Source organism: Panthera onca, chromosome D3 (assembly GCF_046562875.1).
Source record: "Panthera onca isolate mPanOnc1 chromosome D3, mPanOnc1 haplotype 2, whole genome shotgun sequence".
NCBI classification, from domain to species: Eukaryota; Metazoa; Chordata; class Mammalia; order Carnivora; family Felidae; genus Panthera; species Panthera onca.
Window position 1 is genome coordinate 76,731,610 of NC_138350.1, and position 140,317 is coordinate 76,871,926.

Sequence of the window (140,317 nt, forward strand, 5' to 3'; positions counted from 1 at the left end):
AATAGCACGGGATATCGGGTGAGGCCCTGAACAAGGAAGTTAATGCTTCCTTGAAGCTCACGACGTAAGATAAAAATTGGCCTCCCCTAATTATATTTCTCCATGATTAAAATAAATCAGCAGCTGCCTGTCGATAGATACACATGACCTCATTTGACCCCCTTAACAACAACTCAGTGTACAGATGAAGGACGCTAGGTGACTGGCCCGAGGTCACATAGTGGCTCCTGCGTGGCTGAGGCTGAATGAGAACCCACGCGCACTGGGCACACAACTGTCCTGTTGCTGGCCATCTCGCCTCTCAGCCTTCTTCCGTCGTTCGGCCCTGGGCCTGGAAATCTTGGGGCATCTCACCGCAGCAAGATCTGCCCTCAAAGCCTGCCACAGACACCAATACATAAGTGACCCGTTACAGCAAACGTAGGCCCTACCCCTTAAGAAGAGACTCCCGGGGCGCCTGGGTGGCTCAGTCGGTTGAGCGCCGACTTCGGCTCAGGTCATGATCTTGCGGTCCGTGAGTTCGAGCCCCGCATCGGGCCCCTGTGCTGACAGCTCAGAGCCCAGAGCCTGTTTCAATTCTGTGTCTCCCTCTCTCTGACCCTCCCCCATTCATGCTCTGTCTCTCTCTGTCTCAAAAATAAATAAACGTTAAAAAAAAAAAAAAGAAGAGACTCCCAACCTGGACAGTGGGGGGGAGGGGCAATGAAAGAGATGGGACCTATTTCCGTATTTCAAAAAGTCGCCCTAAAAACACACCTTGACTCTTGACGAAGCTGAAAAGATTAATGTTGCACCGATTTAAGCTGGAATTGCGTTGATTCTGTGTGGTAATACTGCTTATGTCAATCAACATGGTTAGAAATTCTGATGGACACTTCCTATGCCCTCGATGAGTGAAAATGGGAAGTCTTGACAATGTGATCGGCTTTGAAATCTGAATTCGATGGGAGAAATTAAGAAAAAATGCCCATGGCGGTGAAATATCGGGGAGTCACTAAGCTAAAAGGAAAAATACAAATCATGGAATATTAGGCATAAGACAACGTGGACCTGAGGACCTGGGGACAAGGGTCATGGTGTATGACACGCTGGGTGCTAATCTTCCCTTCTTTTCAGGGAACACTGCCCTGCTCCACGCAGACCCTGCTACCGATGTCCCCGTGTGTTCCTAGCCCCTGACAGGAGTTGCCTCGACATTCTGGACACATTCCTCTAGAAGCGGGGTGGCTGGGTCAAATAATGAGCCAAGTTGATCACATTTCTCTCTTGGAAACGGGGAATCAGGAAACTGAGAGGTGGAGTCAGTTTCTAGCAGAGGTGGAAGACAGGAGGCCGTGTGAAAAGTTGTCCCCTGTAGCAGGTGCTGGGTCGGGGCGGGGGGGTGGTGGCAGATAACTCTCTCGTAGCGGGTGGAAGCTGCATGGGAATGGTGACCCATGAGTGGGCAGGAATGTCAGTCCACAGCATGGAGAATGGAACAGAAGTGGAGAGGAGGGAATACTTCATGGGCAGCGGCTCTAGGATTGGGGTTAGTCCTAGCTCCCATAAAACCTAGACGTATGTTTCACCCCCTGTGGAGTAGAGAGCCCACTGGGGGAAAACAGCCATGGAATTCCTTGGAAAATGCCAGCTGGGGGTGGAGAGAAGAGCACCCAGGGGTGTGGCCCTGCCCGTCTCCCACAGGAATGCCAGGGCTTGAACTCACAAACCATGAGATCGTGACCCGAGCCGAAACCCAGAGTTGGCGGCTTAACCGACTGAGCCACCCGGGCAGCCCTGGTCCCACTCTTTACATCCACACTCACACCGCTGCCTCATGAGGAACAGGGCTTCCCTGCCTCTAGACATTGGGCACGGCCCTGGGACTTGCTCTGGCCCACGGCATGCCGGGTAGACGGATGACTGTGTGAGTTCTAAGTCTAGGCATTAAGAGAGCTTGTATGTTGTCTCTGCCACTGCCAGAAGAATATACTCTGGCTAGCCCACTGGTTTCAGAGGGTGAGAGAAACGCGGAGAAGAATTAAATCAAACCTTGGCCAGGAGCCAAGACCAGCAGGGCCGACGTGGGATCAACGGAGCTGCCCTGGCCCACCTGCACACACGTGAAAAGTTAATGCCACCGAAACGCTCTGCCTGTTTTGTTGCACAAAACTTCCGGGCAAGTAGCTACATGGTAAGATCCCTTTGCAAAGATTAGATTGAATGTTCCTAATTTGGGCCCCAGTGATGAGTGAGAGTGTCGCACCCCATTGAGCCTCCAGGGTGCTGATCATGGTAGATAGTAAGAGATTCCCTAAGGGATCTAGATCCTTGGGGCAGAGGAGCGGGGCGACAGGTCCAGTCTTTCCTGTCTGTGGAGAGATTCCCCTTTTTGCCACCCTTGTAGGATTTTGTTTTACTTTATTAAATACAATTTGCAAGGCTCTCCTCACACCTGAGGTCCACTAGGCTGGTTCTGGCGGCTGTCCACCGAGGTGCCATCGGGGCCAAGCAGCTGACCGTCACAACTCCCAGTCTCTGGTACGCTTCCCCGCGACCCTGGGGCTGCATTTTTGCCGACGAAATAGGACAGGAAGAGGGAATCGCTGCGTGTGGGCTGGCGTATCGGGAGAGGGCCATGCCTCCTCACTTTCCCCCTCCTGCCGCCTTGCAGCCCAGGCCACGGAGTCAAGGAGAGGACACTAGACCGGTACTAACGAAGCGTGGTCCATGCCTCAGCGGCTCATCCTTGACTCGTTTGTTACTCATCTACAGCACGATAGAGAGCTCGTGCCGGAACGCAATGCAACTCCGTCACTAACACACTGTTCAGCTCAGCTGACACTTTTCCCCCGTGGTAAGATGTTCTCGATGAAGGAAGCAGTGCATCGATTTACATCTTGGTGCCGGCTCCTCTGCCTCCTCGCAGAACAGCCCTGTGAGCAGCGCCACACCGGGGAATGGTACAGGTACAAGATGGAACGCACCCGGGTTCCCGAACGTCCGTGTGGAACGGAGCGGCTTCCCAACTGAGAACACGCGCTCCGGGCTATAACGAAAAAGAGAAACAGACCCGTCTTATCAATGTGGCATTGCGCGGTGAGATGTCGTTCTCGTAGCATTTTAGCTTTTCCCTAAGTCGGCAGAGTTAACCGTCTCTTCCTGGCAGGGCTGTGGTGAGGATTTTAAAAGGCATCGGAGAAGTTACTCAGCCAGGATCTGTTAGGTCGCATTCACGATCCTCGCTGAACGAAACATGCTATGGTTTCCTTCTCTAACTGGATCTGTTGGATCTGTTCTTGCGCCCAGGAGTGGGCCAGACACTGTGGACACAGCCCTGAGCAAGACGGACACGGTCGCTGCCCTTCTCACTCATAAGGGCAAAGCAACTCACGAGTCCAGGCCCAAGACCGGGTGTAGACAGCCTGTGCGCTGGGATGCTTAGAGGAAGGCCGGAAGTGAATGGGGGCACCCAGGTACTTCCTGGCCTGCAAACGACACAAGAAACAGTAGTTGGCCTGAAGTAGAAGAGTCGCACTTTCGGTACAATTGTTCCTACACGTTCATGTATCTACAGCGTTTTTCCATGATCTCATGGGAGAAAAGCATCATTTAAAGATCTCAAAATAGGAGCGCCTGCATGGCTCAGTGGGTTGAGCGTCCGACTTCGGCTCAGGTCACGACCTCACAGCTCGTGAGTCCGAGCCCCGCGTCGTCGGGCTCTGGGCTGACAGCTCGGAGCCTGGAGCCTGCTTCGGATTCTGTGTCTCCCTCTCTCTCTCTCTGTCCCTAACCCACTCGCAGTCTGTCTCTGTCTCTCTCAAAAATAAATAAACATTAAAAAAACTGTAAAGATCTGAAAATACTCTTGATTAAACTAAGAAAGGGACATTTTTCTACAACCTAATCTGGAAAGATGAAAGTTTCACGCTCCCCCACCAAAGACCCAGGGTTGTCGAGGGCGTTTAGACCTGAACATTTCTTAGGTTAGTCGTTCGTGAACCAAGTACCTATCGAACACCACTATGATTCAGGTTCTCTTCAGGAACACAGGCGGACAAAGCCAAGCCCCTGTGTTTATAGTAAAGGTCACGGCCAAGTGGGAGGTAGCCAGCCTACGGATGACCACCTGACGGTCGTACCTCTGCTTACTGATGGGATGAAGAGACAGGGGACCCAGGAGAGATCGGAGTCCAGGCCAAGACCAAGTGTGGGCTTTTCCTCCGGATTTTCACTGGGTCATTCTCTCAGGATGGTAGTACTGTCTTTCCTTGGCTGATCACTGCGATCGTAAAATTAGCATTTTTTAAAATCTCATAGCCAGACACGGGCACGGAAATACTCGTCCAAGCCCAAGGATAGTCAGTGGTGCCACGTGCACGTGAAGCTCTCTAAGAACCGCACAAATACAGCGAATCACCGGTGGAGGAAAATGTAGGATTTCCACTTCATCGGCGCCCACACCAGAGGCCGGCGAGGAACACCCACACTTGGTGCAGGAGCACGCAAACGAACCCCCAGCTCTGGCAGCCCGAACGTGGAACGGGATCCTACCAGCTTCTGTTTCTTGTGGCATTGCTGTGGCGTTCGCCCCCTCTGTGTCCAGGGCATCGGGACGGGAGTCCCGCCCTTAACCGTTCTTCACAGCTGAGAACACAAGAAGCAGAGAGGGGAGTTGAGCTACTCTGGAGAGGTGTGTGCCTCGCGGGTTAGGGACAGCTCGAGCTTTCTGGTGGTCGCGGCCTAGGGACCTCGGCACAAAAGCAGCTTCTTCACGGAAGCGATATGCTTATGAGAGGGGCCAGGTGCATAATAACATTACCGTTAGCTGGGTTCCCACAACCTACCCGTCCCCGCTCGTCCTGCAGTTCATCATACAAGCGGGCAAGGGCGGCTCTGAAACCCCAGGCGGGGTGAGGCTATTGCTGGTGGCGGTGGTCAGAAGGGGGGTCCGTAAGAGGGAGACGAGGGTCCTTGGTCTGGGGCCGCCACGAGGGAGCTGATCCACGGAGGGGGAAAGGCGTGAGAATCAGAAGTCCCTCGCTCTCCTGGGGCCTCCTCCCCCCCCCTCCCCCCCCCCCCCCCAGTAAAGCCCAGCCTGGAAGCGTCCATCCCCCGGGGGCTTACCCCCTCCTCCCCGCCCCACCTCTGCGATCCGGCCAGGGGTCGCGGCCCCCCCCCACCCCCCCGCAGGATCCGAAGGCAGCTAACACGGCAGACCCCTCCCCACCCCCACCCCCCGGTGGCGCCGGGGAGGAGTTCGGGAAATCGTGTCGGAGCGGAGGCGTCGAGGGTGGGCAGAATGAATCCCGCGTGGGCCGGGCGGACGCGACTCCGGGGGGGGGGTGGGGGAGGCGGCGAGGGGCAGGGTGGACACAGCCTTGCCCTCCCCCTCGGCGGGAAGACGGATGGTCCCCGGAGACGGCTGCCCCCATCGCCCCGGCTCGGCTCGCCGCGCGGAGACGTCAGAGCGTTCGGGGCCGCGGCGCGGGAGCCCCCCGCCCCGCCCCCGCCCGCGCCGCCGTATAAAGTCGGGGCCTGGCGGCGGCGGCGGCGGCGGCGACGCTCTGCGAGTCCGGGTCCTCGGCCGCCGCTCCGTGCCGAGCGCGCACTCCAGCCTCCCCGCCCGCGCCATGCGCCGCCGCCAGCTCCCCCTCGTCCTGCTGGCGCTGGTCCTCTGCCAGGCGCCCCGGGGCCCCGCCGCCCCGCTGCCGGCGGGCACGGGCACCGCGCTGGACAAGATGTACCCGCGCGGCAACCACTGGGCTGTGGGTGAGTGTCCCGCGCGCCGCAGCCCTCGGCGGGACCGCGGCCGCCCGGGCCCCGTCTCCCCAAGCCCTCGGCGTACCTGGGGCGCCGGCTTTGGGCGGCGGGGAGGGGGGGGGAGGGTCTGCCCCGACCTTTCCAGCCCGGCACCCCCCTCCCGCCCCCCATCGCCTTCCGCGTCCCGGGAAGACGTCCCCGAGCGGCCTCAGGCCGGGCGGGTGGTCCTTTCCCGCTCTGTTCCCGCTCCCCCGCGGGGACCCGGGCCGGCGCGCGGCGCCCCAACAGCCCAGCCTTCCCTCCGCACCGACCCCACGCCTCCTTTGACCCGCGCCGTCGCAGCCTGTCCTTGAACGACGTGGGGAGCCGGGTCCCCGAGCGCGTCCCGGGGCCCTGGGGACCCCGGCCGCCGGGAGCGGGACGCGGGCTGCGCGCCGGAGCCGAGCGAAGCCACAGGTGTGGGAGCGCGTCCTGGGGTCCCTGGCTGCTCAGCGCGCGGGGCTGGAACGCCGCCGCGTGTCCGTGGCTCTCTCCAGTTCCCTCGGTCCTCCTGTCGCGGCGGCCGCTTCCTCTCCCCCGCCCTTTTGGCCGGCCCTCCCTCCCTCCCTTCTCGAAGGCTCGCGGCGCCCGCTCCCCGCGCCGATCCCGGCCTCTCCGTCCCCCGAGACCCCGTTGTCCTCCGCCTCCCCAGACCTGCCACCTCGCCCTGCCCCCTAGCTCCTTCCTCCTTCCCGCTGCCCACTCGTCCCGGCCTCCGGGTCCGGGCCAGGAGGTGCGCTGTCCCGGCCCCGAACCCCGGCGGCGAGGACCCGGCGCGGCGGTGGGGCCGGCGACGTCCGGGGGGCGGGCGGCGGGGCGCGCACTCACAGCTTTCCCCGCGACCGGCCGGAGGGTAGCGATCCCGCAGCCTCGCGCTGGCCCAGCGTCACCCCGGGGGTCTCCGCCGCGCCAACCACAGGCTCCGTCTGGCCAATACGTAGCGTCCAGCTTCCTCAGACACCTCCCCATAGGGCCACCGCCGACAGCCCCAACACTTCCCGGGAAGCTGGTCCATGCCGAAGAGGTTTAAGGGGTGGCGGCGGTGGTGTGTGTGTTTCCCTATTTCTCTAGCCATCTACTCAGAGTGTGGGAGGGTGTGTTGGAAAGACACTTGCTAATCCAAGTATCGGGCGGTTCACAGATGGTGTGAGGACCAGGACGGATTTCTGGGAAGAGGTGAGGCTGGAACTATCATGCCCTCGGCTCCACTGCTGGGTGTGCCGGCAGAGAAATCCAGAGCTCGGCGTGGGGGGGGGGGGGGGGGGGGGGGAGATGTGCAACGGGGTAGTTAGTTTTCATCGTCGCTACAAGAACTGTCTGCCAAGCTTGGGCAGCCCCGAGGTGAAGGTGTTTGTGATCTCGGAGGGACACCCGGAACCCAGCAGGCATGGAGGGGAGAGGCCGGGATGGGTGAAGGTGAAAAACCCCTACCCTCGAAGAGAGAAGGATATTTGCGAGGCATTACAGCAGCCAAGCCTAGAATTGATACTTGAAAGGGGCTTCTGGGAATTTAGAGGGAGTGGCCACCGTCCAGTCCAGCCATCAGCCGGTGCGCTCTCAGATTTCCAATCTCCTTTTGCTCCTCCATATTTTTGTACTAAAAAAAAGGGCTTATTATTAGGTAACCCTTGCAGGCTAAAAGCAGAACAAGAGAGTTATTTGGGAAGCTAGAGTCAGGTCGTTTCTGATGCAAGCCAACCTCCACGGCTGTAGTCCCACAGCACATCTGTCCCGTCCCCCCCCCCCCCCCCCCCGGGACTTAGGGTGTCTGGCATTTAAACACCCTTCCTTCCTGGTGGTGCTTGAACTTTCCTAGAACATACCGACCAGTGGCCACCCCAAATTTTCTTATTTTCCTATTTGTTCTCGAATGCACTCTTTTTTCTCTCTTGGCTGGCTGCACAGAGCTGATTAGAACAAGAGACAGAGGGAGGTGAAGTAGAAAATCACAGTTGGGTCTAAAATAACATTGTGATTGAGAGAAAGTTTGCTTTGGACAGACATGCTCTCCGTGGGAATCTGAGCACTCATAAGCATGAATGATGTTGTTAGGTTTTAAATTTAGCCCTCCACTACCATAAGTAAATGTCTGTCCTCCTCAATCCCTGAAGACTTGCAGTTTCATGTTAATTATATCAAACGAAAGCTACATATTGCTGTCCATGAGGAAGCTGTCAGCACCAATTTGCAGGTTTGTTAAGGGAATTGCTTCTTCAGCTGAGAGAGGCATGGTGTGGCAACGGAAAGCAAGTTAGCAGATGGAAAACTTAAATTCTTATGTGGCTTGATGTTTATGGAAATGTTTTGTTTGTGCGATGAAAATAGAGGTCCACACCGACGCTGGTAACTCTCCCCTCCGCTCCCGTGAAATGCTCCTGGCAGTGGCTCTAACTTTGATGCCCAAGCGTGTCCTGGCAGGCTGCATTCGGAAACACCGGGGTTCAGCTGCAGGTGCCTTTCCATTGTAGGGCTGCCCCCAGAAACTGTGAGATATAGTTTAAGGATCACTCCAGAAAAAAAACCCAGCTCTTAGAAGTGCTCAACACTTTATGTCTTAATGGATATTTTCCTAAGTTGAGGTGATCGTCAAATTTGGAGCTCAGGAAAATTGCTTTATGTTTCAAACCTGCTGTTTTAGTGGTATTTTTAAGCGATTATAAGGGACAAAAGTTGTTTGTTTTTTTTACTTCTGGGCAAGGTTTTATTGTTTTCAAGGGCCTGTCTTTTGTCTATGCTGAGGTCTCTATTACTATGATATGGACACGTAACAAACGGTGATGGGAGAAATAGAGGTGGACGGGTCATCCATATCCACGTTGCCATGGAGACGGTTATTTCGTTGGTAGTTGCCAGCTCTAAAGTGAATAGGACCCAAGGAGTGTGTTTTTCCCTGGGACGTTGTGGATGGTGCACTTCCAGTCCTCATAAGCAGACCGTGGATCTGGGGGTAGGAGTCGGAACACCACCCACCCACCAAACGTGCAAATATGCACACTGTCACAAGGTCCTATGTTCAATCAGTCACAGAAGGGAGGATTGCTTTATCTCCCCGTTTCAGAAAAGTCCATCAAATTATTCGGGCATGACAACAATGTAGTTCCTATTTGTAAAAACATCTCCGTTGCCCCCACCCCCACCCCCTGCTTCATTGTCAATAACACCTTTCTCAGTTCTAGCATCCTGATGAGAGCAATGAGGGAGAGCAAGAGGGACCGAGGTCATCACTGGAGCATCAGGTTCTAATCCTGCCTTCCCATTATCGTGATTCAATTTCCTCTATATAAATAAAGCCAAATGCTTCGCTGCTTCCTGAGCAGTTGTGCCCCGTAATCACTGTTAGGGCTAAGAGCAAGGTTATTTCGTGGCTACCCGGGCCCCGCCGGTGACCAAGCAGATAGGTGAGGTGCCAGTCCTTCAGGATTCCACTCGTTCGGTCAGGAGCACGTCCCAACTGTGTGGGGTGGCATGTCCTAAGTGGGTTGGCAAGTGTTCAGACGGCAGTTCAGTAAAACCCCGTGTGAAGGCTCCCCGATACCCACCGAATTAATGTCTCCGAGTCACCTAAGGAGTCATGATCGACCGATACATGATCCCCGGTTCCTCGTTCTAACATCTGCCTTTTGTAGGCCTTACCCTTCTCTCCAGACCCCAGGCTGATTTCTACCTGCCTTGTATTTTCAGGAAGTTCAAAGACGCTTTGAAGCAGAGTCATAATATGGTAGAGTCTAGACTGTGAGCTGATTTTAATCCTAGGGTCTTCGCTTACGCGTGGGTGACCTTTGACAAGTCTCGTTTTCGTCCAACTTATTGTGGGGTAGATCGAGTGAAACGTCCTGTAAACACCCGCCTGCCGTAAAGTCACAGCAAGGCCGTCGCTGTTGGCGGACAGAGCTCTCATCAGGTTCACTGACTGGGGTCTGTTACATATTATTCCCACGCCGTTTACCTTAAATGCTTCTAAGGCCGGGCAGCCTCGGAACCGCAAAGAGCTTTCCTTGCGACCTTTCGGTCAAAGGCATCGTTGGTCTCCTAGTCTTAGGAGTTTAAGAGTCCGATAAGTTCCAACTGCAGAGAGATGGGGGTAGGGGAGCACTGACGAAAGTCAGATAATGTATTATTAGTACGGGGCTAATGTGTTAGCAAGGAGAGCAGACCTTGGATTCCATACCCACATCTGACACTATGGCTATCCCACTTGCCTACATGAATTGCCATGTTTTTAGTGGCCTGGCCTCCTGCACAGCAACTTTTATTCATTTATGTGGCGGGAACGCATCCCTGGAGCCATCGGTAGACTTTCACGGAGTCTTGTAAACATCCCAGAGAAAAATCTGCACGTACGGGGCTGCTACGTGTTGCTCGGAACCTGTTTCGAATCGTTTTTTTCATTACATACCCAACAAATGAGAATTTCTGAGCGACCTTTCTTGGATTCAATCTCAGCTAAAATTCTAAGAAAGTTGAAATGAAAACTTCCTTTGGTGCAATTGTGTTAGAGATAAGAGGAGAGCAACATCTCGTTTCATCACATGAGAGAAAGCATCGAGGCTTTTCTTTTCGGTAGCAGTCCACAATTGACTGAGGAAGATGTTGAACCTCCGTCACGCGGGTGGGAACAGGACTCGGTGCACACAGAATCGGCGGTGGCATTTTAGACATGGAAGGTTCCTCAGGCCTCATCTAGTCCCACCTGTTCATTCGATAGTTGAGGAAATTGAGCCCCGGGGATGCTCAGTAACTTGGCAGAGGTGACCTAGCCGGTTAGCCGAGGTGCTGGGACCAAACCAAGGTCCCCTGAGTTGCAGTTTTAAATTTTGTCCAGCTGATCGCACATTTCGAACAGGGAACAGAAGATGCCAGACGTTTGCCAGAACTAACTTCTGATAATAAAATGCTGTTTATTCTGCACCTAGGAGGAAGCAGTACAAACCTAAAGGGGGGTCCTTTGAAATTTCTGGTTTCTTCGTTCCCCTGGGCTCAGTCGGTGGCATTCTGTTTTTGTGTTTCTTTTTACAGGGCACCTGATGGGGAAAAAGAGCACGAGAGAGTCCCCGTATGTTTATGAAGGGGGGAGTCTGAAGCAGCAGCTGCAGTATATGCTTTGGGAAGAAGCTGCAAGGAATTTGCTCAGCCTCATGGAAGGAAAGGGGACCGGAAGCTATCAGCCGCCTCAAAGGGAGCTCCTGGCCATCCGCCAGTCTCCTTGGGATTCCCAGGATGGCAGCGCCTTTAAAGTTGTAGGTTCAAAACGTAAAGGTACAATGTGCTGGGGAAGTGGGGTGGGGTGGGGGTGTTTGGGGAGGGTCAGAAGGAGGTTAGGGTGTGAGCAGAGAAGAATATAATTGTTTAGATGCAGGCCTTCGCAGCCACTTAATTAGGCAGACATCCATACACGCTGAGAAACGAGCAGACACTTCCGTGTTATTTCTTTCCACCAGAATAGGCGATGTTTCCTCCTTGCATCTCAGAAGGGTATTGGTTCCACACTCCAGTTTAGGAGTTTTATTAGTTACTGTGTTTAATAACGATTGTGCCCTGATGAGATTTTTTTTTTTTTTTTTAGCCCGCCGGGCCCTCCCAGAATATTTTGATGGTGAGGCCAGAAATTATTTGAGTCAATTCCTAGGTTTGTTTTGGGTGAGCACTAGTGGGAGGGGCGCTTCACACAGGCTTTTAGAAGAGAGCATTCTGGTTTGCGACCTTTTACGCAAAGTGGCACTCTTGTAGAAGGGAAGCGAAACCAATCATACCAAATTGGCGTTGCTTAGATACAAAGACAGGAAATGGGATGAAAAGGAGAAGAAGATATAAAGAAAGGAAGCAGGGCAACGGCAAATGAGGTGATTCTCATTACCCTTTAAGAAGTTTCCGTGAAATTTATATAAATGGCAAAAATAATAAAACTGCAAATTCCTGCAATCCTAGTGATGGGCAACTTGTACCTTAAACTAAGTACTGGCCCGAGCAGTTTGCCCGCATTTTCTCTGTGAATGCTCACAGCAGCCTTTGGAGGAAGATTTGAGAAAATCCTACTGTTCTCTCCATTTTAAAGGTGAGGAAACAGAGAGTAGGCACATAGCTTTTCAGCGGCGAGAGCAGGGCAGGGGCCGGCGCTGTGTCCCTTGGACGGTATGCTGCCGTGTGAAACGTCTCCTGGGGACCGGCTGGTCCTCGCTGACCTCAAATATGAAGGATGCAGGCTGCAGAAGTAGCGTGAAGGACCTCGGGAGGAAGACTCTAGTAGCCTTCATTCACAAAGAAAATCTGGATTAAATCAACGGATACAGAAATAAGTAACAACTTTGCACCAAGTCCTGAGTGATTCTCTCGCTCACATCTGCGGTCTAGGTGTCACGACCAGCTCCCTTCTTTGTTGGGGGGGGGTGACATGGCCCCGAGGGCTTGGGGGGGTTTGTGACTGACTCCTCAGTCCCTGGCTGAGGCCTCTTCTTGGTCAGCTGACTTTAGGGACTTCCTGTGGCGGGATGTCCAACAGCAGTGCCTTCTCCTTTGAAGACTAATGACAATTGCCATCACAAAACCCTCCAAAGCAATTTCACAGATGCTGAAATGGACGTACACTCATAGCTCATGCGTTTTGTTTTCATTTGATTTTAATGTTTATTTATTTTTGAGAGAGAGAGAGAGAGAGAGAGAGAGTGGGGGAGGGGCAGAGAGAGAGAGAGGGAGACACAGAATCCGAAGCAGGCTACAGGCTCCGAGCTGTCAGCACACAGCCCGACGCAGGGCTCGAACCCACAAACCGTGACATCGTGACCTGAGCTGAAGTCGGACGCTTCACCGACAGAGCCACCCAGGGGCTCCCCGGCTCATTCATTTTTGAATGAAACTACAACATCCCTTTGAGTTGCTTTATTCCTCCAAACCCGGCCCTGCATAACTTTGGAGGGTTTTCAAAAAAATTCAGCTCTGTCCTTAAAGATCAAAATTTTCCTGCCATATTCAGAAGAACATTCTGTAAGCAGCGAAGCCAATTATGAAAGAATAGGTCTAGAGAGATCTCTGAGTGGTCGTAGTACAGGGTGGGTTGAGTGGGCAGTCACAGACAGTGAGTGTTTCAGGGGGACAATGTTTATCAGCATTCATGTGACCGGAGGGGAAAAAATCATCTTTTTTATAATCAGGCCTCGCTTTCCTACTACATCTTTTTATGTTTTGGTCTTCTTTACAAGTTTAGAAAGCCCATTCCATTTCATTCCACCTTAGGTTGAATAATTAACTATTGCACACATGGGTACCATTCTTTTGGATACATTTTCCAGCGATATGAAAAAAGTCAATGGTTGGAGTCGTTGTTGCCTAGACCAAAAGAGTCTGTTACCCTCCTTGCTTTGGAAATTCCATCTTCGTGAAAGAATGTGGATGTGCAAATTGAAAACACCTTACAGTTGCCTTATTCAAAGAGGGAGTACCACGAGAATAGATCTATTAGAAATCCATACATCGCTCAGTGTTAGAAAGAGGTTTAATAACTTAGCCAAGCATTGCCAGAAGGTAGCAGCCGGAATTTTCAGGGACTGAAGGACTTTTCTTAAAATTAAATTCTATCCACATATGCTCTCCTCACCCATTTCGGTACTAAAGCATCCAGTCCTCTTGCCAAGTCTCCCAGAGCTGTAGTCAGAAACTCTGAGCATCTTCCTATGTTTTGGTGACAAAGTTATTTACTTAGTTCAGAAAAGATTTATGTAAATGTGCACTGAATCTAGACCACTCTATCCTGGCAAATAAGCTCCAGAACTTTATTAGTAGCTATGGCCAATCATTTTCAAGGTTAAGCTTAATCTTTTTTTTTTTTTTTTAATGTTTGTTTATTCTTGAGAGAGAGAGAGAAAATGGGGGAAGGGCAGAGAGAGAGGGAGACCCAGAATCCGAAGCAGGCTCCAGGCTCTGAGCTGTCAGCACAGAGCCCAACCTGAGGCTCGAACTCATGAACCGAGCGCTCATGACCCGAGCCGAAGTTGGACGCTTAACCGACGGAGCCACCCAGGTGCCCCAACCTTAATCTTTTAACTGTACCCTATCTCAAAAAAAAAATTAATGGAACGTTTACCCTATGGTTTCTAGCACACGAAGCAATGTTCAGGTCAGCCCGAGGGCCTGATCCATAGCCCTGGATGTGGCTGTGGATTGTCTTGAGTTTCAGTGAAGGTTGAAGCTGGCCTGTGGGTTGCCGGACCTACAGCAATGTTCTCTGCAGCCTTAGTTTTTTTCTCTTATTTGGTGGACCTGAAAGGGCCTGTGAGTGCATTGCAGAGGGTGTTACAGAAAGGAAGGAAACTTTTTGAAGGCAAGTCTGCCCTCACTTTGAAGGGATGACTCCCACTGCCCCATCAAATCAACACAGAGAATTGAAAGGTTTTATTTTGTAATGTGTGAAACGCTCCAAGGGAAGTTCCAGATACAGGAGAAGCAGCAACATGTCCTGAAGAATAACTAAAAATTCTCCGATTGCCCCGACAGTTGCTCTGAGGCAGCAGAGTGAAGTTACCCCCCACCTCAAAGAGAGCTCCTCCCGCCCCAATAACGGACACCCCCCACCCCCGCCGCCTCCAGGCGTTGATCTTCCTAGGTTACTAGTTCCTCTTTTCCTTGTAGCTTGACTTCCATTCCCTTGAGCCAGACAGCTCAGATTCAATATTTTGAGCCAATGCAGGGGCTTCCTGGATTCTTCCCCTCACCCTCCCCTGGCCCCTTTTATGACCCGTGGCTCATATTTCGAGATGGATGGTAGCATCGTCAGGCAGGCTGGCGAACCCTTAATAGTGCAGCCTGGGCTTGTGGAGAAGAGCAAAACTAATTGGTCGGTGTGGGAATTGAACCCCAGGCCCTGGCCTCATTAGCACCTGGTCAAAACAGTTGAGCCACAGAGCAGCTAATAACTGGTCTGAGAATAGCGGTAATTCCTTTATTAGAAACAAATGGCTGGTCTAACCATTGGGGAGCCTGAAGTGTCTGAGAATCTTGGCAAGTGTAATAAGCTCTTTTTGAAAAGCGTTTTCTCATCTCAGCATATAGAGGGTGCTCTATGGGAACAAAGACGTATTTCAAAATTAGAAAGAGCCGAAAGAGGTAGGGGCTCCAGAAAAAGAGGAAGTGAGTTTCTCTCTCTTGGGGGGACGGCTGTGGTTCTCCAGCGTGAATGTACTCAGCATCATTTGGAGCATTTCGGAAAGCCCGGATCGCTGGGCTCCACCCTGAGTTTCCAATTCAGTAGATCTGGCGTAGGCCTAGGAAGTTGCTTTTCTACGAAGCTCCCGAGTGACGCTGATGGTTTGTTTGTTGGGAATGCATTTGCTTCTAGCATTAGAACTTCAGTACCGCGAACGATGTTTGCTTAACTCTTTCTCGTATTTTTCAAGCTGGTGGACTCTCTGCTCCAGATTCTCAACGTGACGGAAGGGACCCCCAGCTGAACTGACAGACAACAACAGCCTCTCTCAAAGAAGCAAAGCAAAACCCTTAAGAGACTGTGTTCTACACGCATCAATCCGACTGGATCGCCAACCAGATTTTCTGTGTGCAAAACACTTAACCATTCCTGTATCTTTCAACCTGGACTAAATTCACAATTTTCAAGTGGCATCTTCTGCTCTGAACTTGTTCGCTGTGCATAATTAATTGTCCATTAAGAGTCTTCCAGGGAACACTCTTTACATCTGGGCTATTTGTCCATTAGTGTCTAGCCCCCAACCTGTTAGCACTCACAATAAAGACGTAAGCACGATGTCCAAAGGGCCGGTAGTGCTCTTATTTCGATTCCAAATGAAAAGATGTGGCAGAGATTAATGAACAATTTGATAATGAACTTGTGTGCTCACTGATGAAGGCAGGCTGCATTTTTAACTCTCCCCTCCGAAGGTCACTTACTGCATCCTTGTGGTTGGCTTATAACCTTTCTAGAGGCTTCAACTAGAAGCTCATATTCCCTTATCCTTGCCATTACATGGGTTAGGCTGAAGGTAGAGGCCTGTTTGTCACTTAATTCCCATTTCTTCAGCCTTTACCATGACTGGGTATTTGGCCAATGTTATCAATATTCTCCTCATAACAGTTTTATAAGCTGAGAAGGAGCATTCTCATGTAATAGATGAGGAAACAGCATTAGAGAGGTCCAGTGACTCAGCCAAGGTCACATAGTAGATGGAAGTAGGATTCAAACATCCAAAGGCACCAGATTTTCTGCAGCATTTAACTTTGCCCACGTTGTCTCGTTTTTAACCTCCCCTTCAGTATACTTAAGCCTAGCAAATAGGGCTCTTTCCTCAAAACTTCATGGCCAATCTGGGAGGAAAGTGGTCACCACCGACAGATTTAGCCAGCTCCACAGCAAGAGGAGAAGATGAATTCGGGAGATTCCCTTCCATTTCCAGAGGACACGGCCTGGTGGTTGGTAACACTCACCGGTTCCAAATTTATCATGACATTCACACATGAACAGATTTTAAAGCTTTGTGCCATATGTTTAGATTTCCTTCATTTAGGGAAATCACATTTGAAACAGGAGAGAGGTTTGCCTCGCTCTTGTTTTGATTGTCAAAGAACCACATAAGACGCGATGTTTTCGTTCTAATTTCTTTTAAAACCATGTTGACTCACAACTTACAACAGAGCCAGATCTGGGGAGCTATGTGCAATATGTTGTCAACATCCCGCCACCTTCCTCTTCCTGAGGCTTTTCTGGTGTCTTTCCCAAGAACTGGGTCAGCTAAAGTCCGCCATTCAGCTGTTGATCAAGGGGTAAGCCCGATCACAAGGACTCGCCTTCCGACAGGACACTCGTGAAGATGGGAACAGTGTTCCAGACCTAGGGGGAGCTTTCTCTAATGGTGACCTTTCAGGCAGGGAGAGAAAGGCAATACTCCTGGAACCACTCCGTCTAGACTGTCCCTTCTTTGCTTGTGTCATGAAAGTAGATGTGGTCCTGTGTTTGGGCTGCAATTATTTTTTCTCTATGTGTTCCAAGACACAAGAACAGCTCCCTCAAATCTCCTGACCCTTGCAGGGCTCCCCTGTACCAAGGCAAGTTAGCATTAGAATCCGTTTATTTAAGAGATACACTTTTCCCTACTAGAAAAGCTTTCTCCTCCTCCTCCTCCTTCTTTTTCTTCTTCTTCAAGTTTATTTATTTATTTTGAGGGGGAGAGAGAGAGAAAGCAGGAGAGAGGAGCAGAGAGAGAGAGAGAGAGGGAGAGAGTCTCCCAAGCAGGCTCTATGCCATTAGCGCGGAGCCCGACTGGGGGCTCCCTCCCATGAACCATGAGACCATGACCTGAGCCAAAATCAAATCAAGAGGCACTTAACAGAATGAGCCACCCGGGCGCCTCCAGAAGAGCTTTCTTGAACCCTCCTCTGCAAGCGCAGTCCTATCACGTATCATAGTGTGTTCCCCGCTGGGTAGGGTTAAGTTTTAGCTGCAAATAACATCCTCCCCGGTTCGTCTTAGTAGGAAAAGAAATTTTCGGAGAACATACTAGGCAGGGAAGACGGAGAAACGGGCTTAAGGCTAAACCAGCAGCTGCCAAGATCAAAGCCACGCCCCTGCCCCGGGCGATGAGGTGGTTCGTGCATGCCCCGCTAGCCCTAAAGCATTCTGCAGAACTGCCTGAGCGGGCACTCTCTTCCACTGGCTCTGCCGCCACTTGTGCCTGAAGTGATAGGTGCCCCCTCGGAAAGCTCCTTCAAAGCTTTTTGGCTGACTTCCACAAAACATTAGAGTTTTGAACGTCTGTGTCTGATTGGTGGGCCCCAGATCACGTGTCTGGATTGAGCCGCAAGGGAAACTGGGAAATGTAGTTTTGAGGCTTCTAGCTTGGGAAAACGGAACTAAAACCATGGGACGCTATCAAAGAAAGGAGCGGGGGTTCACACTATATGGTCAGAGACACATAACATATCCCCCTCTCCTTTTTTTCTCAAAAAAAAAAAAATTCCCTCTTTGATTTCTGCCCATCCTCTTTTAGAGAACAGTTAACATCCATCCGGGAGACTCTAGGGACACAGGAGCCTGGTGGCTGTTTTCTACAGCACACAGACCAGGTGTGTGTGCATAGAGCAAGAAGAGAAGATCGCTTTTAAGAGGTGACAATATTTAGAAGCCCTTGCGGCCAAGCAGGATAAATAGAAGGAAGAATCCAGAAGGGAAGAAAGCAATAATCTCCTTCAAATTTGTTCTTTTGGAAACACAGTCTTTTTTGTTTGTTTGTTTGTTTTTAAGTGGTACAGGGTAGATTGCTCAGGGTAGTTTGGCAGTCTTTGCTTGCCATCAGAGGTTCGGTAACACACCAAGCAGGCATTTCAAGCTGTGCAGTACAATTTCCAGCCCCGCAATGCCCACCTTTCAGTTCCTCCTGGGGCTACTTGCTCATCGCAAAGCATTTTAACCCAGCTCAGATGAGGAGGCAGTCATCTAAGTAAATTGTGGAATTTACGTTATTTATCGCCTCGACCAAAGGCCGCTTCATTCAGACACCGTGAAAGAGCTTCTTCAAGGGAAACCCACGGTGACAAACGATTGCCATTCCCAAAGCAGAAGCACCATGGTCATCACGGAAAGGGCTCTCACCTTTGCCTCTTGGGGCCTTGTGTTTTCCAATTAATCACTTCCTTAATTAGACCCAGATAAAACACAGAAACATCTCTCCGTTTCCCCTCTGGCTTTCCTTCCGCTCTCCCCAGCCCACATAATTTACAGAACATATACCAACAGAGGTGGCTCTAACCACGGGTGGATTGAGACAGTCTCCAAGGAGAGAATGAGAATGTTCTTGGTCCTTCCGCTCAGCTGCGGTAATCATGCCCTGCTCTTGCCTCACTCCTCCACCAGAGAACATTCTGGTGGCTCTCCCCCAGCTCTGTCTCCAGAGACCCGGGAGAGTCCATCCCTCCCAGATGGACTCTCCTCTCTGGATAGGACTACCCTCTTGCTCCTTGGGGGAACGGATGTCACCCTTCCACACTCCTGCCGGGGCCATGATATTCGGGCACAAAACACGCCCGCCCTGCTATTTGAAATCTTCAGCCTTTGTCTTTGAGTGAGAACTGGCCAGTTCCAGCCACAAAGGAGGCTGAGAAATGTAGTTTTTCCAGCTGGGGACATTGCTACCACCCGCCCTTCCCACACCCTCCCCCCCCCCCAACAGCCACATTTCCCTTCATACTAATAAAGAAAAGAAGAGGGAGGATGTTGGGTAGGCAGTATTTGCCATGTCAGACTATGACAGGATTGAATTCCAGGATGGAGTTAGTGGGTCGTGACACTGACACGACCGGAAGACTTCTAGACAGTGTACTTTCTCTGTGGCCCGACCTATATATCCTTCATCTTTGAAAACAAGGGACTGAAATAGACATGATGTTTTGTGGGTTGGATGTTATCTTTAATCGCTAAAAGTAAACCTCAGATGTGATCCTTTCCAAATACCTATTAGCATGGAAAAGCCCCTTCCGACTGCGTCACACCTGTCTTTGTACGTGGATGCGTGTGTGTGTGTGTGTGTGTGTGTGTGTGTGAGAGGGAGAGAGAGAGAGAGAGAGAAAGAGAGAGAGGTAGATTTGCACTCTTTCGCGCACATTCCTTCAGGAACGGGAGGACTTGGTAAACAAACGGGAAGAAGGGAGCCCAGAGCCTCGTTTTTTGGTCTGTTTGCCTTTTTGTTTGTTTTGTGTTTCAGCTTTCGGGGGGTATAACGGACGGACGAAAATTGTGTCTATTTAAGGAATACAATATGGTATGCTGATACACATACACATTGTGAAATGTTTGCCACAATCAAGCTAGTTAATACAGCCCTGACTTCATGTCACCTTTCCTTTTCTTTTTCTTTTCTTTTTTTTTTTTTTTTTTTGATGCAAAGAGTTAAGATCTCCTTTCAGCAAATCTCAAATATCCGATACAGAATTATTAACCACAGTCACCACGCTGTGCATTAGATCTCCAGAATGTATTCATCCTGCACAACTGAATGCTGTGCGCTTTGACCAACGCCTCCCCTTCCCCACCCCCGTCCCTGAGCCCTAACAGCCACCATTCCACTCTGCTGCTTTGAGTTCAACTTTTTTGGGTCCTACTTATAAGTGACACCGTGCAGTTTGTGTCTTTCTGCGTCTGGCTTATCTCACTTAGCTTACGGACCCCCAGTTTCACCCGCATCATCCCAAGCGATAGGGTTTCCTTCTTTCTAAGGCTGAAACATATTCTACCGCCTCTAAACACTGCGTTTTCTTTATCCATTCAACCAACCGCAGACAATTTCAGTCTTGGCAATTGTGAGTAATGCCACAGTGAACATGAGAGTGTAGATATCCTTTCGAGACGCTGATTTTATTTCCTTTGGGGGCGCAGAGGTGGGATTGCTGGATCACGTGGTGGTTCTACCTGTGGCCAGGCTTTTCTTTGCCCTGTGATCGGACTCATTAAACTAACTAAGGGATGATGAATGAACGATTCCACCTGACTCTAGATGGAAAAGAGACTTTCCCGTAGACCTTCGAGAATGAACATTGTGCCAGTCGGGACACCTTGGCTGTTAGTAACAGAAACCCTTTAATTCAGATTTGCATAGAAGATAAAAAGACTTATTTTCTCACATACAAGAACCGCACAGGGAGGTGGGATTCAAGGTTGTCTAGTTCAATTTAATGTAGGGACTCAAACAGATCCCAAGGATGTGGGTTTTTCCATCTTGACACTCTCCCACTGGCAGTTCGGCTTTGTCCTTAAGCTGCCTTCTCTCATGGTCACAGGATGGCTGCTGGAGTTCTGGGTGTCACATCCACACATGACAACCTCCAAAGGAAGAAGAGAGGCCATCTTTTTTTAGGCGGCACATTATTAATAGTGATAAATCCTTTCCCGGAGGTCTCTAATCCCTCACCTCAGTGACCAACGGGGCCACAGGCTTGCTCTAACCCTGCCACTGATGAAGGGAATCTGACCACTAGGGTTGACCTCCCCTGATTAGGATTTACCGATGAGTCACGCGGCGGGAGGGGCAGGACGCTTAACAAAATCAAGACTCGGTGAGGAAGGAGGATGGAATTGAGTTGGGATGGATGGCAGAAGTGAGTTGGGACGGATGGCAGAAGTGAGTTGGGACGGATGGCAGAAGTGAGTTGGGACGGATGGCAGAAGTGAGTTGGGACGGATGGCAGAAGTGAGTTGGGACGGATGGCAGAAGTGAGTTGGGACGGATGGCAGAAGTGAGTTGGGACGGATGGCAGAAGTGGGTTGGGACGGATGGCAGAAGTGGGTTGGGACGGATGGCAGAAGTGGGTTGGGACGGATGGCAGAAGTGGGTTGGGACGGATGGCAGAAGTGGGTTGGGACGGATGGCAGAAGTGAGTTGGGACGGATGGCAGAAATGAGTTGGGATGGATGTCCAACGCGCGGCAAGCATGAACCTCACTTCTCGCGACTTCACCCAACCCCGGTTGGATCCGTACAGCGATTTCAAAAGGCAGTCCCTGCTAGTAAGGACAGACTCGCTGGGTTTTAGTCCGCTCTCAAAATGCTCACGCCAAGTCCTCCCATTCGTTATAAGACCGCGAGTCTTTACGAGCAGGCAAGAGTCCGTTGCTGTTGCTTGGAGCACTGATGTTGGACTGCAGTCGACAGGCCGCCCCTGGCTTCAGTCCAGGCGTCCCTCAGCCTGTACCGCGTTCTTCGCCCGGCAAGGCAGATGGCCACCACGGTAACAACATAAATGCCCCCTCTGACTCCACCACCGAAATAAACAGAAATGAAAAGGAAATAGGGAGCTTCAAACTGGTTCTTCCCCCCAGCAATTTCCTGAGATGCCCCAGCTAGAAGCAGCCTAAATGGGCAGGCTGGGGGTTGGTCTCGAATTAAAACAAAAAACAAAACAGAACAAAAAAACCCCGGAAAGCCCAGACAAGATTGTAGAGACGGCTCCTTTCTTCTCGCTTAACTCCTGGGGTCGGCAGGAGAAAAGAAAAGGGACTAATGTAAAAAACGATTTAGTTAGTCGTCAGGAACTGGAACTGGCCACCTGCTGGTCAGATGCTACCATAGACATGCTATTCACTGGAACAGTGTCTTCAAAAATTAGGATCTGTAGCACAGATTTAAAAATCTATCCGGGTCGCAAGCTCTTGCAAAATCCCGCTCTCCCTAAAGACCATCGCTGCCTGGGGCTGTCCCCGGGGACAGGGCTCACCTTGTCCACTTGGCCACAGTCCTCACCACACGCTAATGTCCACCCCTCCCTGCTTATCTGGGTGCGTTACCTGCCTACCCACTCTAGGCATGGAGGTTATGATCCCAGTTTAAGGTATGTGGGGGGCAAGGGGACTACTCCACGCCTTTTTCAACAATATCGTTTAAATTCCTGTCCCTGCTTGCGATTCTCTAGTCGTGCGAGGAATGTTTTGAAAGGGTTTTACCGCATACCATTTGCTGTCCCGACTGATTCTGAAGACTCACTCCCTTCCTAGCCGGTGGCCGGAAAAAGTAAGAAAGTCTGTTTAAGGAGAGGCAAAATCGGGGCACCTGGATGGCTCAGTCGGTTGAGCGTCCAAGTCTTGGTTTTGGCTCAGGTGGTGATCTCACGGTTCATGAGATCGAGCCCCGCGTGGGGCTCTGTGCTGTCAGTGAGGAGCCTGCTTGGGATTCTCTCTCTCCCTCTCTCTCTGCTCCTCCCCTGCCCGCATTCCCTCTCTCTCTCTCTCTCTCTCAAAATAAATAAATAAACATTAAAAAAAAAAAAGGGGGCAAAATCACTAGACAATGCCATTCACTCTGAAATGCTGCTGGTAAAAAACGTCCTTGGTGAGGGAACCGAGCTGGAATCGAATCTCGTGGGGAACCCAGGACCAGACCATGTAACCCCAGAGATTCTTCTGTGAGGCTCTCACTGTATCTGGAAACAAACCAAACAGCAAGACCCTATGTGGAATCCTGATGAAGAACTCTGGTCTGTGTGGCACCCACCCCGTCTGACCTCCCCTGCTTCAAATAATCTTGTGGCTCTTCGTGCATATGTGTGTGTGTGTGTGTGTGTGTGTGTGTGTGTGTGTGAGAGAGAGAGAGAGAGAGAGAGAGAGACGTGTGAAGTGAGAACCTCTCTCAAAATTTGAAGATGTCAAGAGGCGTCTACGTCCGGTTTCAACCCCGGCGGGGCAGTGGCGCCCCCTCCCCTCCACCCTCCTCACTCGCGCAGGGGCCGAGGCCTGGGCCCCGCCTTTGACTTATTCTCTCGCCTTGGGGTTGACTTTCTTCCTTTTGGGTTGGCCGAAAGCCCAACAATGCGATCTCAACCACCTGCCCCTTAAACGAGAAGCCATTTATCAGTTGACACTTAAAGGAAATGGGTCACAGGCGTCCTAGCCGAGGCGGGTGGCAGGAGGATGCCGCCTGTGGCCCCGGTGCGCGACCAGAGTGACTCCGAGGTGGCCGCGTTTCTGGCACCGCTGGGTAAGCCTGTGGCTTCCAGAGTGATCGAGGGAAGGAAATCTCTGGCCTCACGTGGTGGCTGGGGTGACTTATGGCTTTAGTTTCTAGGAGACCCCCACCAGGATCCATCCGTAGGTTTTAGATTTCCTGCTCAACCAGAAGGCCGACACCCCAAACTCTTTATTAAGAAGTCCCACCGTGAAGCCCAGTATTCGTCCGCACGTGGCCTCTCAGTCCATCTCCTTCTCGATGGATGTTCAAATGGTTTTCCTGTTGCCACATGGCCCCGGTGGTCTCTCTGTGTGCGTCCCTGGGTTGCACCCAGGTGCCACCCACACCTGGTTGAGCTTTCCCAAGTTCATGACAAATCATGGAACTCTGCTGCTCAAAACTTCCCATAGTCTCTCTCTATTCTCAGGTGGAAGGTCAAATCTCTAGAACAGTCTGTTGCCCTGCCTGGTCTGGCTGCTGCCTCCAGCCTCGCTTCTCCCCACTTGGGTCTCACTGGTCTCCTTTTTAGTTCCATGGATTTACCAAGCTCTTTGCGGCTGCAGGACCTTTGCACGTTCTGCTCCCCGCCCCCCCTCGCCTTTTACATTCATGTCTTGACTTAAATGTCACTTCCTCAGAGAACCCATCCGTTTCGTCACCACTCCTCCCAAGTAGGTGAAACTTCCTTTTTTATTTGAAAACCCTGAGATAATTATAGATTCACATGTAGTTGCAAGAAATAATACAGAGAGATACCTTGTACACTTTGCCCAGTTTCTCTTAATGGTAATACTTTGCAAAGTTGTAGTACGATATTGCAACCCGGATGCTGACATTGAAATGGTCATCTGATTTTATTCAGATTTCCCAGTTACACCTGCACCCATTTGTGCGTGTGCGTGTGTGCGTGTGTGTGCGTGTGCGTGCGTGTGTGTGTGTGCGTGTGTGTGTGTGTGTGTGCGTGTGCGTGTGTGCGTGTGTGTGCGTGTGCGTGCGTGTGTGTGTGTGCGTGTGCGTGTGTGTGTGTGTGTGCGTGTGCGTGTGTGCGTGTGTGTGCGTGTGCGTGCGTGTGTGTGTGTGCGTGTGTGTGCGTGTGTGTGTGTGCGTGTGTGTGCGTGTGTGTGTGCATTTTGGGCTCCACACACTTCCAGCACTTTGCAGGTTCGTGTATCCACCGCCACCATCAAGATACGGAACGGTTTGGGGGCACCTGGATGGCTCGGCTGAGCATCTGACTCTTGATTTGGGTTCGGGTCATGATCCCAGGGTTGTGGGATTGAGCCCCACATCAGGCTCCACGCTGTGCATGGAGTCTGTTTGAGATTCTCTCTCTCTCTCTCTCTGCCCCTCTCCCCTGCTCACGCATGCTCTCTCTGTCTCTAAAAAAAAAAAAAAAAAAAAAAAAGACACTAAGCAGTTTCAACACTGTGCTGTCCCTCTTGACGCCCTTTTGTACTTCATTCTCTGCCTTGCCATCACCCTCCGCCTGGCAATCACTCATCTGTCCTCCATTTCTCAAAGTTGTCATTTCAAAAGTACATAAATGGGAGCGTAGAGAACACAAGTCTTTTGGAATTAGCCTTATTCCCTCAGCATGATTCCCCGGGGATGCGTTTGAATTGCCACATGTGTCCATGGTTGACTCTATTTTGCTGAACAGGATTCTGTGGTTTGTGAGTCACTTTGTTCAGCCACTCACCTGCGGGGTGGGGTGGGGGGGGGGATTTGTGGGCTGACTCTGGTTCCGAGCCGCCACGACCATTCTTGTGCAGGTTTTTGTGTGAACATAAGGTTCCAAGTTTCCAACTCATGTGGCAGCCCTCGGTACCGTATCCCGTCCCTCAAGTACAGCCCAGCTGTGTGTGTCATCGGATCCCATTCGGGGCCAAGTCACTTGGGGTTGGTTATCAGATACTACCCAGCCTTGGGTCTCCATAGGCTCCTTACTAGCCAGTGTATAAATACACGAAACGACAGCAAGTCCCCAATGCTGTTACCTTTCACGTAGTGAAGTCCTGAACCCCCCACCCCCTGCCTGAGAATGTAACCTTATTTGGAAATCATGTTCATTATTAATGAGGGAACTTAAAGTCTTACTGAAGTGGGGCAGGCCCCTAATCCAATACGACTGTGTCCTTATGAAAAGGGGACATTTGGATGGCACACACGCATGGAGAGTGCCATCTGAAGACAGGGGTTATGCTCTCACAAGCCAATGAATTGCCAGAAGCTAGAGGGGCACCTGGGTGGCTCAGTTGGTTAAGAGTCGGACTCTTGATTTCAGCTCAGGTCATGATCTCACGGTTCGTGAGTTCAAGCCCCGCATCAGGCTCTGTGCTGACAGCTCAGAACCCAGAGCCTGCCTCGAATTCTGTGTCTCCCTCTCTCTCTGCCCCTCCTCCAATCACACTCTCTCTGTCTCTCTCTCTCTCAAAAATTAATAAACATTAAAAAAAATTTAAAAATACATTCAAGTTAATTAACATATAACGAATAGAGTAGTGTTGATTTCGGGAGTGCACAACAGTATTTAAAATTTGTAATTTTGACCCTGCAGTGCAAATAACAAATAATGAAACATTTTTAAACGGCCCTTATTGCCGGCCCTGCTGGAAAGGAAGCATTGCAGTATAAGGAAGCTTCTAGTGTGCGATCAGCAGGTGAAGTTCTCAAAATGGCCATCAGATGGCACCCTCAGCCAAATTACTGAAAATAAGTGCATTAGCTGGGCACAACTTTGCAGCTGGGAGGACAGTAGAGGCCCTGAGGTCTAGCCCCCTTTGTTTCACAGCCCAGGAACTCCAGGCAGACAGACGACTTTGCCTGAAGCCATATATCAAGGTGGTGGCGGAAATGAGGTTCCCGTGCCCTCCTAATAAGAAATCCAGTCATCTCTCTGTGATGGTACTTTTAAAGGGGCGCTTCTCACCCCGAATGAAACAAAATCCGCAAAAGACAGAGGAGAGTCGTTTGAATCCTCACACAGCCCTGTGAGTTGAGTACAAAGCCTTGCAGGAGAACCCTGGAGCCTGGAACAGAGGCTTTGTTTGGTCAAATGCTAGGCAGTCACATTAACAGGGGGCTCGTTTGCTTTCACAGGGGAGTGGGGGAGGACAAAGGAGGGGAATTCACAGATGCAACAAGACGGACTGATCCTGGGGAAGTAAGAAGACTGTGGCCAGGGAAACCAAAGAGAGATCCCTGGGGGAGATGCGCTTTGAACTAGGGTTAGACACGGAGGAGAGGAGAAAAGGCGACAGACACGGGACAGTTAGCATGCGTCCAGGTGAGAAAGCAGGAGCAATCCTACATGTCAGCAGGCCTGGGCTGTGCAAATGGCACCCTGGTTCCCTTGGTCCTCAGGCCTCCCTCTTTTCATGCTCTCTCTCCTCGCAGGCACCCCCACCCCCATCTCTACCTCCCTGAACGGCCCTGGGCAGAAAAGGTCCTCTCCGGCCAAGCTTTGGCATCACAGAATAAAGTTAAGGGACTGCTCTCTTTCCAAGAGAGCTGGCATTTTCGGCTGGTCTGTCATGTGGGACGGAAGGGTATTGCCCACCTTGAGTAATAAAATGGAGACGGAAATGGGGGGAACAAGATGCCGTCCAGGTTGCTTGTTTAGAGCTGAGGGTCTCTGCCACCAAGAGGGGTCGACGGGGAAGGAAATGGGTGAGTGAGGAAGGGCAAAGACGAGCTGAGAGTTGAAACTTGCAGGAGAAGCACCGGGGGCCAGGCTCACCTGGCAAGGGGGCAGCAAAATGAAGACGCTTTTTAGGGAAATTATTCCAACACAAGGGCCTGAAGGGGATGGAAGCGGCAAGAGCTCGGCGGAAAGACCGTGCTGTGTCTTTTAGACGACTTCGGGGTATAATTCACATACGCTATGATTTCACCCACTGACGGTAGGCTGTTCAATGGTTTTCAGCATATTCAAAGATACGTGCCATAATCCATCATCACAGCCCATCTTAGAACATTTCCGTCATCTCAAGAAGAAATCCTTTATCTATCACCCCCTCTGTCCCCATGCCCGTGTCCCCCAGCATGAAGCAGCAGCAAATCGATTTTCTGTCTATGTGGATTTCCCCATTCTGGACTTTCGTATGAATTTCCACGTGTGTGGTATGGGGTCTTTTGTGACTGGCTTCTTTCACTTAACATCACGCCCTCCAAGCCGCACGGGCGTTCTGACCCCTCCACATGCTCACCAACGCCGCTGGCTGCTGAGTTTTTGATCCTAGCCATGCGGATAGGGGTCCACGCCTCGTGGCACTTTTGTGTTCCGTTCCCCTGGTGACCCCGCGTATCAGGTATTTTTCGTGTAATTTTCTCCCTTGCTTGTCGATTCTCCGTTTCATTGACTTCCCCTCTGATGTCTGTTACTTTCTCCCTTCTGCTCACCTCAGGTTTCGTCCGACCTTCTTTTTTAGTGTCTTAAGGTGGAAGCTTAGGTTGTAGATTTCAGGCTTTCTCAATGCGGGCAATTTGCTGCTCAACATCGTTCTAAGCCCTGCTCTAGCTACATCCCAGAAATGCGGGTATACTGCACCTTAATTTTCCTTCACCTTAAAGCATTTTCTACGGGGGAAGACCCTCCAGGTGGAGGTGTCCCCCAAGACACTCCAGAGCTTGGGGGAAGGCATAGGCGTGGGAGAGCTCAGGACAAGTTCAAGGGCGAGCCGAGGTGGGCAAAAGCAGAGGGCTTATGGAAGAGAGTGTGCGATGGAGGAAGGGAAGTTGGAGCCTTAGGGTAGAAAGGACTGAAAAGTTTATACTAAATGAGTCTCAGATCATCAGGTACCATGGTTAGGACGCTGTGTTATTTCGCTTTCTTCCTAGATGTGGAACGAGAGAAGGGGCCGGTGGGGGCTGGGCCGCCACCGATTACTTTCCAGGCAGCAGGAGATACTGGCAGCATCTGCGAAACACCTGCATCCCGGCCCCCTGTGGGAAGCAAGAATGCGGTCTTGTGCTTTTCATCCCTGGCTAATTTTCCAGTTTAAAAAATGACAGCAATATTTTAAAGTGTATTTATTTTTGAGGGAGAGAGAGAACGCGAGTGAGGGAGGGGCAGAGAGAGAGGGAGACAGGGAATCCCAAGCAGGCTGTGCACCGTCAGCACAGAGCCCGACGTGGGGCTTGAACTCATGAACTGCAAGATTAAGAGCAGAGCGGAAATCGAGATTTAGACGCTTAACCAAACTGAGCCCCCCCAGGTGCCCCAATAATGGTGATTGTTGTTGCCGATTCTTTCTCTTTTGAAACCCTCTTTCCTCAGTTTCCGAGCCCCCACACTTCCCCGGTTTCCTTCTGTCACTCCCCTGGTTCCTCCAACGCTGGCCACCAAATGCTGGCGTTTCTCAAGGCTCTGACCTTGGTGTCCTCCCGCTACCCTGGGCCCCCTCCCCCTGGGCAACCTCCTGTATGCCCATGGCTTCAATTACCTTCTGTTGCCCGAGCTCAGTGCCCGGATCCTTCCCCTGAGCCCCAAACCAGTACTTGGAATTGTCTTCAGTCAAACGCATTTGACCAACACTGAACTAAAACCAAAAATCATTTCTCAGCCTTTTGGCTAAGTTCGAGCCAAAGTAGTATCTGTTCTTAGCAGTTTAAGATCTGATAGGTCCTGGAGCTGAAGACAATATACTCAATGGATTTGGGGAGCAGGGAGAGGGAATACGGGTTGCTATGTTCACTCTGCACATGACCCCATATTGCAGGAATGGTGCACACACACCCCCCCACACACACACATATACACCAGGGGCAGCAGCAACAACAAAAAACTGAACTGACAATCTCCTCATTCAACCTCCAACCTGGCCACCTTGTCGCCACACGAGGCCAAGCTTCCATTTTCCCTCAGCTACTGCAATAGCTTTCTGATTGGTCTTCTAGAACCTTCTCTTCCCTCTTTCCAAGCTCTTCTCCACGCTATATAGGCAGGATGGTCTATAGGACATGACCGTGTCACCACCTGCAGCGGACGTGAGTTAGTTTTGGGTTCTCCTATGTTGGGAAATCCCCTGCCTTATGAGTCTTGGCAAGCCACATACTTCTTCTCCGAGTTGTCCTATGGATCCCGCCAGACCAGCCTCGTTTGAGAGCCTTAAACAAGACCTGCTCCCTCTTCCTTTGCCGATGCGGTGACCTCCTGTACCCCTCAACTCCTCCCTGTTTTCTTCTGTTTCCCCTTCAGGGTTCAGTCTGTCACTTCCTCGGGGAAGTCTGCCGTGATTTCGTGACTTCACAGGCTAAGGCAGCTTTCCTTGTGATAAGGTGTCATAGAATGTGGCGCTTTCTCTGGGGATCACACACCCCTTGTGTTAGTTATTGCTCATCAATTACTGGGTGTTTCCATGGGGTCAGGCACTGAATATTCTGAGAAGAATCTGACAGCGGCCTTTAAGGATCCTACAGTTTCACCGGGGACCATAGACAACACTACGGGATAAGTACTAGAAAAGCCTCAAGTGGACATCGACAAAGTGCTCTTGGGTGTGTGCTGAAGAGGGAACAAGGAACTGACTGCTGCAGGAATGCAGGCCAGGGGCACGGAGGGCAGTGGCATCTGAGTCAGGTCCTGACGGAGGTTGCCAGGAGAGGGAGGGTGGGAAGTCCTTCCAGGCAGAGGGACCATTTGTGCTCAGAGCCACAAAGTGAAAAAGCACATGGTGGGCCAGTGAGATGCCGGGTACTCGGGTGTCACTTGAACGGAGGGCAAGAAAGGAAAGAGGGAAAGAGGAAGGCAAGGAAAGAGGAAGAGTGCCAGAGACAAGCCTGGAAAGATGGGTCGGCTCAGATTCAAAAGAGCCTCAGAGGCCATACTCACCAGGAGCTCAGCTCTTGTCCCGTTGGCCTTAAGGAATTGTTTCAAGCAGAGAAATTGTTTGAGATACTAATTCTGGCTATAGTGTGAAGGGTTGATTGAAGATTGATTGCCAAGCAGATCCATATGGAAGCCACATCTTTATAGCTCCAGAGCCTAGCAGAGAAAGAGAAAGAGAAAGAGAAAGAGAAAGAGAAAGAGAAAGAGAAAGAGAGAGAGAACTCAATAAATGGTTGTAAATGAATCATGAAGAAACCACCATAACATCGGAGCATATGTGGTAGGTGCCACAAAAGAAACGCTGCCTGGGGGAGAGAGAATGAAGCCCCGAACTAGAGAACTGGCAGCGAACGTCAAGGACAGATGAATGTGGAGGTGTTCTGAAGTAAAAGCAACGCAGCTAAGTAATTAACTGCAGGTAGGCGTTAAAGGAATGAGTGAATTAGGTCTAGGTGTGGCTGACAGTGACACAAAATAGACTTAAAATCTCCCTGATAGCAATCCAGAGCTACTGATGGTGCTCCGGTGTCAGGGACTTAGCACATATGGTCCCTTCTGTCCTGTTACTCAACCCCCTCAACACATGGCTTCATGACATGGTCCAAGATGGGTTCTCCGGCACCGGCCTTTCACACCTGCCTGGGGGCAGCAGACTCAGGAACGGGGCAGGGGCAGGGCGGGCTGGTCACCTTTAAGAACGTGCTTCCTAGAGGGGCGCCTGGGTGGCGCAGTCGGTTAAGCGTCCGACTTCAGCCAGGTCACGATCTCGCGGTCCGTGAGTTCGAGCCCCGCGTCAGGCTCTGGGCTGATGGCTCGGAGCCTGGAGCCTGTTTCCGATTCTGTGTCTCCCTCTCTCTCTGCCCCTCCCCGGTTCATGCTCTGTCTCTCTCTGTCCCAAAAATAAATTAAAAAAAAGTTGAAACAAAAAAAAAAAAAAAAACGTGCTTCCTAGAAGTGTCTTCCTTCTAGGACACTGGTATAGGTTTAATCATATCTAATTGGCAGGAAGGCCGGGAGATGTCTTGCTTCTGGGCGGCTAAGATTTGGAGACTATATGGCTGAGAAAAGTAAGAGGTGGAAAGGACATGGAAAATAACTTGTCCCAAGGCTTCAAGAATGATTCTCATATCCCTTGGGTGGCTAGGAATGAAGACAGAAGGGTTTTAAGGAGGTTTATTGGAAGCCACAGAGCACAGATGAGTACGTTTTGTTTGGAACGTAATCTATTTTGGATGGCCTCTGGAACACCACATGGAGAAAAACAGTAGGTACTTGAAAACATATGAGGAAATGGGTCCGTTCCTCTACTGAGACCATGCTCCTTGAGGATGGAGATCCTTTTTAAAAAATTTTTTATTTATCTATTTTTATTTATCAGAGAGAAAGAGTGTGTGTGAGTGGGAGAGGGGGGGCAGAAGGAGAGGAAGAGAGAGCATCTCAAACAGGCTCCGCACTCAGTGGGGAGTCCTATGTGGGGCTCGACCTGGGACCATGACCTGAGCGGAAATCAAGAGTCAGATGCTCAAGTGACTGAGCCCCCCCCCCCCCCCCGCAGTGGGCATTGTCGGGGAGGGTGGAGATTCTTATGGTCCATCACTACATGCCTGCCTCGCCTTACGGGTCTCCAGAAGGGATCAAGATTGCAGGACAATTCAGAAGGTGAAAGAATTCAAGGTCCATTTTTTTAATATATAAAAGTACCAATGGAGAGACTATATATAGACTCCAGCTACTGTTAGCACTGGAAAGAACTTTCTCAGGGAACTTTTGAAGAAAGGCACCATTGTATACCATCCATCCAAAACCTACTGTGAACACACACCCACGCCAAGTACTGAGCAGAGGAAAACTTCTTCTAAAATGAGGTGTTACATCTCAGGCGTGCTAGGGAAGGTGCTGAGGGAGGAGGGGACATCTTGGAGATCCAGCTCTGGTGTGTGTGTGGGGGGGGGGACGGGGGTTGAAGGTCACAACCAGGCTATGTCACAGCTACGCTGACCCACAGATCGCCCCACTTTTCAGGCTGAGGGGCGGCGCCGCTGCACCTGCTTTTAGGAAGCCGACCCGCCGAAGTTGGGGGGAAACTTGGCGTTCTCCAAGGGTCTTCCAGAGCTGTGAGAGACGTGGCCAAGGATCCAGACGATTTAATCCAGTTTTACGAAAGGGGGGGTTACAGTGAGTAATTAAGGCACAGTTAAAGAATTAATCACTAATGAGTCATTAACTCTGCCCACTATTGTACAGTTAACAAGCCGAGGCCAGATTATTAGAGCCAGTTCCCAATTAAGGGGACGACTTTGGCCACAAAGCACACCATCCGCCTCTTGAACGGTCCGGCGCGCCCGCCGGGCGCTGCGGGGCCGCGCCTTTCCCAGGCCAGTTAGGACGCAGGCCGAGCCCCGAGGGCTGGTGCGCAGCTCGCGCTTGCTGTGCAGAGAGGAAGTGCCGGCTTTTTCATTAATTTTATCTTCCCCGGAAATCTTTTCCTGCTGGGCTCCTGGAGGCTTGGATGCTGTTCGTGTATTAAGGTTCTGTTGGTGAAAAGGAGCGCTCGGATGGAGACTGGGAAGCGCAAGCGGCGAGGCTGGGGGGCGGGGGCGGGGAGGTGGCGGGAGCCGCGAGGCGGGACGTCCAAAGTTAAGGTCGCTGGGACGTCTGAGTCCGCACTCCCGATGTTCCCACCGGCCACCGCCCGCGGGACGGACGAGGCTCCCGGGGAGCGGAGTCCTGGACGGCCCCCGCTTCCAGAATCTGGCCGCAAAGCCTTTCAATTAACCGATGAACTTGGCCGAGAGAGGGGAGGATTAGGATTCCCTGTCTCCGCTTTTTGGATTCTGGATTAACTGGAGATGGGAGTGGGGGGCGGGAAGGGATTTCCCATCTCCCACACTTGAAGGATCTGTTTAAAATAAGTCAATACATCGGGGCCACCCCAGGCCAATTGCTGACCGCTGGCCGAAGCCTGCCCCTCTCAGGGGGTCTCTCCCAGTCCTCCCATCCTGTGTCACCCACACCGTTCCCGACCAACCCTCCCGGGCGGCAGGGGTGAAAACTCGGGCCCGCAGGGCGCAAAGCGGCACACCCAAGCCACCCAATCCCGGATGAAAGCCTGGACGGGCCCGGGGCCGCAGCGTGGAGGACACGGAGCAAGGAGGGCCCCGCGGCCGCCCCGGGACTCCGTGGCTCCAGAAACGGGTGACCCTCGGTCCCCTGCGTCCCCGCGGGAGAGAAAAATCGCCACCCAGAAGCCGGAGCCCACGCACGCAGTATGATCACGACCCTCCCACGGGCAAGAAGAGACGCCTCCAAAATGGGGAAAACGGGAAAACTGAAACGCCCCGCGACGCTGGGGCGGTGGCCGGGGCGGCAAGGCTCCGCGCGTCGGGGATCTCCGGGCCCTGGGTCCCCGCGGCGCACACGCGCGGGAGCGCCCCAGCTCCCCAGGCCGCGCCCGACTCCGCCCTTCTCTCGGAGTGGCCCAATCCGAGGCGTCCTTCCCCGCCCCGCCCCCCGGCCTGGAGCCCCGCCCCGCGCGGCTCGGAGCCAGGGACGCGGGAGCGATTCTGCAGCAGACTCACCTGCTTTCCTCCCGCGGCGCGTCACCGCCCAGGTCGTCTTCTGGGGAGGAAGCTCCCAAGGCCTGCCTCTTAGATTGACTGAATGCAGTCAACCCGAATGAGCGTCTGCCTCGAGACCCAGGCCGCTGTGCTTGGGCGGCAGTGTCTTTCCTCCCCAAACCCTGTAGACCCACTCCCACCTGGTTCTCGCTCCCCTTCGGGGGACACTGGAAGCTCTCCGCGGCCAAACCCGCAGCCTCATCACGGAAGGCTCAGGAACCATTTCTCGAGCGCAGGAGACCCCTTCCCCGGAGTCCCGGAGGGACTCGTGCCCGCCCCAAATCAGAGCCGGCACGATCTAGCTTCGGAAGCCCGGGCTCCACCTTGGCCAGCGCCTGCGCAAAGTGTTTTCTGCAGCCGGGAACTCGAGCAGCTTCCCGTGTTTCGGGGTCGTCTGGGGCTTAATGTTCTTTAGCGAAAGTCATTCTCACCTCCAGCCTGAGTTAAGTCCTGGCTTCCCACTCCTTCTGCACCTCTACTGCTGGAGCTCTTAGGCTGCCCCCAGGCATGGGGGTGAGAGGGGCGCTGGGGCTGATGGAAGCCCAGGAACGACCCCTCACACCTCAGGACCTTAATTCCCCAAGTGGCCTAATGAGTTGTTCCCGGGAATCGAAATAGGAGCGCTTACTCAGCAAGTGTGTCCGGAACAAGTACGCTGTGGTCGTGAACTGACCAGAGCTTCGGGCCTTTCTACTTACAAGCAGTATTCACTGATGCTACCTCCCTGTGCCTCAGTTTCCTCATTTATAAGATGAGGCTAATTGTATCTTCCTCGCATGGTCCCTGTGAGGCTTAAATGAGTCAATCGACGTAAGCTGCTTGCGGGAATGCCGGCCTGTGGTAAGCTTTCAACAATCATTAGCTGTTAGTATTTTGATCATTTTCCAAGGACGTGTCCCTGACGTCCAGGCAGGGCTCACTCTGTTGGTGTCCAAAGAGAGGGTTTAGAATATTCATTCTCACACTAAGTAGTATAAAAGAGGAGAACGAAGTGATGGAAAGGTGCCGATGAAAAAAGAATAGGAAGAAACATAGCATAAAGAGGCAAAATGAGGGGTGCCTGGTGGCTCAGTCAGTTAAGCGTCGGACTTCGGCTCAGGTCGTGATCTCGTGGCGTGTGGGTTCGAGCCCCACGTCAGGCTCTGTGCTGACGGCTCTGAGCCTGGAGCCTGCTTCAGATTCTGTCTCTCTCTCTCTCTCTCTCTGCCCTTTCCTTGCTTGCTCTGTCTCTGTCTCTCTCAAAAAAAAAAAAAAAAAAAAAAAAGAGGCAAAATGAATAATCATGGAAGTGATTCAAGAGAACCAAGGAAGATTTTGGTGATGGGATGGACCGGATCAGGGGTGCCCAGGACCCGGGAAGGAGAAGGGAGGCAGAGCAGGTACTCACCAGGAAAGGTGGGAGTACTCTGAATAAATCATTCCCGGTTAAACAAGGGCATTAAAGGATGAAAGAGAATAGTCCACCTTGAAAGAAATTTACTTACACATTCATCCTGTTTACTTTTTTTTTTTTTTTCATGCCAATGTCTGGCATCACTTGGCCAATCCATTCATTTCCCCCACGACGTGCAGGTGTTACTTCCTACCTCTTGGGCGAAACGACCTCACTGAGCGGCCTGCTATATGCAAGGCACCGCAGGAGGGCCTAGGGGTACACACTCCTGATGGTGCTATAGCCTCTCGGGACCCTCCTGGCAAGGGCTGAATCCCGCGACGACACCCCCTCTACCCCCAGCCCCAGGACAGTCATCGGCTCTCCAAGTTGGTTTCAGGAACCCCAGAGCAGGGATACGGTGGGATCGGAGAGGCGGGATCACACTGTGTAGCGCCTTGTGCGGGGTTTGGTAGTTCACACAAAGCCTTACAGTCCGTCATTGCATGTCTTCCACCTCCCAGGGAGGTAGGTTCATGTCGACAAGGAAAGGGGGCTGGGGTGGCTCACGAACGTGCTAACGAACGGCAAACAGTAGTGGGTTGATGAAGCCAAGGCTCCGGCCGCGTCTTTTCGGGTGCGCTCGGAGCAAGGAGGCCCAGAGGACCTGCGCTCCAGGAATCCGGGTCATTCCCGAGGCGGCCCAGCTTCCAGGATCAACGGCGGATACCGCGGCTGCTCAGGCTGGGAGTCCCGGCCCTCCTTCACCGGGGACCCCCCGAGTACCGCGGATGCTCCGGAAGCTGGGGGGAGACCTCCGGCTTCCCTCTCGCCCCAGAGCCGGCGCCAGAGAACAGCGGACACAGCCCGGGATGTGCCCGGGACACAGTACTTGAGCGCCGCCGCTCACCGGACGAGCATTAAACAGGACCGCGGGCGTTGGGGGTTAGGAGCGACTTGGGGAAGCGAGAGAGGCGCCCGGATGAGAAGAGGAAAAGTCGCTCTGCCCCAGTCTTTGAAGGACTAATGTCATCAGTCCTGGCACCGAGCGCGTGACCCGGACAGCGATCCTAGAGGGGTCCTGGGCGGTGGCGCGCCGAAAAGAGGGGCGGGGCCGACAGGGGCTTTGGGTTTTGCACCTCTCACCCTGGGGAAGGTGATGTAGACGCTTCCTCTTGGGGTCGAGCGTTCAAAGTAGCAGCCGCGGCTGGGCTATTGGGCTACAGAGAGAGGGCCTGGGAACGCGCAGCGGGGTGAGCCTTGGGCTCCTGACTCCCCGAGCCCCACACACTCGCCGCTCCCGCACGCGCCGGGGCAGGGGAGCCCTGGTGAAGGGCGCCGAGTCTCCGCCGCAGCACAGCGCCCCCCGCAGGGGACGCAGGAGGGAGACGCAGCTCCTGCGCAGTCCTCCGCTCCCCGCGAGCCACCCCGCGCGTCCCCGCGGCCCTTCCCGTACCCCCACTCGGGCACACGCGTCTCCCTCCCCGCCACCGAGGCCTGAGCGCCCTTAACCAGAGTCAAACCAAAACAAGGCAACCTTTAATTCTCCTCCCCAGGACTTCAAACTACGCGTACAAACAGTCCCTCGAACTCTATTTCTCGGCCTCCCCGTCCTCCCAGCTGTCGTTTTCTGGGGGTAGCCATGCCGAGGTCAGGCTGAACCCCGAGGGGCCCGGCCGCCTCTCCCCCTCCGGCACCAGGGCCGGGGTGGCCGGAGGGCCTCGGCAGGCCGGGTGGTCAGCCGTCCCCGGCGCGCCGGGGACAGACGCGCGCGTCCCAGAGCCCCGCCTGGCTGCAGCTTCAGACGGCTCGGGAGAGTGACAGTGGGGGACCCCAAGGAGGGAGGGAGGCGCGCGTGCGGCTCCGGGGCGGCTCCCGGGGCGGTGGTCCGGCCCGATGTGGTCCCCGGTGGCCCTAGAGGGCCTGCCACGGCTTCCCGATGGCCTGGATGTGCTCCTTGGCCTTGAGGCGCAGGGCCGCGATGCTGCTGTTGCGCGGGTCCGCCTCGTCCAGCGGGAACTTGTCCCCGAAGCCGGGCGCGCACGGGTAGGCGGGCGGCGGCGGCCCGAGAGGCTGCAGGCCGGGGCCCAGCGGCGGGGAGTTGAGGAAGGGCGGCGGCGGCGGCGGCGTGTAGCTGGCGGGCAGGCTCTGCGCCGGCGGCCCGAAGCCCGGCAGGCTCTGCAGCGCCGTGGCGCCCCCGCCCGGCAGCGGCGACCCGAGCCACGACTCGAGCGGCAGGGCGCCCCCCGCCGGCCCGCCGCCGCCGCCCGGGCCCGTCCCGAGGGGCGCCAGAGCCGCCGAGGGCGGCGAGCGGCTGAAGGACAGGAGGGGCGAGTCTTGCAGCTTCATGGACGACACCTCCAGCTTCTCCTGCCGCCGCCACTTGGCCCGTCGGTTCTGGAACCACACCTGCGGAGGGCAGCACAGCGGCGGTCGGGCTGCGGCGGAGGCGTGGGGACGCGTCCCCGCCCTGCGCCTGGCTGGACGACCCCCTCGCCCCCCGCCCAGGAAAACCCCACCCCTACGCTCTCCTTCCTTTTGCATCCCGTTTTCCCCTTTTTGCCTCCTCCCTCCTCTCAGAGTCTTTGTCTCATCCGTGTCCCGCCCGGGCCCCTGTTTACCTCACCCACAGCTGTGGCTGTATCTGTTTCCCACTCGCGGCACACAGCAGGTGCTCAGGAAAAAAAAGTGAAGTTAACCTTGGGGATCGGACCCAGGATTTCGGAAACCACATGGCACCAGATTTCGGTGACCTGGTGGTTCGCAGCTCCCCTTGGCACTTTGGTTTAGACTTTGCTTCCTCCCTCGATGGTACTGCTCTCGGTGGCTGGTTTCCGCTCAGGCTTTCTGTGCTTGGCCTACCTTTCGGCTCGATTATAAACATATGCATACACAAATACTCTAAGTACCCTAAACTGGCCACACTGGGTGTTAAATTCCATTTCCAGGAATTACCGGTTGTGGTGACTGGTGGAAGCAAGAGGGGGTGTTTTATCCCGAGCTTGAGTTGCTGCTTTAAAAAGATCTTCGTTCTTATTTAATTAGTATCCCTTTAGTATTTCTGATGTTTCTTATAAATTGCTTCCAATGATTACAACAGCTCACGTTTATTATATTTACGTAGACTTTTCGGAGTCAACTTTGACATTACTATAAGATGAGTTCAGTGAGTTCAAGCCTTTCTTTCTTTCTTTCTTTCTTTCTTTCTTTTTCTTCTTTCTTTCTTTCTTTCTTTCTTTCTTTCTTTCTTTCCTTCTCTTCCTTCCTTCCCTCCCTCCTTCCTTTTTTTCTTTACATATAGAAAGTCCACACCAAGAGTGAAGTCTGATCTCTTAATGATAAAATGTCTATTTCTGATTAGGTAAAGGCACAAGAAAAGGTGTGACGAAGGTGTCACCACCAAGTTACCACCCTTGGACACAGAACAGAGAGTTCGTTGGTCTAGTTTAGTAGAGAATCAGAAAGAACTTTGGCCAAACTGGTGGCCTCAGTGATATATTTCTAGAGGGAAATAGGAGAATAGCTGTGACCTCAGAAGGGAGAAGGCAGCTTTGAGTCAGTGGGGGAGGGGACCTCCTAGAAGCACTGAGGAAACAGTCCCCCAGCACCTAGGCGGAGCAGGGCAAGTGTCTGCAAAGTTAGGATTGGGGGTGGGGCGGGGGAGAGAAAAAGAACAAACCCGTAAGTAACCTCGTCCTCTTCCCACAAAAGATTCATCTACGTAGCCGAGGCCCTAATTTCCCCCAGAAACATGAGATAGTTGCTGATAATAGAAGAGAAACATCAACATGGGAAGGGCTCTCATCCCACGGCTTCCTCTAATTCCCTGCAGGCCCCACTCTAGCCCCGGAAACATCAGCTCTAGTCTCCCACCCAGTATTCAAAGTCAGAGAACTAAGGACCCGGACGTCCTTTCTTCTAGGGCTGAGCTGCTGCCCTCCACACAGCTGGAGGCCCACAGTAGACTGCCCCCCCATCTGATTACATCATAGCCATGTGTTAAGAACCCGCCATATGTTGGGCACTGTGCTGGCCCTGTGGTCACAGAGAAGTCGCAGACACCGTTCTCAACAAGCTGATGACTTAAAGGAAGAGCCCAAATCCCTAAACGAATAAAGAGGGAGGAAGGAAGGTAGGACGGAGGTGATGTCAGGTGTGAAGGCGCCCCTGGTTGGAAGACTGTCTCTCCTCTCCTTCATCTTTCACTTGTGTTCTTTTCCTCCCCCTCCCCCACCCTCTTCCCCCCACCCCCCACCCCCACCCCGAAAAGCAGGTGCAAAAATGTCCACACCTTCAATGAAACCATTGCAGCTCGACTGTCCCCAAATTAAGAGAAACAGAAGGGCCCTTGCCATCCTGAGTCACATGAGGGAACTAGTTTTGAAAACCATGATATTTACTCATTACTTGAAACTCCTAAATGAGCAGAAGGGACAAAAGGCAAAAGCTTGGCCCCTTTTACTCTTAAGGTAAGGCGAAAAGCCCCCGAAGGTCTGAATATCTTCACTCCCTGGAAATCTAACTCATCAGACACACGCACAAACCTCATCTTAGTTCCACCGCCTTTCAGATGCAGTGAAATTTGTTCCCAATGACTCCCTTTCAGGCCTCTGCAAAGTCCCCTAATTTGGAAATCCTCCCAGATTTTTCACAGATGACTAGCAAATATTTAAGGCTTTCAAATATTTTAATGATCAGGGATTAAAGATAATTCAGCTTTAATTAAAGCGAAAACCCCTTTACGAGAGAGAGAGAGAGAGAGAGAGAGAGAGAGAGAGAGAGAGAAGGCCTCTGCAGCAGCGGGAAGTTTGGTTGGATGTACACCAAAGAAGCAAAAGTCAGTTTCTGAAACAAATCCACCAAAACCTTCAACTGCAGGCGCCAGGGTCCTTGCAGGCAGACGGGGGCTTTCGTTTCTCAGCAGGGTGAGCGCAGTTACTGAGGAGGTGGCATTCGGGGCCCCAATCCGCCCCCCCTCCACGCTGCCTACATGCCCTCTCTACTCACCGCCGCCCGCCCCAATCCCGGCTGCATCTACGGAACTGTCGCCCTTCATCTTGCCAGCCATCTCTAATACCTCTCTTTAGGTTAGAAGAGAGACCCCCCCCCTCCCCGGCCCAGGGAGGTGCGACTACAAACTGGAACAGAATGACCCGGAGGCGGTCGTGGGGCCCAAGGAAGATCTGCGACGCTCCTTCGAGGCTCTGCGCGAGCGGAGCCGAGGAAGACCAATGGGAAGCGTCCCACGTGAAATGCGTAGACGCCGGGATTCAAGGGAACATTTGGCTGCGGCTTGGGCCTGGGACCCTCCCGGGGACCGATCGGGGGCGCTTTACCTGGACCCGGACTTCGGGTAGGTTGACCTTGCCTGCCAGCTCCTCGCGGCTGTACACGTCGGGGTAGTGAGACTTCTCGAACGCGCGCTCCAGCTCGTGCAGCTGGTATGTGGTGAAGGTCGTGCGGTTCCTCCGGTGCTTCTTCTTGGGCTGCTCCTCGTCCGACAGTTTCGCGTCGCTGGTGGCGGGACCGACCGGCAGCCCTGGGCTCGGCCGCGCCTCCCCAGGCTCCTTGGGGCAATAGGGTCGAGGGGCTGGGACGAAGAAGCCCCAGAAGGTCAGGGACACTCCCCGGAGTATCCCTGGGCCCAGTCGGCCTACCCTGGGACGCCGACAGCGGGACGCGGGCTCCTCCCGGGCGTTGGACCGGGAGGTCGGGGATAAGGCTGCGGGGGGCCTCTAAGCTTTCTCTGAACGCAAACTGGAAGCTTATATACACCCCCAAACCCAATCCCGCGCCCAAATGCCTTAATAAAAGTCGAGGTAGGGGCTCCGTCCTCTTGCAGAGCTCCTAAGTTTGGGCACGCCTCAGGGCCCTTCCGCGGCCGGGGGTGAGCACTCACCTTCGTACTCGGGAGCGGGCACCGGGGCAGGCTGCGCGGAGGGCTCGGCGCCTCCCCCCGGCGCCTTGGGGCAAGCGGCCCGCGCGCCCGGCCTCCTATCCCGCTCCTTCGCTCCCCGAGCGCCCGGCTCCGCCGAGAAGGAACCGAGGATCCCGTCGTCCTTGGTAAATCCCAGGATAGCCTCGATGCTGTGCAGCCGCGAGGTGCTCCCTCCCGGGCTGCGGAGCAGGTGGCCGGCCAGCGAGAAGCTGCCGTCGGCCATGGCGGGGGCGCAGCCGGGCAGGTGCATGGGGAGCGCCAGGAGGCGGGAGGGCGCGGCCCGCGCTCTCGCAGCGCAGCCTGCTCGGGAGACCGAGAGAAGAGGCTCGAAGTCGCCGCTTCCCGGGCACGGCGGTCCCACCCGCGGGGGCCCGACCCAAGGTCAAGCTCGGCGGGCGACGCGGGCCCCGGCTGCGCGCGCTGGAGGCGGGCGAGCGCTCGGCCGGCGGCCGCCGGGGTCTCTGCAGGAGTCTGAAGTTCGGACTCGGGGCAGCCGGGGCTCCGGGTGCTAAAGGCGGCGAGCCCGCGAGCCCTGGCTCCTCCCCTCCCGCCCCGGCCCCGGCCTCTTCCCTCGGCCCCTCCCCCCGCAGCGAGGCGGGTCCTTCCCTCGCCCGCCTCGGGGTCCTCGCTCCGCCGCCCCGGGCGGGGCCGCCGCGCCGAACTTTCCACCCTCCACCTCTCGATCCGCTCCAAACGCTCCACACACAACCCCGAGGGAAGTGCGGTGGGGTGTTTGACGGGCCTGGGGACCCGGCTCTGGGGCCCGCTTCCCCCCGGTCTGGCCTCAACGGGGCCGACGCCCTTTGCCTCACCTTCCCCCACCACCCGGTGGGCTTGCCTCGCTGCTCGGGCTTCCCTCCCCCTTCCCTCCCCCGACCCCAGACTCGCCTCTGCCTTCAGGCACACTTTCCTCCGCCCGGGCAGAGTGCCCGGGGCGACCTTTGGAAAGACAGAGCGTACCGCTTCCAGGCTCTGGGGCGTAGGGAGTCAGTCCACGCACGCTACTTCTCAGTTTGAGTTTTCCCTTCGCCCTCTTTTTATTCCCAAGGGCACTCCTCTTTCGGCTCCGTAGGCCCAAGCCTCGGTCTTCGGGTTTATTTTGTTTGTCGCTATATTTTTAACTACTCCTTCGTGTCTCCTCGGACTCGCGCGGCCGGCAGGCCCCCTCACTCCAGGGCCGAGCCCCAGGAGGCGGTGGGGCCATCTGTGCCTGCACGCCCGGTGACCTCAAGTGCCCCACCGCCCAGCAGGAGGCTGGGAGGCCCTGAGTCGGACACGCCGCCAGGCTCAGGCCCAGTGGAAGACCCAACAGGGGTCCCTCACCCTCGTAGACTGTTCCTGGAGAACCCTCTCCCCACCAAACAATCTGCAGGCCAAGGAGAAGGCCCAGCCTCAGGCTGGCTGGAGAAGGACCCTCGTCTGGGGTGCAGGCCTCTCACGTCCTGGGAGGCGGGGGTGGGGTGGAGGGTGCGGTTATAGGCGGAATCTGCTGCATGCATGTCTTTCCACTTGGGGAGCCCCACGGGGCCTCCGTGGCGCAAACTGGAATGATGGTTACTGCAGGCAAGTGTTTTTTCACATCCGCCATCACCGTGGTCGCCACTGATAACCTTGTCACTTCTCAAACCTGATGCCAGACCCCGCACGCCCCGTCCACCTTCGCCAAACTATTGGCAGGAAACGTGAACCCAAATGTTTTCCCAAGAATCTCAGGAACTCGAGATTCGTATTCTTTTTCATTTCCCCAGTTTTATTGCGATATAATTGACGTACAGCGCTGTGTAAGTTTAAGGTGGCCAGTATCATGATGTGACTTACGTTTGTTGTGAAACGATTGCCACAATAAATTTAACATCCGTGGCCTTACAGACACAAAATAGAGTTTCTTAAAATCTCCTCTGTAATAGGGGCTCCGATCTCCACGCAGGGGCATCTCCCCCCACCCCCATGCCCACCGCTAGTTTATTTCTGCTTGCATTCGGATGAGGGGTTACCGCCTCCCTTCCCAGGGTCCCCCACTGACGTGGGCCATGCCAGAACCTCAAAAGAAAAGAAAGGCCAGCCAGGCGCTGGCCTTGAGGAGTTTAACATCCAGCCTGGGAGACGAGACAAAGGAAGAAACAAGGGAGAAAAAAAAACCCACCTATTTTCCAACCCTCACCTTTATTTTATTTTTTTAAGTTTATTTATGTAAGCAACCTCTATACCAAGGGGAGCTGCTCGCTGGTCAGCCAGGCGCCCCCAAAGTCACAAAAGAACATGTGACTATATTAAGGAGCATGGAATGATGAATTGTCTGTGATGGGCATATGGGGTGGTCATTACACAAATCGCTCTATTTTTTTTAGTAGGCCTATAAAAAGGTAAATTAAAATAGCAAGCAGGTGAGTTTGCAGTAGATAGAAATTGAGCTTCGGATTCAAGTGAGAAATTGTGGTTTAAGAGAGAGCTACATTAATGATAATTAATACACACTTTATAGTTTCTGCACGATTCTTTATACTTGTCAGAGCCTTTTCACGGTCTTTACATCACAGGATCCTCGAAACCAAGCGAGGTGAGGGGGACAAATATGTCTGCCCCGTTTTATATTATGTTATTATTAACGATATTTTTTTTTTTAATTTTTTTTTCAACGTTTTTTATTTATTTTTGGGACAGAGAGAGACAGAGCATGAACGGGGGAGGGGCAGAGAGAGAGGGAGACACAGAATCGGAAACAGGCTCCAGGCTCCGAGCCATCAGCCCAGAGCCTGACGCGGGGCTCGAACTCACGGACCGCGAGATCGTGACCTGGCTGAAGTCGGACGCTTAACCGACTGCGCCACCCAGGTGCCCCATTAACGATATTTTTTAATGTTTATTTATTTTTGAGAGAGAGAGAGACAGAGTGCGAGTGGGGGAGGGGCAAAGTGAGAGGGAGACACAGGATCCAAAGCAGGCTCCAGGTTCTGAGCTGTCAGCACAGAGCCTGACACAGAACCCGAACCTACAAACCGAGAGACCATGACTGGAAGTCAGACACTTAAATCGACTGAACCATCCGGGTGCCCCCGTCCCCATTTTATCGAAGAGGAAACTGAGGCTCAACCTGATGCAGCTGGTAAGTGGAGGGGTCAAGACTAGAGCTCAGACCACCTGACTCTTTGTCCAGTGTTTTCTGCCTACCGCTCACTTGTAATAAATGGTGGAGGGTGTGATGTTTATGAGAAGAATAAAAGCACATCTGAGCCCACAGTCTCCATCTTTAATCCTTCCCGGAGACCGAATGCTGCATCTAAGAGGCTGAGATGGTGGCAGCTCAGCCTCCCAGAGAAATGAAGTCAGAGACTGTGGACAGTGGCCTTTGGGCGCTGGTGTCCGGGACTAGCGAACAAATCCTTGAAAGGTTCCCACCACAGTCCAGGCAAAGCCTGCCCCTGGGGCCCTCAGGCTTTCTAGGCTGTCCAAGGCAGTGTCCTCCTAACAGTCTGGTGGCACCCCACAATGTCCCACAGGCCAATTACATAGACCAGGTGACTGAGGTTCTGATGCCTTGGTGACCAGAGGACAGCCACAGGGATAGGAGATTGGTGTTTGCCGTCTCCGCTATGACCAAGAATCCTTTTTATGTAAACTTCCCCAATATTAAATTGATTTCTATAATCGCTGCTAAACAAAGATCGGCAGTGTTTTCTTAAGCTTCTGCCCACACGCTAAGGGGCTTATAGCCTTGTTTTCCAAAGTTAATTCTCTCTGGGACTGCCCAGCTCTCCCTAATAGGTCCAGGTGAGGTTAACTTTTATTTACTGTTTATTTCAGAGTCTTGAGAGAAAAGCAGAAAAGACTTCAACAGCCAGGACTTCGGAGAAACAGGGCAAAGCAGGACAAGGGGAGCTTGGGGCTTCCTTTGTGCAGGACATAAAGAGCTAGTCAATACCCTTGTGGGCACGATGGAGGAGTACTCCAAGCAATCAGCCGGGGGTCATTGTTAGGGGCTAATCTACATGTGTATTTCCCAAGAACTCGATTAGGGAAGATGAATGGACTCGGCCATGTCCCTAATTCTTCTAGCATGAAGCAGCATTTTTTCCAGCAGTTAGGCCCGCTTAAAATCAGCCCAACTTCAGCAAAAGTAAGGAGCCTGCCTTCTGAACTCCACCTCTGTTTAATTCATTAATTCATTAGGTGGATCAAAGAAAAATCCCTCCTCCCAGCCCGCATGGGCTTACACACAGATAAAGCCCCTTTAAACTTGGCATGGCCCAGAGAAACATTTCCAGAAGTGAGGAGAGTGAGGGTGGTCGGGGGCTTGGGAGGGTCTTCAGAGTGGGAGGTTCCGGGTGATGTGGGAAGGACAATATCGAACAATAATTGGAGGAGGAGGGGGGAGATTTTGAGGAGAAAGGGAATGGGGACAGGCCAGCGGGAAGACAATGAAAGCTAAATGTAACCAGCAATTATGGGAAGTTGTAGGCCAAAGTGACTCCTTTATCTTGGATGCATGCGCGGGGACCCATGTCTGGAAGCATTCTAGGCGGACTGCCTCCCCCAAAACACTCTTTCGAGCAGTGCACATTTGAGGAGTGAGTTCCCTGGGCACTGGGTGAGCAGGTGGCCTGTGCGCACGGCGAGCTAATGGCATTTGACCCTAGCCTCTAGTAATTTCACATTGAAGCGATGTTTTAGGTTGCACTTCATAAAGTGCATGAAGCCACCGCTATCATCTGGATACTGACTGTTCCCTTAGTGGATGTATTTTTATCCCGGAATAATTCCACTTGTCTTGGACCACACTGGAGGACCATCTCCCCTGCTAGCTCATACACGGTCTTTCAGGGAAGGCAACTTCACTTTAGTTGTAGCCCAAACTCATATAAACATGAAACACGCGTGCGCACACACACACACACACACACACTGAAATTCACTGAAATTCAACACTGAATTCACACACGCACTGAAATGCAACAAATTATATACATATATATGAAATTCACTGAAATTCAACAATGAATTCACACACACGCTGAAATGCACAAATTATATACATATATATGAAATTCACTGAAATTCAACACTGAATTCACACACACGCTGAAATGCAACAAATTATATACATATATATGAAATTCACTGAAATTCAACACTGAATTCACACACACGCTGAAATGCAACAAATTATATACATATATATGACAAATCATATATATATATACATATATATATATATACATATATATATATATAAAAAACAGTTATTTTTTTTTTGAATACTATATGCCAGTGGGCACTCTTCTGAGTACTTTACGTGGATTACCTAATTAGTCCTCACAATAACCCTATGAGGTAGACAATATTATTATTTCCATTTTATAGGCAAAGCGTCTGAAATACAGGTTAAATCACTCGCCAAGTTTGCACAACTGGTTTCGGGTGGAATCAGGACGTAGGCGTTTTTTCAGTAACGTGCCCATCTACCCACCTCCCAATATGGTCAGCTTAGATGACATGCGTTGTGAATTTTCCTGTGGCTATAAAAGAACTAGCAGATAAAAAAAAGAACACTTGGTAGTCAGAGGATATAGGAACGTTGCGGTTCAGGGTTTGGAGGACGTTTGAGTGAAAAAGTTGTGATGGGCAATTTACAATTTATTTGGTCAATTATAATGATGACAGGTATGCTAAAAAAAAAAAAAAAAGATACCGCTCAACTTCTCACGGTTGTCCCATAAAGCTGGGTGAATTTTCTCTCCGTTTCCAGAGTTCCAACTCACTCCCAGTGTTTAATGTAAAAATATATTTTTAAGCATCAACCCCTGTGCGGTTTAGTTTGTCTGCCTTTGATGTCGTGAATTCTCTGCTATGCTATACTGTACGTTGTATGTCATGGGCACAGGACGCAAGCTGCTGAAAACTGTGGAGAAGACAATCACCCAACTCTCTCTTCAGCTCGGTGCTTGTTCCTCTCTCACTGCCAAATCTTCTACTCAGTGAAATATTTTCCTACCTGAAGCACAACAGAAGGAAAGTCAGGAAAATGTTCTTAGAGATGCTTGTCGGAAAACCCATCTTTACAAGTAGACAACCAATTATGACTATCGTTGGACACTTTTATCACATTGGCACAGATGATAAACACGTCCCATACGTCAGTTTACCACTCACTATGGCACTCTGAATATTTTCTACGATTTTCAGACTAAATTGAAGCAAATGTTGATATAAGGATCCTGCGGCGAATAATAACTCCCTCATATACTTGTAGCTAAAAGACACATACCAATGAAAAGATGGGCATCATCTAGGCATTTTGGGCTGAACTGAGATGGGCAGACGGTAACAGACATTTACCCCAATCGCAAGGTGAAACCAAGGGCAGCTGGGAGCTGCTGAGTTTCCCGGTGGTAACAGGCTGTTTGAAAGACTTCCTTTTGTGAAGGAACAGAGACCACAGCTCTCTGGAGATCATCCGTTAATTAGCAAGAAGGCTGTCCTTTGGCCTTTCTGTTGTTTCCCAATCACGATATTTTTAGGAACACCAGCACTTAAAATTAGTTTCTGATTTAGTTTTCTGGTATTTCAGAAGATCATATGTTTAAGACTTAGGAGGAGGGGCGCCTGGGTGGCTTGGTCGGCTAAGCGGCCAACTTCGGCTCAGGTCATGATCTCGCGGTCCGTGAGTTCGAGCCCCGCGTCGGGTTCTGTGCTGACAGCTCAGAGCCTGGAGCCTGTTTCAGAGTCTGTGTCTCCCTCTCTCTCTGACCCTCTCCCGTTCATGCTCTGTCTCTCTCTGTCTCAAAAAAATAAACGTTAAAAAAAAAAAAAAAGACTTAGGAGGAAAAACTCAGTGATTACCTTGTCTGCTCTCCCAGTCCTCGCCCCAAACTTTCCCTTGGAGATGTGGAAATCAGGGCCTAGAGACAGGAAGTGATCTGCCCATGATGAGACAGAAGGGCTGTGGCAAGGCTTGGACTGGGGGCCAGTCTCCAGACTCCCTGACCCTCTATGACTCTCCGGCACGCTAAGCTCTCAGGACCCAGCACCTGGAAGTCCCACGCTTATAGTCGAGTAAGCCCGCGCATGAATCCTGGAGGAGCGTGCTTATTGAACAAACGCAATGAAGTTACTTTTCATACTACTCCCTAATCACTTACCAACCCAATTGCCTCGGCCTGGGTCCTCAGTTTACTTTTGCAGCTGATGCTAATCCAAGTAGCCTCTACGTAAGAGAGAAAAAAAAAATTCCCTTGGCAATAGATTTGCAGGCCATTTGGGCAAACAACTATCCACTGGCGTGCTAGCATCAGCCTCCAGTGGCTTGTGAGAGCAGATGATTAGTATTCCTTCCCAGCTCTGAGTTCACTGATGTCATATTAGTGGCTTGAAATGAGTCATAGTGGGAATATTTTCACCACAGAAATTGGCAAACGCTGAAAATCCAGGCATTCTCCCTCTTCCCCCAGCCCCCATTAGTGGGTTCAAAATATTCGCTCACATACCAATGTTCTTACTTCATTAAAGAGTGAAGAAGTCAGAAAGTATTATTATGATTAAAGCTAATATATGATCTATTGGGTAAGAGATGTCCACCTTTCTTGCCAGCAAAATGGAACATCTGCATCATTATCTCAGAATATGTAAATAAGAGAGGGAAACTTGGATTTCTGCCGGAGAAATGGGCTTTTCTGGAGTTGTCAGGCGCAAAGCTATATTAGGATAATTCCTCTTTACTTGTTTTCTAATTAAACTAATTGAATTCAGAGTGTCTAGGGGACGCACGGAGACATTTATCTCAAGGGGATGATGGTCTTGAAACCCATCAATCCTCTTTAGAGCGCTAAGAAGGCAAATCCAAGGATGCCCATTCTGCAGCAGCCTTAACCTGCACGCACTCAGTTTGGCCATCTCCGGGATTCTCCTCCCCTCTTCTTTTTGAAAGGACAGTTTATCAGGAAGGCAATTCTGATTTCATTTTCACAGCACCCTATGAGGTCAAGACTTCCCCCTTCCCCACTTCTTACTTGACACCTCTCATAGAACACTTCTGGCCACTCTCCTGTCTGTTCCAACTTGTTCACGGAACTACAGTCGCATTGGTCTTTGCCTCCTCTTGAAATTCTCCAAGCCCCCTTCCTGCCTCAGGACCCTTGCACTGACTATTCTCACTGTCTGAAATATTCTCCCCCAAATGTTCACATGACCCTTCTTGTCATTTTATTTGTGCTCATAGCACCTTCCACTCTCCAAAACTATCTTATTTATTACTTGTTTAGTTGTTACCAGTCTCCCCTCATTAGAATCTAAGCTGCGGGAGAATAGGGACCTCGTCTATTGGATCCCTAGCATTTGCACACATGGCGGTGGTTGATTTAATGAAGAACAGCAAGGAACTAGATTTTACAGATGAGGAAACAGGTTAAGAAACTTGTCTGATTGCACCCAGCTATTAATTGGCACAAGTAGATATTTCTGCACGTTCCGAGGATCAGTCATCGGAAACTTTCTGAAAGAGTAATTATTTCCCAGGTGTTTGGGAAACGTCAGACTGCTTTGCTTTCCTTCCTAAATAGCCAACAGAGACCATTTGATCGCTTTCAAAAGTCAGTTCAGGCCACTCCAGTCTTGTTAGCATCAGCGCGGCCTGGGGTTTCCTCCCCTGTCTTTGATGTGAGTGTTCATCGAATGAGGAGACAGGCTCCATGCAAGGCCACAGCCACGCAGCCACCAGTCTCGGGCCCACCCCACCCCCACCCCCGGCTTCTCTGTTAGCGGGGTGCCCCATCCTAAGGATGCCATTCTTTTTCCAAAGTGGCTCCTGCCATGCTCCCGCGGACTATTAGCTGTGCTCTGCTTTTACAGCCCGCCGCAACGTCATAGACATTTGTTTGCAAATTTTTATTGTACTTTCTCCTTTGACCCCTTAAGCCTTAAAAATGCTGATCTTATATATCCTGACCCATCTAATTAGCCCCTTTGAACCACCAGATGCTTTCCATAGGGTTTTCAAGACGCTCCCCGGAAGTGTCTTCATTCAGCTGTCGGGAACTTACCGCACTTACTAAAGGACGTGTCCATTGTCACCCAGAGGAATGAGCTTTAAAGAAATACAACTGGGAGCTCTTTAAAGTTTCCTGGAATGACTTGAGAAAGCAAGCAAGCATCACGTTGCGCGTTTACGCTATCTTTCTACAGCTCTAGGAATTTGACACCATCGAAGAATGAGGTCTTCAGTTTATAGACGGGGTTGACAACACATAGTTTTTCCAGGAGAGCAGCAGTTTAGAGTAGGGTAAAGAAGCTGAACTCGGATACCCGTGCAGTTAGCACACTTGCAATGCTGCTTTGGGTTAGGTTTGAACTTTTTCCGTGATACAAGTTTTTTACTTTTTATTATTTTTAATTTTTAAGACATGCTTATTTGAGAAAGAGAGAAAGAGAGCGGGTGGGGGAGGGGGAGAGAGAGAGAGAGAGAGAAAGAGAGAGAGAGAATCACAAGCAGGCTCCGTGCTATCAGTGCAAAGCCCGACCCGGGGCTCGATCCCCATGAACCATGATGTCTTGACCCAAGCCGAAATCCAGAGTGGGACGCTTAACAGACTGAGCCACTCAGGCAGCCCTGCGTAGGTTTCATTTCTATTGCTTGGTGTTTCATTGTATGTTTCATTCAACTCATGTATTGCTTGGTGTTTCATTCATTCCATGGTTGTGTGTCCATCCCCCTGATGAGGGACACCTGGGCTGATTCCACGTTCTTGGACACATCTTTTTGAGGACATGTGCTTTCAAATCCTAAGGGTGAAATGCTAAGTCAGAGGGTAGTGTAGTTGCTTAGTCTGTCACTCGCGTATGAAACTGACAGAACTTTTCCCCAAACTGGTTGTGCTATTTCGCATTCTCTCCAGCGGCATAGGAGAGCTCCGACTGCCCCACATCCTCGCCAACACTTGTCGGTTTTTAAAATGGTAAACAATCGGAGCGCCTGGGTGACTCAGTCGGTTGGGCGTCTGACTTCGGCTCGGGTCGTGATCTCACCGTCCATGAGTTCGAGCCCCGCGTTGGGCTCTGTGCTGACAGCTCAGAGCCTGGAGCCTGCTTTGCATTCTGTGTCTCCCTCTCTCTTTGCCCCTCCTTCATGTTCTCTCTCTCTCTCTCTCGCTCTCGCTCAAAAATAAATAAATAAACGTTAAAAAACTTTTTAAACGTTACACAATCTAGTGGGTCTGTGGTAGTATGTCATTTTGAAATTGCTTTTAATTTTCATTTCCCTGACAATTACACCGAGCACCTTTTCATATGCTTCCCTTGTTAGATGTCTGCTCACATCTTCTCCCTTTCTTTATGTATTTGTTTTTAACAATTTTTACTATTGAGTGGTGAAAGTTTTAAATGTATATTTACGTAAATTCTAGACATGTATTTATACCTGGCAAAAGACTGGAATTTGGGAGATATATATATATATATATATATAAATTTATATATATTTTTTGTGAATAGGATTTTGAGAATTATTTGTTTCTTCAATAAACATGGGGTTATTCTATTCATCTGGTGTCAGGATTTGTAAGGTGTATTTTCTTCAGAGAATTTGTCAAGTTCAAAGTGAGACCACTGAGTCGTCAAATGTTTGGGCAGGTAGTTCTCTATAACGTTCCCTTATTAAAATGTTAACATCTGTAGGAATCTGCAGGTGTATGCCGTGTTTTGGTTTTGATGTTGATAATTTGTGTTCTTTCCTTCTTTTCTTGAGTGATCTGTCTAGCACCTATCAATTTTGTTGATCCCCTTAAAGAACTCACTTTTGGGTGTTCTTAAAAAAAATAATCGCCTGCTTTCCTTGCTTTATTTCATTGATTTGTGCTCTTGTAGTTAGTGTTTCCTCCCTTCTACTTACTCTGCTGTGTTATGTTTTCACGAAGAGTATCTTGGGTAGTTTGTTCAACCTTCAGCAAACTTGGCTAGATGCAAACCCCAGACTGTTTCCCCTAGGTGGGCAGGAATAGAATTCTTAGTTCAGTTGTTTGACCTTAACTGGGCTGCCTGGAGTCTGCTAATGCACGCACAAATCGGGGATTAGCCAGGATCTTGAATAGACTTTACATACAGAATTAGGACCATCCTCCCATGATGCTTCTGTCCCTTCTAGGAATTGCTCCTTCACTTTATGGCTACTGCGGGTCACCCCAGATTCTGCCGGCTTTTTGAGGCAATACAGTTGCAGGTTTTCAGAGTTTGAGGGGTCTTCCCTGGCTCCACCATAGTCTGCCTTCCGGATGAAACCGGTAAACAGAGGAAAACTCACTGGCGCTTTTTCCTTCTTCCAAGTGTAGAGTCGATTCCCTTCCAGTGTGGCCCCGCTCTCGGCTGCTCTCCGGTGCCTTCAGGCTGTTGTTTCTTTGTATTTGGTCAAGAGTTTAAAGTTGTTATCTGTGGGGGGGGGGGGGGGGGCGGGGGTTAATCCATGAGGAGCTAATCCTTCGTTATCACAAGCTGCAAACACACAGTTTGTTCCTTTTTAATCTCACTCCTCTCCCTGTCTCTCTGATGGCTCTGTTTGTAAGAAGAGGTGGTTCGGCCAGATTTCTAGTGTCAGGAGGGGCACTGAAGTGCTTCTAGAACTCACAAACTGGATTACTTGGTCCCTGAATAACCAAGATTGCTATGTCAATATTTTTTTCAAAAGAACACCTATTTCCTTCTGCTATAGGGGTGTCTGGCTAATTGAGGACTGGAGTAATTCTACACAAAATTGGAAAGTCCATTGAATTTGTCTTCTTGGAATTCATTCTTCAGCCCTTCTCCCAAAGGGTCATCACAGTCCCTTCTACCTGGCTAGACATGCTCCCTGGGCCTCTAGACTTTTCTTCATGGACAGCCCTCTAGGTGTCTGACTCTTTCTTCTCCCTTCTAGAACCTACCAAAAGCCTCTCTCCCCTCTCTACCCCTGGGGCCTGTTGTCTCTTTGCTCAGCTGGAGTTAGTAAAGGGACAGAAACCTAGTTCTGTGACAGAAACAATGGGCTAATGTGCTCTCTTTCACGAGGAAAACAGATCGTTGAGACTGACCACCCTGAAGCCATAGAATAAATCACAGAAGGTAAAGTAATCCAGCCTCTTCATTTTCACTATTGAGAAAATGATTTTCTGGGGAAGATAAAGGACTTGTTCAAGGTCACACACTAGCAGGATTGGAACTCGAATCTTATTTCTCGACTACCAGCTGGCACCAAGGAATGGCTGCGAGCATCGAGTCTGGTGGCCGCGGAGGGTAGAAGGTGACAGAGTCCGTTTTGTGCACGGCTGGCTTCAGTCGTGGACAGTGACCGAGCAGGATTACCTGGTGGGTTAACAGTATCAACGCCGTGTGGTGTGAGTTGATGGAAAGAACCAAAGATGTCTTAACCTGGAAGAAAGAAAACTGAGGGGGGACATCATCAAAGGCCCCGAGTGGGGATTCAGGCATATTTGTGCAGCTCTGTACAACAGAACCTTGACAAATGGGTCCAAGATGGCGGCCAATTTCATCGTAAGGCAAGGAAGGGTTTTCTAACAATTAAGAGTGTCCACAAATGGAAGGGTTAGTGGCTGAATTCTCTTGGGGAGGTAGGCAGTAAATTCTGTACACTGGAGGCTTCCAGATAAGGCTCAGTTTGGGCTTTAGGGAAGAGGCTCCGTTGTTCCTTTACTTATGGGAGTTTAGAACAGATTCCCTCCTAGTCCTTTACAATTATTGGATTCTCTGGTGACAGGAGACCCTTTGGTGACCATCACAAGGCACAGACACCACCTACCTCTAGAGGGGAAAAAGGCCGTCCGAATGCGCCAACACAGGCCCTCCCAGCCCCCACCCCATACGTATGTGGTCTGCATTTTAAGTTTATTTGTTTACTTTGAGAGAAAGAGTGAGAGCGGGGGAGTGGCAGAGAGAGAGAGGAGAGAGAGCTCCAGACTGTCAGTGTAGAGCCTGAGGCCAGGCTTAAACTCACAAACTGTGAGATCATGACCTGGGCCAAAATCAAGAGTCAGACGCTTCAACGACTAAGTCACCCAGGCACCCCTGTGGTTTGTATTTTTTTTTTTAAGGAATCAGACAACCACGGTGGAGTCTTCTAGTGGTTACGCAGCTCCACTGAGACACACACGGGAGGGCACTAGAGCAATTTTGATGGTCAAGGTGAAATGCCAATTTAGCGATTTCCCTGTCGGCATTGGCTGCATTTTACGAGAAAGCAGAATGGTCTTCTGTGCCCTTCCGTAGCCAGTCTGTGGACTGATTTGGCAACCACAATGAAGCAGATAAACACAGGGCCACATGCGTCACTCGTCCATCTCACTCACTCCATGAGTTATGGGGCAAAGTCGGGCCCTGGACTGAAAACACATTTTATCCATTATCTTGGAGCTTTAAAAATGGTGACTATTTTAAAGTTTCTGCTATAACACAAATCACAACTCACATGCCAGTGCTGATGAAAGACAGGCATGGGTTTGTTTCGTTTTGAGGGAGAGAGAAAAAGAGAGAGCCAGCGGGGAAGGGCGCGGAGGGAGAGGGAGAGAGAGCATCTCAGGCAGGCACCACGCCCAGCCGGGAGCCCCCTGCGGGGCTCGAACTCACGATGCCGTGGCCTGAATTTGTGCCCCCTCAAAATTCACATGCTAAATTCTAACCTCCAAGGTGATATTGTTAGTGGGGTCTTTGAGAGGTGATTAGGTCATGAGCAGAGCCCCCCCAAATGGGATTAGTGTTGTTGTAAAAGAGAACCCACAGACCTCCCTTGCCCCTTTCATAGCGTGAGGATAAAATGAGAATTCTAGAATCTAGAAAAGGGTGCTCATCTGTCTCCCAGCCTCCAGAACTATGAGAAATAAACGTGGTTTTTTTTTTTTGTTTTTTTGGCTTATAAGTCACCCAATCTATAGTATTATTGCAGCAGCCAGGATGGACTATGCCAGTGGACTTCAAGACTAATCAACCTCCAACACTGCACCAATGTTCTCCCAGGGACTTTCAAGAGGGGCTAAACTTTGCCAAGGATCATAGGTCCTGAAACCCTAATGCCTTGTTTTATTTGCGTATTTTTGTGACATGAAACTTTGTCTTCCACAGCACGTTCAGGAGCTCCGGTTATAGAAGACGTTAGTCCCTAACTTTTTGGTCCTAGTTCCCCTTCCCTCTGGTGGAGCAGTTCCTCTTGATAGACGCTGTCTTTGAGCATTATTTATTCAGTGAACGGATTCCTTGAAAGGCTAGTATTTTGGTTTGGTTTGGTTGGCTTTAGTTAAAGAGCGCTAAGTGTTTCCGAGGTAAATATTCTAAGTCTTTTGAGCACTTCCCTTTGAAAGGGAGCAAGTGTTATGAGAAAGGAACCCATGTATGCCCTGGAAGACTGTGGCACAGCATGATTTGTTGGAAGCTAGTCTGTGGGGGAGGGATGGGAGTGACAGGAGAGGAAGACGAAGGAGGAGACCCAGGGGAGGCAAGAAAAAAGAGGACACACACACACACACACACACACACACACACAGATTGACTTAATGTCTCAAGGCTCTTTATTCATCCACCACTTTGTTCCCATGACATCACCAAGTTCAGGCAAAGGGTGATGATGGTGAACGTGGAAATGGCCACAGCCTTCCCAGTTGCCCCCCTGCCTCTCACGTCACCCCCTCAAGTCCATTCTTCACGTGGCCTGTAGAATGATGCAAAGGGCTGGTGAAGTCTATTCTCCACCTTCCTGTCTCATTTCATCCCTGCCACTGCCCCTTGGCCTTGAAGTGTCCAAAGGCCAAAGTCGATGGGGAGCATCAACGGTGTCCGGCTGCCCGGGAGTGAGAGGTTACGAGGCCTTTGCTTGCTCCTGAGCCTGAAGCCTGGGATCCCAGGGGGCTCCCTGACCTCCCACACCTTTTCCCGAGGGGCCTGGAGCCATGCCAGTGGTGGGAGAGGGCGAGACCCTCCCCTCTAAGAAAGGAAAGAGGAGGGGAAGTGCCATTTGCGTTGTTTCCTCCTGGCTGTCCCAAAGACCTTTAAGCAGATCTGTGTTCGGCGTCGCTCACGGATGAAACGCCACCCTGGGCCACACTTTATAACTTAAAAGGAAAGTATGTTCCCTCCTGGAAGGTGCTAGCTAAGCGCTCTACAGGGAACATTCAGAACATCGAGTTGTTGTCTATGGGTCTGTGGAGAGTGTATCGACATGGATTTTTCTGTGTTCGCTACACGTAAGTATTATGTTCTCGAAACGCTCCATAGGACGGTGGTCACCGCCCCCTCGACCCGGGTCCCTCCCGTCCCCTGCCTCGCCCCTTACATCACAGAACACTTCTGCTCTGCCGTCTGCTTCATTTCCGTGAAGGTGGCCTGGGCTTTTTCTTTTATGGTGTCCAAGTCCATGTTCTGGAGATTCTGGAGCTGCCCGAGAATCGAATCCTTGTCCTCTTCCTCCTCCTGGTCTTCGTCTACCATTTTCCGGAGATCTTCGGGCAAATCCACGTCATCTCCAGCCATCTGGATTTGGTTCTCATCCATTTCACTCTGCGCAAAAGACACAAACGCGGAGCTCGAGAAACCACGCGGAAGCAACCGAACCACCGAACAAACAGTAAAAGCAGCAGGAAGACCCTCCGCTGGGGATGAATGAAGCGAATGGCACGCTCGGCTGTGTCTCCGCGGAGCCTGGGCTCGGTAGCAATCGTGGGGGCTGTGGGGGGGGGGGGGGTGGAGCTGGTCGCCGCGCCCCTCCCTCTTTCGCTGCACCTTGGGCCGATCACGCGTCCCACAGCAGCGGTCCCCGGGCCCCGCAGCATCAGCATCATCTAGGAACCTGTTAGAAAGCCAAATTCTGGGGCCCCGCCCCAGACCCCCCCGAATCAGGAGCTCGTGGGTGGAGCCCAGCCTTGCGGGTTTTAAGAAGCCCTCCTTGTCCTGCGGTGCCAGCAAAGCCGGAGAATCACAGACCGACTCGTAGACTCTGCCTCAGGGCGGCTTTGCGAGCTTAAGCGGTCTGTGACTCAGTGGCCCCGGCTGTTCCCACCCTGGAGGGTGGGGGCTGGGCTCACCGCAGCCTGACCGGGCTCCGTCACCGTGGCAACTTCTGCTTGACCTTTGACCCCTCCCCCTCTTCTGCTAGGCACAGAGTCACGTCACATTCAACCTCCCCCCCTTTCGCACCCGGAAGTATGTCTGCCACATAGCCCTTGGTTATTAAGTAAATCGGCTGTGTCACGGCTGGTACTCACATCCTATTGTGCTAACTGCGACCGTCACAGTTTGCCTTACATGGTTCCTTTTCTGACTCCACGAGGGGCCGTTCTGCAGCGACGTATAGTGCGTGCCCCCCGGTCGTAGACATTCCTTTACCCCTTTGGCTGTGGGGCCTTTGTGTCTTAAGTAGAGAGAAAAATCCAAAGAAGTTTCCCTGGGAAGGGTGAGGGTACTTTCTATGCCCAGATGGCTGTATCCGATGATTTCTGAGATCAGGTTGTAACAGGAGGCACACAGGGCGCCAGGGGCCCAGAAGATTACAGAGCATTAGAAAAGCGAAGGATGGGAAAGAGCTCAGCAGACTTTGGGGCTCTCCCACCTTGTCGCGCGGTGACCAAAGGGCATGCAAATTCACACAAAGATGAAATGATCGCTTAGGCCTTTTTTTAAAGGATATATCTATTTGAGAGAGAGAGCGAGACAGCGCGAGCAAGGGGGGGAGGGGCAGAGAAAGAGGGAGGGAGAGAGTCCCAAGCAGGCTCTGCACCGTCCATGCGTAGAGCCCGATGCAGGGCTCGAACTCATGAACCGCAAGATCGTGACCCGAGCCGACCTCAAGAGTCAGCCGCTTCACTGAGCCACCCAGGCGCCCCACGAACGCTTAGTCTTCATCAGACCTCACCGATGTGATTTTAGAAAGATTTTGACACCTGCAGCTTTCCCGGATGGCGTGAAGGTCAACACCTGCAGGAGACTATGAATTCCCCTCGCCTGGGTGCTGAGAATAAATGACTGTAAACAGACATCTCCGGGTACAAAGAGCGAGCCAGAGTGAGGTGTATGCTCTGTGCTCCATCGGTAAAGTGGATTTCCTGGGCCTTCTCCACCTCTAGGGCCCTGTGGCTCCCTCCGAGTTCCTTCTTCTGGTGGGTCTCTAGGCAGAGAGACGGCAAGCCGGGTTTGCAGAGACGCTTGAGAGGCTGACTTGGGATGCAGAAAGGACGTGCCCTTTGGGGGTACACCCTGAAGGCCTCTGGGAAGAGCCGCTCTCGGCCGCAGCCTCCCAAGGGCGAGAAGCCTCTCCCTGCACTTGGCCAGGCCTTGGCCCCTCAAAGCGCTTAATGGATTAATTAGTTCCTCGTCAAACTGTTGTGGGGATTAATTAGTTAGTTAATCCGCAGGGGCTCCCAGCCAGTCCTCCATTTCTATTTATTTTTTATTTACCTACTCTAGAAGTTGCCTTTCTTGCTAATTACCCTCTGGGCGTTTTTTGCGGGGAGGAGAGGAAAGGCAGGACTTCAGCCTGGCCGTTCTCAGTTCGTGGAAAGGCACGACCTCTCCCCTCTCTTACGCACCCCGAAATAAAATAGAGTGATTTGAAATGGCTTTCCTGGGAATGCTGGCACCCCCCACCCCTCTGGTTGGGAATGAGATCTCTGTGGATGTCACCAGAGTCAAAACTGGCTGGAGAAGCCGCTGTGGCCTGGAGGGACAGGTAGCTAGAGGGACCAAAGCGAGGTGGGCTGGCCAGTGGGTGCTCAGAGAGCCGGCCTGTGCATGAGGGCGGTGTTCCCTGCCTTCCTTTCACCCGGCAACTTCGTCATGCTGCCTCAGGGGGGGAAGCTTTGGAACAGATTTTCCTTCCAGAAGGACTTTCAGGTTTATTCTCTCTTCATTCCTCTTGCCTGGGGCAGGCCGAGCAGTGGCGTTCGACTTTACCTCAAAACTCACAGAGGGGCTCTTGATTGGCACCTTCTACCAAAGCGTTTCTCAAAGTGGGGTCTCCAGGCCAGCAGCATCGGCAGCTCCCGGGACCTTGTTAGAAATGTACATCCCCTGGGGCGCCTGGGTGGCTCAGTCGGTTAAGCATCCGACTTCGGCTCATGATCTCACGGTGCGTGAGTTCGAGCCCCGCATTGGGCTCTCTGCTGTCAGCACAGAGCCCACTTTGGATCCTCTGTCCCCCTGTCTCTGCACCTCCCAAACTTGCTCTCTCTCTCTTTCTCTCAAAAATAAATAACCATTAAAAAAAAGAAAGAAAGAAATGCACATCTCAAGCCTCACCCAGACCTGCTGTGGGGGCGGGCCCAGCAATCTTCAACTTAGCAATTGCCCTCCCGGTGATTCTGGTGCATTGCTTAAGTTTAAGAACCCTCCTTCCCTTGAAGACAGGACTGTGACTCACTCATCTACACGTCTCAGAACCTAGCAGAGTGTCTGGCATGTAGACACAGACAGTAAATGTTTATTGAATGATTCAAGAAGCCTGTGGTCAGGGACTACAACAGCGTTAACAATCCTTAAACGCACAGGTCTGCTTTGCCGTAAAGAGCTCTATTTTCATAGCTGCTGACTTGCCTTTCCACTCCCGTTGGGCCAGTGTGCCGGGAGGTCCACTGTTGGCTTGAGAATCAGATTGCCTGAGCGTGAGGGTTACCACCACCACTTATAGGCTGTGTGACCTTGGGCACCTTACACAACCTCTCTGAGCTTTACTTTCTTATCTGTAAATTGGGATTCTATTATTTGCCTTAGAATTGTAGAGGATTAATTAGATGACATCTGAATTATTAAGCAGTCAACCGGGGGTGGCTATTCATAAACAGGATAACTCCCAGGGCTGGGCTGCAGATTCGCATCGGATAACCATGACTCCTGCCTATGGCGGTCAGCCTTATCAGAGCCCTTGCTCTCTTCGCACCTTCTCTCTGGCCTAGAAATGGCCCCCTGCTCTCGTTCCACAGTCACGTTCCTGGAAGGCTGGGCCTGTTTCCCTTTCTGCACGATGTCTTCCGTTCTGGGAGAAAGCTGCCGGGCTTCGTCACCCTTTGCCAGACCCATGGGAATGTTTGTGGGAGCCGGCGGATGAGCACTGAAAGAGGTTCCAGGCTCACGACCAGCCCTCCGTTCCCCCCATCCCTGGCTCCGTCCCTCCCTGGGAACCTTGTGCCATCAGGTTCCCAGTACTGGACCTCCTGCCCTCCTCATCAGGCTTAGCAGGACCCAGCCCAGGAGCTCACTGCACTCTCCGGGGCACAGGCCTGGTGAAGGGGCCTGAGAGGATCCAGAATACATTTAGGCCGGGAATTCGGGGTCCCGGGCAGCCCGAGTGTGGTCTAAAAGAGGGCCGTGGGCTCTGGGCGGGCCTGTCTCTTTGGCCCTAGAGACTTTTCACCCCATGTGAAAGAATGCAGTCCAAGGGACAGAGGGGAGCCCTCTAAAGCATGGTGCCCAAGGCGGGTGGCTCCGATTGTCCAGTCTAAAGGGAGTATTCGGTGTTGTCCACGGCTACGGTCAGAGTCCTATCGTCACCATCCTTCTAGAAGGACAATGCTATTGACGGTCTATCAGCAGCACGGTTGCTTCAGGTGACCATTCCAGCACTGGGATTGATTTCCTTGGGTAATCGACTAAGGGTAGGACAACCAGGTGGGGCCGGCAGGGGCTAGAGGACAAAACGAAGCCCTTGGGAACCAAGACTGGGCCCCAGCCTCATTAGTGCTGGGTCCTAACCACGTGAGCTGGCCCAGACCTAGGACAGGCCAAGGGCAAGGGTCCTGTGTGTGAAAAGGGTCTCCCGTGGCGGAATGACACGATTCCCCCCACCGCGGCCACCTATGGCAGTGAAAGACCTGGCTTCGAGTTCCTGCTTTGTCACTTGCCGGCCCCATGACCTTTCACAAGTCACCTTACTGCTTCCGATGCCCGGGGGAAGGGCCCTAGAGGATTACTGAGCAGATCGAAGGAGACGTGCCGTGACATGGTCCCCTAAGCTTCAAAGCCCTGGACGAGGGTGGCTGTGGCTATCAATATTTTTGAGAAAAAGGACAGTTGGCTCTCACAATCCCTGCTGAAAGGGTCCCCACGATAAAGAAGGCACCGACAGTGACACAGAGCGGGGAGAGTATCGGCCCTGGAAAGAAAGATCCGGGCCAGAGCAAGCCATTAAGAAGAATAAATGAAATTTATACGACGGCCCCTGTGCGGCCTTGTCTCCTGGCCTAATGAACCTCCCTGATGACGGGGCCTTGTCTGTAATCCAAGCAACGAATGGCTCGCACAGACTTTCTGCTGCCCACTGACAAATCAGCCTGGGGAGACCAGGAATATTTTGACACATCAAGGAAAGACAGTAATGCCTCCGCACACCCCCAGATGCAAGTTATAGACGGGATGAATCAGCTCCAGGCAGGGAAGGAGGCTGAGCCTGAGAACCACGGTGTGAACGAGTGAGTGAGCGAGTGAGTGAACCAGCCGACCGTTAGGGGCCAGACAAGCTATCCTTTATTCCCAGAGGTTCTGTCTCAGAGGTCTTCTCATTTCTAGAAATCTTATCAATTTGGGATATCGTTTAATGCAGTTAAAAGCTAATTATTTTTATGCCGGCTGGCCAGAAGCAGTTTTAATCTCTTGGTTTTTAACCAGATTTATAATCTTAATTGCCAGCGCTGAATGCCCCATTATTTAAATAGCCCCACACCCTGTGACTGATTTCTGACCTTTCCCTGAAGGCTCAGCACCACCCTGGATTCACGCTGCGCCCTAGATTTTGACACACTGGCCTTCACCTTGTACCAAACTTGAGATACGTTGACAAACGATCGTATCTTCAACAGTTAACCGTCAAAAAGCTGAGCGTTCACCACATTTTTCCAATCTAGTCAATCAGGGGGCGCCTGGGTGGCCCAGTTGGTTAAGGGTCTGACTCCTGATTTTTGGCTCCCGTCATGATCTCACGGTTTGTGAGTTCGAGCCCTACATCCAGCTGTGTGCTGGCCGTGTGGAGCCTGCCTGGGATTCATTCTCTCTGCCCCTCCTCCACTCACTTTCTCTCTCTCTCTCTCTCTCTCAAAATAAATAAATAAACATTAAAAAATAATCTAGTCAATCAAACCTGGATATATAGCAAATACCTGTTTGTTTGATTCTAGCCAGGTTTTATTTTGGTTTCGGTTTGTTTCTTTCTCTTTGGTCTACACAACTCCAAACAGCTAAGATTAATGGATTTCTTTGTCGAGTTGATCTAACACTACATGTTTCCATCTCTGTGAGGATCACTGGCTGCCAGTCTTTACAAACCTCCTCTTACTGGCCTAGGTATGAGTAGAGGGGCTGTACTGGCTTCTAGGCAAGGAGACAGCCACCCCTCGTTCCTGTCCTGCCAGAACCTGAGACCCTGGGGGGCAGCCAGTCCACAAACACCTCCATGGAAAATTAAAGTGAGCATGGCCTGCTTTGCCAAAGGTAAAGGGGTATTCGGGCCGGACCAGGAGGGAGGGAGGCGTGAGGCCCGGGGGGGCCAGACTCTAGCAGACCCACTCACTCATCCTTGTTCTGAGCATTTGCCGCTGAAGGTCAGAGCCAAGTGTATGTTCTATCCCTTAGAACAGTGGTTCTCAACCCTCCCTGGGGCCCTGAATCCCGTGTGACGCCTAGAAAAATGGCTAGCACCCACCCCCAGAGGGTTGGCTCCAATGGTCCGTGGCAGGGGCTTTGACGATATCATTTGTTAAATAATTTTTTTAAATGCTTATTTTTGAGAGAGAGACAGAGCGCGAGTGGGGGAGGGACAGAGAGAGAGGGAGACACAGAATCCGAAGCAGGCTCCAGGCTCCGAGCTGTCAGCACAGAGCCCGACGCGGGGCTGGAACCCACGAACCGAGAGATCATGACCTGAGCTGAAGTCAGATGTTTAACTGACCGAGCCACCCAGGTACTTCTAGGCGATATCATTTTTAAAACGTTTACCGGGTGATTCTCGTGTCTGAGCAGTGGGGAATCTTGTCTGGGGTTTGCTAGCTGCTAAGTCCGTTGCACCAACGTCTTCCCTCCTCAGCCACTTGCACAGAGGGTGTGGATCTGACTTCTTCGGTCGAAAGTGTGCACACATATAGGACCCATCCGGAATGGGAATTTCTAGACACCAGCTGTGTGCGTCTTCCACTTCTATCCCTTACCAGGGCATTGCCGAGGGGCTCAAGGAGCTCCTAAAGGTCACCATCCAAGCCTCTCATTTTACAGAGGAGGAAACTGAGGTCCGGAGGGATAAAGAAACTTGCAGAAATGTCATTCAGCTGGTTAGGGGTTAGCAGCCTGCACTGCTGTGGCCGGTGGGGTCACATCGGCCTGGGGTCTTATCTTGCTTCGCCATTTACAGGCGGTGTGACCTTGGGAAACCCCTCTTCCTCTCCGCCCACCGCCCTCCCCACCAGCGCTCCTCTCCGTGAAGGGGAAATAATATCTACCTCCCTTACAGGGGTGGGGGCTGTCAGGATCACCGGAGAATGCCGGCATGGCAGAGTGGGGTGTCCCACATTGCCGCTGTACCCATGTCCCCTGGCTCTTTCTCGCCTTCCCCATGTCCCCGCAGGACATTCAGTCCATGGCTCTTTCAAAGACACGAGTAGACGGAGCAAACTGAGCTGGGACAGGATGGGGCGGAGAAGGAAGGGAGGGCCCCTGGCCGGGCCTCGATGGCCTCCAGCCCCGCCCCCAGAAACAGCTGCTGGGGAGCAGGGGGGGTTTCTGTGTCTCAGACCCTGCTGCGCAGCCCAAGGGCTCCGGATCTGGAGGAGGCGGACAAAGGAAGGTCCACAGAATCCTCTCTTTTTTTAAGAGGCAGATTTTAAATTCCGTTCCAAGGGAGCCTCCAACGTGACATTAGTCTAAAGACAACTCCACCGATAGATTTTCTTCTACCTTCACCTTTATTCAAAATGAATGATGCCCTGAATAGAGCAGACCAACACCAGGTGTAACTAAATCATATAGCTCAGCAGGGGGCACAACATTATTTTTCAATGACTAACCTAGATTGACAATTCCGTTAATAGGATTAGGGTTCATTGTGGAACTGTTTTCTCTTATTAATTTGGCTTGACTTACATATACATTTTGAATCGGCTAGGGAGAGGGGCACATTTGTTTTTAGAAAGCATCGTGTGGCTTTCTTTCAAACGCGTTCCTTCCTCTCTTTGCAGAAGTGTGGCATTTGAATTATAACACAGACTTTGTACTTTATACAGTTAGAATGTCTAACCCAGACTTGTTCTTTTCAGGAAGAATTTATTTTTAATGTAACTCTTACAGCAGATAAATTCTTTCTGCTGTTTTCGATACTTGGTTCTCTGTATTTTTTTCCCCCTTGTTCCCAATAACATCCGACATTCGGCAAACATTTCGTGTGTGTAGGTGTGTGTGCACACGCAATTTCTACACGGCAGGCACCGTGCGAGGCGCTGCGGACAGAGATGAACAGCTCAGCCCCTTTGTTAAAGGGCACACAGTCCAGCAGGGGAGACTACCCAGGGTGGTAAGATCACGTAAGGGACGTGCACTCGGGGATGATGGGAGGGCGACAGGAAGGGCAGTGGGGAGAAGAGGGTCACAGAAGTTTCTAGAAGAAGTGGCACTAGACCAAAGTCTTACGGGAAGGAAAGGGGTCGCAGAGAGCAGAGTGGAGGGAGCAAAGCAGGAGGAAAGTCCAGTCCGAGCAGGGAGTTGCAAGAGACGAGACCGGAAAGACAGGAGCCACTTAATGGCCTACAGGGCAAGGGATTGGGACTTGATTCTCGGAAGTTAGGATAAGGTTTTTTTTGTTTTGTTTTGTTTTTTTGTTTTTTAACCAGGGGAGAAACAGGGTCAGATCTGCATCTTGGAAACCTCACTCTGCCATTTTGAGGGGAAGAGCCACTGGTGAGCTGTTGTAGTAAGAGAGGTGAGAAATGCTGGGGCGCCTGGGTGGTTCAGCCGATTGAGCGTCCGACTCTTGGTTTTGGCTCAGGTCGTGGTCTCGCGGTTGGTGGGTTTGAGCCTCGCATCGGGCTCAGTGCTGACAGAGTGGAGCCTGCTTGGGATTCTCTGTCTCCCTCTCTCTCTCTCTCTCTCTCTCTGCCCCTCTCCCACTTATGCTGTCTCTCTGACTCTCTCAAAATACAAAGAAAGAAGAAAAGAAAGGACGAGGCCTGCCCTTGGGGATGAGCTGAACCTGGGGAATTGGCTGGAGGTGGGGGGCGGGGGGTGGCGAGGGGGGCGTTGGTGGAGATGGGGCCTCCAGGAGGAGCAGCTCTGGGGGAGAGCTGGCTGGTCTGTTCTGGATATGAGCCACGAGGCGCCCCAGCAGGGGCAGTGAAACGTAGAGACAAGAGGTAGGATGTAGGAATAGCTTTGAGAGTCGTCCCACACAGACAGCTGGTAGCTGAAGGCCACAGCAAGACGCCGCCCCCTGGCCAGAGCGTGCGGATTCAGTGGGAAAAAGAGCAGACCTGGAATCTTCCAACACTGGTGGGGGGGGGGGGGGCGGCAGACAGGGGAAGGCTAAGCCACGAAGAAGACACAGGAGAAACAGTTGCAGCGCAAGGCCTGGAAGCTGAGGAGAGAGAGGGCTTCCGGAGGAAGCGCCGGCCGAGGCGGCAGGAAGGGAAGGGAGACACAGAGGTGTCCCGAGAAAATGGTAGAGCCGCCTACTGCGTCCAGACAGGCTACCCAGCATCCGAAGGAGGAAGGTTTCAGCGGAGCTGTGGGAACCAGTGACTCGGGGAAGGTACCTAGAAAGGACTGTTTGCTCAGCAGGTGCTAGCTGCTTGTTTTCCTTGGGAGAGATCTGCCCTTCTTTCTAAAGGAGAGACAACGGACATGGAAAAAGGCCACCCCCTGAAGATACAGGACAGGGGGCGATCGGCCAAGCGAGACCCAAACCTAACGTGAGCATCGTGGATTCCTGTGGGCGCCAGGAGTCCTCGGGGTACCTGTGACTTGAAAGCCGGGGGACGTGTCCACAGAATGCACATGTGGGCAGTTTCTTTTTTTTTTTTTTTTCCAACGTTTTTAATTTATTTTTGGGACAGAGAGAGACAGAGCATGAACGGGGGAGGGGCAGAGAGAGAGGGAGACACAGAATCGGAAACAGGCTCCAGGCTCCGAGCCGTCAGCCCAGAGCCCGACGCGGGGCTCGAACTCACGGACCGCGAGATCGTGACCCGGCTGAAGTCGGACGCTTAACCGACTGCGCCACCCAGGCGCCCCATATGTGGGCAGTTTCTTATGTACCTCGGATTCCTGCAGTTTGATCACTGCACTTATTTGCTTCTGTGATTCCTGCAATCATCGTCCAGGGCACCGGGGTGGCTCAGTGGGTTAAGCGTCCGACTTCGGCTCAGGTCACAATCTCACATCTCAGGAGATCGAGCCCCGCGTCGGGCTCTGTGCTGACAGCTGGGAGCCTGGAGCCTGCTTTGGATCCTGTGCCTCCCTCTCTCCCTCTGCCCCCTGCCCCACTCACTCTCTGTCCCTCTCTCTGAGAAATAAACAAACATTAAAAAATTAATAATAATAAAAGGGGTCGTCCCAAGACCCGGGTGCAATAAATGTCATTGTCATTAGCAGTGACCGATGAGCTGGGAGAGGAGGCTTTTTACTGTTCCCTGGGGGGCTGGGCCCACGTTCCTCCTTTTCCCAGTCCACATTTCCTCCCCCCACCAGTCAGCAATCAGTGAAACTCTTTCACGGGAAACGCCAGCCAAATAGTTGCTTTAGAAAATACGGTTCTAATTCCAAAATGTGACATAGTTATCCTCATTAGATCTGACAGCTCCCGGGAAGACATTTTCCTCAAATCTGCTCTCCGTTGGGCCTTGGTGAGGGGAAGGGCCCAGAACCGCCTCCTGCTGGCTGTGTGACTCCTGTGCCGGTGACCCTGGGGAATTGTGAATGAGGCACCCAGGGGGCATCCCTCGTTAGCTGGAAGACCTAGTGAATGTATCCAGCTCCCCGTGGACCGCTAATACCATTAGAATGGCTGCTTACCCAATATGGACTTTATAAGACAACACGGGGCTTAGCAGTCTGCAGCCCGAGGGGAGGGAAAGGTTGTTATTAGGAGCTCAGGAAGGTCCTGGTGCCTCTTGCTTTCTGCCCAGCACTGCTTTCTTGTTGGACGGTTGTGTTCGTTCTCCAGGCCACCCTCCTGGGCGGAGATACGGTTTCGAGACGGTGGAGGGAGCATGGGACACAGAGAGCACTGGGTAGAAGAATGAGGAGGCTGGAGGTCTGTGCGGCCCAGTAAGCGGTGTGACCTTGGGCAAGTCCCTTGATTTCAATGAGCTTTCTGGTTATGCAGCGACATGGGCTTTTTCAGATACGTGAGAGATAAGTTTAATAAAAATAGAAATACCATTCAGACCCGGGGGTCAAGGAGCCGAGTACCAGGGGCGGTCCAGGAGCCCATACCTGCTCCAGAAGGAGATCTTGGACAGGCGGGAGGTGTCCCACACCCGGAGGTTATGGCTAATTGTTAACAATGAATAAAATCCTACCGTTGGTAGGATTTGCCCTTACCAATGTCTTTTGATGACCTCTTTTTACAGTCTCCATGCCCTGCCTTCCATCCCCAGGACTTATAACGGGGAAGTTTGTACCCTTTGACCACCCTCACCCATTCCACCCGCCCCACCCCCACCTCCTCCCACCTCTGGCAACCACCAATCTCTTCTCTGTATGAGTTCTTCGTCTTCTTTTTTTTTTTTTTTTTTAGTTTTATTAAAAAAAGTTTTTGTAATGTTCATTCATTTTTCAGAGAGACAGAGACAGGCAGAGCGTGAGTGGGGGAGGGGCAGAGAGAGAGGGAGACACAGAATCCGAAGCAGGCTCCAGGCTCCCAGCTGTCAGCACAGAGCCCGACGCGGGGCTCGAACTCATGAACTGCGAGATCGTGACCTGACTGAGTCACTCAGGCGCCCTCGAGTTCTTCTTTTTGTAAAAGATTCCACATACAAGTGAGATCATACAGTACTGTCTTTGTCTGACTTATTTCACTTAGGATAACACCCTCCAGGCCTATCTATGTGGTTGTAAATGGAAAGATTTCCATTTTTTAGAGCTGAATGATATATATGCGCACACACACACACACACACACACACAGCAGGATGGCTGGTTTTAATTCAGTACTCAGATAAGTAATTAATTAAGTGAAGTAATCAAGATGCCAAGCCCCACGAAGAGGATGTACATAACGATTAGGGGGTCTGTTGCCCCGTCTCTAGCCTGGCAGCTCCTGGCCGGGTCTCCCCTGCGGCTCCAAGGGTGTGGCGCTGGCCACCGGCCCCTCGTTCCTTTCCCTGGGTCACTGGACACACTGCCGTGGCCTGGAGCTTTCCCAATCACAGCGATGCCCGGGGGCACTGCCGGAGGTTCCAGAGCCTCCTTGCTCCTCATGGGAACATCCAGGAGATAAAGACCTGAAACTTCAAGCCCCATTATGGTTTTGGGGTGGCATTCTAAAGGTTCCAGGAGTCCTTCTGCACAATCAAGGAACACCTAAGAGTTACATCCAGCTCCAAATATGGAGCAGCCCGGGCCCCTCCAGATAAGTTGGCCTGGTCCGGTAGGAGAATCCAAGCGTGGCTTTCAAGGCCCAGGGAAGGACTGCCCCCCACAGTGGTCATTTCCCCGACGTCAGGCCTGAATATTCCAATTCCTTCTCCTCGCCCTCAGTCACTGGCATTTCAAAATCCCTCTCCATCCTGCTGACCACGGAGACGGCTAACACCAGTTTGTCTTCTGGCTCTCTGTCCTGGCGCACCGCGGGAGGATCCCGCTGCTGGGACACTCCCCTCCCAGCCTGTCCCCACACGGGGCCCCTCACGGGCGCTTGCCACCTCCTGTTTTGTGACAGCTGCTCCTTGGAGAGCCCACCAGGCCCTTCCAGGGGCGCCAGCACAGCAACCGCTTCACAATACAATGCACAATCTGGTCCTTAGTAGCAACCGAATAGACTCCCCCCCCGCCAAAAAAAAAAAAGTTCACGTCCATACATGTATTTCTGTCCCCCACCGCCAGAGTCCCTGCTACAACCCACAGACCGCGCGGAAGAACTGATCAGAGCGGCGGGGCCGGTCCCTGCGGCTGCGCGCGCGCCCTGCGTTAGGGACACCAGGGGGCGCGCGGGGCCCGGCTCCTGTCACCAGAGGATTGGCCGCTCTGCACGGACAGGAAGCTGCCGGCCAGGGGCTGATCTCAGCCTGGCAAACGCGTCTGTCCCCCAGCGCATCCTTCTAACCCTGGGCAGGGGATCGGGTCCAGAAGGCCCGCTGCGCCCCGAGCCCGGATGGGGCGGGTGCGAGGGGAACGTGTGACCTGTAACAGCCACGGGAGACGGAGGGGGTGTCCAAGGGTGGGGCTGGACTTCACGGGGTAAGGTGCCGCATCGACGTGGGGGCGTTTGTCACACCTGGCGACAACGGGACAGAGCGGAAGAGGAGAGCGGCGGGGTTGTATGATACACTTTCTATTGATTACTGTTTTATGGGCAGTGTAATTGGGTTGGAATTTCCACGTGCTGTGCGAAAAGCAGGCAATTGTCCTGCTGGTATTTTTAGCATTTTTTCACACCACAGGCCTATTCTGGCAACGTTGTGCAGCATCAGTCCATTTTCACAAAATGCAGCCATAATATCAAAGAGGCCCAGGGAGGCCCCCACCTGAAAGCAAACTGCAGGGAAAGAGTAAGTGTGGAACGCTTTCAAGGGATATTCTCATCTATTTCTTTGGGTTGTATTTGGAATTTAGTAGCGGCCCCCAGGTCCCGGGTAAAGCCATCAGACGACCCAGGAGGGGGAGGGGCCGGGTGTCTGCTGGGCTTTGGGTGGGATTCACTGAACTCCTGAGCAGTACAGGCGGCCCCCAAAGCCTTCATGCAGGCTTAAGCCACAAAACTGTGCTTAAACTTTGGGGACACCTCGAACGCTGAGAGTAGCGACTGCAGAGACCTTGGAGGGCCAGAGGGAGCTGTGCTCAAACCCTTTCGTAAGGCACGCTTTTTCGTGGCTGAGAGGCCGACGTTCCCATCCCGGTTCCGTCGGTCAGTAGCTGTGGGTTTTTTTGCCAAGCTACCTGACCCCCCCCCCCCCCCCCGCCCGGGGCTGCAGTTCCCTCATGTCTAAAAAGAGACAGTGACATTAGATTCTTAGGTGAGCTCAAGGGTCTTTCTCGGGGTCGAAGAAAAAAAATCAGGTGGGATCTCACACGCATTATACATTTGAAGCAGCTATGGGAAAGGGGGGTATATGAGCCTTGGTAAATCACGCAATGAAAGATCCTGGGCTCCACTGTTGACAATTTGTTGACTTCTTCTCGCTCCTGCACCCCACCCCCAGCTGGTTTCAGGGAGCAGAAGCCTGTGCAGATATAGTCACTGCCGCTCCCCTGGGCCTGATTCTCTCCAGAGAGGATATGAATGTGCACATTTCGTGGCTTATAACTCTGTCCTCTTTTTATAGCTTTTGTTGGGAGAGGCTCTTGTCCCAAGGGATAGCGTGACTCAGGGATCTGGGAATTATTTTTTCTTTGAAGACCGTCAGGGCCATGCTGCTGAGCCTTGCGTGAGGTGCTCATCCCTGAGGCTCTGGAAATGAGCAAGACCGTTGAGACCTCGGTGGGGAGAAAGCAAGCAGAAGCTCAGATTCTTGACCTCGAGTTGTCGCACCGTTTGCACATATCAGTGTGCTTCCGCGAGGTCTTTGAGACCCCCAGCTCTTATTAGGAAGACATAAGACTTCTGGGCATAGAGATAATTACAGCAAAATAAGAGCTGTCCTCTGCTGAGCTCTTTCCATTAGGCAGGTGGCTGTACGAGGTCCTTTACGTGATGTTAGCTCAGACAAAGACTTTGTGAAGCAGGTGTCATTGTCTCCATTTTACAGATGAGGAAACTGAGGCCCAGATATTTTAAAAAGCCATCTGAGGTTGCACCGGAATTAAAACCCGGTTCTCCTCAAGACGGCCAGCGCTGTCCCTGGAGCTTTGGATAATCCACTAGACAATGGGAGTGGCGGGGACCGTGTCTAGTGGCCCACTCTTCCAAGATGCAAGCACAACGCAAAAAAGCACGAGGCCGGAATCAGGGAGGCAAAAAGCAAAGACATGCTTTTCAAAATTCGATGGTTGCTGTGAAAATGTTTAAATCTCACTGTGAGTTTTCCTTCCCTCTGTGAGAGCAGAACATGGTTCCTAGGGCATCTAAGGGGTCAGTCTCCCCGACAAGTTGGGGCTAAATTTAACTCTTGGGTGACTTCAGCACTGACCTTGCAGGGACAGCCAAGCTCTCTCTCCCCCTTCGATTAGTGCTTGTAGCTTCTGACGTCAGCTTTCGGGGGACCCGCAGGGGACCCATGGGAGCCGTGCATCTGAGCCTGCCGTAACATGGGCCACACATTCTCTTCCCATCCGTAAACCAGGACTTGACCAGAATCTACAGGCGTTCGTTCTCACCGCCAGCACCGAGATGGATAGACGCCTCGTGCGGGGTGATGACATCACCTCCATAAAGAAGGAACAGACCGTTCCTTTGAAATACAGGCAGGATATGGTAGAAGGTCTTGGGCTCTGCCTTTCCTGCCTGTGTGGCCTTTGGCAGGACGGACTGACCTCCTCCATGCTTCTGCTTCCTCTACCATAAAACGGAGGTGATAATACAACCACCCCAGAGGACTGTTTGAGGATTAAATGGGTTGATATGTACGCAGCCCATAGAACATTATCATGTGACGCATTATTTTGTATTATCAAATACCAGCGATATTAAACACCAGTGATTATTTCCTCCTTGTGTATTTACACAGAGAAGTTCTATAATCTTTACATAAATTTACATAAAAATAGCATTTGTGGCTTTTAGCTCCATTTGGTTGAGACAAAATGGAAGTTTATAGAGGTGAAATGACTGGAATCTACTTTTCATGAACTCCAAGTTCAATGCTCTTTCACGACATCAAACACCTCAACGAAGACAAATAAGTGTGTGTGTGTGTGTGTGTGTGTGTGTGTGTTCATGAATGTGACCCTTTGCCGATAATCAAACATTCTCCACGTGCTAGTATCTCAGAAATTATTGGATGTTTACTGAGTATAGAGCGTCTCACCTTTGGGAGCCTGTACTTTTCTCTGAGATGGACTCTGACGCATGCCCTCTCTGCCTTTTTTTGTGTGAATGCGGCATCTCTTTCCATCCTAAAAGTAAAAGAATAGAATAAGCCATCAAAGGATAGACAGAGCTACGGACATTCCCACCAGACGCGGAGATAAACCTTCCTACGCCCCCAAACATCTGCCTCTCTTTCTATCATTCTACTGTCACAACTCACTGCAGACCCCTAAATCCCAACGGCAGCTTGGTTCTGGGAATCTCTTTAGGATGCAGCCCAGAGAGGGGCAGAGTGGTGATGCCTAGTGTATGGTTGACCTCAAGGTGCTGCTCTAGATACGACTTGGGACCACGAACATCAGAATCGCCTGAGTGCCTGTTAAGAATGCAGCTTCCTGGGTCTGATCTCACACTGACTCAGAATCCCTGGGGGCGCAGATGAGGGGAATGTATGTTTTTAACAAGCTCCCTGAATGATCCTTCTTCAAGTGAAAACAGCGTCGCCGAATCCTGGGCTGGGGGGTCCTTAGAGGCACATGGGATTTAGGGATCTATAGAAAGCCATTTCCCTTCATTGCCACCCCTTCTGGACCCCAATTTTTGTACAGCGTTCCCTTCCCTGTTTGGAAGGAGGCATCCCCAAATAAGGTAGGGTAGATTTCCATAATGCTCTGGGGACCACCTACTTGGACTTGGGCTTATGCTGGTTTGAAATGGACTCCCTTGCTCAGGGTGACCTCGACAGAAGCAGACAGCTTTGGGGATGTCTCCAAAGCTCACAGTGACTGCCTCCCCTCCCAGCTGCCCAGAGACGGGCATCACTCGGGACTAGATTTATACGCCGGCCCTGCTCTCTGACCGTCTTGAATTGGCCCAAGCTGAGTAAATGAAATCTTTTCTCCGGGATCTCTGGGACTGAGAAAGACACATTCGCAGTGTGGCTGGAACAGGTGAACTTGGAGGCCGCGGGCCACCATTGTCCCCAGTCCACCCGGTCTGGGTGGCCCAGGGGGAGCTGACCACTGAGAAGAAAGAACAGAGCAGCCATGCAGCCACAGGAGCAACGGCAGGAGCCAGGAAAGAGCTCGTGGCTGGCTTCCCACCTTATTCTGGTTCCTAGGTTAGGCCCGTGTGAGGCGTGGCGGGGTAAGGCATTATTTGCACGAAAAGGAATTCTGTTTTCATTTTCAGGTGGCTAAATTGGCTTCTATTTCTTCCCTTCACGTTTGGAAATCATCTTAACCATCACACAGAAGGGGGCCTGAAGGAGGGGCTGATCTGAAGCCATCTGATTAAATGACTGACCACCGGGCCCTGGGTGCAGGCCCTCCCTGAGCTCACTGCCCGTCTCCAAAGGTCGGGCCCGGGGTGGGCACCCGACAACACAGGCTTCCATATTCTGCCTTTGGAGGGGGAAACAGGATAAGTGACTTGCCCGAGAGATCCGCGAGCCGGGGCTTGGGCAGAAGCGGATCTTTTCTCCCCAGTATTTCACTATGAAAACTTTCAAGCGTACAGAAAAGTCGAAAGCGTTTTACGGCGAAACGCGTATATTCGCCATCTATAGTCTACAGTTAGCATCTTACGATACACGTTTTATTACATACTCACCCCTGTCTCTACCCGGTCATTTACCCATTTTATTTTTTGGTACATTTCAAAGCTGTAGACATCGGTACTCTTTCCTGCAAACACTTCAGCACGCAATGCCGTTAACTACAGCTATGCATTTGTTGGTAGTTCTTTTTTTTTTTCCCCTTTAAGTAAAATTTGTCTACAATTAAGTGCACAGACCTTGATTGCTGGTGAATTTTATGTGGCAACTTGACTCGAGACACAAGGTGCCCAGATTAAACGTGGTTTCTGGGGGTGTCTGGGAGGGTGTTTCCAAAAGAGATCAGCACTTGAATTGATGGACTGAATAAAGCAGATTGGCCCTCCTTGGCGTGGGGGGCGGATAGCATCCAATCCATGGAGGGCTTGACTAAAACGAAAAGGCAGAGGAAGGGAGAATTCTCTCCTTCTCCGTCCGTCTGCTTGGGCCGAGATCTCAATCTTCTCCTGCCCTTGATTAGGACTTACACCATCAGAGTTCGGAACTTTCCCAGGCCTCCCAGCAACTTTCCCAGGCCTCCAGCTTGCAGACAGCAGATGGTGGGACTTCTCAGCCTCCGTAATCACGTGAGCCAATCCTGATAATCAATCTCACGTACCCACATATACCTGTGCGTGTATGCGTATGTATATTTCTCCTGTTGGTTCCGTTTCTGTGTGGAACCCAAGCCCCTATTAAGACATGAAAAACATTACTATCACCTGAGAAATTTCTCTCCTCCCCAGCGAATACCTGCTCCCCAGTCCCTGTCCTTTATCCACCATAGATTGGTTTTGCCTGTTCTAGAACTTTTTATAAATGGAGCCATATACTATGCCTTCTTTTGTGTAAGTCTTCTTTTGCAGAGCATAAAAAACTTTTGAGTTCATCCAGGTGGTGGTATTTAGCGATGGATTGTTCCTTTTTATTCCTGAGTGCATTTGTCCTATATGAATATGTCATGTTTGTTTATTCATTCTCCCGTGAACGGACTTGCAGTTTGGCCAACATTTGGTATTGTGTCTTCTTAATTTTAGCCATTCTGGTGTGTGTCGTGGTACTTTAGTGTGATTTTCATTTTCATTTTCATGGTGACTAATGAGATCGGGTGGGTTTTTTTTTTCATGTACTATTTGGCCATTTGTGAATCTTTGTGAAGTGTTTGTTCAATTCTTTTGCCCATTTTATTTTGTTTTTATTACTGAGTTGTAGAAATTCTTTATGTATTCTCAATCCCAGTCCTCTGTCAGATATGTTTTGCAAATATTTTCTCTCCGTCTGTGACTTGCCTACAAATATTTTCTTAATGGGATCTTTTGATGTACAAGAATTTTCAATTTTGATAAAGCCTACATCATTTCAAAATTTTATGGCTATTGCTTTCAGAGTCCTGTTTAAGAAATCTTTGCCTACTTTCAAGTTGCAAAGATATTGTTTTTCTCCTAAGTGCTTTATGATTTTAGCTGTTATATTTAGTTCTGTGATGCCTATCAAAGTTCGAGTAACAAATGGTCGCACAGAAATGACTGTACCACAACAAAGGTAAAGGGACATTTTACTATTGAGAGAGATGGTGGGGGGTTGCGGGGGGTAAATGGACTGTTGTTGCGTTCTAGGTGATGAAGCTATTGAAAACTCAAGCAACAGGGGCGCCTGGGTGGCTCAGTCGGTTGGGTGTCCGACTTCGGTTCAGGTCATGATCTCACAGTCTGTGAGTTCAACCCCCGTGTCGGGCTCTGTGCTGATAGCACAGAGCCTGAAGCCTGCTTCCGATTCTGTGTCTCCCTCCCTCTCTCTCTGCCTCTCCCCTGCTCATGCTCTGTCTCTCTCTATCTCAAAAATAAATTAAAAAATTTAAAAAAAGAAAAAAAAAAAGAAAGAAAGCTCAAGCAACAGACCGGAAGCCGTGCCTCTTGCCAGAGGGAAGCAGGCTGGCCCCATTGGCCTGCTACCATTTCTTAAATTGGGCAACTACATAAATGGATGATATTCACACACACGCACACACACACACACACACACACACACACAGCCACGTAGTTGGCAAATAACCCAACCCACAGGATTGACCACACCATTCGGGCATTCTGGCCTTTTCTCTATCCAGATAACTTAGGGACACCGGGACATGAGTTAACACACCAATGCCGAGTCTGTGACCAGGCCTGTTGCTTGGACGTCTTAAATGATTATTTCCATGATCAGATGTCTAGTCTAGGTTTCTGACAGGTTGCTTTGTATTAGCTCACTTGAGCTGAGAACATTAGGTGCGACTGTTCTGTTTCTTCATTATCCTTGTGTCATGTTTGTCTGTCTCCTCCCCTCCCCCCCCCCCCCCCCCCCCCAGCCGCAGGCGAATCTAGCCTACACTCTAGGGATGCTTTTCTTTGGTCTGAGCTTCATCTCAGTGCCAACACCGTGGTGGCAGTGGCGTTTATTATTATTTCTTTGACTTTAACTGCAGAGCCCAGCATAATGCATTCTAGGTAGTTTATAAGCTACGATTTCTTTCAAAAAAGAATTCAGTAGACAAGATTTCCATTAAATGTAGGCCTTTAGGGGTGCCTGGGTGGCACAGTCAGTTAAGCATCCCACTTCAGCTCAGGTCGTGATCTCGCGATCCGTGAGTTCGAGCCCCATGTCGGGCTCTGGGCTGACCGCTCGGAGACTGGAGCCTGCTTCCGATTCTGTGTCTCCCTCTCTCTCTGCTCCTCCCCTGCTCACACTCTCTTTCTCTCTCTCAAAAATAAACATTAAAAATAATAATAAATAAATGTAGGCCTTTGTCCTTGTTAGTCAGGTTCCTCTAAGTCATTAACCGTTCACCTATAATCATCTTAGCAAAAGGACTTAGGCAACTATTACATAAGGGATAGTTAGCAAAAGGTCCAGGATGGCAGCAAGAGATACTCTTATTAAATGAGAAATTCTTTTTTTTTTTTTTTAAATAGGCTCCATGCCCGATGTGGGGGCTTGAACTCACGACCCTGAGATCAAGAGTTGCATGCTCTACTGACTGAGCCAGCCAGGCGCCTGAGAAATACTTTTACTAAATACTTTTTTTAAAAAAATGGGCATTTAACTTCAAGCTCGGGCTTCAATTCTTTGTTGTTATTAAGAGTCTTAAATGGGGGCGCCTGGGTGGCTCAGTCGGTTAAGCGGCCGACTTCGGCTCAGGTCATGATCTCGCGGTCCATGAGTTCGAGCCCCGCGTCGGGCTCTGTGCTGACGGCTCAGAGCCTGGAGCCTGTTTCAGATTCCGTGTCTCCCTCTCTCTGACCCTCCCCCGTTCGTGCTCTGTCTCTTTCTGTCTCAAAAATAAATAAATGTTAAAAAAAAAAAATTTTTTTAAAAAGAGTCTTAAATGGATTCTACCTTAAATTCTAAAAAAATTACATACAGATTATGCTTAAAGACCAGTCTGCAGCAGTGAGAAATTGGCGGTGGTATTCACATTCCGTAACACCCAGCTAAAATGTTACTGATGTTTTATTTTTACTTTTTATTTTTATTTTATATAGCCAGGGGAATGCCATGTTCTGGAGGTACATGGCTGAAGTATTTAGGGGTAAAGCATCATGATGTTGGCAATTTACTTTAAAAATGGTTCTGTCTAGGGGCACCTGGGTGGCTCAGTCGGTTGAGCGCCCGACTTCGGCTCAGGTCATGATCTCACAGTCTGTGATTCGAGCCTTGCGTCAGGCTCTGTGCTGACAGCTCAGAGCCTGGAGCCTGCTTCGGCTTCTGTGTCTCCCTCTCTCTCTGTCCCTCTCCCACTTGCGCTCTCTCTCTGTCTCTCAAGAGATAAATAAACATTAAAAGCATTCAAAAATTAAAAACACCAAAACCATTAAAAAATGGTTCTATCCATCCAACTAATCATCTATAAGCAAATATAACAAAATGTTAACTGTTGACCTTTTTCAGAGGTTTATATGGATATTCATCATTCTGTTCTACTTTTCTGTAGCTTTAAAATCTTCATAATAAACAGTCCGCAAAATTACCCACAGTCTTTGGGAAGCCAAGTCTTAGGACATAATCACCATGTCGTCCTTTCTAGTGTTTAAAAAAAGATAAAAAAAAAAAGATCGTGCTGCGTGTGCCTCTTCCAGGAGCAACGCTTTCTTACAGTTTGAAAGCTTTCTACACGCTAGGAGGGCGAGTTTGGGCAAGACCCTACGTAGAGACAGGCTCACAGTTCGTCATCTGAGCACTTCGGCTGAGGCTAATTAAAACGAACCTTGACCAGAGCAAACGTTAAGCCGCTTTAAGAACGACACATAGATTCATTTATTATTGTTCACTGCCATCCCTACCGGTAGGACACAGTAACTGCTGAGGCTGGGAAATGGGTCCCCGAACAGAACATTCCTTCCTAAGGCTAGAGGCAAACAGCACGAGAAAAGGCGTCTAAAAAAGCAAAGACAAAGAAACCGGGGAGCCCGAAGAAGGTATGGCCGGAATTCATCGCTTTAGGCTCTTAAAGGGAAACGAAGCCACGCGTACTCACTTCTCCTCAATCATTTGCTTTTGGTACTCCTCATATTCCTCTCTAGTCATGCCTTGAGCTGCTGCAGGATCAGAGGTCCCTCCTTCTTCTTTCTTTTCTTCAGACCCGCCACCAAATCCTAAGTTCTTTACCTGGTTGCTGATCATTGTTTTCATAAAGAAAGCCATCGTTTCTGCTCCAGAAAAATCAAGCCAAAACTCAGGCAGAACCCGAAGGCAGACGAACAAGCAAACGAAGACAAAACTCTCCAAATCTCAACGACGGCAACACGTTCAAGAGCGAGGGACTCTGCACAGCCTCATCTGCTCAAGGGCATGATGGCAGGGAAGAGCGGTACTCGGGCGGTAAGCTGGATTAAAGAGATGAACTCCTTAATACAGGGAGGCAGATGGTTCAGATAACTAAAGCACACCATCGGATGCAACCGACCACTTTCTGAATTAATACACGAGGCTAATTCCAGAAGCAAAAAAAAAAAAAAAAAAAATCCTTCACGCTATCTACCCATTTCTCAATTTGAAATCATTGAGCGCAGCAGGGCTCGGGCGAGAGTCTCGTTCCGATTAATCAGAGCTGTCCGATTAATCAGAGCCGACCGATTACACGCCTGCAATGGAATTTCCAAATTCCAGCCCAGGAGCACCACATCCTGTTGAAAACGGAGTCCGGTGAGACTCAAAACCCAAAATGCTTCATTAAGCAAAAATAATCCTTTGATCCGTCATTTTATCTCATCGGACTCTAAGTACTATGCAAGGATTTGCCTTTTGGTTTGCCTGAATTCCGTGCCGCCTCGGTGGTTACCGGGTCCCGTACAGAAACACCCAGGCGAGGCGAGTCTAAAGGGCGAGCGGGCGGGTCCTTCACTGGAAGGAAGACCCGGGACATCACCTTAGCCTTCTCCTGCCCTGAGGTGTTACTCTTCTGCTTGGAAACGTGGCACTACTTTCAGGGCTTGAGCCCAGAAGGTGAGCACAGTGCGAGTTAAATCATCCCCGTGTGACGGGGCCACCTCTCCCGCTTACATACAGCCCACTCCCTGGACGCTCTGTTTACGCTCCCTGGTGGACTTGGGTAAAACTTTTGACACCGTTTTCTAACACGCAGCAGATTCTCAATGGCCGTGGTTTTCTTCAGGTCAAGGGAGGAATCGAATACGGCTCAGGCTTTAATCTGTTAGTATCTTTCTAATTAAAGCACTCCAGGAGGAGGTGGGACGGCGAAGAGGTGGGGACTCTTTGTAACCTGTGCTGATTATCTGTGGGCATGAGCCCTCTCGGGAAATGGGTCCCCTACATTGTATACAGAACTGTAGGATCTGGATTTTTGCCCAAAATGCTCGCTTTTATATATTCTAAGATGGTTTGTCTTTTACTGACCTATTTAAAGATGTTGCCAGAATGGTCTCAATCTGGAAGACTGACAAAATGTTCGGAACGAAACAGGAACCGTACTGAGTGCTTGGCTTGGGAACTTGCATTCGTACCGGCTCCTTTCACTTAAAAATTTTTTTATAATGTTAATGTTATTTTTGAGAGAGACAGAGGGTGAACAGAGGAGGGGCGGAGAGAGCGGGAGGCACAGAATCGGAAGCAGGCTCCAGGCTCCGAGCCGTCAGCCCAGAGCCCGACGCGGGGCTCGAACCCACGAACCGTGAGATCGTGACCTGAGCCGAAGTCGGACGCTCAACCGACTGAGCCACCCAGGCGCCCCCACTTTCACTTTTAGACGCACTGCTTGGAGCTCAATGCATTCGGACCACTGCCTCTCCATTTCCATTTCTAACCCGTTTCCTCAGTGGAGGGGGGTATTGGACACTTCAGCTGACGGGGTAAAAGCCACTGCCTGGGATTCCGTCTCTTTTCCCAGTCCAGCGCAGCTCTCCTTTAGACAACATGGCAGTGTTTCACATTAAAAACCACTTTTATTTCCCAAAGAAAAGTGACCATCTGTTGCAGATCTGGCCTATGTTAACAGTTTGGTTCACAAAGTGAAATCCCCCAAGTTCTACTTTTGTGTGGGAGGGGTAATCGAGCAGCACAGAGAGACCTTCAGGTGGCAGCCACAACCCGTGGCAACTATTCGGGACTCACGCCCTGGTATTGCTGTTTTACCAAATCAAATCTCTCATGGTCTCCCCCGTCGAGAATTCCACCGAAAAAATGGGATGTCTTTAAAATCCTTTTATTCCTCAGTTTGTTACACCGGCCCTTCCACTTGGACATCCGGGAAACTCTTCGCTGCTGTGTCAAATCTTTTGATTCCTCCGGAAACATCCCAAGATTTGTGACAGGGGACAGCCGGGTGCAGGCCTACCGAAGATCTCTCATCACACCTGAATAAAATCCCAAATCTTTACGATGGCAAGGCGGGCAAGGACTCTCCCCAACGCCCCGAGCGAACTCCTCAGCCTCTAACTGGCGCCCAGGGTCTATCTGTGCATAGCCTGCTCTCGACCACCCCCTCCCAGCAGGCATACCGATCGGGCGTGACTGTCGTCTCCCCCGATTTCTTTCAAACCCATCGAATTGATTTACATCTCTTAGTTTATTCTATCCAGTATTTCTGCGTGTTCTAGCAGAAGAGGGTCTACCATTTTCTGAGACCACTTCAGAAGACTCTTTTACAACGCTCCCAGCCCGGGGGGCCAAGTAGAAAGAAAGTGAAGGTCATGCTTCGTAAGCGGCAGAGCCAAGATTTAAGCCCAGTTCTGTCTGACACCAAAGCCCTGTTCTTTCCTTTTAATACTACACGGGCTCTCAAAATTGGAATGACTTGGCTAAATAAACGGTGCTTGCCAAAGGAGATTAAAGTGCTTTTTAAAACTGCCATTAGTAATGATTAAGAGTTCCAGCTTAACTACACTTTTACCAGTATTTGGTTATTAAAGGTGAAAGCATCAAATGCAGTTTTAATTAGTTTGTGTTTTTCATTACCAGCGAGGGTAAGCTGTACCCATTTTCATTTCTACTTCTCTTTTTACGCTTCCGTGCGTTGATTCTGCGTGAGGGAGGCCGCCTAGGGTACAGCACAGAGCAACAGATGAACGCGATCACAACCAGGGCCTACTTGGAAAATAAGGAACTCCTTATTACCCGAGATCAAGGAAGGAGAAAAGTAAATTTACTAAAATATTTCTTTATTTGAATAAGGTCAATGTCATTTCTCGAATTTCAGCTAGCATCAAATAACAATCAGAAAAAAAACACTTGACAAAATGTTATCCAATTGAAATTAACAGTGGATAGAAAACCCTTTTAAACTTTAAAAGAAATATATTAAACAGGCAAACATACAGGTCTAAAAAGTTGCAAGTGGTGATTTTACATTAGATCTTATAAATAAAAAAACCCCCCATATAGTCGTTTGTTCACTATCTCCCTGCAGTAAGCATATGAACAGGAAAAGATAATCACATCTTAATATTCACAACTGTTATTGAAATTCTTTACAAAGATTGTTATCTCTGCAATGCATCGGGTCAGGCAATCCCTTATTCAAGTAATTTCTGTTTTCCCCAAGTTATCAAAAAGTACAATTGTCTGAGATAAAATGCCACAAAAATTGCAATCAGGAAAGCAAAAGGCTTTAGCAGGCGGACTCTGAGATGGGAGTTCTCACGGCTTCACCATGATCTGGTGATTTTGTAAGTTTAAAAGCCATCAACCAAAGTGCCAAGAGCTACAGGCAACAACCTGGGTTTGGTGTGTGGCTATTAATAAACCAAGAGTTTTAGTAAAAAGAACATCACTTGTTAATTATAACAGAATCAGTGCACATTTGCTAATGTCATTGATGATGACAATGTTATATTATGCTCTCAGCTCAGCTTTAAACCAACAGAACCAAAGACTTTTTTTGCATTCCTCATCCTAGTGGTTCTCAGACATTAGTGTGCTCAGAACCAGCTGAGGTGCTTGCGGAACACGACATCCTGAAGCCCCGCCCCTGAATTCTGATGCAGGTGCCCTAGAATGGAGCCCCGGGATCTGCATTCTGCACGAGCACACCATGACCCAGATGGTCCGCGGACCACACTCTGAGAGGCGCTGATGAATATACCTCCTTGAATACCTCCAAAACATCGTTTACTGTCTGAGGCTTCACAGGGAAATTTCAAGCTGAATAAGACATTCGAACAATCAGAACACAAGTACATACATTAAATAAAAGCACTAGCCATGGTGTAACTAGATCTCTTTTTAAAAGTGGCATCGGAAGCACGATGAGTTGCACTAAAAATTTAAAATCAATTTTGTTTTAATCCAAGGCACCTGTAAAATACTTGCTGGTGTGAGAGAAGTCAACAAATTCAATTATACAAAATAGTACAGAAATGAAAGGATCCTGGCAGTGACTGATTTCTCCACAGAGCGAATATTTTTCTTCAGAAAGGAAGCTACCTGAAGTCTGTGATTTGGAGGAAAAGAAACCGAATTTCAAATGATATGACGAAGAGCCTGTGCGAACTGCTTTACTAAGTGATTTTCAAGAACATGAAATTACTAAGTAAAGGAGAAAAAGGTGCATGCGCTCTCGTAGATGCGGCTGCCCGCCCCCCCACCCCCCGGGTCAGGAGCGGCCGCACGGCCCCTCCGCACGCGGTGGACGCAGGGCACACATGTCCGGTTTTCCTGCCGGATGTCCAGGCACATGTGACCACGGTTTTGTAACACCGGACAGTGTACGTGCAGCCTTTCATCTCAAGAGGACTCCCAACTGTCCCAGCCCGCAACCTCAACATGCTTCGGAAGGGTTTTGTCTTTTTGTTTTTCTACACATTAAAAGCAAATTCTGTGATGATGTCTCTGAAACGTGAATTTCAGAATGTTACTGCTACCAAGGACACACATCCGAGAAGCATGTTCTCTGTGAAAGTGACCCAAGCGGAGCGGGCAGTCACTAGAATATTCTCGTTCAGCGTTCCAGGATGAACACATTAATCTAGAAAGCAAGGCTAGGACTGTGTGCGTATACAGTAAGGAGTAGGGACTGCTGAAAAGCAGAGTTCCCCACAGCCTTCGTAGAGGCTTTAGGCAGTTAGCCCCATCTGTGGATGACATTTGAGAACAAATTCAGGAAGGTCTGGAAGAATGAAACTGTACTGTTTTGTAACACAGTATTATTTTGGCTGCTGTGACAAAGGACAGATAACTACTGAAGAGTCTTTTGCAGCCAGTAAAAAATAGGTCTACATCAGCTGTGAAAACATGAGGTCTGCATTTTAAAATGTCCTTTACCGACCGTTTCTAGAATACCTAGAACAACTATGTACAAAGACTACAATAACCCCCTTCCAGCCTGACATTTCAAGGTCAAGCTTCCTCACAAGTGCTTCACAATGTCCTTAGTTCTGGCATTAAAAAAAAAAAAGAAATCGGAACTATCAATTCTATTTTTCAAATGCTGCCTTCAAAATCTTAACACTGCTTCTACTACAGACTCCTTGATTTAAACGACACCAGATGACATGGAGTCACATTAACCAAAACGTAGTGCTAGGTTTTGCGAACTTGACCCTCAGGACATGCCATCAGAGCTGAATTTACACACTGTACAACATGGCAGAAATGAGTTCCTTAAATTACAAATAACCCGAAAATCATTTTCATTAATATTGAACGGACACTGTTGGAATGCAGGCATTCGAGAACGTGAGCAGCCGTGAAATGAACGTTACCAGGCAGAAGACCTATAAAAACCACGATCAGAGGAACGTTTTCACCTAAACGGTTTTTCAGGCAAAGAGCAGCTATTAACTTTCTTCCGAAATTCCCTTTAAAAGCGAAATGTATCATAGATAATCGGAGGGAAAAATACTTCAACACTCTGAAGCCTATTCTCTAGATCCTAAAGCTCTCAGACAAAATATTCTTTGATTTCAAAGGGAACTGCATTAAAGGCCTGCAGGACTGGGTCACAGAGTGGGAAACTCTGATCTCTAAGAAAAGACTCTGGTTACAAAATGGACATGATGGGGAGCTCTTAGACCACAGAGTTGGTGGGGGGGAGGGGGGGGCAGGAGGGCAAGTGTATTTATGTTAAATAAAGAAACCTCCAACACTGGAGACGTAGGGGTAACTTTCACATCTGGAGGGTGCCCCCAGTTTCTATTATTTACCATCTTCTTTATCAATATTCTGTTCAGTGGCTGTATTCTACTGGCCAGAAATTCACTGAAATTTAAATAGATTTATGTACTATGCACAAATTTACATGTGGTTGTCTTTGTTTTAAGGTTTATTCTTACCGCAAATCAAGGTTTAAACAGTTATTTTATACAAAATTTAATAATTTAGACTATGAAGCAATTTAAATACTTAAATTCCCTCAAAAAGACAACATTTTGTACACACATACATGATGAACACATAGGAAAATGGTGGTCAAAAGAATTTTTTGGCAGCTGCTTCTTGCTGAGTCCTAAGGAAAAAGAGAAAGAAAAAAAACCTGAAAGTTCTATATGTTTTACTTTAGAAAGAACAGGACTGTTTAAAGTTGAAATACACATTGTCTTTTGGAGTAGAAGATGCACTAAGATAAACATATGAATATTCTATATGTGCACTCCCACGTGACTGAAATAGACTAGAAACAACATTTGCTTTGTGTAAACTGAATTCTATAAGCACTGAAAGCTCTGTGATGAGCACTGAGGACTTAGAGCATTTAAAATTAAACAAGTACAGAAAAATGTTCAGTTACATGTTAGAGACTTACCTATACATGATATAACCCACGAATAACACCGTTTGTACCACTACAAATATAACAAAGTGCATCGTAGATAAACACGATGGAAATGGTGGTAGTTCTGGGCATTTTGGCCTTTCATTTGATGGCTGTAAGGCAAAGGACTTTGTGTTATGGTTAGTCAAACTGGTATTCTAGAAAAAGAAGTAAATGTGCAATCTTTACAAAATTCATGGTGAACTACATAAACTAAAGCATTTCATTTATTCATCCCATAAATATCTTCCACCCCCGTAACTTTTACCACCTTTTAAAGTTCATTTATTAATTTTGTTAGTAATCTCTACACCCAACGTGGGGCTCAAACTCATGACCCCCCCAAGATCAAGAGTCTCGTGCTCTTCGGAGTGAGCCAGCCAGGCGCCCCTACCACCTGACTTTCTGAAAGAGTAGATGATACTGAAAGGCCTCCACCTTCGTGGTCCAGTCACTAACTCGTTGCCATCTGGCCCGAATCGTCACCACAGTGACGATGAATATTTTGTGCTCTTGACGGTCACAAACCACGAATTCCCTGGACACATCCGATTTATACTTGCTGTACTAGAGTAATTATCAACAGTATCCCCTTCTCAAAAGTGTTCTGGTTCAGGCAATTACATGGTTACATTCTTCGGCACCAACATTGTGGTTGGTCATGTGGTTGCCAACATTCTTCGGTACATATGTATCCACAGCATCAACCTGGTCATTGCAACACAGGCTGAAGTTGGGAGAAAATAACCTCAAACGGAGCTAAGGGAATAGGCGATAATGCTTTGGATGAGAGGTGATGGTCAGTAAGAAAACTATTAAGTCATATTTGAAAAATATGTATATGCAAGACATATATAAAAAAATAGTTAAGAAAGACAGTATCTAAAAATATAAAGGAGACAAGATTACATGTTAAAGACCTAAGTTCTTCCCTTCTACCACATACTAGCTAATGACCTCAAGAAAGTTATTTAACATATTAATTTTCTTTCCTAAACAACAATAGATATTTTTTAAAAATCTGGTATTAGGACTTCCAGGAAGGTAGACTACATAATATGGACCAACTCACAGAAGACAACTGGCAAACCTAGAAACAAATCCAATCTAAAACGAACACCTGTCTGGGGGCGCCTAGGTTGAGCGCCCAACTCTTGATTTCAGCTTAGGTCATGATCCCAGGATTGGGCGATCGAGCCCCGAGTCAGGCTCCATGTGGAGTATAGAGCCTGCCTGAGATTCTCTTTCTTTCCCTCTGCCATTCTCTCCTGCTCATACGCGCGCGCTCTCTCTTAAGTACAAAACAAAACAAAAGACACCTGTCTGCAGGCAAAGGCAGCAAACAAGATAGCAAGAAATTAAGGGATCAGCATTTTAGGGGGGAAAAAAAGGCCAAAGGAAGACAACTTTAAGTCCATGGATCAGGGCTCAGTGGCTCAGTCGGTTAAGCACTGGACTTTGGCTCAGGTCACGATCTCTTGGTTTGTTGAGTTCAAACCCCACATCAGGGTCTGTGCTGACAGCTCAGAGCCTGGAGCCTGGCCTCAGATTCTGTGTCTCCCTCTCTCTGCCCCTCCCCTGATTATGCTCTCTCTCTCTCTCTCAAAAATAGACATTAAAAAATTTTTTTAAATAAAAAAAAAAAAAGGGTCAGAGAAGAAATTAAAATGGAAGTTAAAAAAACATTTATCGAAAGATTAATATAAATAGTCCATATAAAAAATTATGGGATAGGAGGAACATTTTCTGCTTCCACCTCTGAAGGGCTGACTAGGAACAGCTCTGTCACCTTGACAACAAGACAAAATATACGAAACACCTGTTTACAAACACCGGCCACAGGCAGTGGCCCGGAGGTAGATTCTGCATACAGGGAGGGCCCCCAGAGAGAAGCGAGTGGTCCTACTGAGCTAAGAAGTCAGATACTGTATTTTAGGGAGGCTAAGGCGGCTGTATGTGACAGAACATGAAAAAGGGTAACAGCAGAGACAGAAGTCTCTGAAGTTTGCAGAAGAGTCCTTCAAATCTTTGGCTGAATCTAATCTGTACATGCGTGGTGCAAAACTCCACATGGCTAGGGGAGAACTACTCCAAGCAAGAGGCCAGACAACTCCCAGAGCTCACGGGAAGGGCTGAGAACAGTCTATTTTCCCACCAGCCAGCCAGAGACACCACTATAGTGGGGAGAAATGAACTCTTCGACTGGTGGTTCTCAACCAGGGGCAGTTCATTTGGCCAGAGGACAGCTGGCCACGTCTGAAGACATCTGGATTGTCACGACTGGGAAGTGCCACTGGCACCCAGTGGGTAGAGGCCAATAACACACAGAACGGTTTCCCACACAAAAAAAGTTTGTGGTGCAAAATATCAACGGTGCTGAGGAATCTTAACCAGACCCATCCTAAAAGGTATGCTTAAAAAACATACCTTGAAGAGATCAAACTAACACCCCAAACTTAACTGTAGACCACAACAAAGTCGAATACTATTTAAAGGAATACAACAAAATGCAACAACCAGTAACATAAAAGTATAAATGTTTAGCATCCAATGAAAAATTACCAGGTATGCAAAGAAGGAAACTTGACCCAGTCTTACGAGAAGAATTAATCAGTAAAAATAGACCCAGAAATGACACAGATGATGGAATTACCCAAGAAAGACATTAAAACATACTGTAAACATGTCTGGGCTTACGAATGTAGAGAAAAATACAAACATGATGAGGAAATGGAAGATATAAAAAAGGGACCCAAATGGAATTTCCAGAGACTAACACATAAAAAGATACTTTGGAGGAGATTAGCAGGACATTAGACACTGCAGAAGAAAACATCAAGAAACCCGAAGACGTGGCAATAGAAGTGATCCACAACTAAAAAAAGTCTAACAGAGGTGCATTTGAGCAGCTCAGTTGGTTCAACATCTGACTCTCGATTTTGATTCCTGCGTCGGGCTCGGAGCTGACAGCAGGGAGCCTGCTTGGAATTCTCTCTCCCTCTCAAAGTAAACAAACACACATTAGAAGAAAAGAAAAGAAAAAGTCTAACAGGAAAAAAAAAAAAACCCTGAAAGAAACATGGCTAAAAATTTTCCAAATTAAAGACAGCTATAAATGCATAGAACCAAGATATTAAGCCCCAAGCAGAAGAAAAACAAAAGCAGAGCGTATCATAATGAAACTGTTGAAAATCAGTATTAGATTAAAATCTTAAAAGCAGAAAAAAACACATTGGGCACAGAAAAACAAAAGACTGACGGACTTCTCGTTAGAAATTATCGTATAAACTATGATACAATCGCACAATGGGGCTCACGTGGCTATAAAAGCAGTAAGGAAGCCATGCACACTCCTGTGGCCGCGTGGAGAAGGGAAGAAAGCAGGGAGAAGACAGACGCACAGTATATGCTACCATCCGTTAAGAGTAGGGGAAGATTTGACAATGGTTTCTGCTTATATTAGGAAAAGAAACAATGGAGGGATAAACTACAGACCGCCCCCCGCCCCAATTCATTTCTCTCATTATAGAAGTAGCTTGAGCATCTTTTCATACATGTACAAGCTTTTACTTTTTTTTTTAATGATTAAAAAAAACTGTTTATTTAGTTTGAGACAGAGGGCGAGAGCATGAGCAGGGGAGGGGTAGAGAGAGGGAGAGAGAGAGGATCCCGAGTAGGTTCTGCACTGTCAGAGTGCAGAGCGCAGAGTCCGATGCGGGGCTCGAACTCACCAACTGTGAGACCACGACCGGAGCCGAAATCAGAACCAGATGCTTAAGTGACTGAGGCACCCAGGTGCCCCAGTACAAGCTTTTCCCATGAACACCACTCATTTCTCCAGCACATTTGTAATTGGGTTGTTTCACACTCAAGTTTTAGTGTCGGTCATTTTGAGGAGACTGGATCACAAGAGGAAGCGGCAAGTCCCACAAGCACTTGTGAATTTGATAAGGGTTTGAAGGGCAGTAAGGAAGTTAAGGAAAAACTTCCAAGCAAAAGACTTAACAAGCACCACAGGCCCATTGTCCAGTGTCGTCTCTTATGCACATCCAACTTGGGTAACTGTTGCCTATTTTTATCGTTATGGCCAATCTCTAAAAACGTACCTGGGGCTTATACTTAAAAAACAGGCCTAAGAAAGTGAAGTACCCCTCCCCCCTCCTCGAAAAAAAACCAGAAGAACTTTTAAAAAGTGCACGAAGTAAGACAGGAAAAGCTGTTGGGAAAAAGAAGAGTCTCGCCTAAAGAAAGGCCACAGTCAGCCAGCATCAGACGTGTGCTTCCCACAGCCCAGGCAGAGACACAGGGGCTACTCAGCAGCCGTGAGTCTTGCTGTGTCTCGGTGAAGGGTCAAGAGATACCACTTTTTTTAAGCTGTTTATCTGACACCACTGCTGAAAATAAGACCTTTTTTTTTAAAGGAAAATTTATGGAAAGAATCTAGGAAAATAAGTCAGAAACCGCGACAGCTCCAATGATAGGAATAACAAGTTTTTTAAAAAATTCTATTCAGTAGGGTATGGGAGCATGGAACATATAGACATTTGGATCGTATGGAATAATTTCACCTTAAATATTAAAAATGAACATTAGCACTCACTAAAAAGTTCAAATATTTTCAGCAGAATACGCGTTCTCCCTGGGGCTCCTGGGTGGCTCAGTCGGTAAAGCGTCCGACTTCAGCTCAGGTCATGATCTTGCAGTTTGTGGGTTCAAGCCCCACGTCGGGCTCAGAGCATGGAGTCTGTTTCAGATTCTGTGTCTCCCTCCCTCTCTCTCTGCCCCTCCCCTGCTTGTGCTCTCTCTCAAAAATAAACAAACTTTTTTTAAAAAAAAGACTTAATAAAAAGAAAAGAAAAGAAAAGAAAAGAAAAAAGAATATGCGTTCTTCCCTTTCTAAGGAAGGCTGACAATTATAAAAGCAGAAGGAAAAGAGCTTACCATATTTCGCTGCACCAAGTGATCTATGTCCCTCTTTACTATGTGGAGGTGTTCTTTGATGTCATTGAAGTGCTGGGTCGACTCATAAACTCCCCCTGCAGATCCCGGATGCTGGAGGCCACTGACCAGTCTGACGGTGTCACTCATGGAATTCCTGAAACAGAAAATCCCCTTAAACAAGAGAAGTGCTAGAAAAATAATTTTTTCAGTCACATATTTCAAGTGGTTAGATGTATTTCTAAGCCCAATATGGTAGATTATTTAAAAAATCAGTATTTAGAAATACTGAATTGTCTTCAAGATTGGAAAATAATTTACAAAACTACAACTTAACATTGCATCTTTCTTTTACTACACAGATCATCTAAAAACAGCCACATAGGGAATACCGCTAAATAATTTGTGTTAAAACCAATATCGTAAATGGATACTGAATAATATAACAGCTGATACTTTTTTTTAAATGTTATTTTGAGAGAGAATGCGTGAGCAGGGGGAGGGGCAGAGAGAGAGAGAGGGAGGGAGAAGAGTCCCAAGCAGGCTCTGTCTGCACTGTCAGCGCAGAGCCCGACGCGGGGCTCGATCCCGTGAACCATGAGATCACGACCTGAGCCGAAACCAGAGAGTCACGTGCTTAACTGACAGAGCCACCCAGGTGCCCCGATAATGGGTGATACTCTTAATGGACTCAGATTTAAGTGTTTAATGTTGTGCAATAAAGGATTAACTCATCAGCTCTGGACTGCACAAACCCTGCATATTCCGAAGGTTTTGAGGACCCGCCTTTGAAATATCTTGCCTAATAAGGGCCTCCTTCTCTACCCGGAGCCTTGGGCCATGCCAGATGGTTTATGCTAACAATGTGATTTACGTTTTTGTTTGCATGCGGGCCATGTGGTATCAGTCTGACCTCTAGGGGGACTGGAGACTGAGCAGTTAAGGTCAGTTACCTGCGTGCTCCACGCCTATGTGACTGACCCCTAAACCCTGGACACTAAGGCTTGGGTGAGCTCCGTTGGTTGGCAAAGCTCTGTGCGTGTCACTCATCGCTGCTGGGAGGAATAAGCACTGTTCATGCAACTCTACTGGGGAGGACAGCTTGTGCCTGGTTTCTCCTGGACTCCACACCAGGCATACGCCTTCCATCTTTGCTGGTTTTATTTTATATCCTTTCATTATAATAAATCACAACTGTGCGTCCTTCTAGGAAATCACAGAACCTGGGGGTAGTCTCAGGGACCCCTTAGACAAAGGTATTTCTACCTATTTTTCTATGCAGTTCCCTCATATAGCTCTTTATACAAACCTAGAACTTCAACTAGAACCCAACTAAAGAAGCACCTGTTTCAAATACGAAGGGAAAGCTGGCTGTTTGGCATACTGGTGTGTTGGTCTCTGATGTGGTGTCTTTCTGGAGAGTAATTTTGACCTTATAGAACATTTTACTTTATGCATGACTTCAAATACAATTTCCCTGTAAGACTGCTTCCACTATTAGATGTAAGACAAAGAGTTCTAACACTGAGTGTGACCTTTGGTTACGAGTTTGAACATAACACTAAGAGACTACAAAGGTTTTTTGTTTGTTTGTTTTAAGTAATGGCAGAAATGTAACGAAACTATTTACTAAGAAAGAAAGGAAGATTCGTGAATTTCAAGTTACCCGAAAACGTCATTTTACTTAAGAAGCTCTATAAATGCAAGCAGTTTAGGTTATTAACATTTGTATTATGATACATCTCCAAGTGTAGGGATTTTTTGGTGAGGTAGATAAAATACGAGTGGATGGGCAAACTGATGGAGATGCAGGGGGTCACCACGTAATCTCTCTACTTGTGTGTATGTTTGAAAACGGCCATACTCTTTAAAAATCCTTACGGGTCTCCATAACCTCTTTGTGGCTCATCTTTCTAACTCTATTTCCTAATGCTCTATTTTATGTCTAGACTCCTGTTGTCCCTGAAGATATCTTTCACTTTAAGCCTCTGGCCCATGTTGCTTTTCCTGGTTCTGCCCTTCCCTCCAAGAGCAACATCCTAAAATGGAAAGCCTAGTTCAAATGGCTGCCTTCCTCTAGTCTCCTTCCCGTGAACCTTCAATGCCAAATGCAGCCATACCCTAAACACACACACACACACACATTTTCTTCTCTGTAACTATAAATGGATTTTCTTCCTCATTGAGCACATGCTCCCCCAGAAAAGGGGGCATGTCTCTGATTTCCTGACAATGCCTTTGACAGTTATAGTTCAATTTGGATAAATGAATAAATAAGTTATCTAACTTATTTCCCTGGAGTAAAATGTAGTTTAAAAACTAAAAGCTTTTCCAGTTAAAAAATGGGCAGAAGGCACGAACAGACATTTTTCCAAAGAAGACATCGAGATGGCCAACAGACACATGAAAAGATGCTCAACATCGCTCAGCATCAGGGAAATGCAAATCAAAACCACAATGAGATATCACCTCACACCTGCCAGAAGGGCTAAAATTAACAACATGGGAAACAACAGATGTTGGTGAGGATGCAGAGAAAGGGGAACACTCTTACACTGTTGGTGGGAATGCAAACTGGTGCAGCCACTCTGGAAAAGAGTACGGAGGTTCCTCAGAAACTTAAAAACAGAACTACCCTACGACCCAGCAGTTGCACTAGTAGGTATCTGTAGTGCAAAACATACTGATTTGAAGGGATACACGTACCCCGAGTTTACAGCAGCATTACCAACAATAGCCAAGTTACGGAAACAGCCCAAATATCCATGGACTGATGAACGGATAAAGATGATGTGGTGTACGTGTATATATATGTGTATACAAACATAGACACACACACTGGAATATTAGCTATAAAAAAGAATGAAATCTTGCCATCTGCAATGATGTGGATGAAGCTAGAGTATTATGCTAAGTGAAAGAAGTCAGAGAAAGACAAATACCATATAATTTCACTCATATGTGGAATTAAGAAACAAAACATAGATGGGAGGAAAAAAAAAGAGAAGGAAGCAAAACATAAGAAACTGAACTATAGCGAACAAACTGAGGGTTACTGGAAGGGATGGGCTGGATGCATGATGGGTATTCAGGGGGGGGCACTCGTAATGAGCACTGGGTGTTGTACGTAAGAGATGAATCACTAAATTCTACTCCTGAAACCAACATTACACTATATGTTAACTAACTAGAATTTAAATAAAACTTTGGAGAAAGAAAAAAAATTTTCATAAAAAAAACAGAGAAATACTTACACATGTAAGTAAAAGTTCAAAAAAATTAAAAAAATAAAAAACAAGAATAAGTAAAAGCTCTGCCGGAAGAAAACAAAAAAAGAGGAACTCAAATGTCAGAATTACTTAGAAAGAACAGTATATCGGGCTGAATGTTAAGTACAGTCAATCTCCAAAAATCACATTTGAGTTATATGAACAAGACTTTAAAACTTGCTACAAAATATCTCAAGTGCTTTCTGAATAAATGGCACGTGTTGGTTAAAATTTCTTAATGGCACACATGCTCGAGAAAACTCACAGGAGTCTAAGCTCTTCCATTAAAACTCAAATTAAGGATTATATTTTAATATGCCTAAATACTTAGCAAGAACAAAGTATCCCAAAATATAGAACTTCCTCACAAATCTGCATTTAAGAATATTGCTTCCCAGAAGCATGCAATTGCTTACACATAAATGTCTCTTTAATACACAAAGACTGAGTCACTTAATGTGTTCCCATTCAATCATTCATTCATTCATTCACCTGTTGACCGTGCCAACATAGATTTGGTACGTGTTATGAGCCAGGCAATTTTTAGGGACAGAAATGGAGAGAAAAGCGGAGTTCCCACCCTGCCGACACTGGTGGTCTGGCAGGAGAGCAACGTGACGGAGGCACGTCTAGAGCTCCACGAGGAAGGGGCGTTCATCTCAGCGGGGCCCTGAGAGTGGAGTGTTGAAGGATGAGGAGGGTTCCATGGAGGTGGGACTGGTGGAAGGAGGGGACAGGTCAAGTGAGAGAGAGAGAGAGAGAGAGAGAGAGGGCTGGAGAACCCTAGAGAAAAACACCCTTTGAGGGATGTAAGGAGGAGCCACAAGTGAAGAAGGCCGAACTGAAGCAGAGGGGCCAGAGAGCGAGTGCTGCATGGGGACGTCTTAAAATGTCCCCAGTGAAAGGGGTGGGAAAGCGCCGGCTGCCCCAGGAAGCCCTTCCCAGTGAAGACGGGACGGAAGGTGATCAGTAGGGGTACGATGGCAAATCACTGTGGTTTGGAAGTGAAGACAGGTAGTTTGGTCTACTCTTTTAGGAACTCAGATAAAAGGGAAGAAAAAAGAAAAGCAACAGTTAAAAAGGTCAATTAAATTAGTTTAAAATTAGTTTTAGATACCAGAAAAGCAAACCCTTTTACAAATGGAAGCCGCAGCACTGAAAGAAAGTTAAAGGTAGAAGACAGAGAATCACTGATGGAACAAGGGTCAGCAGTGGTAGAAAGAAGGGGATCCAGAGCTAAGGATGGGCCTGGTCTACCCTATGTGTCGAGGGGTGGAGCAAAGAAAAGGGACGTGGAGGGGGCGAAGGAGGGCCTGGGTTACAGGGCCTGAGGACAGGATGAGTATCCTGGGTGAGATAACGTGATGATCAGGAAGGAATAAAGGTTGTTAAGCACTTAAGTATCGCATTACAGGGCCAGGTTGAAGGTACAGAAACGGGTAACCAAGAGCAAGGTCCCAGAAGAATATGTGAAGATATTTATGCAAGGGGTGCGTGGGTGGCTCAGTCTGCTAAACATCTGACTCTTGATCTCCTCGGCTCAGGTCACCATCTCACAGTTCGCAAGTTCAAGCCCCACACGGGGCTCCGCGTTGACAGTACAGAGACCCTGCTTGGGATTCTTTCTCTCCATCTCTCTCTGCCCCTCCCCAGCTCGTGCTCTTTCTCAAGATAAAAAAAAAAAAATAAAAATGCCTAGCACAGTACCTAGAATGCAAAAGGCACTCAATAAATTAGGTAAAAGTAAACATGAAATGTTCAACACCCCCTACTCACCGGAAAGGGCATTTATACTTTGAATTCAATATTTAAAAAATATAACTAATTAACAGATGACACAAACCAACACACAAATGGTAGAGCTTGAAAAGCATTTGTAAAAAAAAAAAAAAAAAAAAAAAAAAGAAAAGCATTTGTAACTCTGTTCATTGAAAAGGCCTAGAAGTGGGGCACCTGGCTGGCTGAGTCAGTAAAGCATGTGACTCTTGACATCTGAGCTGTGAGTGTGAGCCCACATTTTTTAGTTTACCACTAAAAAAGATACATCATAACATAACATAACATAACATAACATAACATAACATAACATAACATAACATATAAAATAAAATGGTCTAGAAGCAATGACAACCCAGTAGCAACAAGCACCAGACTGTCTATACAATATACTCCATTTCCTAGTAAAAGAAAAGGGATCCAGGGGCTCCTGGGTGGTTCAATCAGTTAAATATCTGACCTTGATTTTAGCTCAGGTCATGACCTCACAGTTTGTGAGTTCAAGCCTGGCGGAGCCTGCTTGGGATTCTCTCTCTCGCTCTCTCTCTCTCTGCCCCTCCCCTGCTCACGTGAACACTCTCTTTCTCTAAATAAACAAACTTAAAAAGAAGACAAGGGATCCAAAGAAAAATGCCTTTTGCCACGTGTGGGATGGAAATGTATAAAAGAAACATGGAAAAGTCTTTCTTTCTTTTTTTTTTAAGTAGGCTCCATGCCCAATGAGGGGCTTGAACCCATGATCCTGAGATCATGAGTCTCAAGCTCTACTGACGGAGCCAGCCGGGTGCCCTGAAACCTGGAAAGTCTTACACCTTAAAGAAAAGAAGCTATCAAACACTACTAAGTTCTGGGGTTATTTCAAAATGACATAGGAGCTAACGGGCTGCTAGTGACCAAAGACGAGCCTCTCTGAATATCACTTGTAAAGACTAAGAATCATAAGGGCAAAATATGTTAAAATCCATGGGTTGAAAAGAAAGAAAACCACCCCTCACTACCTCATCATTTAACCTTGCACGGTGCCAGGACACCAACTCATGATTTTGAAAAATGGTAAGGAAAAAAGAGTCAAGTATTTATTCTGCCTTTCTTGGACTGTTTCAGAATAACAAACAAGTGATGGGAGAAATCCTTTTTAACCGGACAGGGAACCTGAGAAGAGAGTGCCACCTTTCAACGACCTCTAAGGAAATGAGGGATTTAGGCTCCAGCCATCACCGTCACTAAAATTTGGAGAAACTGATGAGGGTAATTCATAATGAATAGCTCAGGCTGACACCAACCAGTTATTAATAACTGTTGAACCTGGGGGCATGGGGATATGAGGGAAGGCTTTCATGCTCAACTTCTCTGTATGTGTGAAAATTTCTAAAGTGAAAATAACAATTGGCAAGGCTTTCCGGTATGCTAGAAAATAGCACTTCAAAGTAAGGGGATAAGGAAACTAGTTCTGACTGTTGTGACCTTCTATCATTCAGAGCTTTTTTTCCTTTTTCTGTAAATTGAAGGGGACTGTACCTCATGCTTCTGCTCAAAAAATTCTATGATTCTCTCTAAGGATATGACAATCCATAAAGACACAAATCACCCTTTCCATAAAAGGCAAGTATTTCCTGTCTCTTTACAGTTTTTTTTCTGAAGCTTAATCCAGAAGGAAAAAACTCTAGAGGACAAATTTAGAAACTCGAGTTCAGATTTTACACTCACTTATGGTAGGCATGACATTTGTTCTCAATCGGCAAGTGGGAATTTACAAGGATTGCTAACTACCCTAAATAAGTCCTTCATGGATAATACAGTCGGATGGCTAGGATGACCACTAATTGAATCTTAAGATGTTTTAGTACGACTCTTTAAGTGAAACAAGCAAAGCACAAAAGGGTATCTAGAATATGCCACCATTCACATACGAAAGAAGGGGATCTAAGGAAATACACATGTGCAGAAGAAACACAGGATGAACAAACTAGAAGTTAATGGGACAGGTGACCAACAGGGGGTGGGTGGGAAAAGGCTAGAAAGAAGGGGAGAAGTGGGGATGGGTGCTAGTGGTGAAGAGGGAGCTATACTTCAGTGAACACATACATTTCAACTCTTAGAACCTTGCAGAACATAGTATTTACATTCCCTTCACATACCCAAAATACACACACTGAAAATCAACCAGGATGTAGGAAGAACACAAACACTACCAAAGAAATCTAACTGTATTCTAAATGCATATCCTAACCACACTGAAGACAATGGGGAAGAGGAGAAATGAACTAAGTAACTGTCTGGAAAATAGGGTCTGCATTACAGACTGTAAGTCTAGAGGCAAAAGGAACTTTACATAAATCCATCAGTAAATATGTTTCTCACAGTGATAGAAGTTGACAATTTGAAACCACTTTATGGGTACGTTACGTGCACACTAAAATTAGTAAAAAAAAAATCATAGGTAAGAACCAGGTTTCTCCCTCTCAGAGAAAGAATTTTCAAATCAGGAAGGACGAGGTAACAAATCAACGCTGTAATGTTCAGTCCAGTCTGGTCCAACCAGAATCCAAAGTGTGTGGTTAATCTCGGGGTTTTTTTTTTTTTTTAAATGCAAATGTAGAGTGATGGGTACAAAAATAAAGATTATCGTATACATGTGGGTTATTACACATTCATATATTCCAGACCTCTGTCTACTGAGATATCTACAAGCAGTGGCACCACAGTGGTAATGAGCACACCTAGTGCCCAGATCTAGGGTTTCTAAATACTTTTCTCCAATAAAAGGAATCAGGGCTCACTGAAGAAGTGGTTGATTCTAGAGCTGGGACAGAGAAAATACAAGATGTGCCTGAAACACAGTGTAACACCAGAAAGTAAAGAAATGCTTTAAAAAAAAAGATGGGGCTTGTTGAAAAAACACAGAAGCCAACCTGAAGGAGTTCTTAATTACCAGAGTTGAACAATGTGAGCAACAAATAATGATAATATTGGATCGCAATCCACAGAATATCCATGGGTCCATATGAAATAAATGATTGACTGAATAAATAAATGGGGGAGAACAGAAAGCTGGTCCTTACGGAATTCCAAAAAATACGTGGGAAGGAATGATGAAAATAGGAAAAAAATAGCTTTTGGGAAACATCTCATTCTTGTTTCAGGCACAACATCAATGGAGGCTACAATTAGCAAGCAAAAGTTTAAACTAAAACAGGACATTACAAACTTACATAGTCTCAAAGTATCTTTTCTGAAATATAATTAATCACCAAGGGAAAAACAGTAACTTTAAAGTAGAGAAAGCAGGAAGAAACCACCATAATCAAGTGATCACAGCCAATGTCAACGGGAGCGAGACATACTGACATCATGAACATGATACGATGGTGCATTCTTCTCAAAAGCGTAGAACCTCCATCCAATCGTGAGTAAACACCAGACAAACCCAAACCAAGAGGCAGTGGACCAAAAAAGCGCTCACTGCAGAAACTGTCATGGGCATGAAAGACAAGGAAGGAAGGAAGGACTATCTCAGACTGCCGAAGTCTAAAGGGAAATATCTAAATGCAATGTGTGTTGCTGGACAGGATCCTGGAACAGAAAAAAAGGCATTCGTGGAAAACAGGCAAAAGCTGAGTAAGATCATTAGCTAACAGTACCGTACCAATGTTAATTTCTTAGTTCTGACTGTGCTATGGTTACGTAAGGTGTCAACATTAGGGGAAGGTGGGTGAGGGATATATGGAAATTATACTATTTTTGCAATGTTCAAAGTCTAAAATTATATGAAACTAAAGACTTTTAAAAATAATGCCACATGATCCAGTCTATTTCTGAAAGGATTTAACTATTCGTTTAGAGTCATAAATATTTTAATCGTGAGTTCGCAACTCAAAGATTTTTTAAAATGCCAAATAGCACAAGGGAAAGAAGTACCAGTTTGCAGTTATAAGTTGGGTTGCCTCTAATCTCTAGGTGTAGATATTATCACCTTCTGTTTAACCTAATACTGTTTAGTTTTCCAGGGCTAAAGAACTCACCTCGACATTCTTGTTTGTCAAGGGTTGTATTGGTCGGGGCAGTGCTCTGAAGTGTTAGCTTATGAAATGTAACATTTTGGCTGTTTCTCTACACTAGGCATCAAAAGCTGTTAATTATCTGCCTAAGTGAATACTTTTTAGAAACTTATCAAAGTTCCACAGACACAGTAGCTCCTCTCTGCTCCAACTCTTTGTTGGGTACAACTCTCAGGGTACAAGATGGAGTGAAAGAGAGGTAGTCACATACAGCGTATTTCCTTCCATATGGTTTTTATTCCATCAAAAAGTTCCTGCATGAGGTATGTTTGTATTGTCGCCCTACAATACTATGCACGTTTACTCTTCCAGCATTTTTTCATAGAATTGCTATACATTACATATATTCTTGTTATTTTAGAAATGTATGAATATTCCTGGCTGTCAAGTAGCTGTGACAAACATATTTTCTTGTAAGTTGCTAAAGCAATTTTTCTGGTGTTCACTTTGGCACAAAGCACAAAAGTACTGAAGCATTTTTTTCTTTTCTGCCTTAGAACAATTTGAAAATTTAGGGATGTTGGTAGCTTTTAAATATCAAAGTTCTTGTACTTTACATTCCCCTATTTCAAAATGAATCAAAAAAAAAAAAACAAAAAAAACTAGGGGCACCTGGGTGGCTCAGTTGGTTAGGCGACTGACTTTGGCTCAGGTCATGATCTCATGGTCCGTGAGTTCGAGCCCCGAGTCGGGCTCTGTGCTGACAGCTCAGAGCCTGGAGCCTGCTTTAGATTCTGTGTCTCCCCCTCTCTCTGCCCCTCCCCTGCTCATGCTTTGTGTTTCTCTGTCTCTCAATAGTAAATAAACGTTAAAGAAAATTAAAAAAAAAAAATCTAAAACATGATTCTTATCCCCATGCAGAATTCTTACAATAATAATGTGCTTGCATATATACAGAGAGAAGTCATGAATTTTGGATAAATTTATCACTTAACACTCGGCGATTACTTTTGTTGACTTACTTCATTTCATTTACTTGTCTCAGAATCTCATGCTGAGTGTTCACAACAGTATCCATCTCCTGCTGAGTGATCTGGAGGGAAAACAAAAGAATCCAGTTCTGTACAAACATACTGCATAGCAAGCAACCTTTCTTTTCTACTTCTCCATCAGAGGCCACCTAAGGCTCATACGTATATTTGGAAAGCCTACCTGTCCATGCTGCCCTGGGATTCCTGCTCCTCTTTTAGAGATCTCCTCGGTCAAGGAAGACACGTATCTTCTCTGTTCATCAAGAATCATATCTAATTGTCGGTTCAGTTGCTTGATTTCAAGATGGATACGATTCTGTCCTTCAAAGATTTGTCTCAGCTCACGATCTCCTACACTCTCAAATATTTCATCTGCTGAAATGGAAATTGCAACTTAAAATTATTAAACTCACCAACACATGTAGTTTTTGAAATACCGTAAGTTACTAAAGTATCAATATATAATAAAATTAGGGGTGCCTGGGTGGTTCAGTCGGTTGAGCGTCCGACTCATGATTTCGGCTCAGGTACTGCACGATCCCAGGGTCGTGGGATCAAGCCACATGTCAGGCTCTGCACTGAGCATGGAGGCTGTTTGAGATTCTCTCCCTCTATCACTCCCCCCTGCTTCCATCTCTCTCTCTAAAATAAATAATAGTAATAAAAAAACACATACGTCACCACTATGTTGTACTCCAGTGGTACGACCTCCCCAACAGTAAACATGCAAGATCATCAATTCAATCAGGACAAAATTATTATTTGTTTTTCGCCATCTCTGCCGGTTGAATACTCACTATAAATTAGTTCTGAATTTTCACCTAAAAATAATTCTTTCAAATATACTGTATAATTCTACTTATATGAAAGGGTAAAACTCATCCACGTTAATGGATATCAGAACAGTGGTTTTGCCTCTGTGAAGAGGGCACTGGCTTGAAAGAGGCACGAGGGAAGTTCTCGGGGTGAGAAAAATATTCTACGTGCTGATCTGAGTGACAGTTACACAGGTATACGTTTGTCAAAATTCATCAAACTACGCTCTTAAAATCTGTGCATTAAAATTATTTTTAAATTATTACTTATGTAATTAATTAAAAAATGGAGTTGAGAACAGCACATTTTCCTTTCATACCTGTGCTGAAAATAAGATTACTTCATTTGAACACTTATTACAATAAGCTTCAGGACACAGTCACAAACCATATGTAATACTTAAAACAAATCCAAGAAAAGAATTAAATTTACCTTTCATTTTTACCTGCATGAAGTCTGATTCATATTATTTAGAGAATTTAGAGAATCACATGCTATCTGGAGTACAAAAGCTAGCTGTGAGCTTTATTATACGGCTTTGATCATCTGTGCTGGTGGGAACAATCCAAATAAGAGCTAGCAGATACTCTAAAGCCACTCTATTTGGACTTCTCATGTTTTGTTTTTGACAGCTAGCACACCCGAGTTCTTACTTACACTGGCTTAAGACTAATTATTTTAAAATTCGCCAATTTCAAAGTCCAGAGTTCTGTCAAGCAGTATACGGGAAGGAGAGCCAGAGAATCCCTTCTCATTACTTCCACAAGCCTTCTGACATTTTTCCAGTGGTATCCCTCTATTAATAAGGTAACGTGTGCCACTCAAAAATGAAAGACATACACCTTAGATGATTTCATCCCATAAATATTTACTGAGTCTCAACTACCAGGTCAGCAATGGGGCTCTTTTTTTTTAGGTTTAGGGGGCAGAGCAGTAAGCACACAAACAGAATCCCTGTCCTCACAGACCCTGCCCCGCGGTGGATCGCCGTCCGTCCACATCGCCTGGTATCCCCCACTGCACGCTCTCCTAAGCCACACTCTTACTGGTGGGAACGTCAACCTCCAAGCCTCGTGATGGCAGAAGATGCGCTCGTATACTGCTTCCGGAAACTATTTGGACGTGCCAGACAGGAGCTCAACGATGAGATGCACGCACGCGCCACAAGCCCTGTGCGGTTCTGAGCACAGCTTCCTCCAACTCACCAGGATGCCCTTGAAGGTCAGGGTGGCCCTTCTGGAATTCCTCCTTTTTTTTATCCAACTCTTGTTGAAAGTGCTCAAATTCCTCCTGATACTTTTCTTTTTCTTTTTCTGAAATTTCTTTATCTGGTGTAGGCTTTTTTGGAATTTAGAATCATTAAAAAAACAAAGAATTAGAAGGGTAAGAAAATACTAAACCTCCATATACTTTTCTGCCCTTCATTTCAACTACCCTACCACTAGTTGAAAGGCTAACGTAAAAATGTCATTTCTTATTTAGATCATAGCCAACTGACTCTTGCTACTAATAATTACAACAGAACGATAATGCTAGGCACTTCCATTTACCGCGTGCCTGCCAGCAGTCCAACGGTCTGATTTAATGCTCACGACACCATAAGGTGACCAGTGCAAATGTCTCAGTTTTACTAGGAAGAAACGGGGTGGTAACAGAAGTTGAGTAACGTTTACAAGGTCATGTGGCAGTAACAGGCAGGAGGAAGACCCAAACCTAAGCTGGGCTTCCCGTTTTCAGCTACAAGGAGCTACCAATAAAGCGAAAATAAACTTTTTGAGAAAATTATACTTACCGGCTCTTTCCCAGGCTCAGTCAATTGGAAAGTCAGGAAAGAAAGGACATCGTGGTCATCTACAAATTAAAAAAAACAAAAACAAAAAGCACTGAGAAAATTCCATTAACAGATTACTTTTATGGTTGTGAAGTTACCTTAGAGCTATTGCTTTAAAAATAATCAGTATGAAAAATAACAAATATTAGCTCTAATCTGGTAAAGGCACTGGTGCTCTGTGAGCTTAGAGATAAAAATTCACCAGAAAGATTTATGTCAGAAATAAACTAAAATTCACGTTCTTTTATTCTAAACTAGAATATTTAACATTGCTTAATAAGTAACACGTTTAATAAACAAGGGGAGAGGGGTGCCCGGGTCGCTCAGTCGGTTAAGTGTCTGACTTCAGCTCAGGTCATGATCTCACAGTTCGTGGGTTCAGGCTCCACATCAGGCTCTGTGCTGACAGCTCGGAGCCGGGAGCCTACTTTAGATTCTGTGTCTCCTTCGCTCTCTGCCCCTCCCCCACTCATACTCGGTCTCTCTCTCTCAAAATAAAAATAAACATTAGAAAAACAAGATAAAATAAGGGGATAAAGGATCATAACGAATAAGGGATAAGGGAACGAACAAACAAACGAAGGGTCAAAACAAGCCCAAACTCCTAAAACTGGCACCAAGATCCTCCCGTATTTTCCCACAAATCTCTTTCACAGGCTGTGCTCCAGTGAAATGATACGAATTTCTGTCCTTCGTGTATTTCCATAGCTGTCCCTGAACCTTCCTACGGTACTTACCACTTCTCACCTTACTTTCTTGTTACCCACTTGACACTGCTTTGTCCTGGCCTACTAGGACAGCCCTCATTTGTCCACGTTGTCCTGGCATTACTATAATAGCATCTTCTTTTACTCTCAGAGCTTTCCAATTTAGATAATATGATCACTCTATCTAAATATCACTCATATTTGTTTCCCTCACATAGCAGATATTAACAATTTTACTTTATCTAAAATCGTATTTTAAAAATCAAATTAATCTCAGGCTGCGTAAGCTGAAAACAGGGACTTGGCAGATCATACCTCATAACGTTGACCTAAATTACCAATCCTGGCTAGGATACCAGTCACGTCCACAAAGCAAGAGCAATTAATTTCAACTGGCAACCTCTATGCTTTCTGCCATTATTACAGAGATCTCGATGTGCAGCCAGATTAAAGAGAATATTGTACCACCGTGGTGTGAGTTACATCATTTGGGGAGAAGATGTACAGTGTGATACAGCACTGGACACAGGAGTCAGAAATCCAAACCAAGTCTTGCCTTGGTCTGGCCATTACTGGCCATGTATACTTATAATGTCCTTTAATCCAAGGTTTGGCAAACTTAAGTAAAAATAGAGTAAATACAATCGATCCGCTCCCTCCTTCCCTGTGATGAGGAGAGGAACAATCATATATTTGAAAATAATAGAAAATCACACAATGTACCATGTGAACACAAGATGGTATTAATGTCAAATAAGAAGTTCATTTATCGCCAAAATGTAGGGGGAAAAAGTGGTAAAAGTGACAAATATACCTTGATGAAACTTTAGTCCCCAATATTTCCTCAGGCTACCAAATTCACTTAAATGTGCCGGGACAACTTTCAGGATCGTAAACCACTTGACAATGAACCTTTTACAGGCCTGGCTTTAAAAGCACGTCTCCCTCGCCATAAGACTGATGGTCTCCGTACCTCCCTGGACGCAGCCCCAGCCAGCTGTACACCTACAGAGCGGGAGCGGGACCCCGGCTCCGCGGCCCACGTAAAGGTCACAGCCAGTCTTAAAAGGCTGAAAGGACACGAGTCCGCGTGTCTCTACAGCACACTATTCCCGAGGAAACTCACAAACTTTCAACACTAGAAGACAGCAAGAGTTACCTGCGAGCCCTCCAGTTGCAGCAGATATTCCAAAATGTCCTTGAGGAGGGATAACCATATTATCCACTTTGGCGCAAAATTCATAATCATTTTTATCTGGTGTGAAGCCATTATTGACCATCACCTAAAAAGAGAGACTACAGCTATAGCTTTTATAACAGGCATTGTAAAATGAACGTCAAATAGTCAATGTGTGACTAACTGATCCTTATATTTGGTCTAATAACCAACTGTCAAAAAGCTACCAGTTTTCTCTCACTACTAGAAAGGGTCATCCGCTGTCCATTAACTAACCTCACTTACTTGGAATCATTATACAAGACACTTCATTTTATTCTAACCCTACTATGTGTCAAAGGCTTAAAGAGAAATATTTGGTACCATTCCACGAAAAACTTTCTGAAATAGAAGACTTAGGGAAGCATGACTACTTTCTTCGAACGGTTCGTACAGAAGAGCGATCAGACTTTCTCTGAAACCCCAGTGACAGAGCCAAAACGAATAGGAGGAATTTACAACTTTTACTACAGCTGGTTGAGAATTAAATAGATTCACTTAGCAAGTCGTGAGCTTCTCTTCATTAAACTGGGGAGGGGGGTGTGACTGGACAGTCATAAGTTAGCAGAGACACCAGAAGTGACAGAAGTTGTACTGACAAAAAGGCAGAAAATGAAAAAACTAAAAGGATGCCTAAGTTTCTATTTTGCAGAATGTACTTTTTTAAGTTTATTTATTTTTGAAAGAGAGAGAGAATGAATGCAAGTGGGGGCAGGGCAGAGAGACAGAGAGAGAGAGAGAGAGAGAGAGAGAGAGAGAGAGACAGACAGACAGACAGACAGACAATCCCCAGCAGGCTCCGAGCTGACAATCCTCAGCACAGAGCCCAACATGGGGCTTGAACCCACAAACTGTGAGATCATGACCTGAGCTGAAATCAAGAGTTGGACGCTTAACCAACTGAGTCACTCAGACATCCCTGTGCAGAAGGTATTTTGGAAGTAATAACCCAAAATGTCTTCAAAGAATCTTGGAATCCCAAGAAAGCAAAGAACCCAGCAGACACACAGATACTGATCTCCTGATCCCAATCAAGCAGTGGCCGAGCCTTTCGCTCCCAGCAACCCAACGTAAGAGGGGCTGAGAGCGGGAGGAGGAGGAAGAGAGATGTCGTACTAGCATGGGGCACTTCTATTATTACTGCCAGAGGCCAGCATCACTTGTGACAGTGAAGATTTAGTTACACAGGTAAAATGTTAGAGTGTTCTGCCCACATTTTTTAGCAAGAAAGGAAGACACTTGTCAATATGAAAGGCAAATCCTATATCATAGAGAATGGAAACGTCAACTCCTACCAATTTTTCAAAACCACCTGCCGTCTATAGTTGACTAATAGTAATATTCTGTTCCCCCCGATCAGTAACGCTATTTCAGTTTCCACCATTTGCAAACAGTGCTCCTCTACAGTGTCTCAAATTGGAATCAAGACCCGGTAAGACATTTGTCTTTGAGAGAGAAAGAAAACAAAGGTGTTAGTTAATCACATTGTAGTTCTAATCCTAAAAACTTTCAACTCTTCAATATTTTTTCCTTGAACCTCAACAACCTGAAAATCCACTAGGAGTCTTTATTGTCTAGTACTATTTCTTAAAAAAAAAAAAAAAGAGAGAGAATAATAAACTCATCGTACTATGAGTTTGGAGGAATGTCAGGTCTGTGACTATACAGGTACCATTCATATGCTTTATTCATCTTACAGTTTCAACCCACTGTTAACTACTACACTAGCCGTACTTGGTTTTCAACTGGCAACAATCGTGCCTCGGATAAACCTCATCGGCTACGGTACTGCCGCTGCGCAAATCTGCACTTGTTTTGACTATGTTCCTCCACTAACAACATTTCTTGCTCCCCTTACTGTTTTTCCCTCTGAAGTTCAAACAAGTGGGACAAGATAAATGGATAAGTACCAATTCAATAAACATCCCCTGAGTTACTAAAAGGAGCAAAATATGAGGGACTATAAAGAATACAGGGTATAGGGGCGCATGGGTGGCTCAGTCGGTTAAGCGGCCGACTTCAGCTTGGGTCATGATCTCGCGGTCCGTGAGTTCGAGCCCCGCGTCGGGCTCTGTGCTGACAGCTCAGAGCCTGGAGCCGGTTTCAGATTCTGTTCTCCCTCTCTCTGACCCTCCCCCGTTCATGCTCTGTCTCTCTCTGTCTCAAAACTAAATAAACGTTAAAAAAAAAAAAAAAAAAGAATACAGGGTATAATGTCTGTACTGGCAAATTTACAATCATATTGATGAGAAAAAAGACATACAGACCACAGTTGACCAGTAATTCAAGACAATATACTTTAAAGGCCACATACGCACTAGGAAAAAAAAAAAAACCAGAGTTTTGGGGAGAAAGATCATTATCTTTATTATTTATTATCATTTATTATCATAATTATTATCTTTATCATTACCTGATAATGATGGAACAGGGATGTGACCTAGTGTGTTCAAGGAGCACGACTCTGCCACACAGAGAGAAGAGGGAGTGCATTACAGGAAGAGAGAAGCGACTGAGCAAACATAAAGGCCGGGACCGTTCAATCAGCCACGTGCCTTTGCCAAGTCTCTCTCAGATGTATTCTTCACAGCACTAGCTCTACAGACATTCACGGATGTTAGGTGAACAAGTAATTCTGAAGAACGTAGAGTTTACTCACAGTTTGTTTCAAGACTTCCTAGGATGAGCTTTAATGAGCTAATATGCACAGTCGTGCCCAATCTCTTCTGAATGTGGAACTCTCTCGGGAGGACGTTTTGTAGGACGATTTTGGGTACTGTCGGTGGGGTTCGGTGCACTGTGTCTGTGGGCAGCCCCCCGGGGCAATCTGTGAACTAAAGCGTGGGTCTGCCCTCCCACCCCGAGGTTGGTGGCTGGATTGTGCCACATGAACGTGAGCATGACTTACTGATGACCCTAATGAAACTGTACCGGATGTGTAACAATTACAGTGGAACTCAGGTCCAAGTCCATCGTGACAGACAGGACACCTCATCTGCTCTGAGATCTCTAAACTGGTCTGGAATGTAAGACTGAGCCAATACAAAGTTCTCCAAGGAACAGCCTGTGCAAGCCTAGCTCATGATTTAGGAGAAAGCAAAATTTAAGCCGGATTTTTTTCTTTATTTACAAGTATGCTATAACCAGGTATTGATGACACCTTTATCAAGCAAAGTTCACACGATATTAGTAATCATCGAACTGCTAACTTAGATATGTCCACTTTAAATATTACCCTGGACTCAATGTGTCTACAGCTAAACTCTCACCACCCCTCTGTCTTCCACTCCTCACTCAAACACAAACAAAGGTGCTGCTTCTCGGCCTAGTTGTACAACTGGCCAGAAATCCGGGAACTAGCTTTGACTCCCCAGAGCCTCCCACCCCCAAGCAAACTAGTATTAAGTCCTGCGGTCTCTCCCTCCTAATCGCTTCCCCTCTCTTCTTCCCTCTCCCTCGGTTCAGACCACAAGTGGAGTCTTACAGCTAAGAGAGCACTCGGTTCATATCACAGTTGTGTTACTTACTGGGTATGACTCTGAGTTACTTAAAATTTCCCATATTCGATTGCCCCGTGTATGAGATGGGGATACCTACCCCACAGGGTTGCTGGAAAGAATAAGTGAGAAACTGCATGGAAAGGACTGAGCACAGGGAGTGGCCCCTAAGAGTCGGAGTCTCCTTTCACAGATCCCATTAAAGAACACAGCTGCCTAAGTCATCTTCCCAAACTGCAAATCTAATCGTTTCACTTTCCTGCTTAGAACTTGAAACAGTTGCCAACAGGACAAACCACCTGAGGCCTACAAGACGGGCTACCGCCGCCATTTCAACCCCACTTCCCACAGTCTCCTCTATCCTCCAGCCAAATTACGTGCCTTTCCCAAATCTTTCAAGAGTCCCTGTGCCTGTTTTCTCTGCCTGGCATATGCACCCCATTTAGGAAATTTCTATTTCCCCTTCCGGGTGCAGCTCAACTCTGAGCAACTATTCCTGACCCTCCCCGCTCCCACCCGGCAGTTTGGAAGATTCTATGCCCTTGATTACTTAATGGCATGCGTGTTGCAGCACGTGTCACATAGCGTAAGCAACGTTACGGAAGTGTCTCCACTCCACTAGACTACACGCTCTTTGGAGAAAATGACCTTTGTCTTACTCATATTTCTATCTTGCTGGCTTGCGTATGTATATGATGTGTGAGACACAGTAAGGCGGATGCTTAAGCATACACTGACGGCAAACCCACTGGCAAGGTTTTACAACACGTCGCCACTTACACCGAACTTTGAAGCCACTTCCGCCCTCTCACAGTAACGCTGAGTGTATAAACAATATCCAAATTTACATGCCTCTGATGTCCACCGAAGATTCAACCTGAAAAGTCACGCTGGAATACTGTCCATTCGATCATCTCCAAGCGCATGCTACGTACCGTCAGTGTTTTCTGGTAATACGTGATCTTTGCCCGGACAGGATAGGGTTTATTACGAAAGTCCCTCTGGCAACTCGCTAAAGCTTGACTGGCGCCATCACTACAATATGGAGAAAAGGAAAACAGACAGAAAACGTAACAAAACTTCCCGATATTTAAAAACTCACTATTTAAAATGACCAACGTCCAGAGAGAGAAAACAACAGTAAGTTATGACAAAGTCTTGGGATCCTTGAAGTTATTTATTCAAAAGACACAAAGTTAAGGCACGAGTTTTTTTCCCGTGATTCCTGTTGGAACCATGGATAGCGTCAGAAGCCAGTGTTCCCATGTGCTGACCCCAAGAGGAAAGTTACCTCTCCCACGCGAGACTAGAGCCACAGTCCTTTACGGCCCAATCGAATATGTGTGGAGCTTTCAAAACTGCCGATTCCTAGACCCCCTCCCCCCCCAAGTGAACTGAAGCAGACTCACAAGGAGTGGCCTTGGCACCCTCTACTTTAAATAGCTCCACGGGTGGTCATGATGAACCAGGAGGATTAAAAATCACTAAGGTAGGAAACAGTAAAAAAAAGTGCAGATAAGTTAATTTTTCTTATAGTTTACTGACTGGCTCAAAGGTAATTCCTCCCACAACAAACATGTAAAAATAAAAAATGTCCATACCTAATTCATACACAGCATAAATATACTAAACACAAGTTTTGTAGCCTGCTGAGAATCTTTAAATACAGCAACATGGGGGCGCCTGGGTGGCTCAGTCGGTTGAGCGGCCGACTTCGGCTCAGGTCATGATCTCACAGTCCGTGAGTTCAAGCCCCGCGTCGGGCTCTGTGCTGACAGCTCAGAGCCTGGAGCCTGTTTCGGACTCTGTGTCTCCCTCTCTCTGACCCTCCCCCGTTCACGCTCTGTCTCTCTCTGTCTCAAAAATAAATAAACGTTAAAAAAAAATTTTTTTTTTTTTAAATAAAAAAATAAAAAATAAAAAAAAAATACAGCAACATGAAGGATGAATAAGGTGGCATAAATTGCTTGGCCACTAGTCTGGTCAAGACTTTGAACTTTATTTTCGAAAGATAAAGATGAAAGAAACATGACTAATGGCATTACTGAGAACCAGGAACCTTTTTTTTATAAACCTTTCAACGTATTACATAACTTTAGGTTGAATGAAACAACACATTTTTATGTTTGAAATCTGAGGTGGTCCATAGACTGAACTTTAAAACAGGACCAAATTAAAATAAGACCTTTCCACCAAGTTACAAAATATATCAAGAAAAGGAACAATCTTATTTCATCCGGAAAATATTCAGTCTATGGCCATACCACCCTGAACGCACCCGATCTCGGAAGCTAAGCAGGGTCGGGCCTGGTTAGTACTTGGATGGAAAATGTTCAGATTTGAAACAGTGTATTTTCCAAGGTTTTCAAAAAGAAGCTGAAATCAAATAATATATAAAGCACACACTTACTTTTGATGGTCATAATGGATTTGTCCATTGTTGCCTATGATTACTATAGCAGGATTATTTTTCTAAAAACAAAAAGAACGCATTTGTTTTAAAGAATCCTTAGGTCGAAGAATGCTAGATCATTCTAGAAGTGCTATAAGGCCTCTTACATCTCTAAAAATTCTAGGGCTCAAAATGTTAAAATAATTAATAGGAAAGATTTCTACTTATTTAGAAAAATTTTAGTAAACTCTTCTAATCATTCAAAAACAGAGTCACTGAACACTTCAAGAAAGACCGATGATGTGCCCTGTGTGAATAATCAACTACAACACAGATGTGAGGAACCACTGTGAGCGTGGGAGAAGTGTGGGACCCAAGGGAGCTTAACTGGCCAGAGGACTAACACACCTCAGCGTTCAAGAAGTTATTAAAGTTCTCCTTTAAAAGTGCTAATAATGACCTCTGACAATCAGCAGAGAAACTACCAGCTGAAACAAAGATCATCAATCTTAAGGCCGCTAACACATAAGTTAATGTTTCCAATTCACAAGTAGACTTTGTTCTTACTGTTTTAGGCTCTCCTAAGGACAGCATCAGAGAAATTGATCAAAAAGTGAAGTGACTAACATATGAGAAAGTATTAACATGAAAAAGTATGAATATGTGAGCTAGCAGTAGTAATGCACATGGATATTTTCATGAAAATAAACTGTAACCGTCTTCTAAACACTATTGGTTTCACTGCCTATGTCTAAATGATCCATGCTTATCCATCAAAATTACTAAGCATACACAGGGGGCTGGGGAGGGAGGTCACTGCAAAGTTCTCAGAGTTAGAGCTCCATTATGACCTCCGGTTGATGTACAACGAATCATGAACTCATAGCTTTAAATTTCTAAACTCCTGGCTATATAAAGACTAACCATCATAACTTAAAATATGGTTTGGAGAGTTCTCTACTACTAACCTGACAAAAGTATTAAATAAACTAATTCCTCACAGCCTAACTTCGTTAGCAGGTACACTCAAGCAGGTAACAGTCCTGACAACAAGCATACCTTTCCGTCGTTGTCAAAAGAATCGAAAAATATTCCAACACCATTCCACATATCAGCTGATCCAAACACAGGACCCTCCAAGCCTTGATTTTCTGTATACCAAACTGCCTGTAAATATAAGTAACAGGAGGCATTTAGAGGCTAGTGGTATTGCACTGATATACATTTTAGATGTTAAATTCTCATACCAGGCCATCAGCTCCAATTCGACCTCTTCCAGTCACTCGAAATGTCACCTCAACTTCCCAGTTTTCAAAGGCTGCTTTTGTCTTTGTCCACACTGATCCTCTTTGGCTTTTTAAAGAGGGTGCTATTCGAATTTGATCTGAACTTGGGATAGCATCTAAAACAAAAATCAGGGAAGGAGAGCTTTAAGTGACAATTAGGTAAAACTCAATGAACCATCACCAAACTGTCCCATATACCTATAGAGATCTAATTTTAACTCAGTAAGCTGTACAAAAATTTTGTTAGGAAAAAATTACACATTGACAGTTTCAACTTTAAAATTTTAGATGCTTCTGACAGCTCCCTTGCCATCTTTTGAACAGTGACATACCTCTGGAAAGAAAAAGAAAGAAAGAAAGAAAGAAAGAAAGAAAGAAAGAAAGAGGGAGGGAGGGAGGAAGATTAAAGCTGCAACCATGCACTAAAAATTCAAGGGGCAGGAGGAAAGAAATTATGGCTTAAAAAGCAAACCTACTATTTGATTCCCATAATATTCTTTTCCAAGTACCTCAAAAGCTTGCATACTTTTTTTTTTTTTTTTTAACTGCGAAGGATTTTACCAGTTTACAAATGTAGGAAGCTCAAACGGTGTGAAAGGAACATACCACTAGGAATCAAGACTTATTCCTAGTCTCAGTTCAGCTGTGTGACTTTGAGCAAATAACTCTCTTACTGTCCTGGGTTCACCATATGTTCACCTGTAAAATGAAGGGGCTGGGCTCAATCACTTCCAGAAACACCCCAAAAGTTATATGCAAAATTCTGTGCATATATACATTCTTCTAGGGAGAGGGTCAAGTGAATTTCAAGGCAATGAACAGTTTTTTAGCAACAGCAGATTCTCAAAGAGAATTGTGATCCCCAAAACAGTGGTCTGCATCTCCAAGCTAGGCTCAAGTCCCAGCTGCATCACTTGCTAGCTATTTGTACGAAAGTTACTCCATTTCTCTAACAACCTCACGGGCACAGAAGTATTTCGATAAATGTTATTAGCTAGTCCTGTTAATAGAACTAGATATTATGAAAGCACCTATCGGGCCTAAGTTCAAACAATCCTAACACACCCTCTCAGATATTAACCAGTTCTGACATCCATGCTTGGAAATACCTGTATTATGTCTTTACAGCTAGGAGAAACTGACAAAAAGACAAGTCGAGATATTTTAGTAAGATCAGTAACTATCTGTCACCATGACTTTCAAATGCGTAAAAGGGTGGGGAAGACATCATGGAAAGAGTACTGGACACAGTATCAGAAGACCTTGATTTGTGTTCTGTTCTACTGACACTAGCTATGTAACCTTTTCCAAGAACCTTAACCTTTCTGAACGGCAGTTTTTTTTCATCTATAAAGCAGCTAACACCTGCCTTGCTTACAAATGATCAAATCAGAGAATGAAGGGAAAGAGCCCTGAGACCTAGCTACAAAGGGTTACAAATTGTCGTGATCATTTTTGTGCCCTTATGAACCCAGGATGTGTGCTAACAGTGCAAAAGGACATTGGAGTTAAGAAAAGAAACACTGTCGATTTGGCCTTCATTTGGGGATGAATGTAATGGGCCATGTTTAAACTAAATCTTAAATTTCTCTATTTGAAAAAAAACTGCTTTAAATAATGGCTCTCCGGGTAAAACGAAAAAGGAAAAAAATGATCAATGGAGTTAAGAAGACAGACTGTAAAAATTACAGTGATAATGAAAACAAGAAGTATTCACAGCAGGGATTCCTGGAGTCAGTATGTAGAAAAATCATGACTAAAATATGAATCCCCTTATTTCACATTCAGTCTAGTCATCAACTCTAATTCACCCAGGTACTCTCTCTGACATTTCTGTAGCAGACAAGTTTGGTTGAGTACAGACTGTAGAGAGAGTCGAGGTGACTAATTTGAGTGGTTGGTTAACATTCCCAATTGGCTGATGTATGTGGTGCTAAGTGGCAAAGACAGAACAAGCAGGCAAGGGACGGATGCAGAAGTGAAAAAGTGGGAACAAATCCATCACCACTACTGAAAACTTTATTGTCGTCCCCAAACAAAAACAAAAACTCCGAAAACCTGTGTTTGGCGCATCTGCATCATTACATATTAGGACCGATATCACCTTGATTAACAAAAGCCCAGCAATATACCCTTGATGAGTGGGCACACAGTGAATACCTACCTGCTGAGTAACAAAGCCTTTGCACTCCACTTCGAATACTTAATGACTTGGTCATTAAGTCAAATTGAAATTTTATACCTTTGAGTTTATACATTAATTTCAGTGAAACAGCTCTTGCTAACAGTGTTTCCAGTTCAGTCATCACTTTCTAGAAATGGGATATTCTATTTCAAGCACTGGACAATCTAACACAATGCATACAAACACCTTCTATAAATAATTGTTTCATGACACATAAAGATGGAACTGAAACTGCCAGACTTTTCACCCCGTATCAAGGCATCTGCCACTTGGTTCAAAGGGTACATCTGATGGTCACTGAACAGAGCTTACAGCATGCCAAGTGTCACGGCTGGTCCCTTAGTCAGCAGTGACACATCAGCACTAGAAAGTACAGATTCGTTTTCTTCCACACATGTCAACGTGTAGCAAGGCTCTCTTATCTACTCACAGCGACAAACACACAGAGTGAATAAAACTCGGGGCACAGATTACTTTCAATTTTCAAAAAAACTAAAACTATCTTTTAAAAGGCTGCATCTGTTATTCTCCAGTGTCAAGTGCAGAAACAATCAATACGAAAAAAAAAAATCCCTGTTACTAAAGGGGCGAGCGTGACTCTTGCTACCTAATACGAGAGAAAAGCTCAAAGACCACACCAAGTCACTATGAGGCAAATTCAAGGTATTCCAGTAACACAACAGTGTCCTCAGACGTAAAGAAAAGACTCAAAAACTACTCTAAAACTAACGTATGCCATCTCCGGAGGCGTCAGTAGGTACTGGGTACAACCAGGAGCATTCACCATTGCTGACACCGGAGAAAAGACAGCAGGGGAGGCCCAGGAGAAGCGGGAAAGGAGGGAGGGAAGCTGCCTGAACAGGTCTCAGGTTGGGATGGCCGGGGGTGGGGCTGCGGGACGTTCCCGGCGAGACGTGGCATCAGGGTGAAACGCGATGCTTAGAAGAGAGTTGGAGTGCCTGCAAGTGTAGGAAAGTAACAAAACACCTCTACCCCGAACGGAAAGAACGGACGACATCACGGAAAAGAGGACAGGAGGACGAGGGGTGGCAGAATGGGGTTGGGGGGAGCCTTAGGGGGCAGGCGAAGAGAACCCTGCGGACCAGAGCCGACCTGCAGGAGGGGCTGCTGAGAAGGGTCCACCGCGCCAGTGGAGTGCAGCGGGGAGAGGGTGAAGAGGGGGAGACGGACGCAAGGCGAGGAGGGGACCCTGGCCCCCCGCCCTCTTTCCCGGCTTACTCCCCGCGTGGGCCCAGAAGGGCACTGTCCCGTCGCTTTGCACCAGGTGCGGCCCCTTGAAGCTGTATTTGTACTCGAAACGGCGGTGCGGCGGTGCGGCTGCGGTGCCTGCGGCACCAGCGGCCGCGGGGTCGCCCCCCATGCCGTCGGCCCCGGCGAAACGACTAAGCGACAGCAGCAGGGCGCAGAAAAGAGACCGAACTCTGGCCTGGGGACCCCTATGCCTGGATCCCGCCATCTTGGATTCTGGGAAGCGGAGGCCGGCGGGAGGAGGAGGGGCGCGGGAGCTACGGACGGCCAACAGGGCGCTCGCTGATTGGCGGAGCCCGAGGGACCCCGAGGGCAAGGGTGAGCCCCGCCCCCGGCCTCCGCCAGCCCGGCGGCCGCAGGACTCGGGGCATCTGTGGGCGGGGCCCCGCGGGAGGGGGCGGGGCCTGGAGGCGGCGCTGTCTACGCGCCCCGCCCGTCCTCTCCGGGGTGGGGGGGGGTGGGGAAGGGTCTCCTACATTCCCTTCCCGGGCGACGAGGAGCGTTGGGCGAGCACCGCGCACGCTTCCCTGCAAGAAGCTTTCTCCTGCTTCCTAACACACGTTAGAGGTGGAATTCGCGAGCCCTAACGCCTGTGGACTCCCCACATCTGTCTTCCCTGCCTACAATAAACCGTTCCAGTCCTAGAAAAAAGTCTTTTTTTTTTTTTTTTTTTCTTTTTGATGTGATACCAATTGTTCAGTAGCTGGTTTTCATTAGGTGGACTTTGCAGAAACAAGTCTTTCCAGAAACAAGGCATAGGTACCAATATGATGGTCCCAGCTCAATGAGCTCCATCAACCTGTGTTAGGGCCATGAATATTAACCTAGGGAGTTTGGATATTGCCATTGAAAGTAAGAAGTGTCTGTAATGGCCTTAAAGGAGAAAAAACGGGCAGGTTCTTGTTGAAAGAGAACACCTAGACGAGAGGTGACTAGTGTCTGGAGTGAAACGTGAGTGGGACAATAGAAACAAGAAGCAAGAGAGAGAACTTGACAGCGAATAACTTCAAAGCCTAAGACTGCCAGTTTCTCCCCTGATCCCACCTCAACAGGCCCTCCACCTCGTATTTCTTTAGGTTTGGCTTTCAGTTGAGGTAATGATAGCCTGGCTGGATATTACTAAATACCTGCGCACTATCCGTTCCTCCTTCTGTCCTGATTAACACACCATTTTGTTCAGGGTGGCAATATATCCAGCTGAAATACTCATTTCTCCAGCCTGCAGGGCATCTAGTGAAAGGTCTGAGGGAGTCACTTACCAAATAAAAAGGTAAAACCTCACTAGATGAAGGGGGTCCCTTTCCCTGTTTGTCCTTCTTCCTGCTTAAAATGTGTATGCAATGTCTGGAGAGCAGCAGCCATCTTGTGACCGCTTTATAAAAATGATGGCACAAGAAGCCAGGAGGGCCCCTATCTTTAATGATTGTCCTGAGCTCCCAAGTCTGCCTATTCCAGCCTTCTGTCTTCTGAGATAAGACCCTCACTCATTTAAGCTATTATTTCCGGGTTTTGTCACCTGCAATCCTAACTGATAATCATAGCTCACATGTACCATGTATCAGGCACTATTCAGGGTGATAAACATACATTTACTCATTTAGGAGGAAATTAACCCAATATTTTCATCTAACATCAAGGCCTTGCCCTAGCTATTTCATTGATAAGAAATAGACCTCTTGCTCAAACTATCTGCCTGTCTTCCCTAAATAGTATGTCGAACATGTGAAAAGCCCTTCTTCAAGCTTCACCAATTATAAATCAGTCATGGAATGGGAAGGCTTGTTTACAATAGGATGATGTTTTATATTAAGGTCAATCCCATATTATAAGTTTTTTTTTTTAATATATAAGTTTTGTAAAATACAACAAGAAGGGATTTTCTACTACTCTCCAATGCCTGAGGAAATTTCAATTTTTTTTTCCAACTTTTTTTTTTTTTTTTAATTTATTTTTGGGACAGAGAGAGACAGAGCATGAACGGGGGAGGGGCAGAGAGAGAAGGAGACACAGAATCGGAAACAGGCTCCAGGCTCCGAGCCATCAGCCCAGAGCCTGACGCGGGGCTCGAACTCACGGACCGCGAGATCGTGACCTGGCTGAAGTCGGACGCTTAACCGACTGCGCCACCCAGGCGCCCCAAGGAAATTTCAATTTTTAAGTCAAACTTGCGGAAGGCCCTCCCCAGCCTACTGAGCCCAGCACAAGGCTGAAAAATGAACTCACTTTGGTAACTGATTCTTTGTAACTCTTTCCTGGTAAGGGCCAGCCAGCGGAGTCTAGTTGTATGTCTCTTCTATGAGAGCAAAAAGTATCTTAGATGCCAGAAGATTGATAGGACTATCCCATTTAAAAAACCTATGGTAAGACTAGGGGTGCCTGAGTGGCTCAGTTGGTTATGCGGCCTGCCTGCGGACTCTTGATTCCGGCTCAGATCTTGATCTCACTGTTTGTGAGTTCCAGCCCTGCCTCAGGCTCTGTGCCGATAGTGCTGAGCTTGCTTGCGATTCTCTCTCTGCCCCTCCCCCACTCGCTCACTGGGTCTCTCTCAAAAGTAGAATAAACTTCAAACCTATGGTGACGTTTTGCTTTTAAATGAGTGAAGAGACTAGGAGCAGATTGGGAGTGTTTTTTCCTCCTGGTCTTTCCACTCACTGAGGTAGCCTTGTGGATCAATGTGGTGTTTTCCATAATTGGTGATCGATTTGAATTTTTTTTTTTAAATCCATCTACATTCCCCTTACCAGTGACATTCATTCTTGTTCTCTGGAGTTGGGGATAAAAAATCTATGGGCCATAAAAAAAAAAATCTTCTATGTCTATGAGACACTTCAGTGACCTTATAATAGACCCTCATTTTCATTTAAGCTCGCTGGAAAAAATTTCACTTAGTTGTAGCAAATATAGTGTTAAAACTAAGGTTACGTGACAATTCGTTAGTTGCGTTAATGCTTAACTAATTTGGGGGCCGCATAATGACTTTAAATCAATCATACTTGATAAGAGTAATGAACATGAGGATATTATCTGCTTGATCCTTCAATGTGTGATCATTCATTCACTCATGTGTTCATTTGTATTCACTCATTAAGCATAACTGAGTACTCCACTATCCTAAAGGCCAGGTAGTAAGCATACAGCCTCAATAGAGAATTCAGATTTCATCTTTTATACATATATGTTTTTTTAAGAGTTTATTTTTAAGTAGCCTCTACAACCAACATGGGGCTCAAGCTTACAACCTTGAGATCAAGAGTCACACGCTCTACTGACTGAGCTAGCCAGGTACCCCCAGAATATATTGTACTAAAGGGGATGCTTTGGGCTACAGAAACAAACAAAACTCAATTGAAAGTGGCTGAAACAGTAAGGAAAACTATTATCTCATGGAACTGTAAGTTAGAGGTAGGACTGGGTGCAGGAAGTTACATGGCTCTGTTGTGCATCTTTTTTTTTTTTTTATTTTTTTTGAATGTTTATTATTTTTGAGAGAGACAGAGACAGAGAACAAGCAGGGTAGGGGAAGAGAGAGAGCGAGACACAGAACTGGAAGCAGGCTCCAGGCTCCGAGCTGTCAGCACAGAGCCCAATGAGGGATTCAAACTCACAGACCATGAGATCATGACCTGAGCTGAAGCCGGTCACTTAACTGACTGAGCCACCCAGGTGCCCCTGTGCATTTTTGAAAGTTCCTTGGCTCTACTTTGTATTGACTTTATCCTTGGGCTTCTCTCCAGCTTCTAAGATGGCAGTTTCTTCTTCATATTCCATGGGAGAGAGAAAAAAAATATCTCTTCCAACGTTGGAATCAAACGTCTGTTCTTTATTCAACTTAGGTTACGTGCCTGTCTTTGGAACATTAACAGTAGCCAAGGGAAAACCACTCACTGAGTCAATTACTGATTAGAGGATGGGATTACTAGATTTGGTTAAGAACAGAGGCCCCCCCCCCCCCCTTGGGGCGCCTGGGTGGCTCAGCCCTTCGAGCATCCGACTTTGGCTCAGGTTGTGATCTCCTGGTCTGTGAGTTCGAGCCCCTCGTTGGGCTCTGTGCTGACAGCTCAGAGCCTGGAGCCTGTTTCAGATTCTGTGTCTCCCTCTCTCTCTGACTCTCCCCTGTTCATGCTCTGTCACTCTCTGTCTCAAAAAATAAATAAACGTTAAAAAAAATAAAAAAAAAAAAAGAATAGTGGCCCTCAAATCTCACTGTGATTCAGGATTACCTGTGGAACACCGTCCCCAGCATTCACAGTTTAGTAGGTCAAGGATGGGGCCTAAATGCGGTGTGTTTGGGAACCCTACTGTGAGAATCAGCGGCTTAGACAAGTCATGATCTACCTCAGGAAGTGGGGAAGGAGTCAGCTCCGCTGGGCCACCTGGGCTACGTGTGGGAGGGGTGACTCTTTGACCAAAGCTGGGGTTCTGTTTAGAAAGAAGGTTGACACGAAAGACCGAAAGACAAGAAGCAGCATCTCCTACACACGTTTCGGCAAAAACATGATAATGTCCTAGCTTTTATAGACGATGAAGGCTGCAAATGAAAGAGGGATCTACATTAGGGGGACATGACAACTGATTATAAGAACAAAGAGTTTTCAAGGTTACGCCATAGTTCAAATAATCAGATCCTTTTAATCAACAGGGATACAAGATGTAACATTTCTAAGGAAGGTGGACACCGAGTCGTATCTAGCCTCTGCATAGAACAGGCGATCCCCTCTTTGGATCGCCTTGTGGAGTCATTATTGTCTCTGCAAGGCCGGTGTGTAACTGCTAGGGCAAGGCCATAAGCAACTTGCTGACATCCTTCTCAGGATGGTTTTTAATGAGGATACCTTTTTACTTTTTACCTTTTTTTAAAATTTTTTTTTAACGTTTTTATTTATTTTTGGGACGGAGCGAGACAGAGCATGAGCGGGGGAGGGGCAGAGAGAGAGGGAGACACAGAATTGGAAGCAGGCTCCAGGCTCTGAGCCATCAGCCCAGAGCCTGATGCGGGGCTCGAACTCACGGACCGCAAGATCGTGACCTGAGCCGAAGTCGGATGCTTAACCGACTGAGCCATCCAGGCGCCCCTTTACTTTTTACCTTTGAGAGTGTGATAATGGAATGTTTTGAGTGGTCAGTCTTTTTAATCAGCTGTCTCTGCACCCATTTGCCAAAGCAGGGTAAGAGAAACAAAAAGGGGTTTCCCAGAGCGTGCTCCTTAAAACTCCCCGGGTGCCAAGAGATGTTATGAGATACTAGGAGCATAAGAGTTTTATAAGTAAGTGTAGGAGACGCGAATGTTCCTATGCACAGTAAAGTGTTGAAAATGCATAGAAATCCTCTAGGGGTGAAACCCAATTGATGTCGTTTTAGGACATTTCCCCAAGTTATTTGATTACAGGAGCCTTTTTGCACAACACTTGTTAACATACTGCAGGACTTCTGTCTTGTGGAACACACTTTTGGAAATGCTGAACAAAAGGACTTTACCACACCATCGAGTCAAGGAAAATCTCAGTTTGTTTCCATTAACAACCACTCCAAGTTTTACCAAACTTCTCTCTAAAAGCAATTCACTCTGATGGCTAACCTGAGGATACCATAGACAAAATCAATATCTGAATGTTTCACACACACCATGAGTAAGCTATGATCAAATGTAATAAAATGATTTTCATAGAATTTCGCTGCTAATTTCTCCTTTGACCACTTCAGGTGGACAAAACGAGGGCTTCTGATGCCTTAGACACAACAGATTCTTAACTATTTTTAAAGGTGGTACATAGCTGAGAAATATAGTCACGAACACGCAAAGCTTTATGTGTAATGAGTCGAGCATTCTGATTGAATAGGATTTTAGCAATTTGCCGACAACTCCTTCAAAAGTCTGAACGAATATGAGGTGCCCAGTCGCAAATGGTGTTTATTTCTAACACATTCAATTCAGTTGAGTTTCCTAAACACTTCCTCGATGGACACCTGTGAGATTCCAGGGTCTCTACTATTTCTAGTCTGTTACTTTCACGGAGAACTATTTATAATATTTAAAATTTTAAGACAGTTCCTTTTCTAGAAGTTAAGCTTCTAGAACTACACTCAATGGTGTCATTATAGTTTAGATGAATAAACACCTAGTAATGCTGAGTGTATGCTGTCATGATCATTCTCATTCCATACTTGAATTTTCTCATATTTTGCTTCCAAAAACCATCTGAAGAGGCATCTTATTAGGTGCATTCTAAAGATCCCTCCTTCCACTAATCTCCCTTTGAGACCTACATAATGTAAGGGAGGATATGCCAATGCCCCATCTTTTTTTTTCCCCAAAGGGTTTACTTTCTGTTTTTTTAAAATAGTTTCTTCTGTTCCCTTGCTCGTCCCAAACCGGGCACCTGAAGCTTGGTAATTGCACAGATTAAATGCATAGAGAACCCTGCAGTTACGGTAAAAATATGTGCTTACATTTAAAGCAGTTAGTTACCGGTGGATGCAGGATCCTGCACCAGAATGAGTCTGCTCAATATTGACACAGTGAATTGTCCTGAGAAGATTAAACCACAACTAGAAAAGCAGGCGGAGGAACAGTGAGTGACAGGGGCTTTATGGGGGGGCAGGGCCTCCCAGGGGGAGAGTTCATCTTCTTGCTCAAAGAGACGCCTTCAGGGATCATGTAACTTGAATTCCCTGTGAAGTCACTGTCATCTTAGCTTGACCAGCTCTGGAAGAACATATTAACCTCCGCTTGTGATTTTCAGAGAACCATTCTAATTTAGCAAGTAATTAAGGGTCACATGCGGGATAAAGAGCTGGATAATCTTGGATTACCCACAGGAAGCTTTGTCTCCAAGGCAACCCCCGGGGGAGGGGCCGTTAATGCAAAGGCCAGCCGGTTAATGAACTGGGAATGGTAACTGGCTCCCAGAGCCGGTTGAGCCCGGGAAATAGAAACAACAATCATAGCGCTAGTGAATGATTCCCTGATAGAAAACCAACGTTTCAAAAGCCATCGCGGGCTGAACATGTAGAGAAAGGATGCAATTGTCACTATTCCGCTAGATCAAGCCTATGGATCTAAAATTAGCTTCTCTCGAATTCAAGCCACACTGGTCTTTATTTACGAATTCTAGCCTCGTCTCCAGCTGAATCCTCCCGTTTCACGGCTTCCTATGACCTAATTACCCCACAGCCTAGTTTCTCCAGAGGGGCAGCCTCAGTAACCACACCAAGGCTGGGAGATTGGCCCAAGGGACCTTTGGAAGAGGAGACAAAGGTGGCATTGTCCAACAGAGGCTTTGATATCTCACGCTGGGCTAAAAACGAAGATAAGGTTGCACAGATAAGCACCCTAAGATTTCTGACCAGGTTCGTAGAGGTGGAAGGGGAGGGTACCGAGGACCTAATGCGGAAGTCAAAGGCAGCCCCACAAGGAAACCCAAGCGGGACGGAGCGGAGACCTCGAGCACCTGGCTGACGCCTTCAGGAACCTCTTTCTCCCCGGTGGCCAAGGCTGAGTCTCACGTGAACTCATGAACTTCATGAGTTCACAACTTCGTGAACGCTCGTTCACTGCCCTCCTTTAAAAGCTTACTGAAACGCATCTCACACTCAACTGTCTGTTCTGTGTCAGTGTTCACGAGCAGTCTCTCCTGCCTTGCTTTTGGGTCCCTTTTGCTTGTGAGTCATGGTGTATTCGGTCAACATTCTATAAACATTTACTAAGAATCAGTTGTGAGGTGGGCACCGTGTTGGGTGCTGGGGATAAAAAAGATATGGTATCTGACGGCAGGGGTTCACAGACCAGTGAAAGTGCTGGGTGAGCAAAGCAGAAGTGTGCCATAAACTCCGAGATAAATGCAGCCAGGCATACGCAGGATGCTGTACATTCTTGGATATTCAGTCATTTAAAAAAAATTTTTTTTAATCTTTATTTATTTTTGAGAGAGACAGAGACAGAATGTGAGTGGGTTAGGGGCAGAGAGAGATGGAAACACAGAATCCGAAGCAGGCTCCAGGCTCTGAGCTGTCAGCACAGAGCCCGACGCGGGGCTCGAACTCACGAACCGTGAGATCGTGACTTGAGCCGAAGTCGGACGCCCAACTTACTGAGCCACCCGGGCGCCCTTGGATATTCAGTAATAAGAGAGCTAGTAACAAGAAAGATGATTTATCACTAAGGCCAATGGGGTGGTTGACAAAACCACAGCACTTGAGGATAGGCTTTTGGCAAATGTTGGCATTGAAAGTATCAGCTCGTAATCACTATATCAAGGCACAGATGAAAAGCAGGGGTGATGAACTTCTGGGTTAAGGAAGAGAAGGGTGAAGAGCAGGGAAGATGTTTTGGCAGATTGGCTCCAGCCTCCTTACCAGGAACATCCGTCCAGGATGATGTGTTTTCAGCCTCTGCTGGGGTGTGCACGCCCTTGAGCACATTCTTCCATCAGGACAGATTTGAGTACGTGAGAGAAGAAAGCGATCCAAAACTTACCAGGCTTAGATGACAGGAAATGGAAAGAGACAATTCGGTTTAACATGACAGTAAATTGGACCAGCAGCCGATATCACGGTCTTCGGGAACCAGTCTTAAGATTCTATGACACAGAGATACAAAGGCTGATGGGATTTGCGAAGGTTGTGCATTTATTTAGGAAACTGCTCTCCTGATAAGGGAATGAATGCCCAGCGTTGACCAACAGATGAGAAGGACGAAAGGAAACCCATGCTCTGGGCAGTTGAAACCCAAATAAGACCACTCCATGAGAGGCAGGGCCCCCGAAGAAGGTCCAAAGAAATTCAAAGTCTTTAGGCCCAAAGGCAAAAGAGAATAAAGGGATACCAGGTCCTACCAAGGGAAAGTGAAAACACTTTGTTGTTTAGTGGAGACACTCAGATGAGGAAGATGGGGCTGGGGAAATCTCCTCGTGGAGGCAGAGGACTCTAGGGGAGATGTTCGCCCGCCACATGGGATGGGCTGAGGTAAGGGGGCATCGTATTTTCCATTCTGTATTTGTAAACAGATATAAAAGCACTGGGGTGGGGAGGGAAGTAGATTTGAGAGCAGAAACAATGAGCCACCCGGGAGGTAGAAATAAACTGAAGCCATTTGTCTGATGACTGTTTAAATGGTCTGGCAGCACGCAGGCAGGTGCTCGGCACCTATGATTATGGTCATGATTTATAACCTTCTCTGGGTTAGATTTCAGACATGCGCGGCCACATCTAAAAACCACAACAAGGGCCTAAAACTGCGATCAACTCAGTAACCCATTTAATTAGCATCTGTAGTTCTCATCTATGTGCTGAGTCCCGCTCCAAGAAAGGATAGAACAATGAGCTGGGCAGAGGAGGCCTAGGTGTCAGTGTTTTACATGCTCATAATGGGAGACAGACAATAAAACTATCAACAGATTTAAAAAAAATTTTTTTTAATGTTTATTTGTTTTTGAGAGACAGAGCGTGAGCAGGGGAGGGACAGAGAGAGAGGGAGACACAGAATCTGAAGCAGGCTCCAGGCTCTGAGCTGTCAGCACAGAGCCCGACGCGGGGCTCGAACCCACAAGCTGTGAGATCATGACCGGAGCTGAAGTCAGGTGCTCAACTGACTGAGCCACCCAGGCGCCCCTCAACAGATTTTTTAAAAAGGAAATTTCCAATTGTGATATGGATAAATGCCACAACACCCACCAACAATACCAAAAACAAACGGAAAGGGATCGAGAGTGAGTGGCAGGATTGGGTGAGCTGGTGAGGGCTGTGAGAAGGCCTCGCCATGGGGAGACATTTGATCTGAGGACTGAGGGAGGCAGCTAAGTGAGGATCAGGGGACAGAGTGTCCCAGGCAGAAGGGACAGATAGTGCAAAGTCCATGGGACAGGAAAGCTGTGGCTTGTTCAGGGAGCAGAAGAGAAACCAAGAATGGCTGGGGTATGGTCAGAAGTTGGAAAAGGGTACAAGATGCTGGAAGATTGCAGGGCTTTCTGAACACGGTGAGGAATTTGAATCTTATTCAAATTGTTGCTGGAAGCTACTGACGTGTTTCCAGAAAGGGACTCCCATCATCTTCCTCTGTGATCTGTGCCAATAAATGAATCTCATGGACCAGTGGCACCAGTATCGTCTGGAAGTTTGTCAGACACGCAGATCGCAGACCCCATCCCAGAACAAGGGCATCGGAATCCATCTACCTACCACCTACCTATATTTTAAAGTTCTATTTATTTATTTTGAAAGTCAGAGAGTGCGTGCACGCCGTGTGGCGGAGGGGCAGAGTGAGACAAAGAGAGAAAGAATGCCAAGCAGGCTCCGTGCTGATAGCCCAGGGCTCTCTCTCATGAACCATGAGGTCATGACCTGAACCGAAATCAAGAGCTGGACGCTCAACCAACTGAGCCACCCAGGGGCCGCCCACACTGTCTATTTTCACAAGATCACCAGGCGCTGCACGTGTAGGTAAAACTTTGAGAAGCACTGCTGTGATCGTATTTGTGATTTTAAAAGACCCCGAGGCACACCTCCTAAGGGGACGGTAATTGAAAAAAAAAAAAAAAAAAGGTGTTGGTGAGCTTGTAGAGGAGTGGGCACGCTAGTTCATTGCTGGTGGGAACGTGAAATGCTGCGGTCGTTATGGAAACCAGTTTGGCTGCCGCTCGATAACTCAAACATAAGTTAGCATATGACCCAGCAACTCCACTCCTGAGTGCACATACCCAAAAGAATTGCAAACAGGTGTTCAAAGGCAAACTTGTCCGTGAATGTTTGTAATGGCACTTCTTCACAAGAGCCAAAAGGTGGAAACAACTCAAATGTCCATTGACTGGCCAAGGGGAAACAAAAGGTGGTTAATCCATGCAATGGGATATTATTACCCAGCCATGAAAGAAATGAAGAGCTGATATGGGCTATAATACAATCGACCCTTGCAAATGTCATGCATGCTACATGAAAGAAGCCAGGCACGCTAGGTCATATACTATGTGACTCCATTTATATGAAGCATTCAAAATAGGCAAATCTACAGGGACAGAAAGCAGACAGGTGCTTACCAGGGGCCGGGCGGGGGTGGGGGAAGGCCGTGGTCGAGAATGGAGACTGACTGCTTAATGGGTCTAGGATTCCAGCTAGGGGTGGTGACAATGTTCAGGAACTAGATAGTGGGGATGGTCATATGACCCTCTCAGTGTACTGTCACTTATAGCAAATTTTATGTTACGTGCGTTGTACCGTAATAAAAAAAAAAAAAAAGAACTGTAAAGAATAAGAGTGGAAGACACATCAGATCGTATTTCCTCAAGGGCCACTCGTGGGTGTAGTGTGTGGTTGCGAAACTGTATTTTGATTTTGTAACATTTCATGAATGATCAGGATAGTAAAACTTTATTTTTTTAACAATAAACTTAAGACTTTATTTATTTATTTTGAGAGAGAGAGAGAGAGAGAGAGAGAGCAAGTGGGGGCAGGGCAGAGAGCAAGGGAGAGAGAGAGAGAATCCCAAGCAGGTTCCATACTGTCACTGCAGAGCCGGCTGTGGGGCTCGAACTCACAGACCGTGAGGTCATGCATGACCTGAGCCAAAATCAAGAGTCAGTTGCTTAACCCCTTAACCGACTGAGCCACCCGGGTGCCCCAGGATAGTGAAACTTCAAAATGCACATACACTGCTTTGAGAAAACACACGCTAACAGACCTGGTAGTAAGTTGCTGGAAGCTAGAATTAGACTGTTCTTGCCTAAATTAGATGTGAATCAAGTAGCATGCAGTTCAACAAGGTCGAGCAAAGGAACTGAAAAAAGGTACAAGAGATTAAAAAAAAAAAAAAATCAGGGAGTTAGAAGCCATGGCCAGAGGGAGCTCTGGGGACAGAAAGTCAATTTTGGTAACTGGATTCATGTAGGGGTGGGTAGACTACAGATCACATAGAAACCATCCAGTTGGATCACCATTCCATTCAACATGGCTCAGACACATTCTCGAACTGCGTTTCCAACGCTGGGGCTGGTAACGTGGGAAGCACAGGAGAACCATGCATTGGTAGATTATGAACACCCGTGAAGAGAAGTTTGGCAAATCCATTCACTTATTGGTCTTCCACCCTCGTCCAGTCTCCTGGTCACCTGCCACGGCTCCGTGTCCTGAGAGGGAGTAGAGTATGAGAGCTCTGGGCCTAGAGTGGTCTTGAATAATGCCACCACCGTTTATTGGGTGTGATAACGGGGCAAGTCACTTAACCTTCTACGCCTCTGTTTTCTCAACTGTAAAACACGAGATTCCGATTCAGAGTTGTGAGAATGAATTGAGTCAATGCATGGAAAAGACTCGGAGAAATGCTTGGAACCCCGGAGTCACTCGATCCCATTAGCTGCCAGTTACCCCTACTCGGCAGAGCACTGGGATCATGGAGAGAGTAAGATGTTCTCCCTGCGATGGCAGAGCTCACATCTGGTAGGGAAGCAGCTGCAGTGCCCCCTGCCAAAAACAAAGGAAGAGGTGGGCACAAGGTGCTCTGGGGTCCCAGAGGGACTTTAGTTTTGCCCGGGAGGAAATGTGAGGGTTCCAAGACCGGGGGACATCTGAGTAGATCAGGAGAGGGATGGCAGTTGTTGTAGCCAGAGGGGACAGTATGTGCAGAGGTCAGAGGTGTGCAAGACCTAGCTTCCTTGGGGAGTTGTGATTGGTTTAGTGCGGCTGACACAGGGTGTGAGGGGGTCATCCCTGCAGATGAGGGGGAAAGCCGGCCCTCCCAGCTTCTGGTGGTTGCCAGGGTTTTTTCGGCATTTCTTGTGGTTCTATCAGTCCATTTTAGTCTCTGTTCACGTGGCCCGCTTCTCTGTGTGTTTCTGTGTCTCAATTTGATTCTTTTTTATAAGGGGACTAGTCATTGATGTCCACCCTGGGGCACCTGGGTGGCTCAGTCGGTCGAGCATCCCACTCTTGATTTCCGCTCAGGTCGGGATCTCGTGATTTCGTGAGTTCGAGCCCCGCATGGGCTCTGTGCTGACAGAATGGAGCCTACTTGAGATTCTCCCTCTTTCTCTGCCCCTCCCCCACTTGCACTCTCTCTGTCACTCTCAAAATAAATAAATAAACTTAGGGGCGCCTGGGTGGCTCAGTGGGTTAAGCGGCCAATTTTGGCTCAGGTCACGATCTCGTAGTTTGTGAGTTTGAGCCCCACGTCGGGCTCTGTGCCGACAGCTCAGAGCCTGGGGTCTACTTCCGATTCTGTGTCTCCCCCTCTCTACTCCTCCCCTGCTCATGCGCTGTCTCCCTCTCAAAAATAAAATAAACATTAAAAAAGTGTTTTTTTAAAAAATAAACAAAAGTCCACCCTAACCCAGGATAGCCTCATTTTAACTTGTATACATCTGAAAACACCCTATTTCCAAATGAGGTCTCATTCAAAGGTACGGGGCTGGGGGGTGGGACTAGAACATGTCTTTCGTTGTAGGTGGGGGAGATACAATTCAACCTAAGGCAGGGACTGGCCTTTTAAGACCAGGGGAGAGACGCACGTAAATACATATTTTACGTGGATTGCTCTGGGGGCTTGAGATGAGGAAATGGGAGGACCATGAGATGTTGGAGGGCCACTTAGGGGTTTATTGCAAAACAGTGAGAACTCCTGAGGCCTGCACAAAGGTCACCTTTAAGAACGCTGAGCCATCAGAAGCACCAGCCAGTCTCATTGGAATTTGGGGCAAGGACAGTTCATAGGCAGTGAGGAATGTGTCCTTTTACCAGGAGACGAATGGGGTCTGGTTCTGAGAAGGCACTGACGATTCTTTCCGCCATCCCATCCAGTATTTCATCGGGTGTGATAAGCTGGTGATATTTTTGTTGGCACATAGAACGCGTTTAGTAAATATTTTGATCAAAATTAAGAAAAAAACCCAACCCACGAGTAAATGGTAAGTAATGCTGTTGAAACCATCTAGAGGCAAAATGAAATATGACAAAAGCAAGAACGTGAAAACTATGCCCAGGCAAGATGGCCTCTGTCTATCCAAACCTACCACTTAACCTCGCGAACGTGCCCAAGTTCTGTGGTCCCCAGGAAGATGGCCCCTTCCCGGTGTGCACCGGCTTCACCTCTGAACTCCGAAGCTTCTCTTCTCCAGAAAATCGTCACTTCCTTCTACCATTGCCCACAGGTCCTCCTGTAGACCCTTGGGCCTTGGGGTTCTCCTCCTTCTGCTTAATTCTGGCCTGGAATTCTGGCCTGGCTCCACAAACTTTTCTCTGATCAGGAGGTTTCAGGAGCACCTCCCACGGTGCTCCTCTTGTATACTCTGTGATTCCCCTGATCACGGGGTCCTCCCCCTTACAGCACCGCCCCCTGTAGACCAGGACTGCAGGACTCGACTGGACTTCTCACATGCCCCCAGCACCCACCACAGAGCAGGAAAACAGTCTGCTCTCAAGAGGTACTGGGAGCAGGAGTGAGCAATGAAGGGGGACCATCGGTGTCCTTTCCTTTGGCAGCGAATGTCTCACATTTGGTACATTCTGACAGATGGCGATATTCTAACTCCATCACTTCTATGTCCTTTATTAGTTGGATAGTTCTATGAAAACCAACTTCTCATCCATTTAATTTGATCTTCTGTTCTTACAAGGGCAGGGAAACTCTTGATTCTTTCCTTTTTTTATTTTTAAGGTTTATTTTAAGAGAGAGAGAGAGAGATGGCCGAGAGAGAGGGAGAGAATCTCAAGCAGGCTTCATGCTGTCAGCACAGAGCCCAACGTGGGGCTGGATCCCACGAACTGTGAGGTCATGACTTGAGCTGAAATTGAGTTGGACGCTTAACCAGCTAAGCCACCCAGGCGCCTCTCCTCCTCCTCCTCCTCCTCCTCCTCCCTTTCCTTCTCCCTCTTCTTCTCCCTCTTCTCCAACAGTTCCAAACTAAAGAGTTAGTTCCCAGGCATCATCCAGGAGTGACCTATGTGTTTTTGTTGTTGTTGGCATTCTGTTGGATGATGTCATTTTGAACTCATGGCTTTATTGTATTTGATGCACTTTGTTCCACTTCCATTATTATCCAGGAGCCCTGTTCTCTCATCTTGCCATTGGCATGATCTGTGAGGGAGTCACTTGCCTTTCTGGATCTTCCTTTCTTCCTTATCAAATCGGGAGATGTGTCTCTACTTTCTGGCCCTCCTGTGTCTCAGACCTCAAAGCTATTTTTTCCGATGGAGTCCATTAAATAATTATATAACTAGGTTCAATTTCATTTTTGTCCATGCACCTTAGTTTATGAAATTCGTTTGTAAAACATAAACATCATTAGATACACGTTCGGGTTGTTTTTTTTTTTTAATATTAAAAAATATGGTCACCGAACTAACAGAGGCCACATTGATTGACCCTTCTGCTTGCTCTTTCAGAAGCTGCAATCAACTGGCAAATAGGGTCCCCGCCTCCTGCTGAAGCATCTGCGAAGGCTCTGCAGATTGCGGTGTGGCCTCGCTCCCCGCCCCCCACCCCGCCCCTGCCTACTCGACCCCCATCCCCAGGCTGCTCATTAACTCATTAGAAGCTGCTTTGAGGGCAGCTGAGGGGAGGTTTTGCTGTCTGCTGACTGTAGCTCCAAGCACCTGCCTCAGTGTCACCCAGAGACCTTGGGAAACGTGTCCCACGAGATCCATACTCCGGCATCACCCACAGCTTTTCCTCCGCAGCATTTCTGACAGCATCAGGAATCAGGACATTTCTTGCATCAATCTTTGTGCAATGCCTGCCTCCCGTCCTGGACAAGAAGCTCCATGAGGGCAGGCTGTGTTGGGTTTTGCTCACCTTCATAGCCCCTGTGCTCAGCTCAGGGTATGGGGCTCTGTAGGCATCCCAGGACTTATTCGACGCTGAATGCACAGGTGCGCGAGGGACCAGATGCAGTGGTTTGATGGCGAGCCACCCGGACACACAGAGACCTTCCTTTTGATGTTCCAATTGTCCACGTACAATTAAAGAAGGATTTTGCCCCTGGGGGCGGGGCTGACACATAGGTCTAAGTATCCGACTGTGTGTGCAGATCCACGTGTGTGTATGTAACGGACAGCAGGGCCCTCCTGTTCGAATCTAACATACCCAGGGACTTCACAGGAGGAGACTGGCCCGTTTCTGGTCCTGTGGGGCTGCATGTCATTAGGGGGCAAAAAAACAAACAAACATTGACCCGCCAGGTTGAAGATCTAGAATCTGGGGCAGGCTCAGCCCTGGGTGATTGTAAGCTCATCACTTCACCCGCAGAACAGTGGCACCTGTAGGGATCTTCCCAGCGTTACAATCCTAAGGGTCTCCACGCGCGGAGTGTGGTCTCACCGATGCAGGGCCAGGGTACCGGCAGGCTGCCTGCCTTCTCGGCCCACAGTTGACATAAATGAGGTTCATTCCGAGTGTCTCCCCCTAAACCAAACTCTTCCTTAGATTTACAGTTTTCAGACCCGATGCTGCACAACCATTGTTGCCTTTTACGACCCTGTCTGCTCCCTGGGTTCCTGTCCGTCTCTCACTTGGTCCCCTTGCGTTGGCTTTCAGTTATCCACACCTAACGTCTGTGCCAGGCACTGTTCCAAGCACTTGACACGTGTCGACTCATTTCACAAGGATAAAGTACAGTCGCCCCAGGGTTTGCTCCCGTCGGGGGCTCGTGTTACCTGCTGAGCTGTGGCAGTCGACTTCTTATTTCTTTGACTGATGGCCCTGGGGTGGCTAGATTTTACATTAAGGCGGCATGGAAAGGTAACTTAAGCACTTGAATCCTTAGGTGGGAACGGAAGACGGAGGGCAGGGTCAGCGCCCTAAAGGAAGTTACAATGTGTCGGGAAATTAACCTGCAAGCTGCAAGGAGCGTTTGACGACAGTGCGAGATAATATATAAAGTGCTAAATCCCTTGGCATACTTTCTAAATCCTCCAAGAGGGCAGGGAAGGGAGAGGTGAACCGCAGCCTGTGTAGCCACGTGCTCTATGCTTATCTCCGGGTCCACCTGGCATCCTTTCTACGGGGTCCTGTTACACAGCGAGAGCAGGCAAGCCAGGCGCCCTGCCCGCCAGAAGGTGTTTCTGGAAGCCCCCTGCTCCACAGCACGCCTCTCCTGCCCTCTTCATTGCTACTTACAACTTTAAACAGTCACCTTGACTGAAGGGATTAAGATGCTGTTTTGCTGCTGATAACAGTCACATGGGCTCATGCTAAAGATTTGGGAAGCATAGAAAAGCAAATAGAAGAAGCAAAAACAAACAAACAAACCAGATCAACACATTCAACCCTCAGAAGCAGCATTGGCAAGTCACTTCTCCCTTCTTTTCACTAGTTCATATTCCTTGAAGACAAATTTTCGTGACCGCGTATCACTCCGTTCCTGGGCAGGTCTGAGATGGAGACTCCTTCGCAGCAAGAAGAAATGGCAAATCACATCCAAAAACTTTTTTCTCTTTGAGAAGAGGGACAGAGGTCGGGATGACGCATGCCTGTCTCCATACAGTCTCTCCCTGCGGGGTTGAAGGGGAGCCAGGGAGTTGGAACACAAAGGTTTTAGCCCGCATTCAGCCCAATATGGGAATTAAGGGGGTTGGGGGGTGGGGACACAGCCCGACTAACCAGATGATTCCCGTCCTGGCTAACCTGGGAAGATGCTCTGGAAAGATCTGGAAATCCAATCTCTCCGACGCGCCCCTGTCTCCCCCACCGAACCTTCCCCTTTCACCCCTCCTGGACACACACACAAATGACAGCTTTATTCATTGTCAGGCTACACTTCATAGTTCTCTCTCTTTTTTTTCTTTTTTGGTCTCATTAACTCCACTCCCTCAGTCTCCCCAGATTTTCCAATGATTAAAGTAGTGGGCTTTTAAAAAAGGCCTCCAATTAGCACCTCATCAGCTCCAATTAGAGGAGACAAAGGCAGTGTAAAGATAACTCAATGAGAGAGGCCGGCACAACCTCCTGTAATCACTTAAGACAAGCATTGACCATTCTCTTTGCTAACCACTCTGGGCCTATTCACCTTTCTTTCTTCCTTTTGGATGCATTTAAGACTGTTTTGCTGGGAAGACAGGCCTCCTGGGAGTCTCATAATTCCTAATTCAGAGGCTACCTGTTTACAGCTCCCGGAGCCCGGACCTAAACAATCCTATATTGTCCGCCTGGTGCTTCCCTAAACTTCAGCCTCCCTAATGGCGAGCTCCCTGGGAGCAGCCAACTCAGTTAAAGCCTGGCTTTATCCTCACAGAGGGTTCTCCTTGTAGTGTCTTCTAATTACACAGGAGGGCAACAATGTATTTTTTTTTTTCAATGAGCGTTCTTTGGAGCAGTTAATTTGGTGCCTGTACTAAATGCCCCCAAACATTAATTAGGGTGGAAGGAACCCTAATTTCCTCCGCCGCTTTCCCCTCCGCTTACTTCCCTCGCTTTCACATAGGCCTGGATGAGTCTCCATAATGAAATTACCTCATTAATGCCTTTATTCTCCACAGTAACTCATTCAAAACCAACCATTTAGCTTTAATTTAATGCTGTCAAAAGGAAAAAGGTGCATTCATGGCTTTGATTAGCAAAAAATTTTCCCCCCTAAGGGGCGGACAGATTTAAATTATGAAGATGGTAAGTAGTGAGTTATAATTGGGCACAAGAAGCACTTCAGAGAAGCTTAAATGCTTTCAAAGCCGGGCCTGGCCGGTCTGCAGACTATTAACTGTGTCCAGTGCCTTGTTCCCTCTATTTGAATTGATGGCAAGTTAACTATCAAAAAAGAAAATGGGGTTTAATTTTTGTTTAATACACAGTGGGGTTGTATTTACCCACAGAGCAATAGCTTTTCGATGAGCTCAGTCTTTGTTCTCTTAATAATTTATTATCCGTGCTTTCTAGCAGGAGTCCTGAGGGGCGCCATGCATGCCTCTGTTTCCAGGGAAAAACAAACCCTTAAGTGTGTGGACCGAGCAAGCGGGTGGTTGACCTAACACCTCAGCGCGGGGAGCACCAGATAAGGGAGCTCCACTGGCGTGTTTCATAATGATTTTTAAAGTTATAGCACTGTGGGGATTTAACCTTTAGAAACCTCTTTCCTTGACATTTTCTCATCCGAGACAACAATCCTAGGAAGGAAGGCTTAGATATTAAGTGCCTGGTGAAAAAGCAGAGGTTCAGGGAGTCTGAGGGATTTACTAAAAAAAAAAAAAAAAATCACGGCTAGTGGCAAACGCAGGACCAGAAGCTACGACGCTGCAAGCTGGGGGGAGCGCCCTTGTACTCCAGTTTTTTGTTTTTTTTTTTTTTTTTGTTTTGTTTTTTAAATTTTTTTTTCAAGGTTTTTTATTTATTTTTGGGACAGAGAGAGACAGAGCATGAACGGGGGAGGGGCAGAGAGAGAGGGAGACACAGAATCGGAAACAGGCTCCAGGCTCTGAGCCATCAGCCCAGAGCCTGACGCGGGGCTCGAACTCACAGACCGCGAGATCGTGACCTGGCTGAAGTCGGACGCTTAACCGACTGCGCCACCCAGGTGCCCCTGTACTCCAGTTTTGAGGACAGAGCTGCCTTTTTGTAACATCCAGAGTTTCAAGTGGGTTTACGTTGGCTCAATCTGAATGTGTAAAGAAAGGAAAGTTTACACTGCCAGGTAATACTAAATACTCTCCTATCTGAAATATATTGCCCGGTGAGATATACACACACACACAGACACACACACACACGCAATATATACACATATGTATATATAATCATGTAGCACATGGTTTATTACATGTCACACATGCGAGTCACAAGTGGATGGAGTAGGTCATTTTTTTAAAATCTGAATTTATGGCCATAACCATCAAAACCATAACCGACTATCTGGCTCGGTCGGTGGAGCGTGGGATTCTTGATCTCAGGGTTGTGAGTTGGAGCCCCGCACTGGGTGTAGAGATTACTTAAAAATAAAATCTTAAAAAAAACCCCACCATCTAAACAACAAAGGGACTCCATAGAAAGAGTATGGGACTTGGGTCAGATAGATCTGCTTTAAAAATCCCACCTCTACCACGAAGAGCTTACTTCCGTTTTCTCCGTCTCAGCCACCTCATTTGTCCAAGGGGAATAACAAAACCAATTTGTAAGGATGAGATGACATACGAAAAGAGTACACAAATAAACAGGGCCTTACAAGTTTCAGAGAGTAAATGCTGGGGAGAAAATATTTTCCCTCTACTCTCTTAGGTTCTATACTTGAGGCCTGCCAGTGAAACTGACAAAAGACAGGTTCTCAAGAGAAAAGACAGATTTTTATTCACGGGAAAATGTGACTTAAGGAGGAATCTGGGACTACACAGACCATTTTAATAGGAGATGGGGAGGGGCAGAGGGGCACCTCTGGGAGAACAAATGGCTGCTTAGAAACAGGGTGGAGAAGAGGAAGAAACGGCATTTAAAAACAAATGGCCCTTGGGAGAATAGACGGAGATATGATAGTTTTGTGGCCGTGTAGGTTTGGGTGTGGTGTAGACTTCCCCTCCAAGTAGAGATTAGAGTTGCTCTAGGGGGAAAGGATTTATGACAACTGACTCCTTTTTAGGAGACCCTGCTTTTAGGCAGATAAGGGGTTTCAGGAACTTAAATGGTTTCAGCTTAACAAAATTTTTATGCCACCATGGCTTATTCTGGACCCCTTCATAAGAAAAAGATGGTATTAAAAATAACCATTTATTGAACCTAGCGAAACTCCTTCCATATCTTGGAAAGATGCATCAATTCACATGTTTTTGTATTAATTCATATACTTTAATCTGTATGGTTTACAAGATCATATTTTAAGTAATAACTCTCTTAAAACTACCAGATATTAATCATGTCACTATAAAAATCATGCCACTATAGACTTTATACATTTCTGAGCCCTTGAGATTAAAAAAAATACTGACGATGGGGAAAATGTGGGGTTTTTTTTACATCAAGTCCACGTAATTCCATCAGATAATTTACAAATTTTAACCTCTTCTTTGTTGTCACAGCCAAGCATATTATTTGAAAAAAAAAAATAAAGAACTATTTATTTGCAAAACGAACTATCTCCCTTCATTAATACAATATTAGTTGTTCTAGCAAATAATCCTTCATGCCAATGTAAGCACCGATATTTTTCTGGTCTTTGGTTATAATTTACCGGACTTGCTCATTGTTGAAATGGCCACTGTGTGTTTTGGATCAAGGCTCTTATTTTGTTGACTTGGAAACATGAAGCATACTCGGGTTTGGGAGAGCTGGGAATGCCGGATCTTCTCAGGGAAAGCTTCCTTCATGTTGGCTGCCGTTTTACTTAAATCAGCTTCCCACTCCTTCCCTGTTTATGGTCAGTGTGTGTGTGTGTGTGTGTGTGTGTGTGTGTGTGTGTGACATTGAGAAAGGTTAAAACCTCGGCTGGCTTGGATTGTGAGCCTTCTGGTCTTCCTGACATGTCAGGCACAGCGATGTGGACAACATACCTCGTTAAATGTAATGTTCTACACAATGGTGTCTCCAGCCGTGCTGCTCCCCTTCCCCTTACTCCATCAGTGCAATCTTTAGACATGACCTCAGGCTTCTGATACCAAAAGAGAAGGGTTTGGGAAGCACCTTTTTGTGCGCTTCCCCTTAACTGAGGATTTTCTGTTGGCACATCACTGATATCAATAAATCATTAGACCACTGTGATTCAGTTCTAGAATTAGAAACATATTGTATTGTATTGGCCGTGTAGTCCACATAAGATACCAAGTTGCTTCAAGGCCATTGGCAAATAGGCGCTGTTATGGGTTGACTTGTGTTCCCCGCAAAAAGAGAGTTTGAAGTCCTAACCCCCCATATCTGGAAATGTGACCTTGTTTAAAAAGAGGGTCACTACAGATGTGACTAGTCAAGATGAGGTCCTATTAGCATAGGGCGGACTTAACCCATGGAGCCTCCCCCAGAGTCCTCACAGGGACTGTGCCTCTGCCAACACCTTGATTTTGACGTCTAGCCTCCAGAACTGTGAGATAGTAAGTTTCTGCGTTCGAAGCCACCCCTTTTACGGTACTTTGTTTGGCAGCCCTCCAGAATGACAGGTGCGATACAAATGTTTTTAGAAGCTATTATTTAGGGGCGCCTGGGTGGCTCAGTTGGTTAAGCATCCAACTTCAGCTCAGGTCATGAGGCCTTGTGCTGACAGCTCAGAGCCTGGAGCCTGCTTCGGATCCTGTGTCTCCCTCCCTCTCTGCCCCTCCTCTACCCGTGCACGTGTGCATGTGTGTGCACGTGGGCTCTCTGTCTCTCTCTCTCAAAAATAAATAAACATTAAAAAAAGGAAGCTATTATTTAACCTCATTATAAGTGATGGGCCTTACTCTTCTGTCATCACAATTATTAGTAATATAGTGATTTATTATCTAAATCATGTTCGTATGCTCTTATTAGCACAATATTTATTTATTCATTTTTTGTTCATATAATCCTTTTCCTTCCAAAGACCGTCAAGCAGTAACAGTTTGATCACTGGTGGATATTTATCAGAAAAAAAAAAAAATTCTGAGTCACTTCTCTGATACCGTCCCTTTCCCCACCCCCTAAATAAAATACCATATGTGCGGGCCACTTCAGTGTCTCGCCCTTGCTCTGTGGTGTTCTTGACCACAGAGCAACACCGGATGTCAAGGTGAGTTTCTCGTTAAGGGAAGTCACTTGCATCTCTCGTTGTTAAGATGAAGATAATATGTACGTTTCAAAAGTCAGAGGAGAAATGATGTAAGTACGGCATTAACAGAATCAAGAACAAAGGAGTAAGTGAAAATCTTTTACATAAGGAAATGAGAAACAAAGTTGAAACTGTCTAGTTCAACAGCTGGTGCGTAGTAAGTGCTTAAGAGACATCCGTTTCTGTCCATCCCGCTCCTCTTTTATAAAACAGGGCATTAGGGGCGCCTGGGTGGCTCAGTCGGTTAAGCGTCCGACATTGACTCGGGTTCATGATCTCAAGGTTTGTGAGTTTGAGCCCCACATCAGGCTCTGCACTGACAGCTCGGAGCCTGGAGCCTGCTTCTGCTTCTCTGTCTCCCTCTCTCTCTCTCTCTCTCTGCCCCTCCCTGGCTTGTGCCCTCTTTCTCTCTCTCAGAAATAAATAAGATGTTAAAAGAAATAAAACAGGGCATTAGTATAAAAGAAACAGGGAGGTCGGGCAGCCAAGTCCACTCTTTTTTTAAAGTTTTATTTTTATTCTATTTTGAAAGAGAGAGAGAGAGAGCGCGCGCGCGCGCGCAAGTGGGGGAGGGGCAGAGAGAGAGGGAGACAGACTCCCAAGCAGGCTCCACGCTGCCATCACAGAGCCCGATGCGGGGCTCGAACTCACAAACAGCGAGATCATGACCTGAACCCAAGTCAAGAGTCGGACGCTTAACCGACTGAGCCACCCAGGTGCACCTAGCAAACCCACTTTTAATCAAAGCGCTATGTGGGACATACTCAAAGAATTCTGTAAACTCTTCAGACAAATGTAAAATATGCACGGTGTGAACTTCCGGGTATGGCAGAGCCATGGGCTTCAAGCAAGGCTTTAAAAAACATAGGTTAGACATACCCAGCATACTTGGATGTGACTTCTCGTGGCTCTGAATAGCCACGTTGCCTTGTCATCTTTTAAAACACAGTCTGCCTTGGATACTGTTTGTTTGTGTCTGTGAATGATCTCCTCTAACCGACTCCTGGAGGACCCGAGTCCTTCCATTCACACTTTGGTTGGGTCCGTAATTACCTCACTTTGTATGTTGCCCCAAGTATTGTCATTCCTGCCTTTTCTGCACCCTTTGCGGGTCTGCCTCCTCCAACCGGCTGTGAACTCCTCGAGGGCAAGTGCAAACACACAGGTGCGTTCTTACTACCACTACCTGCCCTGGGGTGCTGGCCAAATTCACGTCTCTTTCAAAGCCACTCTTGTTTCTGGCAAAATCCTCGGGGACCTGTGCTGGTTTCCTCCGCCAGGTCGGGGCCAAGAATTTTAACTCCGGTTTCTTCCACGCCAAGTGTTTCTGCAACACAACTCAGTCCTGGGCGCGTTGTAGGTGGATATGTAACTGTAGGAATAATGCTTTAGCGTATTACAGTGGGAAAGCGTGCCGTCCTGCGGATTTTCACAACAGGTCAGCCTGTGTGGGGGGCAAAATGCCACGCTCGTGCGGCATTGCAGGGACGGGTGGTGACGGAAGGCAAGTGGGGTGGAAAGCTCGATTTCATTCTTTGCGTCCTCAGCTGAACGATGGAAATTAGCACGCCGGCCACCACGAAAAATACCATATTCGTTTTACGGGGGACGATTTGCCAAGGAGCAAATACAACCGTGAGCCTTCAGGGGTTTTCATCCCCTTTGGTTGCTGGCTCGTTTGCTTCACGCTGGACTCCGAGTCTGTTCCGAAGAGCACGGAGACAGTTTGCAATCGCGCCCCGGAAAGCACACAATTTCATTCTCTGCCCCGTGGCTGCGCTGGGAGGAAACCTGAACATAAACCCCTTCTTCTCTCTCCTTCTTTCCTTGTGGCATCTCGTCAGCGCGAACAAATACTACTAATGACCAGGCTGTATCGGCATTACCTAGTCAAGTAGCCCATTCAGTGTGCTCAAAAGAGCACAGACGTAATCAAGCGTTTGGCTGAATGCACAATTCACGCTGAATAGGGCAAATATTTGGATTCAAGTATAGGTCAGCAGCGACCAATTGAAATATTGATAAAGGAAGCCTGTGGGAACCAAATGTACATAAAGGAAGGGGAGCAGGGAAGAGAGAAAAAGGAGGTTCTCAAGGGGTGAGCCAGGGCAACGAGACCACAGGGGTGATTTGTCTCTTCCGCGAGTAGACAGGTGGTGAGCAAAGCCAGCCAGCGCGGGCGGCCTGTCCTTCCAGCTTCAGAGAGCGGTATGTTCAAGCCCGTTCTGTTTGGTTCCTAAGTGGAATTCATAATTTGCCACAAAAGGCCCCCCCCCCCCCCGAAACTTTCTAATAGGAACCCCCCGCCCCCGCCCACCCGATTTTATTTAAAAAGACAACGAGGCTGGAGTCTCTCTGCGGGGGGTTTTTTATACTGTCCCATTCGGCCACCACCAGATCACCCCGGGGGAGTTTTATTGACTTGCAAACACTCCAGAGCCCCAGACCAGAGTCTGGTTACCTCCTGGCTCTGACGCCCATCATCCACTCACCCGTGACGCTTAGCAAATCCAGACCTCTGTGGCCCAACGTAAAT

At 48.0% G+C, this 140,317-nt stretch overlaps 4 protein-coding genes, 1 non-coding gene and 1 pseudogene across 9 annotated transcripts; 2 read left to right on the plus strand and 4 right to left on the minus strand.

Annotated features, from left to right (window-relative positions):
* The first annotated feature begins 5,282 nt into the window (after window positions 1–5,282).
* Window positions 5,283–15,529, plus strand: GRP (gastrin releasing peptide). 3 transcript variants are annotated; one of them, XM_060613976.3, is made up of 3 exons: window positions 5,283–5,751; window positions 10,798–11,037; window positions 15,186–15,529. In XM_060613976.3, exons 1-3 carry the CDS (start codon window positions 5,388–5,390, stop codon window positions 15,221–15,223), a joined length of 642 nt encoding a protein of 213 aa, XP_060469959.1. In that variant the 5' UTR covers window positions 5,283–5,387; the 3' UTR covers window positions 15,224–15,529. The 3 variants fall into 3 exon arrangements, with proteins under 3 accessions (XP_060469959.1, XP_060469960.1, XP_060469958.1); XM_060613977.3 differs by having other exon boundaries at window positions 5,284–5,751; window positions 10,798–11,018; window positions 15,165–15,529; XM_060613975.3 differs by having other exon boundaries at window positions 5,323–5,751; window positions 15,165–15,529.
* A 13,229-nt stretch (window positions 15,530–28,758) lies between these two features.
* LOC132666163 (U2 spliceosomal RNA) lies at window positions 28,759–28,948 on the plus strand. Its single transcript, XR_009604538.1, has one exon. It is a non-coding gene; the product is annotated as a U2 spliceosomal RNA (small nuclear RNA).
* Window positions 28,949–36,541: 7,593 nt separating this feature from the next.
* RAX (retina and anterior neural fold homeobox) lies at window positions 36,542–41,426 on the minus strand. The gene is made up of 3 exons (XM_060613978.3): window positions 40,924–41,426; window positions 40,361–40,614; window positions 36,542–37,433 (listed from the first exon to the last, which is right to left on the minus strand). The coding sequence occupies exons 1-3, from the start codon at window positions 41,210–41,212 to the stop codon at window positions 36,939–36,941; spliced, it is 1,038 nt and encodes a 345-aa protein (XP_060469961.2). The 5' UTR covers window positions 41,213–41,426; the 3' UTR covers window positions 36,542–36,938.
* A 14,044-nt stretch (window positions 41,427–55,470) lies between these two features.
* CPLX4 (complexin 4) lies at window positions 55,471–78,634 on the minus strand. The gene is made up of 3 exons (XM_060613980.3): window positions 78,175–78,634; window positions 72,066–72,153; window positions 55,471–56,478 (listed from the first exon to the last, which is right to left on the minus strand). The coding sequence occupies exons 1-3, from the start codon at window positions 78,339–78,341 to the stop codon at window positions 56,251–56,253; spliced, it is 483 nt and encodes a 160-aa protein (XP_060469963.1). The 5' UTR covers window positions 78,342–78,634; the 3' UTR covers window positions 55,471–56,250.
* Window positions 78,635–81,296: 2,662 nt separating this feature from the next.
* LMAN1 (lectin, mannose binding 1) lies at window positions 81,297–115,368 on the minus strand. 3 transcript variants are annotated; one of them, XM_078435185.2, is made up of 14 exons: window positions 115,085–115,367; window positions 111,622–111,776; window positions 111,434–111,541; window positions 110,393–110,454; window positions 108,918–109,017; window positions 104,429–104,552; window positions 102,524–102,582; window positions 101,937–102,069; window positions 100,097–100,290; window positions 99,907–99,977; window positions 89,845–89,998; window positions 84,895–85,016; window positions 84,535–84,597; window positions 81,297–83,866 (listed from the first exon to the last, which is right to left on the minus strand). In XM_078435185.2, exons 1-13 carry the CDS (start codon window positions 115,320–115,322, stop codon window positions 84,561–84,563), a joined length of 1,557 nt encoding a protein of 518 aa, XP_078291311.2. In that variant the 5' UTR covers window positions 115,323–115,367; the 3' UTR covers window positions 81,297–83,866; window positions 84,535–84,560. The 3 variants fall into 3 exon arrangements, with proteins under 3 accessions (XP_078291311.2, XP_078291312.2, XP_078291310.2); XM_078435186.2 differs by having other exon boundaries at window positions 81,297–84,597; window positions 100,097–100,287; window positions 115,085–115,368; XM_078435184.2 differs by having other exon boundaries at window positions 81,297–84,597.
* On the minus strand, window positions 106,215–106,291 carry LOC132666175 (U4 spliceosomal RNA; annotated as a pseudogene).
* Window positions 115,369–140,317: the final 24,949 nt, after the last annotated feature.

Coding starts and splice junctions, on each gene's coding strand:
- LMAN1 (XM_078435185.2), bottom strand. CDS start 115,322: ATGGCGGGATCCAGGCATAGGGGTCCCCAGGCCAGAGTTCGGTCTCTT. Junction 110,455..111,433: donor CTTTTGACAACGACGGAAAG/GTATGCTTGTTG, acceptor TTTTGTTTTTAG/AAAAATAATCCTGCTATAGT. Junction 84,598..84,894: donor GTGGGTTATATCATGTATAG/GTAAGTCTCTAA, acceptor CTTTTTCCTTAG/GACTCAGCAAGAAGCAGCTG.
- GRP (XM_060613975.3), top strand. CDS start 5,388: ATGGTCCCCGGAGACGGCTGCCCCCATCGCCCCGGCTCGGCTCGCCGC. Junction 5,752..10,797: donor CGGCAACCACTGGGCTGTGG/GTGAGTGTCCCG, acceptor TTCTTTTTACAG/GGCACCTGATGGGGAAAAAG. Junction 11,038..15,164: donor TGTAGGTTCAAAACGTAAAG/GTACAATGTGCT, acceptor GTATTTTTCAAG/CTGGTGGACTCTCTGCTCCA.
- CPLX4 (XM_060613980.3), bottom strand. CDS start 78,341: ATGGCTTTCTTTATGAAAACAATGATCAGCAACCAGGTAAAGAACTTA. Junction 72,154..78,174: donor AAGCAAATGATTGAGGAGAA/GTGAGTACGCGT, acceptor TTTTACTTTTAG/GATGGAAAGAGATGCCGCAT. Junction 56,479..72,065: donor AAAAGTACAGGCTCCCAAAG/GTGAGACGCTCT, acceptor TCTTTTGCGCAG/AGTGAAATGGATGAGAACCA.
- RAX (XM_060613978.3), bottom strand. CDS start 41,212: ATGCACCTGCCCGGCTGCGCCCCCGCCATGGCCGACGGCAGCTTCTCG. Junction 40,615..40,923: donor GCCCGCTCCCGAGTACGAAG/GTGAGTGCTCAC, acceptor TCTTCGTCCCAG/CCCCTCGACCCTATTGCCCC. Junction 37,434..40,360: donor TACCCGAAGTCCGGGTCCAG/GTAAAGCGCCCC, acceptor TGCCCTCCGCAG/GTGTGGTTCCAGAACCGACG.